A 144,179-nucleotide genomic window follows, 5' to 3' on the forward strand; every position below is an offset into this window, starting at 1 on the left:
GCTTTTGACGGTCGTCAGCCCCGTAAATGCCCAGACTTCCATATTCTTCTTCATCTCTGATGAAATGTCAAAAAATAACATGAAAAATAACTCATTTAATTGGAGATAATCCAGATTTGTGAACAAGTATTTGGACACACTCAAAATATTGTAAAGTTTTTTTGTTGTTTGTTTGTTTAATTTTTAGCTTATTGTTTTTTGACATCTCATCAAAGATGAAGAAGAATATGGAAGTCTGGGCATTTACGGGGCTGACGACCGTCATACGCTGGTTTAAGTGATCACTTTACACACGTCTAACATTCACCAATTCTACCCATTATTGACAACCACACTACTCAAATTCTTGGAAGTTCTATAAGATGATGTTCTATGAGATGTCAAAAAATAATATGAAAATAACTCCTGTAATTGGAGATAATCCAGATTTTGTGAACAAGTATTTGGACACACTCAAAATGTTGGTTATTAGCTTGTTATATAAGTTAACTTGTTTTTTGTTTTTGTTTTAAGATTGTTTTTCCAATGTATTTTTAAATCTTACGTGTCAATGATGCAGAGCACATGGTGGGCCAAATGATTGGAAGACCAGGCTCGCAAGTCTCCAGCTGGACCTCGTGACACTGGTCTCTCGAGTCGCCAAAGGAGAGCTTCTTCCATCATGTATCTGCTAACTGCTCGAAGGGGAGGCTGAAATGAAATAATAAAAACCCGATCATAAAAAAAAATCTCGACATACCTATACAAATTATGGATTGTAGGTAATAACATACATATTTATATAAAACTACAAGATGCACCTTAATTTTTAACCATTTTTATTCATTAAATAACATTTTTACCAGCGGTACGTTCATTTTGAAATTATCTTGTTTTAACACACCATAACACCTTTGACTTGAGCTTTGATCTTTCCTTTTTCCCCTTTTCTTCCCTCCCGTTCCTCTTCCAGGTATTTTCACAAATTAACAATTGTAAAATTATATAATGTACAAGTACTTTTTGTAACTCGTTTCTTCTTCTCCGTCTTATTCCTCATTACTGAGGGTTGTGACCCTTGGCAATGACTCTTCTCCAGTTATCACTTGACTGCGCTGCACGTAGCGCTCCAACCACCGAGGTGCCTGCTCAGCTGTCCAAACTCAAATCACAGTAAGGGATTTTTTTTGTAGTACGTTTTTATTTGCATTTTTGGACTAAGTATATTCTACTTAGTCTGAAAATGCAAAAAAAAAACGTACTACAAAAAATGTCCCTTACTGTGTTTTAAGTTAGGACAGCTGTGCTGCTGCCTTAACTTGATCGGTCCATCGTGTGGTGTGTGTTCTTACTCTCCCTCTCTTCCTCTCCAGGCTACCGATCAAAACCATTTATGTGAACGATTTGAACTTTGATTTGTGTAACTCATTTATTTGAACGATTTGATTAATGTGAGTAGTCTGAAAATTTCCCAAATAACATAAAATAAATTCCTTTGATTAACAACCGAATAAATTTTACTTATAGGCCATTATTTGATTCAACATCGGCTAAGCAAGATTCGTCAATATCCAATTCGAACCCCGCCCACTCCTTTCATCCTACGAGTATATAAGCTGGTTTATTAATATGTTCAATCCTAGTGCATGTTTAATCTCGGCTCGTAACGCATGTTTGAGCTGAAACATTTAGTGCATGTTGGTCTTCGGGTCGACCAAAAATTGCGTGTGTAGCATTTTGTGTAGTTTTAAGTGTATAAATGGTGCTATGGTGGTGAAGGGTGGTATTGTTTGCATGCTGTGGTAGTGATTCTCCTGACGAAGAGACGGGTACGTCTCGAAACCGGTAGACATAATAATCTCGGTGAGTGGTTAAATACTAATATTATTAAATTTTTGTAAAAAATAAATAAATAAATTAAACGTTCGTTTATTGACCTGGCCATGTTCTCTGAGATGTTTCAGTACAGCGCCTAATGTGTCTGCCACTCGGGCTGCGCCCTCTCCCCGCGCCCCCAACAGGGCGCGAGCCCCCTCAGCCCACAGCTGCCAGCCAGCGCAGCGCTCCGACCACTGCACGCCACTGGCGGGGGCTCCACCGACAATGTAAAAGCCCTAGGAATAAAATGAAATATTCATATCAGTTTGCGTCCAAGCAACATCACTATAAACTGATTTTTTACGCAGATCCAATCGAAAATCGAGTCCGTAATATCATGCACATAGCCATTTGAACTAACTCACGCTCTGAAGAATGTAAAATTCAGAAAACATGTGGTAAGTATATGGTTTTTTTTATGTTTAAAAATAGCAGTAAGAATCTAAGTTTTTGTTATTATAAACCATACAAATAATGGAAGAATATTTAAGGACTCTAAATTCTATCTTCATAATACTAGATTTCTTTTGATAATGTACTTTTAATGGACTATTATGAAATGCATGATTAATTTTATTTTTGCTTATTTTTTTATTTGTGGAATAAAGAAGTGATGTACCTACTTTAGTGGACTCCTACCTATAAAACGCTTGATTCCATTTTATTTTGCTTCATTTTTCGCTTGTGTTTATAAATTGGTCATGTACTATTACCGGATAGTGGTCCCGTGGATGGTATCAAAGAGTCTAGGACAGAGTTTCTAGGCTCGAGTCCACTCTACCACAACTTGAATTTCATTATTCGTTCCATCTTGTTCTCACATTCACATTTGTATAAATAAATAACGAATTATTTATAATAGATTGTCACCTGATTATTTTCTTTGTAAAACTTTCATACACAGTTTCTACTAATAATGGACTCCTCGAGCATTGTTTTAATAAAAGTCTCATCAAATGTTGTACTACCTACCGTCTGCGCTGCGCTGTAGAACATCAACGCATCTGATTTTTTCGTTGTAAAACTTTCAAACACTGGATTTTCTATTAATAATGGACTCCTCGAGCATTGAACTAATAAAAGACTCATCAAATAATACAATACCGTCTGTGCTGCGCTGTAGAACATCAATGCGTCCGGATGGCCGAGTGGGGCCCTGTTGGGGAAGTCGCTGCCGGCCGGCCAACCGCTGTAGGGCACGGCCAGGGCCAGCTTGGCCTCCACCCCTTGGGGGCCCAGCGCGCCCCCCGCCATGCGCACGCGCACCCAGGGCGTGCCCTCCACGATCGCTACACGGTACCCGCGCTGCTCGGGACCCGAGTCTTCGTGAACTGTTGGGCAACATACGGGATTATACATAACACTATTATATCAAGAGAATATGCTAGATCTAAGATTTCGTTAGGTGGGGAAGGTAACGAAGAAGACAATAGTATGCGCGTGTGAGGAAAATGGAACCATTCAGACTCCCCCGCATTATTTATTTATTGAACGGCTAATGCATTTAACAAAATACATAAGTATACACAGTATCCAATATTTAAAAAAAAACTAATGAATACACTAATAGAGAAACAAAATGTCTTAAACATAAAATAATAATAAAATAACAAATAGTAAGTACTGGTAAATACACGTCTCTTTCACACACTATCAGCGAGCAGCGAGTGAGAGTGAAACACAACGTTTAAATTTATCCATTATAACATGGAGAAGAAATGCTGAGAAAGTACGGGCTTAAAGGTGGATAACAATATATTAAATAAAACTTTACTTTCTAAATCATTGGCTAACATGTAAACCCGCGGAATCGGAGAGAACATGGCATAGTTTTCATTATGTACAAATACTGCGAATATAGATTTTTGCCTAGTACCTCTTCGACGCACGTTAAGCTTTATTTGATTTAGGAGATCAGGACTGTCCAAAAAATTGTTAAGAGTTTTATATAAAAGCACCAAATCAGTAATTTTCCTTCTAGCACTAAGATTTATTAATTTCAGCCGCTTCATTATGCAATTATAATCTAACTCAACAATTATATTGCATAACCAACCCCAAGGTAGACGACGTCCAGGCAGACCACCAAAGAGATGGCTCTTAAAAACAGGCACAACGCCTTACACAAGGAAAAAGTAAAAGAGAAAAATATATATCATCAGAAAATTAGTACAGGTACATTAATGTTATTTTCGGGAATCAAAAACTTAACTCAAACCAATTAGAATAGTACTTCTTTATAGGAAAGGAGATGAAGGAGATTAAGTAGAAATATCCCTCTCCCAGAACAGATCTCTTTTTTTAGTGCAGCGTAAAAAAAGTAAATGTACCTTAGTACTTTGTAAAGATACAACAAAAACATGTAGAGTGTAAGATTTTTTGAAAAATATAGATGTGATTGGAAAATGGGTGGAGCATTTAAGGTTGCATACCTACCCGTACTCGTAAAAGCTTGTGTACGAGTCTATTAGGGTAGAAGTACAAATTAGGTTAAAGTTTTATATATCCAAAATATCACTCCGAAAACGCGTGAACATCAAATGTGATTTTGATTTTTTTTTCATGATATTCTACATATCGCTCACTCCTTTCAACAACGTCATATATCAAAATACTTGATTTTTCAGGAAATCGTTTTTTAAGTTTAAAATTGAATGAAATGTAATAAAAATAAATATCAAGAAATTAATAATGTAATAAAAATAAATATCAAGAAATAAATTCATGAAATGTATTAAAAATAAATATCAAGCCACTTTTTGAACTTTTTACTGTGCAACAGATCTTTTTAGATAAAACCTGAATGTTTTTTCTCCATTTGAAAAATATTTAGTATAAAATATAAAATTAAAAAAAAAAATAACAATTCATTTTATTCAAAATGCAAAAACAACACTTTCTGCCCTGTAGCGGGTAAATATTAAGTTAAAAATATGTCGCTTTTGCTGGGATAAAGTACATTTTCTAGCCTTTCCGAAAACATGCACAACTGAAAATTGACGATTTTTGATATATGACGTTATTAAGAGGAGTGAGCGAAATATAAAAATATAATTTAAAAAACATGTTTGTTTTTATTTGCCTATTAAAGAAGAAATCGTGATACTAAGGAATAATTATTTGATATTGTGAAAATCTCCGTTTGACAACTTTGTTTGTTGACGTGTTGTTAGTTCAATAATCTTAATCTGTTCACACCTTACTTGGGTATAAACTAGAACAATTTAAGCCAAAGTCAACACAAGATAATATCTTCACTACAATGCGTTCTCAAATGAAAATTACATATTCGTAAAAGATTAACGATTTCCTCATCACAGTTATCATCACAAATGGATGACCGACCTCTGAGAACTATATTTTTATTTTCATAATAATATTACCCATGTTGTCGATGACGATGACATGTTGGTTTCAACCGTTACAATTTTTACTTCATTTCAAATAAGGGCTGAAATAGTATCAATAAATATTTATTTAAATTTACGTATTAAATGTTGAAATCAAACTCTGTTTTCTTTAGTATACAATTTTGTATTTTATTGTTAAAAAAACACATAAAAATAAATTTAGTGATATTTTTTTAGTTTAGTTATGGGTATTTTCTATCGAATGACATTCGGACTTAGTAGAATCAAAAATCTGTTTTTCATTTTTACAGTTATTATATAAATTAAAATGGAATTCTACAAATTAAACCCCAAATCTATAAATAACTTATTTTAAAAATTTTCTCTTTAAAATTTAACATATGGAAGTGAAGCATGAAGTTGGTAAAAGAACGATGAAGTCCTCATTCATATTAAAAAAATGAAGGATGTTTCATATCAAGTTAAGACACAATGTTGTGTTTCTTGCAGATAGTAGAAAAGACCTGCAGGAGCTGGTGTCAAAGGTATGTAATGTGTGCAAGAAAAGTGATTTGCTGATGAGTGTGCAGCAAATCCAAAACTGTGGTTTTTGAAAAAAAGTGAATGTAGATCAAAATGACTTTTTTTTAAAAAAACATTCAGTGTAAAACTGCAAAATTCGGTCAAAAAGATTATTGCAGTATATATATTACATGTATAAAATAATATTTAAAAACTGGTCAAATAAAATTCATGTGGAAAAATCAAATATTTGTTATTTTATTATATCAACTGCAGTTACCGAGAAATGTGAAATTAAAAAGTGCAAAACTTTGAAATATTACATACTTAGGAATATAATACAAAAATGACTTCAAACTCAGCTATGTTATGAGTTGGGATATTTTTGCGATAAGCAACTAATTTTTTCCGTGATTCATGTATATTTTCGTAATAATTTTATCTTTTTTACAAAAATATATCGACACCATTAATCGTGTTTACCATTTTAATCACTGCTTCTTTCTCAGAATTTAAACATAATAAAGAAAAAAAATTATCTATGGTATAAAAATATATCAAATATGTACCATTTGAATCACTGCTTTGTTCTCACTTCAAATTTAAACATAATATGGAGATAATTTTTCATATGACATAAAAATATTTGAAATGTCTACCAGTTTAATCACAGCTTAGTTCTCATTGTTCTCTCTTTGTTCTCAGTTAAAATTAAAACATAATTTTGAAATAGTTTTATCTACGGCATAAAAATAAATCTAATGAGTACCATTTTAACCATATTGAGAACTCTTTTAAAAAATTAATTATTAAAAATAGAATAAAAGAATGAAATGTAAATTACCATCTCCATAATAGCACTGCTCCTCGAAGGGTAGGTCCCTGAGATGGGGGTATGCGGTTGGAGGCACTAGAAGCCCTGGGGCTCCGCCACCCTTACCCCCTCCACCGCCGGCTGACCAGGCTAGTACTTCTACCCACCTCTCCACTACTTTGTCTCTAGAAAAGAAAAAAAGGCATTTGTTATAATCAGAGTTTTTAAACAAAAAAGGTCTTGGAACTCACTTTACTAAAAAAAATATTTTATATACATATATTTATATATATATATATATATATATATATATATATATATATATATATATATATATATATATATATATATATATATATATATATATATATATATATATATATATATATATATATATATATATATATATATATATGTATTTACATATTATGTGTGCATTTATATTTAAGAAATAAATTTGTAAAGCCAATACCTCCTTAAAAATCCGCTAGAAGTGAGGAAGTCCTCCCACAGGGCGCAGTCCGAGGGGCGCAGGCGCGCGCAGCCCGGCGGGCCCTCCGCCACGGCGCACTGCCCCCGGAGCGTCTCCAGCACCACCAGGTACTCCAGAGATCGAGACTTCAACTGCAAATGCCACATCGACAGTCCAAAACAAACTCCAACATGTATGATAAGTTTATATTATCCACTGACACTTCGTGATGGAATTGCATTTTTAATATATTATTAGATTAAAACCAATATTTTTAGCTTTTCCACTTTATTTTTATTTGACCAGCGACCGGGTTTCGTCGTTACCGACATCATCAGACTGGTGGGAGGCTATACAAATTGTTAAGTGATATATAAAACAAGGCAGGAGTTGATAACCATGATTTGATATAATTTTATTGAGAAATTAACTTAATGTGAGTGAATTTAAGTGTTGTATGACATTAAAAATATTTTTTATAAAGGTTTTTTTGTATTGAGAGCACGATTTTATATAAAGTTATAATAGATTTGCATTTTTTGTAAATGAATTCATTTACAAAAAATGCAAATCTATTATAACTTTTTATAAAATCGTGCTCTCAATACAAAAAATGAATTCATTTACAAAAAATGCAAATCTATTATAACTTTATATAAAATCGTGCTCTCAATATAAAAAAACCTTTATAAAAAATATTTTTAATATTATACAATACTTAAATTCACTCAAATTAAATTAATTTCTCAATAAAATTATATCAAATCATGGTTATCAACTCCTGCCTTGTTTTATATATAACATAACAATTTGTATAGCCTCCCACCAGTCTGATGATGTCAATAACGACGAAACCCGGTCGCTGGTCAAATAAAAATAAAGTGGAAAAGCTAAAAATATTGGTTTTAATCTAATAATATATTATAAATGTATGATAAATATGGTGTAATCCCGCTATTCGTTCGCTTCACACAACTCATTATTCGTCGATTTTCTCGTCAACTCAACTCTCAAAATCCACACCCAATGGTGCATAAGGCACTGCATCTTATTGATGCAGTGTTATCTTGATCGTTTCTTACATGAAGGCAAGGTGATCACTCATGTGCTTCAAGGGACCAACCCAGGGTCATATTAAATAAATATTTCATTTCGTCGTAAAGTAACGTCGTTCGCGGCGAGCATTCGACTTCGGATGGAGCACTCGTCTCGCTGTACTGACTGTACGAATGCTCGCATCGTAACGTGTTACGTTACGACGAATTGACTCCAGTCAGTCCCCACCTTAATATATATTTTTTATTTTAACCCTCTTGGGAATTGAACCATTCCATCAAGGAGGCGGACAAAATAACCAATATAAATTGATCTCAAAAGTATTCAGAGAAATGTGATAATACTCGAATGCGTGCAAGCATGAGTTCTTTTGTATAGGGCATAGATCGGCAAAGGGTAAGGAATTGTTTTGTAACATAACAAAAAGTTTGTTCACTCACCATTCTGTGTTTGTTCAGAAACACAACGTATTTCGATTTGAACCTAGAATCTTTCTCTGCCGCTCCAGCGACGATATTTTGCACCAATCTCTCGGCAATAATCTCCATTTCTTCGGAAATTGGTTCTTGAAATGTTAGAAAAAATATAAGTTAATGCAATAAGCAACAAGTTACTTCACTCTCAGACACAGCATGATTCTAGTATTTCAAGTATTTTCTACTTGACCTAACATTTTGTAATATTTTCAATTCCATTGTTTTTTCATAAACATTATGAAAGCAAACTATGTTTATTTATGTGTATCTATATGCACTCGTATGCATATGTGAGTGTACACACATATATTGGAATGCCCATTCAATCAAAACAGATCTTTCTCAACTTCAAAAACGTTCTTTGATTTATGACGTTCTTGAAAGGAGTGAGCGATATAATTTTTAAAAAATGTATCTTTGTAAAATAAATAATTAAAAATTAAAAGAATGCGTATACAGAAACGTGAATATATTCAGGTGATAATATTGTTCGTAGCTTATGTTATATCATCGAAATGTTGTTATCAATCTAGCCCTAGTTGTGAATCAACTATGAAGAGCGCAATACGTGACACTGCACGTTGCCGATAGTACGATGTTGAAATGATATATGGCTTTTGTTTATCCGTAACAATATTGACCATCTGAACCGGAAGTAATCACACGAGCGGACATAATAACGGAAGTGAAGCAACACTGCACGACAAGTAACATAAATGCCGTACATGCAATGTATATGCAATTACCATTATATCCAGAGATTGAATAATATTTTTTTATCTTAGTAATTTTACCATGCTACAAACTACAATTTCAATGCTACTGATGAAAAATAAAATTCTTTCTTATTTAAACATATTATTTATATATATATATATATATATATATATATATATATATATATATATATATATATATATATATATATATATATATATATATATATATATATATATATATATATATATATATATATATATATATATATATATATATATATATATATATATATATATATATATATATATATATATATATATATATATATATATATATATTTATATATATATATATATATATATATATATATATATATATATTTATAAATATATATATATATATATATATATATATATATATATATATATATATATATATATATATAGATCTCGCATGTGAAAGAATGTGTCAATAAATGGATATACACAACTTCCGAAAGATGAACGTTGTATAACAGATGTTCTAATGGTGATATAAAAGAAGAATGCAAGGCTGAGATAAGCTTTATCAATAAAATTAAGAACGGCGTGTTCAGAAGATGTGGGCATGGGAATCAAATGAGTGAAGAAAGAATAGCAAGGCAAATTTATTAGGCGAACATGGTTGTTAATAGAAGTAGAGGAAGAACGCAGAAAACCCGGTATTACCAAGTATTTCAAATACTTGAAAGTCATCATAAATAAATCTAAAGAATAGCAAAACAACTCTGTGATACGAATGTGGTTGATAATAAAAGCAGAGGAAGACCATGGAAAACTTGGCATGATCAAGTATTTCAAATACTTGAAAGTGTCAGAAGTTGAAATAATCGGAGGGTATTTGTGAGGATGCATGAATGTGGAAGAGGCGAAGATTGCTTGCAAAGGCAGATTAGTGTGGCAGATTATTCTCTCTGCCTAATGGCGTGATGTTTAGTCAAATTTTTTTTGTTTCTATTTTTAATATGATATTTGGTCACTCACCCTCTTTCTCATCCTCAGTTAGTTTAGTAAGCCGAGTGTTAAGTGCTCTCAGTTGTTTGAGAGAAAACTTAAGCCTGGAGTTGGGCAAGTGCAGCGTAGTACCCGCTACGTCCGGGGGCAGTGGTGCGCTCGTTGAACAACCCATTTCCGGTTCCGTCTAGAAGAAAACATACGTTTTGGAAGCTACTAGTTCATCTTGGTTTAATTTAGTCTTATAATTGAAAAGATTAAGCTTATTACTTGATTATAACTAAAAAATACGGGTTCCTTACGAAGCAGGTTCGTACGAATTTAAACATATCGCTCATTCCTTTCAAGAACGTCATAAATCAAAAAACTAGATTATTCAGGAGAACGTTTTAAAAGTTTAAAAATATAACACAATGTATTAAAAATAAATGTCAAGCCACTTATTGAACTTTTTACTGTTCAACAGATCTTTTTTGGTAACACCTGAAGGTTTTTTCTCTTTTTGAAAAAATATTTATTTTTTATAAAAAAAATAATTAAACAATACCTTTTCTTCGAAATGCAAAAACAACACTTTCTACCCTGTAGCGGGTAAATATTGAATTAAAAATATGCCGCTTTTGCTGGAATATAGTACATTTTCTGGGCATTCCGAAAACATGCAAAACTGAAAATTGACGATTTTTGATTTATGACGTTCTTGAAAGGAGTGAGCGATATGTATCTTCTTGTCTTTTTTAATTGCGTCCGTTGAATCAACCTTACGTTTGGAAGAAAAGAAATTTAAATTTTTTTCTTATGGAAATATCTTAAATGTGACATATTTCATTTAATAAGCAGGTTTAAACAAAAAGAGACTAAACAAAAGATAACTTCTCTTCTTTTTTGTGCTGTGTCGGTCCAATCAACCTTACTCTTGGTAGATAAGTATTTTTTTTAGTTTTTTTGTATAAAAATATCCTAAATTTCACATATTAAGTTTAAAAAGAAACTTTCAATATAAAGGGAATGAACAAAAGGTAACCTCTTTTTTCAGCTGTGTCGGTCAAATCAGCCTGTCATTGGTAAATAAGTTTTTTTTTCAAATAACCTATTGTCACATATCGCTCACTCCTTTCAAGAACGTCATAAATCAAAAAACTTGATTTTTTAGGAGAACGTTTTTAATGTTTAAAAATATAACACAATGTATTACAAAATAAATATCAAGCCACTTACTGAACTTTTAACTGTGCAACAGATCTTTTTAGGTAAAACCTGAAGGTTTTTTCTCCATTTGGAAAATATTTAGTATATTTAAAAAAATAATTAAACAATACCTTTTCTTTAAAATGCAAAAACAACACTTTCTGCCCTGTAACGGGTAAATATTAAGTTAAAAAATATGCCTCTTTTGCTGGGATATAGTACATTTTCTGGGCATTCCGAAAACATGCACAACTGAAAATTGACATTTTTTTATTTATGACGTTCTTGAAAGGAGTGAGCGATATTTCATAATAACTTCCAATGAAAAAGAAAATATAGACAAGTTAAATCTATATTGATTCACTGTATTATTTCTGAAAACTTTAAAAAAATAATAATGATAATAATAAAATATTTTTATCTCGAGAATTCATTGGTGTGCTTGAAGTGTAAGGTATAATAATTTGTCCACCAGTGTAAACAGATTGATGACTAACATTCATTTAAATTATTTTTTGACATCTCATCAAAGATGAAGAAGAATATGGAAGTCTGGGCATTTACGGGGCTGACGACCGTCATATGCTGGTTTTAGTAATCACTTTACACTAATTTAAATTGGCATATGAGATTTTATTTGCTACAGGTATTGGATTTCCTTAGAGTTTCTTCTTAAAAATAAAATAAAAATCTGTCACAAAATTGAGTTGGTTTGTGGTCCCTTGCTTAGTGTCGCGAACTCACATAAACCAATTTTCTAGGTTCGAACCCATTCTACCACAACTTGATTCCCATTTTCAAAAGGCCCACTGAAATAATATTAAATTGAAATATTTGTCACTTAATAACCACTGAAACATACACTATTGTTAGTTGTTTCTCATTGGAATAAAATGAGAGAAAAAACTAAATTTAAGCAGAATGGAGTCGAAACAAGAGCTTCTGACTCAAAGTCTGCGACACTTATCACGGGACCCAATTCATCTTACTTATTTTACAACATTTTGAGTGTGTCCAAATACTTGTTCACCAAATTTGGATTATCTCCAATTACAGGAGTTATTTTTATATTTTCTTTTCATCTCACCAATAGATGTCTCTAGTGAAGTTCTAATGATTCAAGAACAACGTTTCGAAATTGGTTCATATATATAGAACTTGCAAAAATTTGAATTGTGTGGTTGTCAATAATGGGTAGAATTGGTGAACGTCACACGTGTGTAAAGTTATCACTTAAAAAACCATTCTATAACGGTCGTCAGCCCCGTAAATGACCAGACTTCCATATTCTTCTTCATCTTTGATGAGATGTCAAAAAATAATATTACTTATTTTGTTTTTTGAGAGAAATACCACTTTTTTATGAAGGCTTTGACATCAATATAGTTACTTAAGTTGTTATTTAAAGTTAATATAACATTTTAAGTAACATTTTATCGTCAACAAAATTTACCTTATGCACTCAATGTTCTTTCACAAACACGCTCACAATATAAATATTAATTACTATTCCGACTTGGATCATAAAACTTCCCCTAATTTAGCTTGTATTAAACGTAACTCTCTATTATACACTAGCGCCAAATAGTGCGATATCCACACGATGTCAACACCACAAATGACATTATACTAAAAAAAGTTTTTAAAGTTCGCATTTCTGAAACGATAATGTAATCACCGCCGAAACTACATGTCAACTAAAGCTGTAAACCATGTTCTGCCTCTAAATGGGAGATAACATTTTTCATGGCGATTTACCTTTGTCTAATGACAGTGTGTAGGTAATAAACACATGCAATACACATACATAGAATATTGTTGACACGAATGTGAGCCTATAGAAATGGTCGCCCATACTGTGTGCACATTTAGAACAGGTATATATGTATGTACGAATTACTATTATAAATAACTTCATGTAGTTACATTTATTTAAAAATTATACCTGAGTGCACAATAAAAATCTATAATTTTATAAACGACGGAAACGTTTTCATATTACAAATGAGAGCCGGGTTTGAAATACATGTTTTAGTTTAATTAATTAATTATAAATAAAAACAATTTTTTATCATTTTTACCCTGATATTGTTACGACTAGTTTCGGAAGCTAGAGATGCTTCCATATACGAGTTTGAATATATACTCTATGAGTTTTTTTTTATTTATAAACTTCATTGAATATTATATTGTATATTTAAACCTGTATATGAAAGCATCTGTAGCTTCCGACTAGTCGTAACAATATAATACTCAAGTGGCAAAAAAAACATGTATTTCATTTGGATCATGTCTTACCACAAAGTGAATGCCGAAACAATTTTGTTTTAGTAAATATTGAAATTTAAAATTTAGCTCATGATTTTCTATAAATATAATACACTAATAATAAACATATAAACACTGCGTAAATTTGATGAAGTGCCCTATGCACCACTTAATGCGGATAAGGGTCAATTGTAAGGGTAAACATGCATTTTTGAATCTCATTATTGATAATGTAGGCAAATAATTTTTAAACTTTAACAAAGCCATAATATTTTAAACTTTAGTTTAGTACATTTTTATGTTTACATCTAATATTATTATGAAATGTTCCTAAGATTGCCTGAGAAAAGGCGTAGTATCCTCGGAAAACTTGCGTTTTCGAAAATTCCCTTTTATTTAATAACGTTTTTATAAATTCTTATATTATAATATTCATATTCAAACACTTTATAAATATTAACACATTCCTTAGTGAAGGACGGGAAAGGTATTTTTACCCGTTCGGTCGATTGATGTTTAAGGACGGGAAGGGTATTTTTATCTTCTGGGCCGCTCTCATTTCAAACACAGAAAAGAAGGAATAATTTAATGTTTTTATATTAATATTTTGAACCGATCTCTTTTCAAGGTCTTAACTATATGTAAACAATTATCGAATCCTTTTGCCAGCGTTCCTCAGGCGTAAAAAACACCGTTAAGTGATGTTTTTCAAAGTCTATGATATATTTTTTTCTTGAATGTTAGTACATGTTTAACCGTGATGATGATAGGATTCTTGTCAAAACCAGTTGGAGAAAAAATTTACCAGTAAAAAAGAAGTTAAAAACAAAGTTATTTTATTTTATACAATCCCACCTTCCCCCACCTGCGTGGACGTGCCCATGTGCGAGATGAAGGCTATCAGCTTGTATTCTAGAAACAAGAGATTGATTGTCGAAAAGTTCCTTAAAATAAAACACTTGATTTATTGACAAAGTAGATTTGTCCGCCTCCGTAGTGTAATGGTCAGCACGCTCGGCTACCGTTCTGGAGGTCCCGGGTTCGATTCCCAGGGGGGGTCAAATAAATATAAGTGATTTTTTCACTCTAATATTTATTTAATATTACCCTGGACTGGTACCTGAAGCGGAGGGCTGATCACCTTTCCTTCATATGTAAACGATCAAGATAACACTGCGTTTATATGAAGCAGTGCCCTATGCACCATTGGGGTGCGGATAAGGGTTTTATTATATATTATTATTATGCATGTATTTTTGCAGACGGTTCTAATAGCACCTTAATAAACCTTAATAAGTTTTAATAAAATTATGTAATAACAACATTTTGAGGGTATTGAAATCCTTGTTCACATTACGTTATATTAATATTAAATATAAAAGGTGAAATAAATTTGTAAATGAATATCCTGAATTATAATAAATATTTAATTATAATGAATCGGATATACCCAAAATGCAGTGAACAAAATAACTGGTACAGTTATAAGCTTCCTAAAAATTTAAAAACTAATTTTAGGGCGTCTATCAATATGTGCAAAAAATCTTAATAATAAGGATCTTGCGTATGTTTAAAATAAGGGTCTGAGCTTATTAAATAAAAATCACAAATGAACCAAAGATATTTCTGCAAACTCACACACGGAATGACGTGTGAATCATATGCATCTATTTATTCCTTACAATGCTCATCGTGTCCCACTTTATATATAGGAAAAACTTCTAGAAATTTTAACATCTGATGTAAAGAGCATACTAAAAGTCGTCTAAATAATAATAACTACGCTGAATTTGCTAATCACCTAATGTAGAAAATAATCACACATTTGATAAAAAAAATAAAGGTCTAAATATATTACACACATGCAACACAGGACTTAAATTGGATTACGTGGAATTATTATTAATTTACAACTAAAAAATACACAAGTAAACGATTTTTCTAAAATTCCGTTTTTAAATATATTTCCAATCACTCAACATCCCTGATCTCTTTTGACTATGACTGCTTATCAACACAAAAAATAAAGCTTGCTTGAACTCAAGCTCTTTTGCCTAGTGGCCCAAATATTTTGAATTTTGTTTAGTAGATAGTGTTTCAGTATTTATCAGATAAAGAAGGGGTTAGCTTCGAAACCTGTAGACACTAAAATTAAGTTATAATAAAATATTTTTAGTGATTTTAAAACAAAGTTACATATTAATTACATTTTTATCTAAGATATCAAAATATTATGTAACGAAGTTTAAAACACATGTTAAATCAACTGGTGATTTCGTTTGTTTGTATTAATGTTTTTTTTTTCTTGTAGGTATTCAAAATAATCTATTTCAGAAACGCATCACGCGATTTCTTTTTTCTTTGTTCCATAGTTCCTTTTATACAAGTTGAAATGTGCGCTGATGGAATATGGTCTTGCTCCCCGACTTTATAACTAATTCAATTTTCTTTACAAAACCTTCCAAAGTTCACACAACTTCACATGTTTCTATGCTTATTATGGGCTTTTTTCATCAAGGGGTATGTGTTCCATATAATAAATTAATCCATTTTTATTACCTCCCTTCATACAATTTATTGCATGCAGATGTTCCCAAAGAAAATTTATTTTTATCTTTAATTTTTCTAAACTTTGAGGTGAAGTGTGCTGGGTTCTAAGGTTCATATAGCATTTACATTAAAAAAAAAACAATGAAAAAAATAATTACACGAATTAAAATTATTTTAAAATCACAACCTACAAAAAATAAAATGGAGTGAAAATAATTATGTATATGCATAGAAATTTACATATAATAAACTAACTAACCATCACGCCGCTTCTCACAGGGGTAGGCAGAGAGAATAAATCGCCACACCAATCTATCTTTACAAACAATCTTTGCCACTTCCACATTCATGCATCCCCTCATACATGCTCGCCAGTTATTTCGACTTCTGACACTTTCAAGTATTTAAAATACTTGATCATGCCAAGTTTTAGTTGGTATTCCTCTGCTTTTATTATGAACCATATTCGTATCACATAGTTATTTTGCTGTTCTTTCTTCACTCATTCGATGCATATGCCCAAACCATCTCAACACACCTTTCTTAATTTTATCGATAATGCTTATCTCACCCTTGTATTCTTTCCTTATGTCACCATTCGAATATCTATCATACAACAACGTTTTGCCGAAGATTCGTCTGAGAGAACGCGTTTTGACTGCATTTAGTCTACTTTCATCCTTCTTTTGCAAATTTAATGCTTCACTTCCCCATACATTAGGATTGACACCAGGACTCCATTATGTATTGCCAGTGTAGCTTTCTCTGATAGGGGTTTATTTTGCTATAATTTAATTGAGTTCACCATTACTCTGATCCCAGCATTCACTCTCTTTTCTATATCATTATCAATCTTATCCCTAAAAACATACTTTCCAAATATACGAAATCATCTACCTGTTCCAAAATTTCGCCATTTACCATTATTTTACTTCCAGATCTACATTCATTTCTTTCGAAAACCATGGCTTGGATTTGTCAACATTCATCAGCAAATCACTTTCCTTGCACACATAATACACCTTTGACACCAGCTACTGCAGATCTTCTCTACTATCGGCAAGAAGCACAGCATCGTCAGCATACAAAAGGCAGCACACAGTCAAATCGATCATTTTAACTCCAATATTTAAACCTTTCATTTCCTTCATACAATTATCCTATATAGTATCACTATGATACTTTTATCTAGACACCTTATATTATTTACAAATTTTAAAAGATTTTATAGCAAACATTTTTACAATATTGGTATACTCATCACATTGATAATAAAAGAATACAAAATTTAAAACGGAATCGATTATTTTCTAGAACATTCGGATAAAATACCATAAATGAACATACTTTTTACATGTCACGCTGTTCGTAAACACGCGCATACTTGAACAAACACAATGTCCAAAATCGGACATTGTCCAGTGATTTTCACTGTCGCGATAGGTACTTCCTGTGCATTGAATCCTATTGGTATTGTCGTTTACTCTAAATTAGATGCATACACACATACGATTACGTAAACATATGTATAAGTATGTGAATTTAGCAGATGATATTGTCATTACCTAGGTGAGGTGTATGTGATACATTTATCTGTGCATGACATTTCTGAAACCGTGTATATGAAAAATATAATTAACATATATTATTTATTCATTCCTTCAGATACTGAATTTTTCATAATACGGATTATATATCAATATATATATATTTAAGCGTCTCAAGTTGAAACGAAGCATCTATCGCTTTTATACGAATGAAGATGGAATGCTCAGACTTCCATCTTCTTTCGCATAAAAACGATAGATACCTGGTCTCGAGGTGAGACACCTTTGATATATTTACATGCTATATGTATGGTTCTGACATTTTTAGTGGAACTGAGTTTGATATAATAAAACAACAATTATAAAGCTTTTTCAGCTTTTTATTTTACTTCACGAGTGACCGGGTTAACGATATTAGACCATTCTGTTGATTCTTGGGTAATATATCCAAAATTAAACACGGTTGATGGATTGAATTCTAATTTATTTACATATATGATTTGTGACGCGTTTCGTCTTATTAGGACATTAACAAACACGAGTGTTTGATAATGTCATAATAAGACGAAACGCGTCAGTTGCAGACCAGTTACAACTGCAGACCAGTTACAATAAATACATTCTGATGATGTCGATAACTGTAAAGTTCACTGGTCAAGCAAAATAAAGTAGAAAAGGCTACATAGTTGTCATTTAGTTTCAAAAGTCATGTTTTATAGTTAATTAAGCAAATATTACTTTTGTTGAATGTTTTTTGCACATACTTTGTGGCACATTTATAAAACATTGTTTGTTTTTAACCACTTTTATTTTTGGCACTTTTCAGGGATGGACATATTTTTTTAATTCGTAAATATCCATCTCTGAAGATAAGGTTTTTATCGAAAAAAGTTGGAGAATAAAAAGTACCAAAAACAAAAGTTGTAAAAAGCAAAGCTCTAGTTTTATTTTATAAAAAATGCTTTACAAATTAAAATTTTAATTTTAATGTTATTAACTATTTTCTCAATAATATTCAGTTATATTGAATTAAATTCAAATGTATCTGACTTACCATAATATGTATCCAAATTAATACAGTATCACCAAGTTCATTCAACCAAAATTTATAAAAATACGTTCAAATCAATTTTTTTGGATCTATTTTTTTTATTTTTACTCAAAATTGTTCTAGCAATAAAAAAATATATTTTCAACATTTAAATTGTTGTATGAATCAATTTATTATTTTTCTTGTATTTTGTAAATTAAAAATCAAAGTTTGAGTTGTTGTAACTAAATGTATTTCACACGACATGACATCCCCAGTCATGTTTTTTTACGACTGATTTCCTTTGGAAATGTATGTTCTCGCACCCTTTTATTGATATTTGGCTTTCTAAAGCTTCAAGGAAATTCAGGACTCACTTTAAAAGGGAGTTAAGCGTCATTACAAATATCGCGAAAATGCGTTGTTCTTGTGTTGCTTTTTACTAGCTAGCACAATCTGATACAGCGTTAAGGGTTGGGAAAATGTGAAACCGTTTTCATCCTAGCATAGTTTCAGAACTAACTTCAATGTAAATGATATTTTTACTAATTTATTCATGAAAAAACACTACAATTAAATAAAAAAATAATTATCAACCTCTTACAGCGAGATTTTAATATTTCTATTTATTACAACAATCTTTAAATAAATAAAAATTAAGCTTCATTAAAATTTTATATCACGTTTTCAGGCGTCTCCCAGTAATATACTAAATGTATTTATGATTCAAGAAATAGTTGTGTTTTTATTATAAACACAAATATTTCAATTTCATACTATTTCTGTGAGCCTACGCGGCTCATTATTAGAAATAGGTATCAAATTATGGTAGAGTGGGTTCGAACAGAGAAAATCTGACTCAAGAGTTCGCGACACTAACCACGGGACTACAACCCGACACAATTAAGGAAGGGTCTTGCATATTATATGTATTTAAACATAAAAATGGTCTCTGCTTTATAAAAAGCTTTCTGAAATCAACCATGGAAACTGCCGGGAGCTCGCACATGAAGCGCCGCGACGTGTGAATTATATCATATATATATATATATATATATATATATATATATATATATATATATATATATATATATATATATATATATGAGTCGAAAAAAAAGTTTTGTTGTCAATCACGGACAGCGTGCTTCATGATAGCCTCTAAAATATTGTATACCTTTGTAAAATTAATTACCCATAAGCTTTGTGAAATTAAACACATTTTAAATGCGTCTTTTCTATTTATTTTCTTTTCCATTTAAACAGACTAAGCCACAGCAACGCGTGGTTGGGTTGAGCTACTTAAAAACTATTTTTTGTATATAGTCAGTATCTCATACATAACAAGTCACTAAATATATTTTTTTAAAGTCCCTCTCCAAGCACAAGAGCTCAGTCTCTTTTTTGGAGAGGCTCAGTGCAAAGTGCAACTAATGTTAAAAGATTGTTTTAAGAATAAGTGTATGGAAATTGTATAAAAAAATAGAAATACTCGTTTGTATATTAAATAAATAAATAAAAAATTCCTGTAATATATTTTTAATGGCGAAAATAAAGAATATTTTTACAAACCATTTAATGTTATCAACCCTACATTAAAGTGAAATTCACGCTGTTCCTGGCTGTTCGAAGCAGTTATCGGGAATTCAGATCAAATTGAAAACAAACTTTGTAGACAGTTGGAAACCACGTCCCTCTTGATACGCAGGAAGTTGCCTCAACTATTCACATTTATCCGACTTGGAACGGTGGCTTAAACCTTCGTATCAATTCTAAATTACCAATTTGGTATATTTGATAACTATTTATAGAACAGAACATCCAGGAAAAAGTATTGTCCTTTAAAACGGTATCTAATTTTCCATATAAACATTAAGGGGATATTCGCAAACACAGAATTCATTCCACCAGAGACCACTGGAGAGGTCACATGTCTTGATTATTTTAATTAATGGATATTGGAGATTTATTTGTTTTTTTTTTTAGCTCCCAGCCTTCCAATAACTCTTTTCTACTTTTCGTTAAATATATTAGAAATATTAGTATAAAACAACTCACCGAGATTTTTATGTCTACCGATTTCAAACGGCAAAATAAGGATGAAAGTAGACGAAATGTATGATAGATGTTCTAATAGTGAAATAATAAGGAAAGAATGCATGGGTGAGATAAGCATTATTGATAAAATTAAGAAAGGTGTGTTGACATGGTTTGGGCATGTGAATAGAATGAGTGAAGAAAGGATAATAAAAGAAATCTACAAGGCAAATGTGATAGTAATAGAACCAGAGCAAAACCGAATATTTCAATCGGCGGTTATGTATGAGGAGATGCATTAATGTAGAACCAGAGCAAAACCGAATATTTCAATCGGCGGTTATGTATGAGGAGATGCATTAATGTAGAAGACGCGAAGATTGTTTGCAAAGACAGATTGGTGTGGGAATCGGCGTACTGGTAAGTTAGTTAATATATATATATATATATATATATTATATATATATATATATATATATATATATATATATATATATATATATATATATATATATATATATATATATATATATATATATATATATATATATATATATATATATATATATGTAATAAAATAACTAGGTACCTACCTATACATTTTATTAAGTACTTACAAAAAGTACCTACATAGAACAGTTCTACCACCAGATGCCGCATGCGTCGCTCAGAATAAAACAAAAGACTTCCGATAATATTATTAACTGTCAGAATAAGATAGATAGATAGATAGATAGATAGATATAAAAATTATTATTAAGATAAATTAAGAATAAACTTTAATTACAAAGCAACACATTGTTTATTTTATTATTATACACCCACTTTACATATTATTTACACGCAATTTACAAAAGAAAAATATTACCACGTTATAAAACGACAATTTTGTTAATTGGAAATGGATTGTGAAACATTAGATGTATTAAAACAATTACGGAGTGAGAGAGAAAAATTAGAAGATGATCAAAGAAAACAATTAGAAGATAATCAAAGAAGACGTGGAAATCTAAGAACTAGTGATAAAATTAAAGATAAAAGTCCATGTAAGATTTGTGAAAATTTGAATAAGGGAACTCGATATCACTCTGAAGCAACGTGCTGGTTTAAAACAAAGGAGGGTGATAAGATTAATAATAAAAATGAAGATTTACAAATTACACAGAAACAGTGCTTGAAGAATGAAAATAAAAATAACGTGGAAAAAAATTCTACAAAATATAAAATAAAATATACTCCAGAAAAGAAGAATTTTGAAGCAGATTGTATGAGCAGGAATCCAGTATTAGAATCGAAGGAAAATGCAAATGAACAATTAAAAGTTGTAAATTTGGTTAAATTAGAAGAAATTTTAAAAGATCAGAATAAAAATGAAGACATACAAATAACACAGAAACAGTGCTTGAAAAATGAAAATAAAAATAAAGTAGAAAAAACTTCTACGAAAGATAAAATAAAATATACTCCAGGAAAGAAAAATTTAGAAGTAGATTGTCTAAGCAGGAATCCAGTATTAAAATCGAATGAAAATGCAGATGAACAATTAAAAGTTGTAAATTTGGTTAAATTAGAAGATAATTTAAAAGATCAGAATAAAAATAAAGACATACAAATAACACAGAAACAGTGCTTGAAAAATGAAAATAAAAATAAAGTAGAAAAAACTTCTACGAAAGATAAAATAAAATATTCTCCAGGAAAGAAGAATTTAGAAGTAGATTGTCTAAGCAGGAATACCGTATTGATAACTATTTATAGAACAGAACATCCAGGAAAAAGTATTGTCCTTTAAAACGGTATCTAATTTTCCATATAAACATTAAGGGGATATTCGCAAACACAGAATTCATTCCACCAGAGACCACTGGAGAGGTCACATGTCTTGATTATTTTAATTAATGGATATTGGAGATTTATTTGTTTTTTTTTTTAGCTCCCAGCCTTCCAATAACTCTTTTCTACTTTTCGTTAAATATATTAGAAATATTAGTATAAAACAACTCACCGAGATTTTTATGTCTACCGATTTCAAACGGCAAAATAAGGATGAAAGTAGACGAAATGTATGATAGATGTTCTAATAGTGAAATAATAAGGAAAGAATGCATGGGTGAGATAAGCATTATTGATAAAATTAAGAAAGGTGTGTTGACATGGTTTGGGCATGTGAATAGAATGAGTGAAGAAAGGATAATAAAAGAAATCTACAAGGCAAATGTGATAGTAATAGAACCAGAGCAAAACCGAATATTTCAATCGGCGGTTATGTATGAGGAGATGCATTAATGTAGAACCAGAGCAAAACCGAATATTTCAATCGGCGGTTATGTATGAGGAGATGCATTAATGTAGAAGACGCGAAGATTGTTTGCAAAGACAGATTGGTGTGGGAATCGGCGTACTGGTAAGTTAGTTAATATATATATATATATATATGTATATATATATATATATATATATATATATATATATATATATATATATATATATATATATATATATATATATATATATATATATATATATAGCAATTACATAAAATCCCCTGGGAATCGAACATATGACACACCTAGAATCTACACTATGAGGATGGACTAAGTGATGACTAAAAATACGCTGGTAATTAATAAAACACGGGTGAAAACATTCAGCTAGTGGCGTTTCTCACCAAGTTTTACAAAGTTATTTCTCAACAACCAAGGATAATCTCCTGTAGTGTGCTATCAAGGAAACCACGGCGTACAAATAAAATAAACTTATTTCCCAAATGAACCGTCATTATCACGCAATTTCCCGCGCATTTATTACACCAATCAAGCGCTCAAACATGAAAATTGTCTATGGTAACTCGGCAAATAATTACGGCCTAATAGCATTTTCCCTCATACATCGTGATTGTGAAATTTATTTATAGACAATAATAATACACCTACCTGCGAAAAGCGACTTTATTTAGTGACGCGTGAATGGGTAAGGTGCCGTATCGTAGTGAGGTAGGCGCTCGACTGTGAAACTAGCGACGCGGGTCCAATTCCTTTAATTGCGAAATTAATTCGTGGTCGTGGTGTTTCTGATGTATTTTGCATATCCACCATCCTTATCCTTACTACTTTACTAGCAGACAAGCCTTTGAAATGGAAGATTTGTCGTTTATTCCACATATATTTAAGTATGGACTTATTAGTTTTTCATACACACAATTTAAAATGTTTAATAATGTGTCCTTTCTGGAGTTTCCCGTGTCGAGTGCACGTTTTATAATACTTGTATATATAATTTGTTACACATATAAATATGAGATTACAGAGAGATTAGTATTTATTATCATATTGTAAAGCCAGACGATCGTCATGGACCTTTCTCGAAAGACATCTAGAGGAAGACCGAAAAAAATCATGGATGCTACAGAAAGATAACATGATTTGAAGGCATGACCTAGGTGACGTTATATATGATAGAAGGACATACAACCTGGGGACGAGGAAAGCTGATCCTAACAGTCTACAATCCTAAAAGAAGATGAGTTGGGATGGAGCCAGGAGGAAGACAAAGTGATTTGCTTCCTCCTGACAAAGTGAGTGCTTATATTTTGTTAATGTTTTTTATTTTATTTCATCTTAGATGTTATAAACCTGTAATTCTGAAAAACAAACTAATAATAAAGTGATCATAATAACCGAATTCCTTCCTTCGGCCAGAGGTTTCATTAATTTATCGCCTCACTCCTTTCAACAACGTCGTAAATCATAAATAGATAATTTTCAGTTGTGCGTGTTTTCAGAATGCCCAGAAAATGTACTATATCCCAGAAAAGCGGCATATTTTTAACTTAATATTTACCCGCTATATGGCAAAAAGGGTTGTTTTTGCAATTCGAAGAAAAGGTATGGTTTAATTATTTTTTTAAATATACTAAATATTTTTTTAATGGAGAAAAAACATTCAAGTTTTACCTAAAAAGATCTGTTGCGCAGTAAAAAGTTTAATAAGTGGTTTGATATTTATTTTTAATACATTTCGTTGTAATTTTAAACTTTAAAAACGATGTCCTGAAAAATCAAGTTTTTTTGATATGTGACGTTGTTGAAAGGAGTGAGCGATATATGATATACATTTACATACATACTCATCTGCATACATAATATACATATACAAATGTATGTTAATGAATGCCTACAATTTTCGTGTTACAGCTTTGTAGAAGCGCATATTAATTAGGTCATATTGTTGTTAAAGGTCGTTGCGAATACCATACTAACTTTCACATTATTCGCCAAGCTTTATATGCTCAAAGGAAATTCCACAAATTCCGCTACTTCTTTGCTATGTAAGGGTGGCTACACCGTGTGCTTATCTGGTATTACACTCGCTACCTGGTTGATAGTTTTGCAAGGAGCTACCGAGTGTTGGACACAACTCAAAAGAGACGAGGATGTATAAGGTCTTATTAATCAGCCCCTTTAGAAACCCTTCCCTTATACTTATGTGCCACCTATGAAAATAGGACCCATATTTTGCTTAGTGCTTACTTAAAACGCTTACATTTATAACGGAACTTATCCAAGGGCTTGAATTATTGCTACAATTTTCCACTTAAAACAGGAAAAAATAGTTCACTTACTACTGCCATCACGCTGTGTCCCCGTAGGGGTAGGTAGGCAAAGAGGATAGGACGCCACACTCTTCTGTTCTGATATACACTCCTCGCTTCCTTCACATCCATACATCTAGTCATACATGCCCTCCGATTACGCAGATTTTTGACACCACCGGATTTAATGTTCTAATTAATCTGATCGTCCCATATTTTTTTGGTCATCCTCGTTCTATTCTTCCGCTCACATTCGCCAAATATATTTTTTTGGTAATTTTTGTTATCCATTCGGTCCATATGTCCATACCACCTTTAAGAACTCTTCTTTATCTTTTCAATTATTCCTAGTTATTCCCCATCTTACATCCTTTCTAATATATCCGTTTTTGATTCTGTCTTACAATGATTTTTTCCACACATTCGTCTGAGGGAGCACATTTCAACGGCGTTCACTCTGATTTCATCAAAAATTTACCGCACCAGTTATTAGGGAATAAAACCGGTTTTGTAAAAGTTACCCAGAAGTTTTTATACTTTATATGAAGGTTTTATACTTATCAATTTGAAGATATCTCTGCATAAATAAATAAGTTAACTGATATAGGTATATGGGAGTCTGAGTTTTTCAAAGGCTTACCACCTGTCATTGACTGAATTAAGTGATCACTTTATATTCTGTGTAACATTTACCATTTTACCCATGATTGTCGACAATTTCACTAAGTTCTATTTATTTTAATGGCAGCATTTTCAATATAAGCTACAAAGGCGTTATTTTTGTTTAAAAAAATATTCATTTTTGCACTTGAGATTTTATTTCAGAGCTATTGCACATATTTATAAAAGCTTGAAATATAAATTTCAACATTTTATCCTCATTTAACACCGGTTTTTTTTATTTAATATATGTTAAGTGCGTCTTAAATTTGTTCATATATCGTAGTTATTTAGTTTCGATTCACATATGGTATGATATTCAACGTTTATTAACAATGTCTCCCAAATTAATTATTATTAGACGGATTTGTGTATACTCTAGATAGAGTCCTTTTTTAATTATCGAAGTATAATAATAGAAAGTTACCAGGTTATAAAAAAAAATTCGAAAATTGAATTATTAGCGCGAAAAAAAAATAATAATAATATACCTGCAATATTATATTTTTCTATTGTGCCTTATATTTTCCATTCAAATATTATTATTGATGACGTAATTTCCGGTATTATGTTTCAAATTTAATATCGCGCTTAACAATTTAGTGGGTAGGTACTTTTTTATTCCAATATCCTTTTGTTCACAGATTTTTAAATAGAATAGGGTGGCGCGTACAAAAAAGGTTCATGTTCTAATGGCTGCAATAAAACTTAAAGGATACAATCACTTCGCGTGATAAGACACATTTAAACCGGTTCATTTCAACCAAGACGGTAGATTAATGATGGGATTTGTATAATGTTCTTGAGGTTTATCTGTGATATTTTATATTTACGTGTTAAACCAATACTCCCCAAAAATAATTTTATGACGTCGTATATTATGTTAAAAAAGAAAGGAGCGAGGTGCGCATCTCGCTGTGTATTTTTACAGAAAAAATGTGAATTCATCGTTGAAATTTACTGGTGAATTGAATCAAAGTTGTTTCACGTTAAAAATACAACGTTTTTCATGCGCCAAATTGCATTTGAATTCAGTCTTAAATTTAAAAAAAAAAAACAAAAAAAAAACTAAACAAAAACGCTTCATTCTTTGGACCAAAAAATCTCGACAAGTTTTTTTATAAATGCATAGAAAAATGTGATTAATTTTCCTGCAAAAAATATGTATATTTTATATTATAATTATACTTATAACCCTTATCCCCACCCAATGGTGCATAGGGCACTGCGTCGAATTGACACAGTGTTATCTTGATCATTACTTTCATGAAGGCGAGGTGTCACTCTTGCGCTTCAGGAACCAGTCCAGGGTAATATAAAATAAATATTATTTTTTGACATCCCATCAAAGATGAAGAAGAATATGGAAGTCTGGGCATTTACGGGGCTGACGTCCGTCATAGGCTGGTTTAAGTGATCACTTTACACACGTGTAACATTCACCAATTCTACCCATTATTGACAACCACACTACTCAAATTCTTGGAAGTTCTATATATATGAACCAATTTAGAAACCTTGTTCATGAATCACTTGAACTTCACCAGAGACATCTATTGGTGAGATGAAAATAAGCTTTTTACTGAGCAGAAACTCTTATATTAGTATGTGAGGTCCGAATCCTGGATTATAATCATACGTGAGAAACGCCAGAAAATATCATATAAATTTTTATTATGTTAGCTTATAATTTGACCAGTTAATTTATTTAAAATTAATTCATGCGCCAAATTGCATTTGAATTCAGTCTTAAATTTAAAAAAAAAAACAAAAAAAAAACTAAACAAAAACGCTTCATTCTTTGGACCAAAAAATCTCGACAAGTTTTTTTATAAATGCATAGAAAAATGTGATTAATTTTCCTGCAAAAAATATGTATATTTTATATTATAATTATACTTATAACCCTTATCCCCACCCAATGGTGCATAGGGCACTGCGTCGAATTGACACAGTGTTATCTTGATTATTACTTTCATGAAGGCGAGGTGTCACTCTTGCGCTTCAGGAACCAGTCCAGGGTAATATAAAATAAATATTATTTTTTGACATCCCATCAAAGATGAAGAAGAATATGGAAGTCTGGGCATTTACGGGGCTGACGTCCGTCATAGGCTGGTTTAAGTGATCACTTTACACACGTGTAACATTCACCAATTCTACCCATTATTGACAACCACACTACTCAAATTCTTGGAAGTTCTATATATATGAACCAATTTAGAAACCTTGTTCATGAATCACTTGAACTTCACCAGAGACATCTATTGGTGAGATGAAAATAAGCTTTTTACTGAGCAGAAACTCTTATATTAGTATGTGAGGTCCGAATCCTGGATTATAATCATACGTGAGAAACGCCAGAAAATATCATATAAATTTTTATTATGTTAGCTTATAATTTGACCAGTTAATTTATTTAAAACATTTTGAGTGTGTCCAAATAATTGTTCATAAATCTGGATTATCTCCAATTAACTTCCGTAATTGGAGATAATCCAGATTTGTGAACAAGTATTTGGACTATACTACAAGTATTTGGTATCCAGCACGGTAGCTAAACACGCTGACCATTACACCACGGAGGCGGACATATTTTATATACCAAAAGTAATTTGCAAAACCTACTCTAAAAAATACCAAACAATAAATTAAATAAAAAAAATCTTACTTATTTATATTACATAATATATTGTACACCTTTCCTTAAGTATTTTTGCAGTAAGTATGTTTTTTTTAAGACTGGTAATACGTTTTCTCGTGGTATTTGGGGATTGTGAAGAAGTCATTTAGGTACATCTACGATATAGTACATCTAGGATATAGTACATTTTCTGGGCATTCCGAAAACATGCACAACTGAGAATTTACGATTTTTGAAATATGACGTTGTTGAAAGGAGTGAGCGAAATGTACTCGTACATATTTCTTGACTATTAGAGCATAAATTAAAATTTGGCGCTTATAGGGTAGTGTTGTACTGTATCATAGCACCCTAGCGATAAAATATAGAACTACTTTTGACATTTCGACCCGCCATAATCCATGAACAATTTTTTTTACCGACCGAGCAATGGCGGCTGCTAGATAGAATTGCCTTTATTGTCGACTAGTTATTTCATCTTATCGTTGTACCCTATTACATAAATAATAGAAAAATATATTTTAAGTTCTATAAAGAACATTTGTTTGGGGTTGTGCCATGGTTTTTGTTCCGATCAGTGCAAACATGGACTTGATAATTAATTGAGGTTATGCGGTGTTGATTGTTATTTTTCGCAGTGATTTCATTCATATATCGTAAACATGAGTTATAATCGCGGGGGTGATGGAAACTCGGGGTACAAGAAGTTTATGGGGTTCCAACTGCCCAAGAGGCAGCCCAGCGCGCATTCCATGAACGCCGTTCCACCACCATCGACTGGACTCTCCAAGCAAGGATACTCCACAATGTCATCCATAACGCAAAATGCTATGAGTGCTAACTGGGGAGGAGTCAGCAGGAAAAGGACTAAGACCGAGGATGAGTATGTTACCTTTATTATTAATATTTTGTGCAAATTTTCATTTGATTTTTTTGCATGTATTTTATTCGTTTGTGTACAATGGCCTATTTTAGTCAAGTGTGGCAATATCTAATAAGATGTCCATCGCAGAGAAACTCATTAATTTATGAATACGGGTGTTTGTTTAATGAAATTCAACTCAATTTTAAAAAAAATCCATGTTACTCTGTTTTGGAGTCTACACCATATTACTGACATCCTGCATATCTAATTTTCTCTCAAAACACAATCATCCAGTGCAGTGAGAAAAAGTTGGATATTAATTGAAATATAATAGTATATTATTTTGAGAAATAATATACTTTTACTTCTCAAAATAATAAATCAATATGATCCACAAAGTTAATGCTTTCAATATTCAAAACAGAAAGATAGTAGTGTTTCAGACATTTTTTTCAACTGTATTTCTAGTTTTTTTTTTGCATATACCTGTTTTTTTTAAAGTGTTTTTGAACATGTGAAGTGTCAGACTAAAGAATACCGTATATTTTTCATTTTGTTTTTAAATGCATGATCAGGAAAACTTAGCATGATCAAGTATCTCAAATACTTGATAGTGGTCAGGTCAGGAGTCGGAATAATCGGCGTGTATGTACAAATGTGGAAGAGGCGAAGATTGTGTGCAGACAGATTAATTATTTTAAAAATTAAACACTTATTGTGTTTTACCACTATTGAGTTTTATTTCATTACACATGAATAGTTTCGAAAACTAGTGTTGTTTTCATGGATAGGTGATTACAAAAACTGTGAGTTTTTTTTTTTTAATTATCTGTCGATGAAAACAACTAGTCCTGTGCGATGAAATAAAACTCTATATCGCTCACTCCTTTCAAGAACGTCATAAATCAAAAAACTTTATTTTTCAGGAGATCGTTTTTAAAGTTTGAAAATATAATACAATGTATTAAAAATAAATATCAAGCCACTTACTGAACTATTTACTGTGCAACAGATCTTTTTAGGTAAAACCTGAAGGTTTTTTCTCCATTTGAAAAATATTAAGTATATTTAAAAAAATAATTAAACATTACCTTTTCTTCAAAATGAAAAAACAACACTTTCTGCCCTGTAGCGAGAAAATGTTAAGTTAAAAATATGCCTCTTTTGCTGGAATATAGTACATTTTTTGGGCATTCCGAAAACATGCACAATTGAAAATTGACGATTTTTGATTTATGACGTTCTTGAAAGGAGTGAGCGATATGTGGTATTATACAAGTGTCTAATTTTTAAAATGATCAACATGTTTCACAAAGTTAATGCCGAATCAATAAATAACACATCGACAGGTTAGAGTAGTATTCTATTATCTCTGCCTATCCCTGCTAAAGCGGTGCAATAATTGTTTTTTTTTAATGTTTTATTTTTTAATGAATAACAGAATTATAACTATTATAAATAATAATATATTTGGGTAGCATGTTTTCTAGGGATGGAAAGATTGATAAAGACATAGAAAGGAGAGTGAATGCTGGGAACAGAGTGAATGGTGCACTAAAATCAGTTTTAGCAAATAAAAATCTATCAGCGGAAGCTAAACTGGCAGTACATAATGGAGTTCTGGTTCCAACCCTTATGTATGGAAGCGAAGCATGGAGTTGGCAAAAGAAGGATGAAAGCAGACTGAATGCAGTCGAAATGCGATCCCTCAGACGAATGTGTGGCAAAACGATGTTTGATAGATGTTCAAATGATGAAATAAGGAAAGAATGTAAGGCTGAGATAAGCATTATCGATAAAATTAAGAAAGGTGTGTTGAGATGGTTTGGACACGTGGAGCGTATGAGTGAAGAAAGAACGGTTAAACAAATTTATGGAGCGAATGTAGTTGGAAAAAGAAGCAGAGGACGACCGAGGAAAACTTGGCACAATCAGGTATGTCAAATACTTGAAAGCGGCCGGGTCAGGAGTCGTAATAATCGTCGGATATGTATGAGGAGATGCATGAATGTAGAAGAGGCAAAGAATGTTTGCAAAGACAGAGTGGTGTGGCGCTCTATTCTCTCTGCCTACCCCTGCGGGGAAGCGGCGTGATGGTTAGTTAGTTAGTTAGTTAAATAATAATAGAACTAATAAGCATTAGCCATAACCCCATAACAATTACTACTATTACAAGTGCCCATAATTTTTATTTTTTTATTAAGAAAATATCCGCAAAGCCTCTACTTTTTAGAGGCATGTCTGCAGGTAGAATAGTAAGGATAGGGAAGGTGAATTAGAAAAATACTCCACAAACACCCAGACCAATTGAAAGTAAATCTTTCTTGGATTTATTTATTTATTGGTGCATACACCTGTAAGGCCTTTACATATAGAATATAACTAACTAACTAACTAACTAACCATCACGCCGCTTTCCGCAGGGGTAGGCAGAGAGAATAGAACGCCACACCACTCTGTCTTTGAAAACATTCTTCGCCTCTTCCACGTTCATGCATCTCCTCATAAATACCCGCCGATTGTTACGACTCCTAACCTGACCAATTTCAAGTATTTGGCATACCTGATCGTGCCATGCTTTTCTCGGTCTTCCTCTACTCCTTTTTTCACTTACATTCGCCTCATAAATTTGTTTTACCGTTATTTCCTCACTCATTCGTTCTACATGTCCAAACCATCTCAACACACTTTCTTAATTTTATCGATAATGCTTATCTCAGCTTTGCATTCCTTCCTTATTTCACTATTCGCACATTTATCATACATCGTTTTGACGCACGTTTTTCTGAGAGATCGCATTTCGACTGCATTCAGTCTACTTTCATCCTTCTTTTGCCAATTCCATGTTTCCATATAGAATATAAAGAGATAATTATGAATGTACAGCAATATAATGGAACGTAAGTTCATGACTTAATATAAAATATATAGACAGAAGGGCAAAAATAATAAACAAATCATAACAATATTAATACAAAGTGTAGGAAAAAAAAACACTCAAAGCCATCGCAAGAACATTACACTCCCATGTCGCTCAAATTTAGGGACATCAAACACTGTTGTTTGAAATGGGTGAAACTAGTGTTAAATACCTCTATGTGACCATAGTACCTTTTAATAAAAATAAAATTCTTTGCATGGGTAGATGCAAGGAGTAATTTGTTTTGGTTTTACAATAATGAAACAATGAGTTGTCGTGCGTATTTCTATTAGGTACCGTAGAACGGGGCTACTTGAACTTCGATGTGTTACTTGAGCCCAGTACAAAAAAATAAGTGTCACCTGTCAGGGAAACAATGAATCATGTCGATACGTTCATTATTGTATACCAAATACAGATCTAAATTTAAAAAAATTACTGTGCTCAAGTAACACATGAAAGTTCAAGTTTGAAGTTCTGAAGTTTTTTGATTTTCTATTATGATTGATTTCCATTTTGCAATGGGCACAAAAGATAATACAGATTTATTAATGGTAAAAGATTGAAATATGTAAAAAGAAAACAATAATATTACTCTAGAAACGTAGTCAAAGTTTAAGTAGCCTTGTTTTACGGTACTGTCACCTGTCAGGGAAACAATGAATCATGTCGATACGTTCATTATTGTAGACCAAATACAGATCTAAATAAAAAAAAATTACTGGGCTCAAGTAACACATGAAAGTTCAAGTTTGATGTTCTGAAGTTTTTTGATTTTCTATTTTGATTGATTTTCATTTTGCAATGGGCACAAAAGATAAATATTAAGATAATACTGATTTATTAATGGTCGAAGATTGAAATATGTAAAAAGGAAACAATAATATTACTCAAGAAACGTAATCAAAGTTTAAGAAGCCTTGTTTTACGGTACTCAAATTTTTATAAGTAGCATGGTATTTAGTTTGCAATTGGTGGGAATCGAACCCGCGAAACCAGTTTTGCAGTCAAGCATCTGCCCAACTATACCACGGCGCCTGTCACTATTTATTAAATACACTATTTATTAAGTAGAAACATTTTTCTTCAGTGATAATTTGATTGGATCGCTCCAGGTACTTTGAAGAAGAGGAGGAGCCGGCGCGGCCCGCCCTGGAGTACATCCCGGCTCCGGGCAGCCCCTCGTACGTGGCGCCTGCGCCCCAGCAGGAGAGCTCCGACGAGGAGGACCCCCTGGACGCCTTCATGGCGGGCCTCAAGGAGCACAGCGGGCGCGGGGACGCGCCGCCCCGGGGCAAGGGCAAGGCCCCCGGCGGCCGAGGCACCCGGGGGGACATAGACGAAGAGGATAACGAAGAGAGCTATTATAGGTAAACTTGATACACTTCTTCTTTTTTATCCATGTTGGAACATATGGCCAACACGAGACGTCTCCAAGTCACTCTGTCATGCGCCATCTCCTTGGCTTCCGGCAATTCTACAGCTTTATCAGAATACATAGTGACCTGAACAATTTAACACGTTGAATACCACAGCTATTTTCAGAATTTCAGTCAAAAAAGCCAATTTCACAAACAATAAAAATATTCTTTTACTTGTTGATTTTTAATATTTTCTTTATAACTATATTTTCTGTTCATTTATTAATCAATTTTCTATTTATGTAAGCCAGCAGTAAGCTAGATCATTATGGCTCATCCCCGGGTAGTTTTGGAAGAGTGTGTTCGGTTCAGAGTTGTGAAAGTTATTGTCATTAAATTTTAATGTAAAAAAAATCACTTTAAAGACAAACCGGTGAATCGCCGGCTTTGTGGGTCAGTGACAAATTGACCTTGGTCGGCGATTCCCGGCTTTGTGTTGCAATGGTTTAACCTGCGATAATCCAACGTTTTTCTAGGTGGTCGGATGATCAAATTTGTCAGGTTATATTATCACAATTGCCTTAGACTATTATATTAGTTTGCAAATTTTATTATCATTGATATTATTTTAGGTATATGGAAGAGAACCCCTTGTCTGCTAACGATGACGGATCAGACGCAGAAATAGAATACGATGAAGATGGAAACCCCATAGCTCCGGCCAAGAAGAAGTTTATCGATCCGCTCCCTCCTATTGACCATACTGAGATAAACTATGTGCCATTTGAAAGAAATTTCTACACTCCACATGCAGACATTCAAGCGCTCTCCAAACTGCAAGTCGAGGACTTAAAGAAAGCTTTAGGAATCAAGGTGTGACTTTACTATTTCATAAAACATTAAATAAAACTAAAAAAACTTAAACTTAAAATTAAGTTGATTTTAATTAATATTTCACTTAGTAAATACCACTATTTCTTAAAATCTACTGTGACATGTGTTTCGATGCATTCCGCATCATTTTCCGTATAGGTAATACCATATAGGTAAACTTGATACGCTTGATAACTTAAAGTAAACTTGATACGGTGTTTGAAAATGATGCGAAATGCATCGAAACACGTGTCACAGTAGATTTAAAGAAATAGTGGTATTTACTAAGTAATACATTAATTAAAAATGGTTAGATTTTTACCAAAAAGTGACTGCCGAATCAATTACTAAAATTAATTGAGTTGTGTTGAGATGGTTTAGACATGTGGAACGAATGAGTAAGGAAAGAACGGTAAACAAATTTACTAGGCAAATGTAGTTGGAAAAAGAAGTAGAGGAAGATCGAGGAAAATTTGCCACTGTAGTAAAAAAATAAGTTTATAAAAAAAATAGTTTTTTTTATTATTTGTCACTGGTAAATACATCTGTCTATAAAAAGACATGTTGTGTAAAATTTTCAAAGTAATCGGTGAATATCCTTAAGAGATTTACGATTTTGAATAAACAAATATTTAGTTTTGTTTATACAGACGACTGATTTTGATTTTTAGTTTAGATGAACTTTTTTATCTTATTTTCTAACTGGTACATTTTTTTCTTTAAATTACATATCCTTTCTTTTAAATATTCCATAGTTGAAATATACTTAATACATCTAGAAGAAGACCAAAAAATTCATGGATGCTACAGTAAGATAACACGATTTGAAGGCATGGCCTATGTGACGCTGTATATGATAGGACCTACAACCATAAGACGAGGAGAGCTGACCTCAACAGCCAACAAAGATGATAAGTTAGGATTGAGCCAGGAAGAAGATATTTGAAATTAAGTTAAAATATTCCATTGTTGGAAAAAAATTGTTTAAACTGGTTTTTTTGTTATAGTTAAGTGGCGCCCAACCCCCTCAGCCTGTGGCCAGTTTCATGCACTTTGGTTTCGACGAGGCATTGATGAAGAGCATCCGAAGAGCGGAATATTCCCAACCCACCCCCATCCAGTCTGCGGGGATCCCTGTAGCCCTTTCCGGAAGAGATTTAGTGGGTGAGTAATTATTTTGGAGTTTATTAATGCAAACACAAATAACTTCGAGAACTACAGATGTTCTTATCACCCGTGTTCAAACTTGGAACTACAAAGTTTTCAAAACTAGTTGTGTTTACATTAACACTTTGTTGTCAGTTTTTTCAACAACTCCGACCCGATTAGTTTACTAATTAAGGCTGTATACTTATCACAAGTAACCTAATCACAAATAATCGCAAATCCCATTCTGATCTGTACAGTGTTTTTTGATATCTCGCAATCTGCCAAAAGAAAGCAAATAGAACGCTTATAAGTGTCTCCCGCTCTCTAGCAGGAGACGCTTAGGTAGCTTTTAGGTAGAGACCTAAAAGACGCTTAAAGCGTTTCCCGCAAACAGTGTGTTAAAATTACTGTGAATTGTAAAGCGCCCTTGAGGTGATTTCTCACAAAAATAGTGCTTTGTAAATTGTCTGATAAACAATACTCTGTACATTATTTCCGCATTCGTATAGCCAAAAAATTAAATATCCAAATTAAAATTATTGACAGTGAATTCTGGTTGTTAAACATTGGCTAATATTGCCGTTGTGTTTACCCATATTGCAGGGATTGCCAGAACTGGTTCCGGTAAGACTGCGGCCTACCTTCTGCCTCTGCTGGTCCATATAATGGATCAAAAGGAGCTAGTTGAAGGAGATGGACCCATTGGACTTATTTTAGCCCCCACCAGGGAATTGGCTCAACAGGTATTTATTACTCCACCTCTTAGATTATCAAAGCGGATTTTATTCATAAATAATAAATTTAAAAAAACAATGAAAACAAAACTGAAAAAACATCATAAATTATCTTTGTATTTTAAGCAATTTAATGGTTTTTAAGTTTCACTCAATATATATTATCACATTGGGAATGGTAAACTTTATTACATACATAAATGTAATTTAAAGCAGGGAATATTAGATTGCATCAAAAGAATGATGACAGATAAGAATGGATATAATTTTTGTTTTGTATCTCTATAGTATAAAATTCAATGTAAAAAAGTGACAAAAAAACCATATTGAAAAAAAATTAACACTCATTTTAAAATAAAAATTTTGACTTATTTAGATGCTTTAGTTTATGCAGTGACTTTTCAACAGTGATTTTTCAACTGAAAATTACACTTGTCGTAACCATTCTCCGCATCCGATAATATTTGGGATTGATCCTCAATTAATAATTAATTATAAATATCTTATTATAGGTCTGGGTGATGAAAAATAAATATTCAAACATCATTTCAGCACTGCAAATGGAGGAGAAAATCACACTGCACATGATACATGGGAACTGCATAGAAAGAGTCAATGCGTTGATTTTTCCAGATCTACATGGAAGCAAAGAGATTCGGCAAGGTTTACAACATCCAAGTTGTGTGTTGCTACGGCGGAGGGTCCAAGTGGGAGCAGTCCAAGGCGCTGGAAGCCGGGGCGGAGATCGTGGTCGCCACTCCGGGAAGGATGATCGACATGATCAAGATCAAGGCCACCAACCTGCAGAGGGTCACCTACCTGGTCATCGACGAGGCTGACAGGATGTTCAACATGGGTTTTGGTTAGTGCTGACTAATACCAACCTGACAACTGCTGAAGAAAAAAAATTTTTTTTTTTTTCATTATTTATACAGATGTCGAGGTTGCGTACACTTTGATTTTTTTGGCACATGGGTGGACTGAGCGTCTGTAATTTACAAGACAATATGATAATTTCAGATTTTAGCAGGATTTTCATTTCAAATATTAAGATATGTTCGAAACATACAAAATAATACCGACATTGGGCAACAGAGTCCACTCAGCTTATAAAATAATACAGTAAAATCGAAACGAGATTGAGAAAATTTGGCATAATCAAGTATTTCAAACACTTGAAAGTAGTCAAGTCAGAAGTCGGAATAACCACGAGGAATAATATATGAGGAGATGCATGAATGTGGTAGAGGCGAAGATTGTTTGCAAAGACAGAGTGATGCGGCGTTCTATTATTTCTACCTACTTGCGAAAAAACGGAGCGATAGGTGTTAGTTGGCTAGTTAAAAACAAGTTTTTAAAAACAAACTTTTTTAAAATTAATTAGTATCCCTGCATTTTTCCAGAGAGCCAGGTGCGGTCGATATGCGGTCACGTGAGGCCCGACCGGCAGACGTTGCTGTTCTCGGCCACGTTCCCGCGCCGCGTGGAGCGCCTCACGCGAGACGCCCTGCGGGACCCCGTGCGGGTGCAGCAGGGAGACGTCGGAGAGGCCAGCGCAGACGTCACCCAATCTATCAGGTAACACTTTCTGTCCTCCATAAACCGTTATAGTGAAAGTTGAATTTTCGACTTGAAATCCAACTTCGAAATTGCGGAGTGTCGAATTTTTTACTCTGGCGTCAGTGTGTTTTTAGCAGTTGACCATAGAAGTTGTGTCACAGCGCACGCAATTTTTATTTTTCATTATTTCATATTGTTTCATATTGACAAATTGTCAATATCCAAATAAGTCAATTTGTCCAAATAATTAAAGACAGGACCCCACAAAATGGACCCTTAAAGTTTTAAGATGGAGATCTTGGGAAAATAAAAGAGGCATTGGAAGACCTCAAAACCGATGGTCTGACGACATAGCCGCTGTGGGGGGTAGAAACTGGCTGCAAACAGCAACAGACCGAAAAAATAGAAGGATACGATAGAGGCCTATATCCAACATAGAAGATTGTGGAGGTTGTCCTAGTGAAGAACAGATGGCTAACATAGAAGATTGACAAATAAACAACATTTTTATAAAGAAATATTTATTTTTATTTTTTCAATTGCAAAAATTTACCTTGCATCCCTTGCAATGTAAATTTTTTTGGCTTGAAAAAATTACCAGGGAGTAAGCCAATGCAGTGTGTTATGTGTTGTGGTGCCCGTACCAGGTACGGGAAAATATGCAAAGGCCATATTTTTTTGGCCTGCTTATACCTTCTCTATTCTATTGTAAAAAAAATACATTAGCAAGCCTGTTAATTTGTTTAAAACTCTTTCAGAATATTTAAAACGCAACCGCAGAAATGGAACTGGTTACTGAAAACATTAGTAGAGTATACGTCGGCTGGAAGTGTCTTGATATTCGTCACAAAAAAGGTATGATTAGTTTTTTTACAACATTTTGAGTGTGTCCAAATACTTGTTCACAAAATCTGGATTATCTCCAATTACAGGAGTTATTTTCATTTTATTTTTTGATATCTCATCAAATGCCCAGACTTCCATATTCTTCTTCATCTTTGATGAGATATCAAAAAATGGTATGATTAGTATTTACTCTCTTATTGTCATCTCTTATTGGAAAGCTTAATTCCACATTCCGAAGCCCCATTCCCAACTCACTCAAGACAAGAGTGTTCAATGCGTTCTACCCGTCCTAACCTATGGCGCGGAAACAATGACTCTGACCAAGCAATCCTCCCATAAGTTGCAAGTTGCACAGAGGAGTATGGAGCGAATTATGCTTGGAATAACATTAAGAGACAAAAAAAGGAACGATTGGATCCGACGCCAGACTTAGGATTTCATATTGATATATCTGAAATGAAATTTGTAAAAACAATTGTAGGCTATGTGGCCTGTTTTTAAGAGGGATCAGCCTCCTGCGATGTGGATTCCCAATTGTCGATCCATCTCTTTGGTGATCTTCACGGAGTCATCTACCTTAGGGTTGGCCGTACAGTGTAATGTGGGGAAGTCTGGATGGTTCCATTCTCCTCACATGCGCATACCATTATCTCCTTCGTTGCCTTCCCCACCTAGTGACATCTTTGATCTCGCATATTTCCCCTATCTTGTTGTTCCTTATTCTGTCTCGTAGACTCTTGCAAGATATGTTAAATATATTTTCTCAAAATATTGCTAATAAATAATAGCCTAAACACAATTGTATCATATATACCCAATAATGTAATAAAAAATGATTTTACAACTGACAGCTTAACACATTGTTGTCGGGTGGTTTTTTCATCAACCCGACCCTAATGATAATCAGTCTGCTGTTTGACCCTCAGTATACTAATCACAAGTAACCGCAAACCCAATTTCTATCTGTACAACGTTTTTTGGCGTCTCTCGCGCTCTACCACAAGAAAAGCCGTTCTCTACCAACAATATTTAAAAGACGCTTTTAACCGGTCCGGGAGTATGGACGTAAATGAATGACAGTGTGAATTTTCCTTAAAGGAGTATGGACGTAAATGAACGTCGAAGTCCGTCTGTCAGTTGTCTGTCTTTCATGATGTAACTTGTATAGCAATGACATCTGTGGATATTTGTGTGTAATTTTTTCATAATTGAAAAATATTTCGAATAGGTGTTTTTTTTTCAAAATTATTTGAACATAATTTCTATCTTCATAATACATCGATTTAATAAATAAAAAAAATTCATGTAAAAAGAACCCACTCCCCACAGAAAGTCGGACATCAAATTTGTACTCCCGGAAAGGTTAAGCGTTCCTGCTAACAATGTGTTAAAGCATGGGTCGGCAACCTGCGGCCCGTGGACCGCATGCCATCTTGGTGCGGCCCGCGAGATTCTCGCCGCAACGCACATGATGGACGATATTATACACAATCGAGTGAAAGGAAGCGAGAAAGGGAGCGAAGGGAATCTCATTGATTTTATTAAATACAATAAATGTCGTTAAAATATACACTTAGCGTTTTATTTTTAAAACTAAAATATTTGTACATAAATATTGTATGTATACCTACTGCAAGTGCGGCCCGCACTGATCCCCATGAAAAATATTTGGCCCTTTTACAACAAAAGGTTGTCGACCCATGTGTTAAAGCATGGTTTCCCAAACTATAGGTTGCGACACAACAGTGGGTCGCGGTGAATATTGAGTGAGCCCTCGCCACTGTATATATGAATTTAAAAAAATTCAAAATGATGAATTTCATGTTTCATTCAGCTATTTTCTCTAAAACAGCTAAGAGGTTAGTCCCATGATTGGAAATTTTTGTTAGATGGGTCGGAGCCCAACTTTGGGAAGGTATGTGTTAAACAATATATATATACAACTTCTGAAATTTGAGTATTGTAGTTTCAATCCTGTTATGTACACGTGTATAAAGTGATCACTGAAATAAAAATAACCAAACTTCCATATTCTCCTCCATCTACGTTGAGATATTGATTTTCTGGGTATATCGAATTTCTCCATGGCATTGGAGCATGACAATTTCGACCTGGCTACAGCCTAAATTTTTTTCTCAATTTACAAATTTGAATTTTTTTTCTTCCTACAGGTTGATGCGGAAGTAGTGGCTGGTAATCTGACAGTCCAGGAATATAATGCGCTCTTGCTTCACGGTGATATGGACCAATCGGAGAGAAACAAAGTCATCACGGCTTTCAAGAAGCAAGAATCTAACATTTTAGTAGCGACAGACGTAGCAGGTGAGACTTATTCAACCCGCAGAGTGATACTTTCCACCCAATTTTTTCCGGCATTCACTAGCGTCATTTTCTGGCGTCACACATATTGACGCACATTGTCTTCAACAGAAACTTCCAGTTGTGCATTTGGTAAACAAATAATTGTAGGCGTCTCGACTTTGAAGATGAAACATCCATCGTTTATATGAATGAAGATGGAAGTCTGAGCATCCCGGGGCTTACGACCTGACGTTTGGCTGACTTGAGTGAATGCTTTATACACTTACGTAACATTCACCATTCTGCCCATTATTGAACATCCATATTCAACCTGTACAATGTTTTTTGTACACCCAACTCCGATCTGTACAATGCTTTTTGTACACCCAACTCTGATCTGTACAATGTTTTTTCGTACACCCAACTCCGATCTGTACAGTGTTTTTGTACACCCAACTCCGATCTGTACAATGTTTTTGACGTCTCGCACTCTTCCCAAAGTAAGCAAATAGAACGCTTATAAGCGTCTCCCACTCCCTACTAACAGTAAGTTAAAGACAGTTTCAAGCTATTCCCACTAACAATGTATTAATGAATTAAATTGTAATATTTCTTTTATTCTAAATAAAAAATTTAAATGTCTCACAATTAAAATGGTCAACTTGTTGCTCAGCCCGAGGTTTGGACTTCCCGCACATACGCACGGTGATCAACTATGACGTGGCGCGCGACATTGACACGCACACGCATCGAGTGGGGCGCACGGGGCGCGCCGGCGTGCGGGGCGACGCCATCACGCTGCTGCTGGCCGACAAGGACAAGGACTTCGCGGGCCACCTCGTGCGCAATCTCGAGGGAGCTAGTCAGGTAATCCATGACATAACTCCGTCCCAAAATATTTCCAGACCTTAAATGATTCTAGACTCTCATATATTATTTAAATTTAAATACAAAAATCCATTTCTTTCTTCCTGCATAATCTTTATTTTTAGAGGCTTGTCTGCAGGTAGAATAGTAAGGATAGGGAAGGCAAATGTGAAATATACATTTCAAACACGCAGACCAATTGAATATAAATCTTTCTTGAATTTATTTTGCACTTGGTGGGAATTGAACCCGCGACGCCAGTTTCACAGTCGAGCATCTACCTAACTACGCCATAGCGTCTGTCTATATATTCTAAAGTAAAACTATATAAAATCACACTGTAAACCCTTGATACATATTAGTAACGTAACTTATATGTAATTATTTTTATAATTCTTCTTCTAACCCTTATCCGCACCTAGTGGTGCATAGGGCACTGCATCGTATAGACACACAGTTATTTTGATTGTTTATTGCATGAAGGCAAGGTGATCAGTCCTACGCTTCAAGTACCAGTTCAGGGTTATATCAAATAAATTTGAAAGTGAATATCACTTATATTTATTTTGACCACCCTGGGAATCGAACCCAGGACCTCCAGCACGGCAGCCAAATGCGCCAACCTCTACTCTATTACTTTAATACAAAAATAAATACATTTTGTCAGAAAAATTTATACAAAATCATGGTTTTGAGCCCTGTCTTGTTGTTTATTTAATATAGAATTTTGTCTAGCCTCAAACTAGTCTGATGATGTTGGTAATGACAAAACTCGTAGTGTAATCATGTGATTCCCAAGGGGGGTCAAATAAATATAAGATTTTTCACTCTTCATATTTATTCAACATAACCCTGGACTGGTGCCTGAAGTGGAGGGCTGATCATCTTTCCTTCACGTGTTAACGATCAAGATAACACTGTGTCTATATGATGCACTGTTCTATACACCATTGGGGTCCGAATAAAAGATAAAGAGGTTTCGGTTCAAAGGCCTTGTTGACAACATTACAAAGTATTATTTATTGATTCGGCATTAACTTTGTGGAATGACATGATTATTTTATTAAAATTAAACACTTTAATGAGTTTTATTTATATATACCACTAGTTTCGAAAACGACAGATGTTTTCATCTTCTGGTAAAGATTAAAACTGAAATTTAATTCTATGTATTTTCAATTTTTAATTCAATGTGTTTTAATTTGTACCAGAAGATGAAAACATCTGTTGTTTTCGAAACTAGTCAAATTAAAAATTGAATTAAATAGAACTAGAACACATTGAATTAAAAATTGAAAACACATAAAATTAAATTTCAGTTTTAATTTGTACCAGAAGATGAAAACATCAGTGATTTTCGAAACTAGTCATATATGTATTTTTAAATAAAACTCATGAAAGTGGTATAGTCAAGTGTTTAATTTTAATAAAATTACAAAGTGTATTTTTTTCTTTAGGAAGTGCCGCAGGGTCTGCTGGATATGGCGATGCAGAACGGGTGGTTCCGGAAGTCGAGGTTCAAGTCCGGGAAGGGGAAGAATCTCAACATCAGCGGCGCCGGCCTTGGGTTCAAGGAGAGGCCGGGGCTCAAGGCGCCCGCCCCGGAGGAAGACCTGGACATGGCCGTGCTGGCGCAAGCCGACGCCAAGAGGGGCGGACCGGCCACCGACAGGCTGGCCGCCATGAAGGCCGCCTTCAAGATGCAGTACGGTCAGGTAATTGAGAAATTTATGTATTAAATGTTAAATCAAACCAACTAACTAACTAGCCATTACGCCGCTTCTCCGCAGGGGTAGGCAGAGAGAATATAACGCCACACCACTCTGTCCTTGCAAACATTCTTCTTTCTTCCTAACCCTTATCCGCACCCAATGGTGCATAGGGCGCTGCATCATATTGACGCAGTGTTATCTTAATTGTTAACAATCTTATCTTAGCAAGGTGATCACTCCTGCGCTTCTGGGAAAAGTCTAGGGTAATATTAAATAAATATTAGAGTGTAAAATCACTGATATTTTTTTCACCCCCCTGGGAATTGAATCCGGGAACTCCGGTACGGTAGCTGAACACGCTTACCATTACACCACAGAGGCTGACAAGATAACAGTGTGTAGTACTAGTATTAGTATTATTTTTAGACATCTCATCAAAGATGAAGAAGAATATGGAAGTCTGGGCATTTACGAGGCTGTCCGTAAATGCCCAGACTGTCATAGGCTGGTTCAAGTGATCACTTTACACACATGTAACATTCGCCCGTCATAGACTGGTTTAAGTGATCACTTTACACACATGTTACATTCGCCAATTCTACCCATTATTGACAACCACTTTGAAACATTGTTCTTTAATCACCAGAACTTCACTAGAGACATCTATTGATGAGATGTAAAGAAGCTTTTTAATTAGCAGAAACTCTTTATTAGTATGTGAGGTCCGAATCCTGGATAATCACACACATGAGAAACGCCAAAAAATATCATTTTCATTTTTATTATTTAAGCTTATAATTTGACCAGATAATTTATTTACAACATTTTGAGTGTATGCAAATACTTGTTCACAACACATACTACAAAAAAATGTCCCTTACTGTATTTTAAGTTTGGACAGCCGAGCAGTAACTAAATGTTTTGACTCATTCGACCAGTTCACTATCATGCTTCATCGCGTGTTCTTTATTCTCAACAGTTCACGGCGGCGAGCGATCACTCGTGGGAGAAGACCCACATGGAGAGTCCAAACGAATCGGAGTCCGGCCCGTCCGGCGCGGGCGACGAGGCCTTCTTCGCGGTTCCGCTCCCCCCGCCGCCCCCCGAGAGGGTGCGGAAGAGCGGCAAGAAGAGCAGATGGGAGTAACCGACAACCAACTCGTCAACAGTTGACATTTCAGAGAACTACGGAAACAAAATGCACTGGACGCGGTATTCTTCTATCGACACATTTTGGACGGGTATTTTTTACGCCTGCAGACCCCTGGGCACGGGATTTAATAATTATGGATATAAAGTTAAGATAGTATTTGGATAAATAAAATAAATTTGTTTTTTGATTCACTCACTTTTATTATTATAGTTTTGGCAACAACCTTTTCCCCTCTGTATGTATGTATGTATGTAGGTTGTTGCCAAAACTTCGTACGAACCCTTATCCGCACCCCAATGGTGCACAGGGCACTGCATCATATAAACGCAGCGTTATCTTAATCGTTAACACACGAAGGAAAGGTGATCAGCCCTCCGCTTCAGGTACCAACCAGTCCAGGGTAATATTGAATAAATATTAGAGTAGAAAAATCACTTATATTTATTAGACCCCCCTCTGGGAATCGAACCCGGGACCTCCAGAACGGTAGACGAGCGCGCTGATCATTACTCTAAGGAGTTGCCAAAACTAGTTTTATAATAATAAAAGTGAGTGGATCAAAAAACAAAGTTATTTTATTTCTCTGAATAATATATTACAATGATCCACAAAATTAGTGCTTTAAATATCCAAAATCAACAAAGGGGTATGAAATATTTGTATAAAAACATTGGATAATTCCTTCTTTTCTGCCTTTGAAATGAGGCTGGTGCAGAAGGTAAAAATACCCTTCCCGTCCTCAAGCATCAATCGACCAAACAGCTAGAAATACCTTTCCTGTCCGAAGTGTGTTGAGACTAAAGTGAGTTATATTCTCAATATTATTAATATTTAAAGCATTTACTTTGTGGTTAGTCATTTTACTTATTTATTTCTGTAAAAAAATAAATAACTGAAGTGAGTTGTTTATTAGCAAACTCAACTTCTTCGCTGTCCCTTTCCCGCACCCAGTGGTGCATAAGGCACTAATACAGTATTATCCCGATTATAAATCACACGGAGGCTTATAAATCATCTTCACACTGAAGGCGAAATAATCAACAATAAGACAAAAATGAATGTTTGAAAGTTTTATTTAATGTTTATGTTAGAATTAAAATTAAATACATTTAACGCCTATTACTTCTTTATTAATTTGACCATAAATGTCCATAATATCGCGCTTTTGACGTAATAATTCCCAAATATGGCACTCAAGACATCATCCATTATTATTATCAATAACGGAGTTATAATTTTTCACAATTTGTTTGATTAATTAAAATTTTGAATTATTCTTCCAAAAAGTATGTTTTGCTCTTTTATATTAATATGAATATAAATGCATATTTTTTAATTACTTAAAATTTGTATATCATTGTCTTGGGTTGTGATTTAAAAATTATATTTGCGATTCACTTCAAATATCCAGAGCCCGCCTCCGCCCTGCCCCTAGGATGTCAGATTCACGCCAAAACGTTTTATCTGATCTCGTAATGAGAGCACCATGTAGCCATTGGAGTCGTATTTGCAAATAGACTTCTCAAATGTGTATGTACTTGAATCGTGTATTTCTGCAACAGATCTCTGCCAATTTTTATACATGAGTCACGTGTTAGTATTTTATTATATGTAAAACAATTTTCATCGTTGTGTAGATATCTGATATTATCAATTTTGTATTGTTTCGATATTTTTAAGCATCACACATTGCCTGCTGACTTTTCATTAGTCGATAAATAATTAAAAAACAAATGCTAGTAAGATTTGTACGGAGTTGATTACAAATTTGTTGATAAATTTCTTTTTTTACACTACAAATGTAGGACAAAGGATATACATACCTTTTTATCTTAAATATATATTGGTAGTTGGAATAATGATGTTTGTACTAAGCTAAGTCAAAAGGAGAATCTAAATTATGATACTATATTTTGTCAAACTCGGAGAAAACGCTTTATAAGATTTAAATTGTACTAGTGTCTGTGAAAATCAATAAAAACTATGTACGAAAAAGAATTGAAAAACCAACTTACAAACAGGTGTAACTCAAATTTACGGTTTCAATTTTTTTATTATTATTATTTATAAAAACTAGTATACCCGTTTAAGTGCTAAGGAACATTTGGGAATACTCGTTCCTCATTAAAAAATGTGAAGATTCCTTTTGGTTGTGTGTGTACATAAATGTAACATGTCAGATTTATATTTCATTAAGCAGATAATCAATCCATATAATTTTGACATAAACTCAAGCACATTTGTTTCTGAAATTCTATCATAATATTACTCAAAGATTTGAAACTTTTTTCCAAATTCAGGTATTGTATATGATTCAATATTAATAAATATAAGTATATTTAGTGTTACGTCTTGTCAGCTCATTAATTTATTTATTTTTGCTCAAAATATATATCGCTCACTCCTTTCAACAACGTCATATATCAAAAAATTTTAATTTATAGTTGTGCATGTTTTTGGAATGCCCAGAAAATGTACAATATCCCAGCAAAAGCGGCATATTTTTAACTCACTATTTACCCGCTACAGGGCAGAAAGTGTTGTTTTTGCATTTTGAAGAAAAGGTATTGTTTAATTTTTTTTTCAAACATAACTAAATATTTTTCAAATGGAGAAAAAACATTCATGTTTTACCTAAAAAGATCTGTTGCACTGTAAAAAGTTCAAAAAGTGGCTTGATATTTATTTTTTATACATTTCATTATATTTTCAAAAACAATCTCCTGAAAAATCAAGTTTTTTGATATATGAAGTTGTTGAAAGGAGTGAGGAATATGTGTATATGTTGTTTTATAGTACGAGAAAATAAATATGAAGAAAGTTCATAAAAATGTGTATTTTGTTTCTATAAAGTATAAAGATAAAGATGATATAAAGATATGTACTTTTTCATTTTACAGTAAACTCCCCTATAACATTGAGATATGTACCGCATTATTAGAGGGAACATTGTAAGGGGGCTAATGTTTTTAAATTGTATTGTAATTTTAAATGACTCATTTCAGTTATATCTGCTGTTTAAAATGTAAAAATACATTTTAAAACATTTACCTCTTATGATGTTTCCTGCGATAACGCGGTACCTATCTCAACGTTATAGGGAGGTTTACTGCATAAAGATTTCCTCGCTTGAAATAATACAAAAATTTGAGTACAAAAATTTAAAGAATTGTTCAATAATTTATGGGCTTTATTTATATAACTTGTGTCATAAAATTTCTTTAGCAATTTTAATTTTAATTTAGAAAAAGAGAAATATTTGTGGGTTTATTATTTACACGAATATTTCAATTTCATACTATTTCTGTGAGCCTAAGCGGCTCATTATTAGAAATAGGTATCAAATTGTGGTAGAGTGGGTTCTAACCCAGAAACTCTGATTTAAGAGTCCGCGACACTTACCACGGGACCACAACCCGACACGAAACAATTTAGAAGCCAACTCAAAAATTAAAATGGTTTATTATACATACTAAATAATAATAATAAAAATATACCAAATAAGGATATCCCAGGTTTTGGCATAACCTTTGATTGTATGGTGCAAAATAATTTAAAATCAAACTCACAATTTACTTACTTAGGTTACAAATTAATTTCATATTGTTAGCCAAAAAATGTTTTAAAAATCATGCTGCAAAGCGTAATACATTTTATGAAAATTTTGAGTTTCGTCTTTTTGTAAGATGGTTGATGATATTCTAGATGAAACCAGCACAAAAACTAGTTGACTTGAATCCTAATGATCTTTACCAAATCGTAAATTATTAATTGTATTTAAATAAATACATATTATTAATTGTATTTTTAGTATTAAGTTATTGTATGTAAAATAATTACAAATAAATTCTAATCATTAAAGACTTTTATTTTAATATATTTTATTACGAGGGCCATTCAAAAAATTAGGTACCCATATTTAAAAAAAAATATGCAGCTTTATTGTTTTCGGATTTTGAACAGTATATAAAACAAGTATATAAGGCTAATGTAGTTGGAAATGCAAGCAAAGGAATACTTAGCATAATCAAGTACTTCAAATACTCAGGTGCGAACAGGACAGAAGTCAGAATAATTCCATGAATGTGTAAGAGGGGAAAAATGTTTGCAAGACAGAATGGCGTGGCATTCTATCCTCTCTGCCTACCCTTGTATAAAGCAGTACTAAGCTTAATTCAAACCCTTATCTCACCCCAATGGTGCATAGGACACTGCATCATATAAACGCAGTGTTATCTTGTCGGGTTGTGGTCCCGTGGTTAGTGTCGCGGACTCTTAAGTCAGAGTTTCTCGGTTCGAACCCACTCTACCACAATTTGATACCTATTTCTAATAATGAGCCGCTTAGGCTCACAGAAATAGTAAGAAATTGAAATATTTGTGTAAATAATGAAAACACTAATATTTCTCTCTTTTTTTAAAAATCTTAATCGTAAACACAAGAAGGAAAGGTGATCAGCCCTCCGCTTCAAGTACCAGAACAGGGTAATATTGAATAAATATTAGAGTGAAAAAATCATTTTTATTTGTTTGACCCACCAGGGGGGGGGGTCAAATAATTGTAAATCAATCCCTGGGAATCCAACCCGGGACCTCCAGAACGGTAGCCGAGCGTGCTGACTATTACACTACGGAGGCAGACAATAATGAATTAGTTACTTATTTTGAAATTAGGATATGAAATATGAAATTAAGAAAACATATACCTCTTAAAAAGTTTATTTATATTCATTAAAATCATCATTCATCGGGTAAACAAATTTTAAAAATCAACAAAATCACAAACAGCATTTTAAAAAATGACAATAATAATTTGGTAAGTTAATATATTATAAAACAGACATTGAGTTATGGCTGTGTACACTTCTAAGCTTAACATTATTTCATCTTTGTTGCTAAGAGAAGAGGGTATAGTCTATTCTTGTCTTTACTGATAAATGGCATTAAATAATTATAATCTGCAAACGTTTACATACGCGGACAAGAAATATAATTATAAAAACAATGCATTCCGCACAGTGAAAGTGGAAAATAAAACATTTTGTACACAAATGGTTGCAAATTCACAAAAATATTAACATTTTTCCTATTATTTTTTTGACATCTCAGCAAAGATGAAGAAGAATATGGAAGTCTGAACATTTACGTTTATTCTTCATCTCACCAATAGATGTCACAAGTGAAAATTCTAGTGATTCTTGTACAATGTTTCAAAATTGGATCAATGTATCTAGAACTCCCAAGAATTTGAGTATGTAGTGTGGTTGTCAATCATGGGTAGAATTGGTGAATGTTACATGTGTGTAAAGAGACTAAACCACTAAACCAGCCTATGAGGGTCGTAAGCCCTGTAAATGCCCAGACTTCCATATTCTTCTTCATCTACGTTGAGATGTCAAAAAAATAATATGATAAATAACTCCTGTAATGGGAGATAATCCAGATTTGTGAGGACACACTCAAAATGTTGTTAACATTTTTCCTATCTTTACCATCAATATATCATGTTTTCATTTTGAGAATAAAACGATCAAACATGACACACATATTAACAATATTGCACAAAACTATGCACTTAACTCGATTTTGTACATTGTCCTGAGAAAATTTTTCATATACATTACACCGCACTGGCCACAAGAGTCAAATTATATGCAGAGCTTTCTGAAACCGGATGAACAACTGGACCGGGGCAGCCGAACGGATCCGTCGGTTATTGATTTTTCATAGATTCTTCCAACTTGGTCACTTCACTGACGACTTGATGCTTATTTTTAACTTTTTCCAATTGGTCTTTTTCTGGGTTCTCTATTTCTCCGTTGGCTAATTTAACCTCCAGGGCTTCTATTTCTCTGAGTTTCTTCTTGAGATTTTTTAATCTCTTGGCGGGATCGACGGGCGCGTTTGGCTGGAGAGATTTCTTAAGGCTAGTGGAAGAGTTTAACGAGGTCTTTGCAAAGGATTCCGACATCTGGTCTGCAACTGTAAATATACAATAATATGTAAAAGTCAATAGAATATATCTATAAGGTTAATCGCGGTCCTATCGCGGTAAAAGTCAATAGAATATATCTATAAGGTTAATCGCGGTCCTATCGCGGTAAAAGTCAATAGAATATATCTATAAGGTTAATCGCGGTCCTATCGCGGTAAAAGTCAATAGAATATATCTATAAGGTTAATCGAAACGAATCGAACATTAAAATACAATGAACATGCATAATTTTCAATCGAAAACGGAAAATTCATTTATTGATTTGGCAGACACTTTGTAGTAATATTTATATTTTTTTAAACAACTTTTTTTGGTAAATACCAGTGATATAATAAAACCTTGGTAAATATAATAAAAAATTAAAAACAGACCTTGTAGTATGATAGTAAAATATGGCTATATTTCATGTCAGGTTATAAAAGGAATACCATATATACATATGTAGATGAATCCTTTCAGGAGTATCATTGTATATGTGCGGCTAACCTAACCCAACCTTGTGCAGGTAAGTACTAGCGTATATGGCAGCAGTCGTGTAGAAGACTTTAACATTTTTTTAATGTGTTGTGTGGTTTGTAGGTTCACATTATTGGAAACAATTATTTCATCAGTACGTAATACATTTTGCCTTACAGATCAATGCTCTCCTGGTAATTTTAGTTCATGCTTGGTCAAACTTAATGGTTGGGACTGACCAGAGCATTTCGTCATGTAATGTCGTAACATCGCCCGCGGCGAGCATCCGAAACTATGAATCTCTTGCAAAGCACTCGGCTCGCTGTACTGACTATATGAATGCTCGCATTGTAACGTGTTACTTTATTGCTCCAGTCAGTCCCTACCATAAGGTGAGTTATTTATTTATTTTTATATTTTCTTCTTCTTCTAACCCTTATCTGCATCCAATGGTGCATAGGGTACTGCAGTTATCTTGATCGTTACTTACATGAAGGCAAGGTGATCACTCCCGCGCTTCAGGGACCAAACACTCCACGGTAATATTAAATAATAATATTATTGTGCAAATTCAACATTTTTTTTTTTTACCCCTTCCCCTGGGAATCGAACCCGGGACCTCTAGCACGGTAGCTAAACACGCTAACCATTACACTGTGGAGGCGGACAATTTATTTATTTTTATATAACATTATAAATGTTTTTTTTTTTGCTCTTTGTGCATTTTTTCCTATGAAAGAAACGTTAATGAAAAGTACAAAAAAATTATAAATTTTAAGTTGTATGTATGTAACAAGTGTCCGCCTCCGTAGTGTAACGGTCAGCACGCTCAACTGCCGTTCAGCAGGGGGGGGTTCCCAGGGGGGGGTTAAATAAATATAAGTGATTTTTTCACTGTAATATTTATTCAATATTACCCTGGACTGGTACCTGAAGCGGAGGGCTGATCACCTTTCCTTCATGTGTAAACGATCAAGATAACACTGCGTTTATATGAAGCAGTGCTCTATGCACCATTCGGGTGCGGATAAGGGTTTTATTATTATTATTATTATTAACAAGTGTACCAGATTTCTTCTTCTTCTTCTTGTCATCGTTTTTGAGAATCAAGCCGGGGATGGGGCACTTCATCTGGGCCTTCTCCTTGGCCTCCCTCTTGGCCCTGGCCTCCGCGACGATCTCGGGGGGCAGGCCGACCGGGCAGCTGTTGGACTGGCGCGCGGCGATCTGGCGCCCCTTGCTCTCGTACAGCGGCACCTCCTCCTGCGGCACATAGCCGTCCTTCACCCGCCGGGGCTTCCTCCACGTCCCGTCGGGGCGCTGCGACGCCGGGATGTACGACCCGCCTGCGAAATTTACCCATTGCAAAAAAATTCTAAACTCAGAGTTCGAAAATAGACTCTCCCATACTTATTAACCCTTAGAGTGCGAACTGTCGATAAATCGACTCTCTATTAATGCTTATAAAGTGCGGAGCGTCGGAATAACGACTTGCGCAATTTGATTTAGGTATCGACCTGTACGGACGTGTCTTAGCGCGCGCATGTATAACATTTTTAATAAGTTAATAACATTTATAAATAACTATTTAAAATTATTTTGCTGTGAATTAAACATTGATTTTTGTATTTCTTTTAATAAAAGTTTTTTATTTCTACCTATAAAACGTCAAATTCGTCAAGTAGTGATGGTGAAAAGCAATTAGCAATTTATGCAAACTATGTGAAAAAAAGCTCAGCACTATATAAGGTTAAATATATTTTGTTGACATCTCAACATAGATCAATAAGAAATAATATGGAAGTCTGTGCATTTACGACCGTCATAGGCTGGTTTAAGTGATCACTTTACAATGTGTAAAGGTGGAGACTGACCGGAGCATTTCGTCGTAACATTCGTAACATCGCTCGCGGCGAGCATCACCGAGCATCGGAAACTATGGATGGAGCGCTCGGCTCGCTGTACTGACTGCCTGAATGCTCGCATCGTAACGTGTTATGTTACGACGAAATGCTTCGGTCAGTCTCCACCTTAACATTCACCGATTCTACAAACACTACAGTACTCAAATTCTTGAAGCTTCTAGATATATTGATCAAAATCGTAACACAGTGTGCGCGAGTTCACTATAACCATCTATGGTGGGATGAGGAATGCTTTTTATTAAGCAGAGACTATTTGATTTGTTTGTGTGGTCCGAATCCCAGATTATATTCACATACTTGAGAAACGCTTGAAAAGCTTTGAATGTAAGCATATAATAAAATTTTTAAAAAACTTGGATAATCCAGATTTGTGAACAACTATTTGTACACACTCAAAATGTTGTAGATTAAATTTAATTCAAAATAAATAACTATGTTTTTATTTTTTCCTTTATTTCAGTAAAATAGTACTCATTTCATTAACACATCCAATAAGACAGTTTTTTTTAAAGATTTTAAACTAATATTGTTGAATTAAAAGCGTTTTGAAGTTATTTTGTTATCAATGCACATTACACAAGTTGGCTTTCAAATACAAAAGTTTAGTTTTAAAAGTGAATACTTAAAACATAACTTCATTGTAAAAATTATACATAAATTATTAAGCTATTAACGCTATAATCAAATACAGAAACATAAGTGACCGATAACGGTCATTAATTAAAAATAGCTTTTAGGCAAACAAATAAATTTATTCTAACAAAAATGGATTCAATACCTTCGCCAGATTTAGTAACAGTATAGCTATCGGAAGACATTTGAAAATAATTTATTTTTACATTTATAAGAATATCGTCTCCAGACTTCGTTTGTATAGACACGGACTACGTATAACTCGGTATAACTAATTAAAAGTAGATTATTGCTCAACAGTATCACCGATCACCGAATTATTCCACCCCTCCACCGACTCCGCTGGCTTTGCTCACAGACTAGCTTTGCTCCACTGATAATTTGACAACCGAGGTACCAACTGTGCGATATAAATAAATAAACTTTAGGCGCTAGCGCACGGGCGTATCCCCATTTTGGTATTCCGAATGCGCGAAAATAAAGTTTGAAAACCATACAAAAATTCGGAATTCTAAATATTTCCCGTTCGGAAAAAATACCGTGTGTGTGTGAGGTATGCAATTTTTGTTTGAGGTTCTTTTTTTTTTCAAATCGTTATTTTTATTTTTGAAATAAATAGATGAAGATAATATGTAAATAAATAATTTTAACAACCAAAAAGTTATTCATTCGCAAATATAAAAACCCATAAGTGTTCACCACATGTGATGGTTCGGTTGGTTATTTGTTATACCAGTAATTCCACGCAGGTGTTCCACAAGAGATAAACGTGGGCTGTCTGAAAAGTTACCGACCTAACAATGATCCAAGTGTTTTTTTCATCAATTTTATTTTTATTTTTCTACATAAACACCTTTTACATATATACATTTCTCCTAGCGATGCTCACATCTCTTCAACCCGTCCAAATAGTAGTTGGCGTCTTTCCCTGCAAAATAGTCATTTTCGAAGGTGATGGCCTCCTTATTCGATGAAAATCTTTGTCCTCCGAGCGTAATTTTTAGCTTAGAAAACAAAGAAAAGTCGCTCGGGGCTAGATCTGGTGAGTAAGGAGGGTGGTCAAGTAATTCAAACCGTAATTCGTGAATTTTTGCCATAGCAAGCAAGGTGTGAGAAGGCGCATTTTCTCGATGAAACATAATTTTTTTTCTGCAAATGTGGCCGTTTTTCCGTAACTTCTGTATTCAACTTATCGAGTAATGATGCGTAGTATGCTCCTGTAATAGTTTTTATCCTTTTTGTAGGTTATCTATGAAAATAACTCATTTACTATTCCAGAAAACAGTCGCCATCACTTTCCCAGCCGGAGGAACAGCTTTTGCCTTTTTGGGGCCGATTCCCCCTTCGCAGTCCACTGTTTGGACTGTTTTTTGTTTTTGGAGTAGCAAGGTGTATCCAATTTCATCTACAGTTATTATTTGGTGCCAAAAAGTCTGACCCGTTGCGCCTAAATTACGTCAACATTCATTCGAACGTGTTTTTGGTCCGGAGTGAGCAAACGTGGCAGCCACCGCGCGGACAGCATTCTCGTCCCTAAATCTTGATTAAGTATGCAACAAACACGTTTTTTCGACATCTCTATAGACTTTGCTATATTTTTAACTTTAATCTGACGGGTTTCCAACACCGTTTGATAAACTTGAGCGATTTATCGTCAGTGGTTGCAGTTTTTGGCTTTCCCAAACGTTCATCGTCATTTAGCTGGTACGTCCACGTTTAAATTCTGCTGCCCAAAATTTTACAGTGGTAAATGATGGAAAAGAGTCTCCGCATACAGCGTCTAACTCGCCTTTAATTTGCATGGACGTGTTGCCTTTCAAAAACCGATGGGCAATTTTTTTTTCCATTTTGGAAAAAACGCTCACGGCGACTCACTCAAACGACTGTCAAAAAATAACTGTGCGATCAAAGTGGTGGAAATTTTGATGAGTACCTTTTAAAACATGCCCAAACACATGCTCAAATTTTTATTGACAACGAGTGCCATCTTCATGTTGAGGTCGGAAACTTTTCAGACAGCCGTTGTATTTTCCGATCAGAAAAACAATCGTGTCGATAATTTTGTTTGGGATTTTTGCTTCGGAATTAGGAAAGTGGAAAACGCGTGTTTACTATCTTAGATTTTATTTGAAATATCTATGGTCATCAAACGTCATTTTATTATCAAAAATATAGTATCCTCCGAAATGGCTAGTTTATTTAGGTTAGGATTTCGGCATTTTACTAAAAATATACCATCAATTGTCGCTCAGCGAGGGATTTCAGTTACATCTGTTAATCTTTTGAAAGAGAGTAAGTATATATAATAATATTTTTTTAAGGAATGTTATGAATTTTTAAAAATAATATGCCCTAAAGCTGATCTATTTACCTACCGTGGTTATTTGTTTGTTTACTTATTTCTTCATAATATTTCAGTCCGAGTAACAAAGAATGAAAAGGAAATCATCGTGGAAGGGGTTTATATAGAATCTCCCCGCGAAAAGTTATTAGTCAAGCCAGATATACCGCCTCCAGAGGAAGGCCAGAAGTCCATGTGTTATATGTGCGCCCTAGGCTTGGATGTAAAGCACACAGACGTGTTGATACTCAGCCAGTTTCTTAGATCTGATGGGTGCTTCTTGCCTAGGCGAGTAACTAAGCTTTGCGGTATGCAGCAGAAGAGAATGAAGACTCTAGTTGCAATGGCACAAAAAGCTGGTAAGCATTTCAAATTGAGGTCCTGATAGTGGGTACATACGGGTTATCTCTAAGCACACAATTATAGCCCTTCATAAGTAAAGTGACCATAAGTCCCGTTTTGAACAGGACCGTCCCGTTTTTAGAAAGCCTGGCACAATATATAACAACATAATTATTTCTTATTATGGTCAGCACGCTCGGCTACCGTTCTGGAGGTCCCGGGTTCGATTCCCAAGGGGGGTAAAATAAATATAAGTGATTTTTTCACTGTAGTATTTATTCAATATTACCATGGACTGGTACCTGAAGCGGAGGGCTGATCACCTTTCCTTCATGTGTAAACGATCAAGATAACACTGCGTTAATATGACACAGTGCCCTATGCACCATTGGGGTGCGGATAAGGGTTTTATTTATTATTATTATTATTTTTGACAAAATTATAAAATTATTTTTGTCGCCAGCCCCGTAAATGCCCAGACTTCCATATTCTTCTTTATCTTTGATGAGATGTCAAAAAATAGATCTTCTATCTCGATGTAATGTCATTGGGGTGCGGATAAGGGTTTTTATAATAATAATATTACTTATTCCTCTTATTTTCTTTATCAACGTTCCTTTTCTTTTTATAAATACATAAAAACTATGAAAAAATACGTGTTTTCTTGAAAATACTTCCTATTACATCAAAATTGTTAGATGTCCCATTTTGAGGATAAAAATAAATGGTCAGATTATTCATAAGTCACCCTCTATTATTAATTCATGTAGAGTGAGTGTGGTCGAAACGCGATCTCTCTGAATGATATACACCAGAAAAATTGCATAATGTATAAAAGAGTATATCGAGAATGTATTTTTTAAATATAACCATTATCACTCTCCTTATCATTCATCGTTAAACAAAGTTAAAAATGCTTTAAATATACAAAATATATAATCATTATCGATAAAATTAAGAAAGGCGTTTATTAAAATTAAAATTAAGAAAGGCCAGGACTGGGATTACAATGAAAAGATAACACCATAACTCATAGTGTAGACAACTTTAACTTCTATTTGGGCAAAAAATAAAGACTTGTATTTTTTAGTGTAATTTCAGCCCTGGGAGATATTAATGATAATGAGATATTAAAAAAACAGATGTAAAATTTGTACAAATAAAATTTGATTTAGAAACGGGAAGTCAGCAAAGATGTGGCATTATCAAATAAGTTTAAATTTTTTAAGTGGATTTGTTAGGAATTCAATAATAATCGACATGTGTGAGAGTCTAAGTATGCATGAGTATAGAATAAATAAAATACTTATGATTAAAAAATTATTTCATATTTCTTAATAATTCAGACTAGCTTAAACTGCATATTTTTGACCATATCCAACATGGCTAAGTCGAGTTATCTTTTTTATATCTCGTACTTTAGACGTAGAAACAGATGATTTCGTCTAGCCTCCTACCGGTCTGATGTTGTTGGTAACAATGAAACCCGGTAAGTGGTTAAAAGAATAGTGGCAAAAACTATATTACAGTGATTAAAGAAAACACTTGTTTTATACCACTTGAGTTTTATTAAAGACTACATGTTTCAGAAGTTAAACTTCCATCATTCAGGTCTGTATAGTAACTAAAATATAAAATTGTTCTATAAATAAGCAGAGGGAATGTTGGAAGTTTAACTTCTGAAACATGTAGTCTTTAATAAAACTCAAGTGGTATAAAACAAGTGTTTTCTTTAATCATTGTAACATGTCTTACCACAAAGTTAATGCCGAAACAATGAATAAAAAGTATATTTATGTTGGGTATTCCTGACTATTGTAACGACTTAGACTGATTTTTTTTTTAATTTTAGGACTTATGATAAACATGACTCCAGAAGCTTGCAAGAAAGATCCACGAAAACGCAGAGATTACAAGAAATTCAACACATACTATGATGAAAAAACATTATTTGCACCAAAGGAACCAAAGCAGAAAGATCGCTTCAATAGAAAATAAAACTTCATGTTTTCCACTGTATACTTACTGCATTTACACTAAAGCCGATTGGGATGCCAGTACACTAAACCGAGAGTTGAAAAACTTTTTAAAAAATGGCATAGGGACATTTCACTGTCTCAGAATGTCTGTTAAGGTTGATATTGGCATGGCTTAGTGGATTATCTTGAAAATTGGCCTTGTGTAAATCCCATATGGAAGTAAAAACACCATTATATTGGAATGTTATTTTTAAAAACAATCGTGTAGGGTTTATTATTACGTAATTATAGTCAATAAAAAATATATGTAACAATACCTCTTTTTATTTATAAGATTTGCCTTATTTCTAATTTAAGCGTTGAGTGCTAAGCATTTATATACTGTTTTACTTTGCCGAAACCGCGGCCGTCTATATACTATTAATAACGCCAGTGTATTTTGGCAGTTGAGCTGGGAGGGAACGGCATGCACATTACTAAACTTCCCATTTGTCAATAATATTCACAAATAAACAAATTCAACTTTTTCAAATTTTTATAGAAAAAAAATAATAAATAAAATATATATATATTTTTTTTAAATATATGTAGATATATTTTTTTGTTGTTGTAAAAACCTAGTTTTAGCCCTAAATTTGAAATGGACCATTTTGGTAAGAGAGTCTTGCCCATCAGCAATTTTAGTATACATATATAAAAAAATCTCAGCACTCACAATGGTTAACTTAGCGGGATTTAACAAGCCAGCTTTTGTTTGATCCGATTTCCGGCCTTGCATTCAGTCGCTGAGTGACAGCGTGTCGTAGCGGACGTACCACCTATGACTCGGTTGGTAGCGAGTTGATACTTGCTGCGAATTGCGTACTACAATTTCCATACAAATATTGGGTCAGGTGTAATTTTTAGATGATCAGTTCGGGAGAGGTTAAAATTAAAATATCCACCATGAAATGTTCAAAATAAATTGGGTTAATCACTTTTTTTCACGAGGACATGTTAAGATTATAAAATAAAACAGGAAGAATCGCAGAGTTTATATTTCACGAGAACATTTTCATAAAAAAAAGCTTTACAAAATAAAAATGTAATCACATCTCAAAGTATGGAGAACGATTTGTAGCGAGTTGGTTAAAAGGCGGGTGATTGTTTTGGTTATCACAGTCTTTCGTATAGGTAAAGGTAGCCCAGGTCCTTGGGAGGGTTCTCTGAGAAGGCCACCTTATTGTCGTTGAAGATGACCCACCGGCCCTCGTGCAGGATGTGGCAGACGTAGTGGCCCACCTGCGTGGACGTACCCATGTGCGAGATGAAGGCTATCAGCTTGTATTCTGGAAACAAGAGATTTATTGTCAAAAAATTCCTTAAAATAAAACACTTAATTGATTGAAAAAGTAGATTTGTCCGCCTCCGTAGTGTAATGGTCAGCACGCTCGGCTACCGTACTGGAGGTTCCGGGTTCGATTCCCAGGGATGGGTCAAATAAATATAAGTAATTTTTTTCACTCTAATATTTACTCAATTTTACCCCGGACTGGTACCTGAAGCGGACGGCTGATCACCTTTCTTTCACGTGAAAATAACACTGTGTTTATATAATGCAGTGCCCTATGCACCACTAGGGTGCTGATAAGGGATTGAATGAATGAATATAATTTAAACATTGGGCGTAATTTATCAATGTAAAAAAAAAACTCTCATGTAATCAACAATTAATATAATATTATGAAGATATGACGCAGTGCCCTGTGCACAATAGGGTGCAGATAAAGATTCTAAGAAAATAAACATAATAATATCAGCATTTACTTGTGATGAGATTTTACGAAATCTGATTTGATTGAAGATCTTCCAATACACTTGTGAGAATTTGAGAAAATTTTCTGCCTCAGAGTGTACCAAGACATTCCATTCCTTTTTCCTTTCTTAATTAAATAGGTGGTTGAAAATATGACAAAAATTTGTGGGAACCCTACTTTCAATCTATGAAATCTTTCAATGTACTCACTGCCATGTCCGTCGGTGAAGTCAGGTTCCTTATCGGCGGTGCTGTTCCCCGCCACCTCCATCTCCTCCTGGAAGTTGACAGTGTTGCCGAACAGACAGTCGGCCGCCCGCTCCACATTATTCTGTGTCTGCTTGAGCGCCTGCTCCGACTGGTTCCGGGTGAAGCCCATGGCCATCAGCATCTCCACGTCGCATTCATTAGGTTTAGGGACGCTGCTTTCTGCAAACCAATGTGTTAGTTTTGTAAATCCATCTCGGCGACAAATAATTAGCATCACACAAAATTTTAGGTGTGTCCAAATTTGGTTTCTCCACTTTTTACGAGTTATTTTGTATATACTGCCGCAAATTCAAACATGAAACGACGTGAGAATAATATGATATTTGCATGAGTACCAAAAATTTGAGAGCTTTTCAAATCATGGGTAGAATGGTCAATGTTACGTGTGTATAGAGTGATGATATATAATTACATATTAACGATCTATATAACACTGCGTCAATGAGATGCAGTGCCCTAGGCACCAATGGGTGCGAATAAGCGTCAGAACAAGAAGAATTTTTAACAAAACATTTTTTCGTATTTCCGAGATAAACTCAAAAGGCAGAAGAATTAAGAAATAGAAATATAAAGGCAGCGTTACACTAAACAATTCACAATAGAAGCAGTTCATTCATGCTATACAATATTTTAATTCTTTCACTGCATTAACCCTTTCCGGTCCTCCAAAATTAAAAAAAAAAAACTAGGTAGACAGTTACATTCCAATTGGAAAAAAACTTTTGTCTTCTGCTCCACATACTGTTGTAATAGATATGAGTGACAAATCGCCCACTCCTTTCAAGAACGTCATAAATCAAAATACTTGATTTTTCAGGAGAATGATTTTAAAGTTTAAAAATATAACACAATGTATTAAAAATAAATATCAAGCCACTTATTGAAATTTTTACTGTGCAACAGATCTTTTTAGGTAAAACCTGAAGGTTTTTTCTACATTTGAAAAATATTTAATTTATTTATAAAAATAATTAAACAATACATTTTCTTCAAAATGCAAAAACAACATTTTCTGCCCTGTAGCAGGTAAATATTAACTTAAAAATATACCTCTTTTGCTGGGATATAGTACATTTTTTGGGCATTCCGAAAACATGCACAACTGAAAATTGACGAATTTTGATTTATGACGTTCTTGAAAGGAGTGAGCGAAATATGTAAGCTTAAAATTTAAATGATGAAAAAAATGTTGAATAACATCCGATATGGGACCTAAGAGGAAAAAATCGATGCCGAATGAGATTTGACATTGAACCAGTAAGAGTTAATTCTTTCTTTATTTTCTGTTTTGTTTCTTTCTTTCACTACTTCATTTATTTGGCTGTTTTCTGCCTCTCAGAACTGAAAATGTTGGCGGCATTCGATTAGATTGAGTGGATTATTAGAATTTCAACTCACGGGCTTTATTGGTTCCCGGCGGCACAAATGTGTCTGCGAAGTCGGAATCCGCAATGTGCTCCATGACCCAGTTGGTAGCGGGCTCCAAGCCGGCGTTCTTGGTGAAGAACAGGGCCTTCTTGCACGCTTCTGGAGGGAAGCCCATGTCCATCTGATCACAATAACAAAAAGCTCAATACATATACATAGGGTTTTTTTTTAAAGCAAAAATTAAAAGAAACTTTTCCTATCATTTTGACAAATTATATAAATGAAGATTGTAATTACGTTGTAATTGATTTTGAAAATATAAAAAATATATATCCGTTAAAAAAGGTGCCAGAACGCCGTTCCACTGCATTACATGAAAAAAAAAGCCCTGCATATACCTGCCTAAATGTTAGTTAGGTTAGGAATGGAAATTCAGAAATATTGGCAAATAAGAGTTTAAATAAAAAGACACAAAAAATAATTAGAAATTTCAATTGATATCTCAACATAGATGAATAATAATAAATACAGTGAAACCTCTATCTATCGTTCCTCGAATAGTCGTTTTCCCAGATGTGTCGTTTATTTCTTCTATCCCGACTTAATTTCATACTAAACTAAACCGCATTGATCGTTTCTCTATCACCATTTACCGCATTTATCGTTCGAATTAAGCTGCATATTTGATACATTTTGTCTGTTTTATTACATTATTTCCAATTTTCTTACATTCAATGGCAACGTATGGGATAGAAACTATCGAAAGCTTGTATAACCGATAGCACGAAAGGTCGATATTGATGAAAAGGAGCCGCTGCCTGTACCTGCATTTCCAGAAGCGTGCACACTCTTTGAAAGAAAACTTTCTACAACGCACATTCAATAACTGATGCTGAAAAAAATACTATTTGTAAAGCCGAAAATACACTATTGACTTACGAAAATAAACCAGTTAAAAAACAAAAGTATTTTTTAAAATTCTATTTAGGTTTGTATTTTTTTTAAATAAATACATTTGCATCTGAAACATGTATTCTTCTTAGAATTTACCCTACGAATAGTCATGCAGATTGGGAGGACGGTATCTTTACTCGGTCGTATCTATTTGGGTAATGACCTCTTAATTAAACGAACATTAAAATTAAATACAAAAAACGCACTAGAAATGATCTATTATGTCATGTTGTTGCTGAAACTAATCCAACTATTTGGAAAGATCTTGTACAGGCGGAAAAGGTAAACATAGGATTCCAAAGAATCACGGTACAAGACGAGACGCCACTGGTGCAATGTTTACAGTGCCTAATGTACGGACATACTAGACGATTTTGTGAGCGCAAACTGACATGCTCGTATTGTGCAGGGGAACATAAGGCGCAGGAATGCAAAAGCAAGCAAGATGCGGCGACATCGCCAAAATGTGTAAACTGTGCACAAGGTCTAAATGGACACACGGCTTTCAGTGCGGAATGCCCGTTGAGGAAAAGGATGGAACAAAGGGCGAGAGCAAAAATACAATATTGCTAATATTGACAATTGGTTATATGACTATATGGATGAGGCAGAAATAAGTAACCTGAAATACGAACGATCAACTTGTCTGAATAAATGGATTCAAAATACTCAGAGTAATAGTATCACGTGCATTCAATTAAACATAAGATCGCTTGCTAAATATTGGGATGAATTAAACGTTATTTTGAATAAATGTATAAATAATATTAATATTATTACTATATGCGAAACATCCATAAAAGAAACTGATATTAACTTATTTAATATTCAAGGATTCAATACTTTTTACTACTGCAGAAAAAAAAGAAAGGGTGGTGGAATTAATATTTATATAAAAAATAATATAATATTTACTCAAACAAAATATGATCTCGAAAGTGAGTATGAGTGCGTAGGGGGCACATTAACGTTAGAAAACAAAAAAACTTTTACTTTGTTGTCGATTTATAGGCCACCCAAAACGAATAAATTAATTTTCATCAACAAAATTGATAACCTGTTGAAAAATATTAAAGAAAAAGGAGATATAATATTTATTGGTGATATCAACATAAATTTGATGGACTCTAAGGATGCCGTTGTTATGACATATGAAAATATGATGGCATCACATGGCATGACAAGATGCATAAATGACACAACTAGGGAAGCTGTCATACAACAGATCACGACTAGCTCGTGTTTGGACCATATTTATGTGCGTGATAGGGAGTGCGTACTACTACAAGCTTGTGTTCTGGAGTGCGCTATTGCTGACCACTACATGACTGCCGTCTCCATCTCTACTTCCAGGAAAAAACAAGAAAGTAAACACGAACAGTATGTATACCTCGCGGAAAAAAATATCGATTTAAATATGAAGAAAATACAGTGGCATCTCTTATTAACGGAAACTGATCCAAGTATTCTTTATAATAAAATTAAAATATTCTTTAATGAAGTATACGAAAATAGCAAAATAACATTGAAGAGCAGAAAAGATAATAATACAGGAAGAAAAGCGTGGGTAAATCCTGATTTAATAGAAAAAATCAAAATAAGAGATATGTTATGGAGAAGATGGAAAAATTCACCAAAAAACACAAGGTTTCAAGAGCAATACAAACTGTATAGAAATAAAATTAATAAGATTATTTTGAAAACTGCGTATTACAATGAAAAATTTAAAAACTGCTATAGTAACATCAAAGCTACATGGAATGAAATAAACGTAGCGATGGGAAGAAAAAATAAAGCGGACTGTGACACTGTCTTAGAAAAATATTTTATGAAAACGAAGTCAGCTGTGGAAGTAGCCGAAGAGTTCGCAAATTTCTTCGAGGAGGGGGTTAATAGTCTAACTCATCAATGTGTAATTAAAACTAGCAAGATGGAACTCGATCATAGACCACACTCCATGTACTTGCCGAGAGCCAAGGTGCCCGAAATCGCAATTATTATAAAATCAATGAAAAACACAAAAACAACAGGTATAGATAACATTAGGATGTACGACATTAAAAAATATAATTTATTTCTAGCTCCTATTATAACTCACCTTATTAATTTAATAATGGACAGTGGTCAAATTCCAGACGAACTAAAATATAGTATAATAAGACCTATACATAAAGGAGGAGACCACTCATGCGTAAATAATTATAGACCAATTTCATTACTATCGTCAATTGAAAAAATTTTGGAGAAGTGTGTATCGATTCATCTAGACGTATATTTGGAAAAATTTGAAATAATAGACAAGTATCAATTTGGATTTCAGAAGAAAAACAGTTGTGATGACCTGCTGCAAAAATTCTCCGATAAAATTAATTGTAGTTTAAATAACTTAAAGCACATTATTGTTATTTTCATAGATTTTACTTTAGTAATGCTTTAGCATTCGACACTATATGTCACGCAAAACTGGTCAGTATATTAGAATCAATAGGCATAAGGGGAAAATTGCTAAACTTCTTTAAAAATTATCTTACGGGGAGAAAAATGAAAATCAGAATCAAAAATGTTCTCAGTAAAGACAAAAAATATTTATCTGGAGTTCCACAAGGTTCGATTTTAGGACCAAAACTGTACATAATATATGTCTCACTGATGAAAAAAATATTTAAATATGTAAATAGATTTGTGTTCGCCGATGACACAGCTTTAGTCATAGAAAGTGAAAATCCATTAGAAGCTAAAGAAAAATTACAATATGATTTTAATCAGCTTTTAAAATGGGCGCATGATTTTGGACTCTTAATCAATTCAAAGAAAACTAAATGTATGTTTATTAGTTCACCTCACTTTGCAAACAAATTTGCACAGATAGGTAATATTATTGCACACAATTTTGACTGTTTGCACAATAAAAAGCAACAAAATTGTAGTTGCGATAGGATTGAATTTGTGGGCGAATTTAAATATTTAGGTTTATGTATAGATAATAAGTTCAAATGGGATGCGCATATTATAAAACTCTGTGATCGTCTGCGGGCTCTAGGGAGTACTTTTTATAAGTTGTACTTTATCCTGCCTAAACCAACCTTAAAGATTATATACTGTTCTTTAGTAGAATCCTTAATAAGATATGGAATTAAGTCTTGGGGACATTCGACGAAAACAAATTTAAAAATGGTTCAAAATCTGCAATATTCCATAATCAAAAAAATTGTACCCAGTCCTATATACAATCAAAGGGACAATCCAATCTTGTTATATAAACATTTAAAATTACTGCCGGTACGTGGAATATTGTGGATGAGTATCATCGTTGAGCAACAAACTAGACAAAAATATCGAAATCTTCTAGTACACAACCATGATACACGATTTACACAAAACGAAGGTCTGATAGTCCCAAGAATCAACAATAAATATGGAAGTCGAACACTGCAATATATCGTTCCGAACATTTTTAATTTGTTGCCGACGGATGTTAGAGGTCAAAATAAAAGATGGAACAAAGGCAAAATAAAGGAATGGGTAAATGATCAAGAGTTAATTTTATGAACATTGTAAAAAAGATTATATTGTTAATTTTTCTCCTTTTTTGTGTGTATATATTAGGTTAAAATGGTTAAAAAACAATAAAAAAATGTATGCAAAAAGAACTCCACCGACAAGACACACAAGGTGGCTTGGTGGGTCTCTGCAAAATAACTTTTTATTTTTATTTTTAATATATGTTAAAAATTGTGATTTATAAAAATAAATAAATAAAAAAAAAAAAAAAAAAAAAAAAAAAATCTCGCATTCATTGTTTTCCCGCATTCATAGTTTATTTTAATAGGTCCCTTAAAAAACGATAGATAGAGGTTTCACTGCATATGTATTGGATAATTAAAATATCGCCATTTTCGTAGTCATATCCGCCTCTATAGTGTGGTGGTTACCACATTTATATGCACATAGTCTAATACACAAAGGAAGATTTACCAGCTGCGAGAGGATGTTTTCATCATACTTTGGGGCAGGAACGTCAACAGTGAGTTCCGGTAACAGAGTTTCCCCATCCTTCAGTCCTGTCCCTCTCAGCTCGCTAATATCCATCTCCCAAGGCATCTGCAACCAACCAAACATACTTGATAATAAATGTACCATATATCCTTAAGCAAAATACTATTAACCTTTCCATTACAGTGCTAAAAACTACCCCGTGCAACGGTGATATGTATTTTGTACACAATATGAAAATGTGATTTAAAAACTGGAAAAATGTGAATATTCCTCCAAATGTTGCTCTTTTTACCCTAGTTGATATTAAAATTGAACAATTTTATAATTTTAGCTCTGGTAAGTATCTGAAAATGAGAAAAAAATACATCGCAAGTAGCTGCAATAGCTAGCGTAGCAACAAGACGGCCTGTACGCTACTAAACACGCTACGATGTCCGCGTGTACGCAAAGCACAGCACGCACGCACACACTGTGAAACGTTTGTGTATTGGTGATTTTATCCCCGATATTTTTCATAAATTATTTATTTCCATTGCTGCAAATGAATAATTTTATATTATAATACTTTAGTGTGATATGTAATTACATAACGGAGGAACACAAAAATTCTGACCCCGTATCTATTATATTTTATAATGATATTCTTATTTTTAAAGTGGAGTTGTAGTAAATACACACCACCGGGATGGAAAGGTTGATCACATTACAACATTGGAAAAGTGAGCTATGAATCTGTACAGAAAATAGAAGGAACTTACATCTACTTCCACATCCAGTTTGATAGGGACCCAATCAGACCGGAGTGTGAATTTCTTCAACTGGATCATCAAGTAATCGGGAAATGTGGCGAGCCGTGTTGTTCTGTCATCGAAAGAATATCATTATTTTGCAAAATTTCATATTTAGATAATGGTTATAATTTTTCATTAATTGAACTTCACTTTGTGGTACAATCTATCAATTTTTATTTTAGTTTTACTTAGTAAATATTACTATTTCTTAAAATCTATTGGCACGTATTTAAATGCATTCCGCATCATTTTCAAACACCATATATGGTGCGGAATGCATCGACACGTGTCACAATGGATTATAAGAAATAGTGGTATTTACTTAAATTAGAAAAACTTAAATTAGAAAAGTAATAATTTTTCTTACAAAATTTAAAAAAGGATGATATGCAATTTAAAAATGCCAGTTAGATACAAATATGCAATGATTAAGATATAGAATGATATACAGTACTTACTTGATTCCTGTAACTTTTTTATTAACAGCCGCGCTGAAGAACTGTTCCACTTTCTCCTCCTGAGCGAACGCCTCTATACACGCCTTGAATGGTATATGGGGGCGAACCAAGAGAGAGGGATCCCTAAAAAAATTTGATTCCAATCGAAAAATAAAAAAATTAAAATCTTTTCTTTTTTCTTAAGGAATAACCCGCAAAGCCTGTATTTTAGAAGCTTGTCTGCAGGAAGGATAGTTAGGAAAGGGAAGGTATATGTGAAAAATACAGTAAAACACCCAGACCAATTGAAAATTAATATTTCTTGAATTCATTTTGCATTTGGCGGGAATCGAAACTGCAACCCCAGTTTCGCAGTCGAGCATCTACCTGACTATGCCACGGCGCCTGGCCATCCATATGGAAATGTATATATTTTAAACATTTCTTTATGGATGTATAGAATATTCCTTACTCCTTGTTCTGTCTGAATGATGTCTTGTCTGCAGGTAGGATAGTAAGGATAGGGAAAGTTAATGTGAAATTTCATAGTCATCACAAACACCCAGAGCAATTTAAAATAAATCTTTCTTAAATTTATTTTGCACTTGGCGGGAATCGAACCCGCGACGCCAGTTTTGCAGTAGAGTGCCTACCCAACGGCGCATACGACCCTAATTAATATACTAATTAGGGTCTAGGTTGATGAAAAAACCACCCACCGACAATGTGTTAAGTACAAATGTGGAGATCCTCACCAAAATGTTACATTTCAATTATAAATGATTTTAAGTAATCAGGAATATTAGCTTGTAAAATTGTTACATTTTGGTGTGATTTAATGATTTCATATTGGTTTAACACAGGATTGGTAACGTTTTGTTGCAACTTTAATTCAGATTTTGATACAATACAGTAAACAGAGCAGATTTGCATTTAAAAGCTTTTTGGTGCAATATTGGAAATGTAACTTTTTGGTGAGGACTTCCACATTTTATACAATCAAATAACAACCATATAGTTTTTTTCCACATCAATTTTATTTGACTAGCGACCGGGTTTCATTGTAATCATTCTGACCAATAAATAAACCGACACAGTTTGATGATGTCGGTTACGGTGAAACAAATAGCTTTCTCAAAGACAGTCTTAACGAGTTTAAAAAAATGGTCTTACAGTCTTTGTCCCATGTCCTCCACGCGCTTCCTCTCCGCCTCGTAGGCCTCCACGGCCGGGCGGTTGTCCGCGGCGGCCAGCGCCACCTGCAGCGCCAGGCAGCTCTCGGCGCGCGTGCAGTAGCGCACCTGCCCCGACTCCTCGCACTGCATGCGCTCCTCCACGCTCATGCTCAGGCAGGCCGCCGGGTTGGGCGCGGAGCCGCAGTGCCGCTGCCAGACAGACAACTTGCTTATAGACAACATACAACATTTTGATATGTCCAAATACTTGTTCACAAATCTGGATGCCAGACAGACAACTTGCTTATAGACAACATACAACATTTTGATATGTCCAAATACTTGTTCACAAATCTGGATTATCTCCAATCAGTTATTTTTTTACATTTATTTATTTTATTTTCTCATTTATTAATTAATTTATTATTTTATGTACATAACAATTTACATCATATATTACATAAAAAAATATATATTATTAGTTATTACATACACTGACACACACATACGTATACATACATATATATTTTTTCACTCTAATATTTATTCAATATTATCCTGGACTGGTACCTGTAGCGAAGGGCTGATCACCTTTCCTTCGTATGTTAACGATCAAGATAACACTGTGTTTGTATAATGCAGTGCCCTATGCACCATTGGGGTGCGGATAAGGGTTTGAATTGAAATTGAAAATAAAATAATAACATAATAATCAGATAGAATATGGCAACTGTGTTACGAGTTTGATCAATATATCAAAAAATTTCAAAAATTTGAGTAGTTTGGTTGTCAATCATGGGTAGAATAATTGATACTATGTACCAATATATGAATAGCTACGTATCTGTTGCGTATGTTTTCTGTTTTATATGTGTTTACTTTTTTTTTTTTTGCTGTTGCCTTATAGCACTAATTTCTACTTTATTGCTCTTCTCAACTTGTATATCTTTTAACTATTTAACTATTTATTATTTTTTTATTATTATTTTTACTTTAGCTCTAAATTAAGTCTACCTATTGCTCTTCTTAACTTTTGCTATATTTTATTCTTACTGTTTACTTTTAACTCATTTAACATTTGTGAAATTTTGTAATTGAAATATTACAATTACCTGTTTTATTTGTTACTCATTATTGAAAACGTATTTATGTTAATGTTCTGTAAAATTTCTAAATAAATAAAATAAAATAAGTTATTGCAGTCTGAAACTACTCTCAGGTAGAAAGTATCATCATCATATCGCAAATTGGTGTTTCAATAAAGTTGATACATCTCCTTCATATGTAATGACCTTGAATGAATTTTGATTACGTCTAGTGTAATTTGTAAACTCAAGTTGGCATACTTCTAGAATCTCCAGGAAATGCATGTAGAACTCTTGGGCATCCTGTTGGCGCTTGGTGCTGAATTCCGGATGCCCTTTACCGATGAGACTCTTGAACATTTGCGGGGAGATTCCCTTCTGGGAGCCATCGTCGGAAGGAAACGCGTACCGACCGGACATCAGCCCAACTCCCAGCTTGGATCTGTATCATATAATTATAAAACAATATGAAAATTAGAAATATTTTATTCCGAAATTTGTATTTGCTAGAATGTGAAATACCTAAAAAGTTAGGTAAAAATATTTATTTATTCTCAATATTATGAATATTTAAACTATGAATACGGTGTTTGAAAAAAATGCGGAATACATCGAAACACGTGTCACAGTGGATTTTAAGAAATACATAGTGGTATTTACTCAGTAAAACATAAATTTAAAAAATTAATAAAAAAACATTTATATTCTCAATATTATTAATGACTAACTAGTGCAAGTCAGACCTCAGCTTTTAATGCATGTTTGTTCTGCAACCCCTAGTGTCGACTAGGTCCTCGGGTCGACCAAAATCGCATGTGATAAACATTTTGTGTAGTTGTAAGTGTGTGAATAGTGCTATGGTGGTGACGGGTAGTATTGTTTGCATGCTGTTGTAGTGATTGTCCTGACGAAGAGACGGGTAAGTCTTGAAACCGGTATACATAAAAATCTCGGTGATTGGTTATTTACTAATATTACTAACATTTTGGTAAAAAAAATATGAAGGTAATTTATTTATGCTTTAATTTTATTAGTTTTTGAGATTTTTAAGAAATGTAGCAACAGCAAAAAAACAAATCACTTTCCCTGTAAATAATACGCAGTTATATATTAATTAGTTAGTTTGAAAGTGATCAAAAAAATAATTGCAACAACAACGAAAACTATGTCAAATTATTTTTATTTTGTTTTACTAAAGAATTAGTTGACAAATGAAATATGGCACAATTTACCATATACCATAAATATTTTAAAAAAATACTAGAACAAAGTTTTTTAATGACTTGACCCGATTTAGTGCATATGGGAAAAAGTAGATCAACTTACGTTTGGATATTAAAATCATTCACAGGATCCGACGGGAACTTGCTAAACACTTGCGGTGACTCATCCACAAATCGTTTAATGAAGCTGGGAATTCTGAACATAACCTGTAAAAAAATTCATTAATCAAAACATAAGTAGATTATGGTAAAATACTTATTCTGAATTTTAACAAGTCTGAAAATACAAAACATATAAGAAAATAATGAAAATGTAAATGATTTTTAGTCAAATATAAATTGTAATAATTAAAACAACAAGCAATCTCTAAATGTCATGTTTTTCGTGAATATGCTTAGAGATTCTTAATTATCTTAAACAATATTTAAAAAATTCCGTGATAAACTCCACAGTAATAATACTTACTTATTACTTACTTATAACCCTTACCCGCACCTAATGGTGCATAGGGCACTGCATCAAATTAACGCAGTGTTATCTTGATCATTACCAACATGAAGGCAAGGTGATCACTCTTGCGCTCCAGGAACCAGTCCAGGGTAATATTAAATAAATATTACAGTGTTAAATCGCTGATATTTATTTTCACCCCTCCTAGGAATCAAACCCGGGACCTCCAGCACGGTAGCTAAACACGCTGACCATTACACCATGGAGGCGGAGAAAAACAGTAATAATAGTAATAATAGTAGAAGAAAAAACACTCAATTTGAATTGTCTTCTATATTATGCTAACTTGTACGTAATATAGAACACAATTTAAATTCAATGGATCTAACCACGGACAATATATCATATTATTTGAAGTTCGGTATTTAATCACGAAACGCACCTCTAGTACACATGACGTGACATTGTCGCAAATCTCACATGGACACCTAGTGACGATTCCAGGTAACTCACGATGTGTAACTTGTAATAAAATGCAACGCCTCTACGGACAGGCATTGTGGCTGTAAACGCGCAACAGTCGCTCATCACGTATGTGGGATTTATGTCGCTAGAGAAGTGATTCAAAGTTTCCTTTGTAGGCAGTAATAAAAATAAGTAAATTTGGATAATTTATCTAGCGCCATTTTCATAAAATACTATCTCAAGGTGGTTTCACTGTGAATAAATTTAGGAAAAAAAGATAGTGGAAATGATTTAGCAAACAAATGTGTTTTTAGTTTTTTTTTTTTTTTAAGATCATCTAACTCTCACTATTTCTAACTACAGGTAGAAGAGCATTCCACGCCATCTGTCACAGCAAAGTCAGGCTTGCCAAATTTAGTGTGCTGGTTGTGGACCTAGTAAGATAACATTGCCCATAGCAGTTGTTGTAGCGGATCGAAGCGTGCAAACTGGTACCTGCATGACGCTGTTGAGGTAGCAGGAGTTGCCGAGGTTGAGGAGGCCCGTGAGGGATGCCCCGTGGGTGGGCTGCAGCGAGCTGGAGGACTCCTGCAGGGCACCCCATTCCCATGCACGCTGGTTTACTTCCAGCTCCAGTTCCACCATGGACTTCTCCGTCTGCAATGCAAAATGATTTACTATTTCCACATGATCATTTCTTTCGCTGTACCTGTGGTGCGTAGGGCAAAGCATCGGTCTTTATATGAAGGAAACGCAATCAAGCCTGTGGTTCAGATTCTTGGATATAGTAGAGTAATATATAGATACAAATGACATGATACATATTTGGGAATTTAAATAAAAAAATTAATCTCTTAAATCCTTAACCATACATTTTTTTAAACTTATTGTTTATGAGAAAGACATCTGAGCAACACTTCTATATACATTATCTACCTTTTGATTTAGTCAATCAATATCTAAAACATTGCAAAAAAGTTGAGAAAATTCATGTTATTTTACAATAAAAAGGCCAACGGCCCCTTTTTCATATTAACACATTGTTTGCGGGAAGCGCTTAAAAGCGTCTTTAATATATTGTTGGTAGAGAGCGGGAGGCACTTATAAGTGTTATATTTGCTTACTTTTGGTAGATAGCGAGAGACGCCAAAAAACATAGTACAGATCGGAATTGGGTTTGCGGTTACATGTGATAAGTATACTGAGGGTCGGGTGGCAGACTGTCCCGAGTATGATTATTGTTGGAGTTGATAAAAAAAACCGCCCAACAAGAATTTGTTAAAGTATCAGCGTCAAGTGACAACTGGCAAGCTCAGTTTGGTTGTTTATCTTACGCCAGGCAAACAAGTAGAAATCCGCTAATATCGCTCGTTCAAAAGCATCAAGTGGTTCATTTGTTTTACCTTCTGCATGTTCTGAGCGTTGATGCCAAAGTGCCTGAGGTGGTCCACGAGGAAAGGGTCCTCCACCATATCGTCCTCCTGGTAAGAAAACACGTCAGCCTTTCCGTCGGATGTGATAGTGCCCAGCTTGACGGCCAGCGGGTATGTCGTGTCTAAATAGTGCTGGACCTGAGATGACAGAGAAATGTACATTTATTTAATTTTATTATAAAAAGATAAATATTTGTGTTTTTACTATTTACAAAAATACTTCAATTTCATACTATTTCTGTTAGCCTAAACGTCTCATTATTAGAAATATGTATCAAATTGTGGTAGAGTGGGTTCGAACTGAGTAACTCTGACTCAAGAGTCCGCGACACTAACCACGGGACCACAACCCGACACGTTGTGGTCCCGTGGTTTACGCACCAATCAAGAGCACCGATCCGAAAAAATATGGACAAAAGCACAAGCCAATCCAAGCCAATCATCGTTTTAAAACGCTTACTAACGTGCCGGAGGGTAAAATAACACGGAATTCCGGGTAGTGGACAAGCGCCCTATGGGTACTTATTTACTTTTAGGTAAGTAAGCACTTAAGACTTTCGTTCCCAAAATAGAACTTTCAAAATCCAAATTCACTCATATTCTTCATTTTCTCAGTCTTGCATTTATTTTTGACAAACGCTGTCGCGCAACAGCCACTTGTCTCATGCCAACCCACTTTACCACAATTTGATGCCTATTTCTAATAATGAGCCGCTTAGGCTCACAGAAATAGTATGAAATTGAAATATTTGTGTAAATAATAAAAACACAAATGTTTCTCTTTTTAAAAAAAAAAAAAACACATTGCGCGTAAATTCGATCACGCTAAACTGTCGTAGTCATTTTCATTTTTCAAAGCCGGACGGTCAAATTCCGGGTAGTTGACAATCGCCCATATAGAGTATGGCAAATAATTTTATGTGAATATAGTTTGGAATGGGATAAAATAAAACACGGGATTTACAGCATGATCGTTCCCTCCAGAGCCATCGAAGAACTTCCTCCCGCAGAGGATGGCTCCATCGGTCAGGTTGAGCCACAGGTTCTGAGTCAGCTCACATTTGGAGCACTGCCAACCGGTTGGAGGTATCCTCACACCGTTGTCGAGCTGCAGCAGATTTGCAGCATGCCTGAAAAGAATCAGCAGAACATGCATTTTGAAATTTTCACAGCTAACTAAATGGCAATATTATTCTGTCTTCCTCAGGGTAATTTTATATGGAATCCTGTCTACCTGTGTTTGAAATACCAGTAAAAGGTGTGAATGATACAACATCATCAATTTATTTACTTATTTATTGTAACTGCAGACAGTTAGTAGAATTCCATATTGAATTGTTGGGTAATGTATCCAAAATAAAACAAGGTTTGTTGGATTGAATTCTACATTTATTTATGTATATGTTAATACGTGACGCGTTTTGTCTTCTTAGGACATTATCAAACACTCTGTGGAGTGTTTGATAATGTCCTAAGAAGACGAAACGCGTCACGTATTAACACAAACATAAATAAATGTAGAATTCAATCAAACAAACCTTGTTTTATTTTAAATATATTACCCAACAATTTATTGACTGATTCCATAATATCCAATTTACAATATGAACTTACTTCATAAAACCTGGTAGAGTAACACCCTGCTTAGCGCGGGTAATCTGTGCCACCAAAATAGCATGCTTAACGAATCAGCACTAAGGGAGGTATATTTTCCACATATCACTCATTTGGTGCAACAATGGCGTAATTACACTTTTAGAAATATTACAGGAGATGCCATTCAGACGCTGTAGCAACAGGAATGGCGCCATTTTACTCAATTTTACAATGACACTCGCACCATCTCGCAGCATCTCGCAGCACCACGAAATTCTGTCGATGTTTTTCATGATGTAAACAGTCTTTCCGCACATTTTGACATATTTAACTTGTTTTTAAAAAAGGTTTAATTATGTCGTTGTTCCACCAAATGAGCGATATACAAATGACAATGGTAAATTAAAATGACACACTTTTTTTGCACGTATGACTGCCATTTTTGCACGAAGTGCTAAATTATTGTGAATTTATTTACAAAAACGGATGCGTTTCAAACGACAAAACAGTATTGCAGTACATATATAAACTAATTATGAATGCACACACGACAGAAACGGTATAAACTGATTGGGAGTCGACACGCCGTACATGCGACTGAATATATATATCAATAATCCCCAATAAAAAAAATTGATTTTTCGGATCCTCGGTGTATCACTGAACTGCGCTATTAAAACAGTATTATAGCGAAACAGCATAAATAAGGCGTTAAGCGGGGTATTACTATTAAGTGTTTATTTTCCAATTTATAAAAAAATATATATATTAGGTACCTCAACAGGGACGGAGCATCATTTAATACAAATGAAATATGAAAGGATGGGTATGCAAAAAAAAATGCAATTGAAGTACTCACTTGGAAACTTTTCTTTCTTCACCATCCCATGTTCCGGCGAGTGCCTCCAGTTCGGCTAATCTCAGTGGAGACTCGGCTTCCAAGATGCCTCTCACCGAGCGCAGAACCTAAATATATCATTTTTAAATTATAATCATATTTGAAGGGAACTTTCAAAGAATGACAATATATAAAGTACAAACACAGAAAAAAGGAAACTATAAGTTTCAATATTCTATTGAGTGGGAATGAAGATGTGAGTAGGAAAATAGGTACTCAAGTTAAGATAAAAAGTGGCAACACCGAACAGCATATTGTTGATAAATCTAAACCAATTTTAAATAATTTATCGATCCCATGATAATATTTTGACAAAATTTAGATATTTTTAAATGAATGCATAATGATATCACATTTTTCAATACTAATCTACTTCGCCTTCATGTAACGAACATAAATAAATGGAATATACCCTTTTATCAGGAAGTGAGGGACTCAAATTATATTCATCAATAAATTGAATAAAAAAAATACATTTAATTTTAGCTTTTGAATATTGAAAGCATTAACTTTGTGGCTCATAGTGATATATTATTTTGAGAAATAAAAAGACTTTGTTTTTTGATCCACTCACATTTTTACTAACAACCAACTAGTTTCGGCAACAACCTGTTGCCCGCTTCAGGGTTTATTTTGCCTAAACTAGTTGGTTGTTAGTAAAAATGTGAGTGGATCAAAAAACAAAGGCTTTTTACTTCTCAAAATAATATATTTAATTTTAGCATTTAAATTATATTCCGTCACCTTAGTGTAATGGTCAGCACACTTATCTACAATACTGGAGGTCCTGGGTTTGATTCCCGCGGGGGGGTTAAATAAATAAAAGTGATTTTTTTCACTGTAATATTTATTCAATATTACACTGGAATGGTACCTGAAGCGGAGGGGTGAGCCTTTCCTTCATGTATTAACAATCGAAATAACACAGGGTTTATATGATACCTAGTGCCCTATCACCATCAGGTGCGGATGAGGGTTTAATTTATTTTAATAAAATTTAACAAAAATTAAACTGCACTCACAATTTCTGGAAGGCTTTCATTGGGCCACGTAATGATAGTGAACTCTGGCAGAACAACTACAGAGAGGTGATCCGTAATCTCGTATTTGGTTTTAGCCGACTCCGGATCAAAGCCGCCTTCAACTCCTATAGCAAGACGAGTAATTTTCTTCTCGGGACCGTCCCCTTTTTGTTCCGGAGCGATCTAAACACAAATCATAAAGTAGATAAAACATTGCTTCGAATAAATTGATATTACTAAAGAATACTTGTAGTACTAACAACAACAAATTGAATAATATAAACACTTACAGCTTTCTTCTCCCTCTTGATGTGTAAAAAGACAGGGTTGCCAGAATGCTGAAAATACTGTTCAACATATTGCCGACCAAAGCTGAGAAAACTTGTTAAAGAGATATAGAGGCCAGTTTCATACTCCTAAAACAAAAGAAAAATAGTTACTTAAAGATAGGAAACATCTACAATAAATTGTAGACATTATGTAAAAAAAAAATCTGTAGAATGGACAAAAATTAAACTAATGGCGCCATACTATATTTCATTCCACTGTTATCTATGAGTGATTTTCTTTGTTTTAAAGAGTGAGCAAATTCTTACATAAATAGTAATCAGTGGTGCTGAACTGAAGTCCTTCTCCTTCCTGCTAAATCTATTATTTTATATAAAACCCTTTTTTTGTTTAATCTCTGAATGTTTTTTAATAGTTTTATAACATAAATGTGGAATTGTTTAATTGGCTTTTTTTTAAACGTAACTAATTTTTGTTAATGTAATGTAATGTTTATTATTGTTAATGTAACTATTGTTTATTATATCATTTTTTATATGTAAGCCGCACAATTCCCGAATAAATAAAATAAATAAATAAATAAAATATATAAACCTACATATTTAAAGCAATTTTCTGACATTGTGTCGTATTACATGTATTGCTTAATTTCACTTGCTTATACAAATCTATATCCAAAAAATCAATTCAATCAAATAGCTATACAAATCTATCATAATCTGATACCTATTTCTAATAATGAGCCGCTTAGGCTCACAGAAATAGTATAAAATTGAAGTATTTTTGTAAATAAGGAGAACACGAATTATTCTCTTTATTAAAAAAATAAATAAAAAATTATGTTTGTTCATATTAAATCTGTTGCCATACCGTTCGTCCGATTGCGATCAAACTTTGTCAAATCATTGCTTGCATTTGCACGAATGTGATAGATATACTACAATTAATTTACGGTAGATCTTATACTGTAAGCCTCCCTATAGCATTGAGATGGGTTCGGCATTTTCGGGGGGAATGTTATAGAGGGTCAACGATTTTTAATTGTATAGTTACACTTTAACCAGTAGAAATTATTCTAATCGCGTGACGATTTTGGATGACGTAATCTTCCTACTGCGTTTTACGGGGACCACTGTTATAGTAAAAAAACTGCCGCAAACATTATAGGGAGGTTTACTGTATATATAAAAAACTAATGTTTGTATGTTTGTTCATATTTTATGTATTGTCCTACTTTTCATATTGCAACATGCGAATGTTACAGGCATAGTACAATTAAATTACAGTAGGTGGGGCATTTTTCGTACCATGGACAATTGGAAAAAGACAAACACTTGTTATTTGCATTTGCAGTTTATCGTTCATTATTTATTATCATTTATTTATTATTATTATTTATTTTATACATTTATTTATTATTTATTATCAATGCCGATCAATGTGAGTGAAATCAAATCGAAATTATGTATCACAAGCGCTTATTTCTTTCCTGAAGCACTAAATATGAACAAACGAACATAGATTTTTACATATAAGAATACCTGAAGCGCAGTACTGATCACCTTGCCTTTATGTAATGCGGAAAGCGTGCTTCTTGACAGCTGCTGACACTTTTAATATTTTCGATTGCATTGTTGTTTCATAGATTTTCGATAAATCCATTGTTTAACAAGCATTGTGAAATTAAACAGATTAGAAATGCTCGATTTGTATTTTGTATTTTTTCTTTACCATTTAACCAGACTGAGCCACGGCATCGCGGGGCCGGGTACAGCTAGTTTAAAATAAAAATGTGTATAAATTATGTATAACTCTAATAATATTAACGATGATAATAACAAAATTGTAATGTAGAAAGTGATAAAAGAAGTTATCATATTGAGTGAACCCACATTGTTAAGTTGATTTAAAATGTTTTCATTATTAAGTACCTAGCAACGTTATCATTAAAAATTTAACTGTAGTCAACTGTAGCCCTCATTGCTCACAGCATAATATTACGTTAATAGGGGAGCATCAAAAAATGAAAGTAAATTATATTTAGTTTCGCATTGTTCTTCAATACAAATTTATTTACACGCCGCTTTGCCCACTGCTCCGCGCAGGTAAAAAATAGACTGTATCAAGTGTTGTGTACGCAGCAGTACTGTAGCGAGCTTTGGTGTAAGGTTACACAACAGTTACAGAGCTTTAATGAAGTTACCACGACACTGCAGCGCGAGTGGTATGTTTGCCACAGCACGCCTACCACATCGGGATGGCCTGTTAAGGTACCGAGTGGCAGGCTTCCGGGAGAGGCTGATGAAGAGCTCCAACCTCATCATAAAGCGGCTTTTGGAGCACAGATGGGGGCTGGACATGTGGCGGCACTGGAGCACAGTGCTGCGTTTGCCAGGGAGCTAATTTTCATCTACATTTCTCCAAATTTATTATTATTATTATTTTTTTATTTTTTTTTGTTTTTCTTTTTTTTCTTTCCTTTTCTTATTTGTTTATTATTTTTAATATCATTGTATAAAAAAAATGTTGTAAAACATATATGGCTGACTAAGTATTGCACCCACCACTTAGTCAAGCTGGAATAAAGAGTTGTTTTTATTATTATTATTATTATTATTATAGACAAAATGTACTTTTTTCCAAATTAATTTTTGGGGACATTATTGAGTGAGGGGTTTGTCATCTTAATAGCCATTAATACAAGTTTGTTCTTTAAATTAAAAGAACGCGATAATTTAAAATGGTTGTATCTATCGGAAAATATATTTATTACGGTTGCTGGCATTCTTTTCTTGGTAAAATTTTTCAACCACGCAAACAATGTAAATTTAAATTATTTTACCGTCAAAATGCAGACTGTAGCTTCTATCAGTGATCATGAGGGTTCTTTTCAAGATTTTTTTATTGAATATTCACCGATAGTGTTGCCATTTGTCAACAGTATCGTGAATTACTTAGGCATAAGTAGAGTTTGTATTAAAGAAGTTTGTGAAGAAAAGATAAAGAGTATTGGTAGAACACCAGAAACAAAGGAAGAAAGTGATGATGTTAATTATACTGGAGAAAAAATGGAATTTTTTTTTATGGTTTTTGAAAGAGAAGAATGCAGGTCTGAATGTAAAATATTGGTAAACGGAGAGATTTTGGAACAGGTAGATGATTTTGTGTATTTGGGTAGTATGTTTTCTAGGGATGGAAAGATATTGATAAAGACATGGAAAGGAGAGTGAATGCTGGGAACAAAGTGAATGGTGCACTGAAATCAGTTATAGCAAATAAAAACCTATCAGCGGAAGCTAAACTGGCAGTGCACAATGGAGTCCTGGTTCCAACTCTATAATGTATGGAAGTGAAACATGGAGTTGGCAAAAGAAGGATGAAAGTAGACTGAATGCAGTCGAAATGCGATCTCTCAGAAGAATGTGCGGCAAAATGATGTATGATAGATGCGCGAATAGTGAAATAAGGAAGGAATGCAAAGCTGAGATAAGCATTATCGATAAAATTAAGAAAGGTGTGTTGAGATGGTTTGGACATGTAGAACGAATGAGTGAGGAAAGAACGGTAAAACAAATTTATGAGGCGAATGTTAGTGGAAAAAGAAGCAGAGGAAGACCGAGAAAAACATGGCACGATCAGGTATGCCAAATACTTGAAAGTGGTCAGGTTAGGAGTCGTAACAATCGGCGGGTATGTATGAGGAGATGCATGAACGTGAAAGAGGCGAAGAATGTTTGCAAGGACAGAGTGGTGTGGCGCTCTATTCTCTCTACCTACCCCTGCAGGGAAGCGGCGTGATGGTTAGTTAGTTAGTTAGTTAGTTAAAAATGGAAAGAGGAGATGAAATAGATTTGAATACGATAGAAAGTCTGAATAACAAAAACCATAGAAAAATCACTAATAGAAAGATGGTGATTATAAGTATCATTACCCAATGGATTATACCAATACTGGCAACTATTCCCATGTATCCCATAAACATAAAAAATTTCGATCAAAATTATGTCAATTTTACATTGAACCAGTTGTGTACGGATAAAAATGTGATTTTCTTTAAAAGATGTTGGGCTGACTTTAATGAAACTCATAAAATCCCGAAACTAACAAATATGCAGGACATTTTGGATGGCGATTCTGACATTTTAAATAATAATGAAATAATAAGAATTATTAAAAACCCTCTAAATATAACAAATGTGAAAACTTCCGTGGCGGCAGAAAGCATTTTAGAAAAAATGTATGGAATTGTAAACAATTTTAAACATTTCGATCTGAACAATATTAGCATTCATGATGAAAGAGACTTGTATTACATAAAATCTGAATTATTCAAACACAGTTTGAATATTTCATATTTGTCTGAGAACGAAGAGAAATTCATTATAAAAAATGACATAGAAAATAGTTGCATTAAGATGTGTTCCGCCGATTCAAATGAATTGAAAATTTACGCGTTTTTCATATTAATTTTTGCGTACATATTTCATATTGTAATTTGTATTGTTCTTTTGAAAAAAACAAATGAAAAGGTGGGTCTCATAATAATGGAGAAGAAATTAGCAATCACCCAAACTAGGAATTCAATTGTTTGTAATGTAGTCATGTGGTCTCCGATGTTTTTCGATTTCATATTTTCTATATTTTTATGTAACTATGCTAAGAATTCGTCTATATCAATGATTTTACTGATAGTTGGGAATTTCTTTCAACGTGTAAAAAATGCTTGGAATATTAATTGCATGAAGAAACAGCATTTGAAAAATACTATTAACCCTATCGTAGTATGAGAAATTCTGACATAAACTGATTATTTTACATTTACTACCTGGATCTGTACTACATATTTTCTAAATGTATTTTATTATAGTTACTGAAGGCGCTTATGAATGTGCAAATATTTAAATTACGGAAAATAAAATAAAACGTGCTATTTTAGTGTGAAATGGACAGCAATTAGTTTATTCTTTTAAATTGCCGACCAAAAGAAAGGTTATTTTTTTGTGCAACTCACCGGGTCATCGAAAGAATAAACACACTCATCCTTGTAAATTCTTTGATCCTGAGTTGGAACTTTTATTTTAGAAAGATGGGGTATAAGCGCATCGATATTAGACATAATCGTAACTGAGATATGTGTGGCTTGTATAAATAAAGCGTCACAATTTACAATTTTTACACAAATGTCAGTATTTTGGCGTTTGTGATTTATATTTTTTTCATAGATATTTTTGGTCAAAATATTGTTTATGGTGCATGTTGAATAAAGAATGGGTACCTACCTAAATACCAAAATCACACAAAGCAATATACATAGTGTACCCCTTAGAGAAGTATGAATTTTTACCATAAAATTGTCACTTGGGTACCCATTTAATAAAATAAAGTTTCCTAGGCACAACTTGTAGTGAATATAGCACTTCAAGTTATGCCTAGCCAACTTTATACGGAAATTTGCGGGTCCATATTTATACTTGAGTGATAAAGCTTTCTGCATAATCGCAACCACAAATTGTACAATGACTAAATGACTACAATTTCTCCAATGAAATATTTTGTTAGCGCGTATCATGTACATCTTTACCTAACATATATAAATTAGTTAGTCTGTGCCTAACATATCCTTTACAATTCGGCTTGACACTGCTGATTTTTTTTAAAGGTTGCTACGGTTTAATAAACCTCGAAAATTCCTGGGAGACACCACCAAGAATCATGATCACATTTTTTTTGCACGATTTAATGCTTACATTCGAAAATCGTTCTACAGATAAGTTTGTAGAAGCGTAAACATGTTTACATTGACAAAACTTTGTGTGTGACATTTCTTTAGTTCCATTTTCCGTTCTTTTACAGATTGTATAACATAAATTATAAATCGTTCAACAAAAATATTGCGCTACCTACCAAACCTTTACCAAATACCAAACTATTCTACTATATACCTAATCATGTACCGAACCAAAGATTTTCAATACCAATCAATACTTGTATTTAATCTTTGATTAAAAACGTCAAAACGCCAAATGACATTAGTCTTGTCTTCAATTTTTATTTATTTTTTTAGGTTAGTCTCAAAAACCTGTGTCAAACACTATATAAAATAGTTAGTCTGTGTCAAACACTGAGTATCGTTATAAAACTTCTTATAAATAAATAATATGAACTTTGACCGGTTGTATGAGAATTGATAAGGAAACGCCCGATACACAGTTATTACAGAATTAAGAATTGATATTGTCTTTCTTTCACTTGTTAGCTAAAGTTAGTTCAAAATAAAAATGTCTTTAAAATTGTATTACGATTTTATGTCTCAGCCCTCTAGAGCTTTATATATACTTTTTAAAGCTGCTAAAATTCCATTTGAGCCGGTTTCTATCGCTTTACGTGCTGGTAAGTTGTTGAAATATTTTTGTGTTCTCGAAATGTTTTTTTTTTTTACGATAAAGGTTTTAATATCTTCCATTCTCATTACAGGAGAACAATTTTCTCCCGAGTTTACGAAAATTAATCCATTCAACAAAGTTCCCGCTATTGATCACAATGGGTTTGCTCTTACAGAAAGGTGAGAAAATAAGTATTTTAAACACGAATTTTGTTCCCTATCCGCCCCAATTGTGCATAGGGTACCGCATCCGATCCATTCAGTGTTGACTTGATTGTTAATTATATGAAGCTGTGGTGATCAGTCCTATACTCCAGATTGAATACATTTGATGGGATACGGATGATGCATGTGAGGGAGCTCAGGTAAATAGACATTGCTGCTATATTGGAAATAGTATGGAAGTAGGGAAAGGGAAATGGCTTCTAAAATATGGTTTGAACTGATGAAAAAACTCGAGCAATTATACAGTGCAAAATTATAAAAATATTGTTTTTTTCTTGACGCGCATTTGATTTGCATTGTACATTTTGAGTTATTATTTTTGTTTTATTCAGTTTTTATATTTTTTTAATTGTTATTTTGTATTTAAACGATAAAAACAATTAAATATTAGTATTAAATATTGAGACAGTATCATTACACAAAAAAAACTTATACAAACTACTAAGAAGGTTAGCTGGTGGGTGGAAAAAATTTGGTTTGCAACTTTGACAATATATTAATCTTGCCTTCCGGACAGCTCTGATGTGTAGATATTCTTTGTATGTTTTGTAAATTAGGGTTAATATTGATTTCTTTCATAATAAATTCATTCAATACATAAAACTGCAAATAATTATTTATACCTGTATTAAACTTGTATTGTTATGAATTAAATGCCTTTAACAAATATATAAACAAGAAAATAGTGCCAATCATGCAGTTCGACAGTCATTACATTGAATGTAGATTCCTGTTTCATATTAACAGGCCCTTGTAAAGGGTCTACCATAGAATATCAATATTTAGTTTCACAAAAGTGCACAAAGTGCATATTGTAAGTTATTTGTAAATTATTTTTAGATACGGCTTTACTCCCATTGAGAAATAGATAAATGGAACCAATTTCTCAGTTTTATAAAGATTAAGTAGAAATATTCACTAATTATTGGTAGCTCTATATAATTGAGCTATCAGTGTGTCCATACCAGTGACTAATATATGAAAAAGTGACTGCAAACATGTTAACCCCTACTGGTCCAATGGCGAATCTCATTCGACATTGATTTTTTGCTCTTAGATCCCATGTCGGATGTTATTTGACATTTTTTTCGTCATTAGTATTATTTATTTAAATTCCAAGCTTACATTTTTGTCACTCGTATCTATTACAACAGTATGTGGAGCAGAGGACAATTTTTTTCCAATTGGAAAGTAACTGTCCACCTAATTTTTTTATTTTTTTATTTTGGGGGACCGGAAAGGGTTAAATCCAGATTTTCTATATTTTGTTTCCTCATTTCCTTTTAACTGTCGAAAATTTGGTATTTTGGAGTTAACCTTTAATCAAAACTATCCAATAACTCTAGCTTGCCTAATGAATTGTTACATACTAAATTAATGCCAAATAAATGTGTATAATAATATATTTTTAACCTTTGCGTTACAGTGTTGTCATCGCCCAGTATTTAAAACGTGAGAAAATTATCCCTGAAAAGTTTTATCCTTCAGACAGTAAACTTCATTCCCGAGTTGATGAGTTCTTGTTGTGGCATCAGTTTAACTTGCGAGCACCATGTGCTCTCTACTTTCTTCTGTTGGTAAGATCGTTGTTTGCCTATTGGGTGATGGTATAAAGTCAGTTGCCCATAGCTGTACACCGCAGTGCTACCAACATACTGTGCCGCCTTAGGGCATGGCCACACTGGGCAGTTGCTTAAGGCTACATGCTGCATACATATTGAAAACTCTGTTGGCAATTTAATTTGCTTTTGGGAATAAAAATGGAGAAAATAAAACACGTATGGTACTGCAGTAGAACAAATACATGTAATTATTTTGATGCATATAAAAAGGATAGTTCTAAATACAATGTAAAAACATTCCTCCCCATTGTAGGCTCTTTTTTAATAAAGAAATGAATAAAAGTGATTACAGTGTCATTAACAATATTTAAAAAAAAAAAACAAAGTCTCCCTTCTATTGTCCATGTTTCCAATGAAAAAAAAATACAAAAACAACACTCATTACCTTCCTTCAACATCAGTAGGATGCAGCTAAATTTAGGCTTACTTTTGCTTTACAATACGTTTCAATATAGAGTTTGATGTAGTAGAATAATTAGAATATATTACAATAATAGGTGATATTTATCATATAAACTTTAAAATGAATGGAAATTACCACTAAGTGAATATTAATATCAGTTTTATTTTTAATTTTAATTTTATTTTACTTTTGTTTAAAAAAAAATTGTAAAACGAACTCCCTCTCTAAACACAAATGTCTACTTTATTAGAGAGGTAGAAACGTTATATATTGAAATGTATTGTTTATTTACCAACTATTATATTTTATTTAAATATGTTTTTGTAAAAAAATAATTATTCAATAAAAAAAAAATAAAAAATAGTGATAATTAAATTAAATTATTATTAATCTTTTGAACATTTAAATACCTGACTTTTTCTTCCGTTTTAATTATTTAAACAACTTTATTTGCCATATTGCTGCACCTCTAAGGTTTTTGGCTTGCTAAATAATCATTTATAGCAACCCAATTCACTTTGATCTTGACATAAATGACGAATATGGAAATTTGATAATATGTGATTTGCTTTTGAATTCTAAAATGTTTTTAACAGGCTATTGAGCCGATGCTGACCGGTAAGCAACCCAGTGAGAAGAGAGTAGAAAATCAGACCAAGAAAATGTTAGAAGCTTTGGATGTATTTGAAGAAAAAGTTCTGGGAAAAGGAACCAAGTTTATTGTCGGTGACACTCTGACTGTTGCCGACATATTTGGAGCTTGTGAAGTCGAGCAACCGAGTAAGTATTAGTTTTACTCTCTATTTTTTTACCCAATAATACCCTCGTAATGATCCGTTAGGCACATCTATATACAGTCGTATGACAAAGCAAAAACTTCCATTGTTGGATGACCGGAAACTTTTTCGACCTTTATCCAATAGAAAATGTTTGGCAGTTGCTAAAAAAAATAATGTAGCAAAAGAAATCATTACAAAAAATGACTTTAAGATTGAAGAATTATTTTTCAATCATAACAGTAGATTTAATAAAATGGAAAAAAATTCTATTAAAAGCACGCCAAAAAGAGGAAGTATGGAATATCTCATCTCATTTCGAATTTTTAAAATCTATAATTTATTATTTTAAAAGTAAAATCAGTTTTATTTGATGACAGAAACACAAATTTTAAATTATGATAACTTTTAAGCAGAAAAAATGTAATTTAGTCTTGGTTTTATTCAGTTTTACAACACCAAAAAACTTAGAGTGGCCATCAAAAATTAATATGTACCTGCAAAACAAATAAATAAACTCCGTGTGTATTAAAGTCATGATTAAGCTATTTGAATTGGTTATTATGAAAATCTTATCAGTCTTCATGTATGCAAAAAAGAGTTGACAAGTAGATTAGATTACGAATGAAAGAACTTTGATTTTAAAAATCAATAATCTCACTCAAATAGCTTTATGATTTGTGAAGAAACTTCTTATTTAATCCAAAACTTGTTCCTACTTTTCTTCTTCCGCTTGGTGTAGGCCTTGTGGCCTGTTTTTAAGAGAGATTGGCCTCCTGCAATGTCGATCCATCTCTTTGTTGGTCTGCCCTGGAGTTGTCGGTAGACTTGGGGTTGGCCGTACAGTGCAATGTGGGTGAGTCTGGATGGTTCCATTCTCCTCACATGCGCATACCATTGTCTCCTTCGATGCCTTCCCCACCTAAAGACATCTTCGATCTCGCATATTTCCCTTATCCTGGCATTCCTTATTCTGTCTCGTAGACTCTTGCCAGATATTACCCTATTTATCGTTACAGATTATCTTGTTTATTTTAAGAAATTTAAAATAAATATTATCCTTCCCATTTATAACAAGCTTATAAAATATATTATTACAGGAATGGCGGGGTATGATCCTAAAGTGGGGCGACCAAATCTTGCAGCTTGGATGGAACGCGTCAGGTCAGAACTAAATCCATACTACGATGAGGCTCACACAGTACTCAACAAGATTGCTGCCAAGGCCACTTCGAAAGCATCATCTAAACTTTAATTTTTTACGATAATTGTACCGTAAAGTGGGTATACTTTGCACCATGGGTGATACTTTGCACCACCTTCTGTAAAGAAATTGTAGAGCTGGTCATCTCTGATACATGTAATTTTTCATTCTACTTTCTATTGTTTCTGATAGATGGCACTTCAATCTACTTTTTAGTTTATAGAAGTAACAGTCGGTCGCTATTGCTTCAATGCGTTTTTCCTGTCCGAACGTAAAGAAAGTTTTCTGTCTGAAAATTGTGTCCGAAAAAATCCAGTGGAATCAGTATACTAAAACTAGTTACAACAAGTGAGTGGTCTCTAAATCGTAGGTAGATAGGCCCTGCTTTTCTCAAATGCTGTATTTATTAGTTACGTTGTCAAGTTTATGTAAAAATAATATTTTTTTAAGAACTGACTTGTATTGACCACATTTGGGGTAACATTGCACCAAGTGCAAAGTATCCACAAAAGGCCATAGTTAATTAATTTGATGAAAAGTCTTAAAACGGCTAATACAACTTGACATGTTTGCTAAATATCTACTGGTTTTGTGTACTTACTTAATTCCTGATGGTATATTTTTTTCAAAAATGTCAAGAACACACAAACAGCGGCCTTATGCCAGACGATACTGCGATTTTACACCGAAGAGAGTGGAGCAGTGTTTGGAGGCCATTCGAAATGGTACAATCAGTCAAAGAAAGGCTGAAGAAAATCCCCAGAAGGACGATTAACTATAAGCTTAAAGGTCAGCACACAAAACCTGTGGGAAAACCTCCGATATGTGACAAGGGCGAAGAGCAATCCTTCGTAAACTGCATAGTAGACATGAGTGAGTACGGTTTCCCATGAGTGTTTTTAACATTCGCTACATTCTAATAGCCTATTTGGATAGATTTGGCAGAAGCGTACGAATATTAAAGAACAACGTACCAGGCTCTGAATGGATAAGATCATTTTTGCAAAGACATAAAACCTTGACTGTTGCTAAAACTAGTCAGTTGCTTAATCGGTTGCCATTAAAAGCGTATGACGATGACGTGCGCCAGAGTTTTCAACAGTTTTTGGAAGAAAACAGATTCAACCCAAAGAATTCAGTCTTAAAACGCAGGAAAACGATACCGACAAACCAAGAGCATTGCTCACGATCCAAATGTCGGAATGAACGTTGACGAGACACAAATGCTACCTGAACCAACTACATCAATGATCCCACCTTCCGCATCGAAACTTCCAGCATATCTAGCATTAACTGATTATAGTTCACACGGAAGCTTTGAGGAAGAGGGAAAATAACAAAAACGATGACTGAAACCAGCTATCGTATTTGTTCTTCCGTTTCATTAGGACCAGTAAAAAAGAAGGTGGGAAAATATGTCGTATTTCATTATGAAGGAGAAAAATTTCCGGGACAGATTTTGGAAATAAAGAAAGACAGAGCTGTTAAATCCATGCAGGAGAGTATCAAAACGTGGAAGTGGCCGATGAAGGATGACTTTCTTCAATATTCTTGGAAGGATGTAGCGGGTTCCATAAAAGAACCGAAAATGCAATCCAAAAGAGGTTTCTTTACCGTCCCGGAACTTGACCATATTTAGACCTAATTTAATTTTAATTCCTATTATCTATGTAGTACGATATGTTTTAATATCCACCTTTTATTTTATATAATTTTAAACCTTCAGTATTGAAAAAAAAACATTTTTGTTAGATTTTTCAATATATTTTTAAAAAAATTTCTATCAAGTGTCTTATTTTTCCATAATTATACAATATTATAATCTGCATTTAGTGAACTGTGAGCCAAAACCCTTCATAAGGTGCAACAAAACTTGTAGAATAGCCTTTACTTTGCATAAATTTGGATTCTAGTACGAAAAGTGTAGAGAAAATATCATGGTGCAAAGTTGTACTTTACCCCGGGATACTTTGCACCAAAATATAAATATAAAAAAAAATACAGGCAAAATAGATAAAAATTTAAAAACGTATCAGACATGTTACAGGTATATGTGTTATTACATTGCAATAGTTGAAACCTCAGAAAAAGTAAAAAACCTGATCTGAATAAACAATTTTTTGAAAAAATGCAGTATTTTGGTGCAATGTATACCCACTTTACGGTACAAAAACTTCAAGAAACTATGCGAAAAAGTCCCATTATTTTTTAAGTGTAAATATAACACCTTGTTCATACCAAATTTTTTTTAGACTGCAACATTTATTCATACTTTCTGGAATGTTAACAGCCAAAACAAACTGTTTTAAACGATAGCAACATTGAACCTGTTACTCATTGTAATATGACTATGTATAATCTAATTTTTCAAATAAAAATCAATTTCTTTTATTTTTACAATGTTCTTCCTTTTTTGTAGATAGTCTTTTTTTACTTATGTAATTTATTTTTAATTTAAGTTTTACTTACCACTGTTTCTTAAAATCTATTGTGACACGTGTTTCTATGTATTTCACATCATTTTCTAACACCGAAACACGTGTCACAATGGATTTTAAGAAAAAGTGGTATTTATTAGATACAACTTAAATTTAAAATGAATAGAAAAAAAAGCTTCTTTACATCTCACCAATAGATGTCTCTAATGAAGTTCTAGTGATTCAAGAACAAGGTTTCTAAATTGGTTCATGTAAAAAGAACTTCCAAGAATTTGAGTAGTGTGGTTGTCAATAATGGGTAGAATTGGTGAATGTTACACGTGTGTAAAGTGATCACTTAAACCAGCCGATGACGGTCGTCAGCCCCGTAAACGCCCAGACTTCCATATTCTTCTTCATCTTTGATGAGATGTCAAAAAATAATATAAAATGAGTAGATTTTACCACAAAGTGACTGCCGAATCAATGAATGAAATTATGTAACCTAACTGATATTTTCAATCAAATTATCTTTGGTAGACATTATGTATGCATATAATTAAATTATCTTCACATGTATAATTGTATTTTGATATATTGATTAAAGGAGATGGGTAGATTTAGCATTTTTTCGTTATAATATTAGTTTTTTTAATGCCTTTGTTTTATGGTAAATTTGTTATTTTTACATGAGACCAATCCTTTCAAAGTGAACTTATTCTAGATAAGCTTATTAGATAGATAACTTTTTTTATATAGAGATACCAAATTGTAAATATTAAAATTATATGATTTTCTAATATTTTTTTTATCAAAGATATCTGAAAATTAGAAAAATATTTTTTCAGACGCACAAATAATATCCTTGAGCAATAAATTTATTATTTATGTATTTTGCCTTCTATTTTTTTTGTTTTTTAAAGATTTTTTTTCCCTACACTGATTTAAAATTTGAAAGGAATATACAGTAAAAAAATTACACTAAAACTTTATATTTGCAAGCAGCTGTGGATTATTATTTGAGAAATTCCTGATTTTTTTATGTGCAATGGTTTACCAGTTACACATGTTTTGATTACCAGTTCAGTTCAGTTTCGAGATATAAAAATTTTAAAGAATTTTCACAAAACTCATTAAATTTTGTCTGTGGTTTAGCAAAAAATCTTAGAATGTTTTCCTTAAATTATATTATTCATGCTTGTCCGCCTCCGTAGTGCAATGGTAAGCACGCTCAGCTACCGTTCTGGAAGTCCCAGGTTCGATTCCCAGGGGGGATTCAAATAAATATGAGTGATTTTGTCACTCTAATATTTATTTAATATTACCCTGGACTGGTACCTGAAATGGAGGGCTGATCACCTTTTCTTCATGTGTTAATGATCAAGATAACACTGCGTTTATAAAAAACATTGCCCTATGCACCATTGGGATGCAGATAAGGGTTCGAATGAATGATATGAATATTATTCATGTAATATTCATTTGTATAATCCATTTAATAATTCAATTGCATAGATTGCTTTTTTACTGTGATTTACTGACTTCTTTTATTTTTTTATTAATTTTATCATAAGTTCTGTTTGGGATATATATCGCTCACTCCTTTCAACAACGTCATATATCAAAAATTGTCAATTTTCAGTTGTGCATGTTTTCGGAATTTCCAGAAAATGTACTATACCCCAGTAAAAGCGGCATATTTTTAACTTAATATTTACCCGCTACAGGGCAGAAAGTGTTGTTTCTGCGTTTTGAAGAAGAGGTATTGTTTAATTATTTTTTTAAAATATACTAAATATTTTTCAAATGGAGAAAAAACCTTCAGGTTATACCTAAAAAGATTTGTTGCACAGTAAAAAGTTCAAGAAGTGACTTGGTATTTATTTTTAACAAGTTTTATTATATCTTCAAACTTTAAAAACGATCTCCTGAAAAATCAAGTTTTTTGATATATGACGTTGTTGAAAGGAGTGAGCAATATGTTAACTTTGAAAGTGATGGCCTCATATTTTGTTTGTATACTTACCTACAAATACCTTTTTAATGATTGTAATATTATATTAAAATTTGTGTACATGAATTATTTTTTAAGTTTAATAAATGGTTATATCTCTTTACCAAGATATTATCATTCCATATTTAACCTACCTTTATTACTTACCTAACCTAAACTGACCTTAGCTTGGACTGGACCAGAAGTAGAAGATTGATTTTTTTTTTAATCTTAATTTATGCACCTCTTGAGAAACTTCTTAAATTGCAGTTTATTGGGACTTTATAATTTGTGTTTGTTATTTTTATTATGTACTTTAATAGCTATGCTTTTTTTTAATTAATCAAAATCAGAAATATTTACATAGAGCCCGAATTGAACCCGGGACATCCAGTTACTAATAATTACAAAGGTGGACTTCTTCACCTCCTTCAAAACTGTCAAAAAATTGAAACCCTTCATTTTTTATTAGCACAGATGAATCTAGAAGTGCTTACTGCAGGGTTTGTTTATCTGTATGTTTAATGAAATTTAAGGAAATAAAACAATTTTATACATCAAATACATTTATTGTAACATTTGTTTTTTAATGTGCACACTTATGTCAATTATGTTGTATGTAATTATTTTTTATGGGGAGGCATAAAAATAAAATTACAAAAAAATACTTTTATGTTTTTCTAAGTACTTCCTTACAATCTATGTACTTCTTGAATCTAACAACAATAAAAGCTTAGGTACTCACAAAAACTTGTGTTGAATGACTGATTTCCCACACTTACATCAAGGGAATGGATTATCTTTGAATCCCTGCATGTCTAGTGTATTTATTTACATTCGTTGTAACAAGAAAACGCCAGATTTTTTAGTATCATTTTATGGAGGTATCATGCAAGATTTTTGTACAAAAATGTGTACACACTACATTGTCAGCAAATAAGCCTAAACCTATAAACATTGACTCCGTTTGGATAACCACAGTGCCACAATCAGTATAAATTAATAATATTTCTTAGATATGTTTGTACCTATTTCGATATAATTGACATTGAAGGAGAATATACATTTTACATTTAATTGACGAGTAATCATTAAATATGTCAATACGTGAAGCTTATTCCCTTTTGCATGGCAGTATGTACAATACCAGTAGGCAATAGGGCTTTTTCTTCTTCTTTTTAATGGCTTTTCACCCATCTTTTGGGCATTTTCTGATCAAAAGTCAACTAATATGTATGTTTTTGAAAAATTTGAAATTTGATGCAGTTTTTTTGCTTTGTTTCGAATTAAAATAAATTATTGTGTGATTAAGTGGTTAATGGTATTTTGTTTTTTTTACAAAGACAATGCACGTTGGTATTCCTGATGTGTTTAAACTATCAGCAGTTGGTTTCTGCTGATATTGTGTACACATAAAAAAAATGGCTGCCATCAGCAGTTGATTTTTAATCCAGACATGTAAAAGTATAGTGTATATTATTGCAGAATGTAGCGTATTGAAATATTTAAGTATTTGATTATACACGCTAACATACACATTAACTAACATATAATGACACAAAGAAGCATTCTTACAATCACATGAATGACATTTTTGAATTAATTATTCTTTTGTGGGATAGGTTTACTAAATACATTTAAATTTCTTGTGAAACTACATTTTTCACAATGGTAATTTCTTAAAACCATTTTTGTTCGTCTATGAATGATATTTGCTATCAATTTTTAATGATAAGGTAACTTATGAAATGTAACTTACGTAAAATGTATCCTTAAAAAGAGTTTATAATTAGATCTTAAGCTAAATATCACAACACTCATAAGGGATCACAATTGCCAACCTAACATTACAAATTGTTGAATTTTTAAATTCAGAAAATCACAATTATGTAACTTTAATTGATGGCAACATCGATATTGAATGAAAACATCAATTTATTAATTAGGTACTTACGTTTAATTTAAAGGAAAAGCATTGAAGCTTTTTTGTTATTAATTTAACAACCTTTTTTACACATTTATAAATATTTAGCAGTACAGTAATACATATGTAATTGACAATACATGGATTTCGACTATCATTAATAATATGTTTAATAATTACATCAAGATATAATATGAGTTATTTTATCGTTTTTCAAATTAACTCATGTATTTATTTTTAATTTTTCAATTAATCGAGTTATGAAAATTAATTGAAAATATCAAAAATAAATTAATACAGAAGAAAATCATTCAAATCATGATATTTTTCACGTTTTTTTATTAATATACATTTTTAAATTTAACATTTAATTTAACTGTAGTTTATTTTACACTATTTAAATGTAGTTCTTATAATGTACGTTATTAATTTTCACATGTATGTTTTATCCTGTTGGTGGATAATGAATGGAAATAGTTTATTTAAAATGCATACATTACTGACGGATACTGAAAAGGGTTGAAAATTTATTTATATATAAATATGTATTAAATATAATTTTATTTGATTATATCCTATCAATTAAATTCGATGACGGTGAATTTTTTTTCCCTTTTTGTCATTTTATTTCTAAAAAGAGGTGTCTATAATACCAAATTAAAAGCACCTTTTTTCATTTCTTTAATTTTTTCCATTTCCGAATCTCTATTCTTATATTTTTTCATGTAAACACATTATCATCTGAATATCATTTGAAAGCTGTATACCAAGCATTATTATTTTATATTACAAATTCCATTTACATATGTACAATTCACACTATATACATTTACATATTTAGGTAGGTACATACATTAAACTAAAAACATGGAGGGTAGATTATGGAATGAAAATGCGAGTTTAACAATATAATGTGAATCTTAGTAATTTTTATATTATACATTCATTAAAAGTACAAAATACTAATTTAAAAATACTCACAGCTTAAATAAGTGTGCTTGAAAATTTTATTTATCAAATTGTCGGTACATAATACAAAATACGTTGTTTCCTAATTATTTTTAACCGATGACTTTAAAGGTTAAATGAATCGAATTTACATATGTGTTAGAATATAGGACTAGAAACGCATGTGTCTAAAACCAAATATAAAATTTTGAATAAAAACAAACAATTGCCAGGGTATAGCATTAGAAAAAGTACATTAATATGTTATAAATATCTAGGCTGTTGCGAGACATCAAAGTTAGGTTGGAAAGGGCGAGAAACTGGTTCTTCAAAATGCTTAACCTCCGTAGTAATATTTAAAAACATCAAACTCAACCCGCGCACGAGGATTGTCAATTTTTATTTGAATATGATCCATTAGAATTATACTGTTCTGCATCTAAATGTCTTTTGGCTGCTTTATACTTTTTTGGTAACTTTTGCGTATTCTTGGATCTTTTGGATTAGCATGTCTCGGGTTTGCAAAATTTTGCATCATAGGATTTGGAGGTGGGGGGAGTTGAAGACTCGTAGGCATGACATGCGGAGAATTCTGCTGCATGAACATAGCGTTTTCTATTGGGTAGCTCATTGGTCCCAGAGGATAATTGAACTGTGGTGGTCTTTGGTTTTCTGCATATTTTGGAATATTTGGTGGCAAATGAGAAAAAGGATTGGCAGCTGTTGGTGGATACGAAGTTTCTTTTTTATTCATTTGACAGTATTTACGAATAAACTGCGTTTGGGAAAGATGTTCAGGGGTCTTCTGTTTGCCGGGTGATTCAATTTGAGGAGTTTGATCGGGGTGCGTCGGTTGGTTGGTCACGGGTTGCTGGTCGTACACATTTTGACGCCTTTGTTCAACAGAAGATGGCAAATCATTAATTCTCGGGTCTTTACTTGCTCTCTTCGTAGGAAGCTGTGGTTGTGAATAATCTTTTGGCAAGTAATAAATACTCTGATTTAGTATGCTGTACGGAGATTGTCCTAGTACGCCGTATGGGACTTGATTATGTGCAGGGTACGAGTTGTGACTTGGTGCGGGAAGCGGGGTTTGATTCTGCGCAGGGTATGGGATTTCAAGTTGTACAGGAAGCGGGATTTGACTTTGTGTAAGATTTTGATTTTGTGAAGTGCATGGGATTTGACTTGATTTTACTATATTTTGTGTATTGTCAGGAGTTCTATTTGGCAAAGGTGGCGGGGGGCGAATATAAGCAGGGTGAGGGGACTGGTTTTGGCCGGGAGTAGGAGTATGGCCTGGCGCAGGCCTTGGGTTTTGGCAATACAGATGGTGTGAAATGTGACTTTCAGGGTATGGGGTTAGACTTTTTGCAGGACTTGGAGTCTTGCTAGGTGCGGGTCGTGGGTTTTGACTATGCGCTGGGTATAAGACTGAATCCTGTACAGGATTAGGAGTAATATTTTGTTCTGGATACGGGATTTGACTGACTAAAGGATTTGGGGTTTTAGTTTGTCTGGGGTTAAGGTTTTGAATTTGCATAGGATATGGGTTTTGATATGGAGCAACTCCTAAGATTTGACTTTGTGAAAGGTTTGGAAGATGACTTTCAGCAATTTTAGGAATTTGTGCAGGTCGTGGGTTTGGACAACGTCCAGGGTGTGGAATTTGACTTTCAGGGTATGGGGTATGAATTCTAATAGGATTTGGAATGTGACTGGGTGTAGGTCGTGGGTTTTGACTGTACGCTGGGTATGGGATTGGTGTATGTGTGGGTATAGGGGTTTTACTTTGTGCTGGATACGGAATTTGACTAAGCGTAGTATGTGAGTTTTGACTTTGTGCGAAATGTTGGTTTTTAGTTTGGGCAGGGTATGAGGTTTGATTTTGTGCAGGGTAGGGTATTTGAGTTTGTGTAAGATGTGCGTTTTGCGCTGGTTGTGAGTTTTGACTTTGTGCGAAATGTTGGTTTTGAGTTTGGGCAGGGTATGAGGTTTTATTTTGTGCGGGGTATGGTATATGGCTTGGTACAGGATGCGGGTTTTGTTTGGACAGTATAAGTGCGTTGAAATCACTTTGCAAAAGTGAAGATATGTGATGACTTCCTGTTTGGATATTCCCATCACTTGGTATTTTCTTTACTTCGGGACGGAAACTATTTGAGATCTTAGAAAGATCATTATTTCTAATCGCCATTGTTCCTGATGGCTGAATTTCATCTCCATCACTTTCTACCCTGGTTTTTTGTTGTGGTAAATTTTTTCGCAATATTGTTTTTCCTTGTAATTTATGAGTCAACCAAGAATCAACTAAATTGTCTATTTTATCTATTTTTTCCAAACTATTTTTCCTGGCACTGTTTCCAGGAGATCCATTTGATACACTATTTGTCCTGATTGAAATTGATTTTGGAAATTCAACTTCCATACCAGCTAGAATAACTTTTTTGTTGGCATCGGAAATTTTCAAGATCTCTTCATCAATATCTTCGTCAAAACTTTTGTTAGTTTTTTGGTTCTTGTCGATCTTATTTATTTCATTATCTGATAGTTTTTTAGAATAATCTTCAAACATTGTGTTTGACTTACCAATATTTGGCAAAGGTTTTTTCATGTTTTTTTCCAGTTCAGTCTGAAGGGCTGATAACTGTGTTCTATATTCTTTTTCTAACGGCTCAATAGATTTATCGTTTGCTTTATCTGTTGGTGTTTCCATCATTATATCATCATTACTAGATTTGTTTGTAATCATTTCTGAATTAATGGAAATATTTGATGGAATATTAGCGTCTACAGAAGATTTCATATTCTTAGGATATTCATTAGGTACTATAGGTAATTCAATTTGGTTATGTGAAATATCTATTTGTATATCTCGGTTCGTTGAAATTAAATCTTCATCTTCATATTCATTGCGTTTTTCCGCAGGGTCATTATTTTGAGATTGTAGTGAGTTTGAAGCCAGATCATGACAATTATCATTTATTTCTGTAGATTCATTAAAGTCGAGTGTTTTTGTTTTATTATTTTGTTGATTCTCATCAATATTTTTTGTTAGTGAACTATTGTTTATTGATGTGTCTATGTGCGTTTTTTGTATGATTGAATCCTTTTTCAATGGCTGAGCGATCCTAGCAATAATGGGTTTAAGATTTGGAGCTGGTGTTATTGGTAAATAGCTAAAATTATGTTTTGTAGATTCCTGACTCCCAAGATTCACACCTTCCCCCCCATTTTTGTTCAATTGAATAATTGTTTTACTTGGCATTATTTCTTCTTGAACAATTTGTAAAGAAGTATCATTGCTAAGAGGTATTGTTGCAGACGCAGTTTCTACTAAATTATCGGTTTCACCATTCTCACACAATCCTTCATGCATAAAGGTCATTTGATCTACACTTTTAGAAACAGGCCTTTCTACAGACAGACCATTATTTATTTCCCGTATTGGAATTTCACTTGCAGAGAGGTTTTCAGATTCACTTATTGTTATATCTGGCGCTTTCAAAGTTTCTAGATTTTTGGAGAATATTAGCATTGGATCTTGGTTATCTGTAACTATTTTATCTATTAATTCAAGAAGTTTTTTTTTTGGATTGTTCATCACTTCATCGACGTTGTTTATATTATTTAGGGTAGTAGTTTGTACATTTTTTTCTTGTTTTTTAGTTGTTTGCGGTTGGGGGGATTCGTTCTTTAATAAATTTGGTGATTTTTTTCTCCCCTTTTTATCAATTGGCTCCAACGATTTTGATTTTGGTTTTTTATTTGTGTTTGTTTTTATTATTTTACTTTGGGTATTAATTTCCTGTGAATCTTCTGATTTATTTTTAATAGCATATTTTCGAATTTTATCAAATTTGCTTCTTACTGTTTCTGAATGGTTTTTAAGAATCTTTCCAGAACGCTTCTCCTTAATTTTAAGCATCTCGTCGCATTTGTCCGTAGTAATATCATTAAGTTTATTTTTTACTTTTCTATTTTTAATAGGAGGACTACTTTTTTCATTTGTTTTTAATGTGGATATTACAGGATCTACAGGGGGTTTTACATAATTTTTAGCATTAGCTGATGATTCAGTATTTATAATATCATCAGGTGAGTCTTTGTTATTTACGTCTTTTTCATGTACTATCTCATTGATTATGGAATCTTTCTGTACGCCTATAGAGAAAAAGGTCTTAGCAAGTGATGTAGGCGATTGACAACAATTATCACTGTTTTCCGGCACGGTTTTGTTTTCTGTATTTTTACTTCTTGAATCGCCTGCATTTTTTGCTTCATTTTCTTGTTCTGCAGGTGCGTCATCAATAGAGATCTCCACGTTATTATTTTTATCTCTTATCTCAAAATAGTGCCGAATAATTTTATATATTAAATCAATCGTACTTTCTGGGTTTAAGTTCTTATTATATAGAGACACGATGATTTTGACTACTTCGTGGAATTCATGGTTACGGCAGTTATTAGTGGTTGCAGAGCACCGTTCAGATTGATTATCTTGTTTATCCTCATTTGTATTCTGAATATTTTCTATAGTCTCACATACTTGGGTCGAATTGTTATCATTTATCGCGAGTGTTTTGTGGCTTTTTAATGAACGGATTGAATCGACATGCGTTGCATTTGGTGAAAGGGATTGACTTTTATGCCCCTTATTTCGTTCACTTATCCTTCTTTTAGTATTTTTCACGGACGTTTTATTAGTGTTTTCAGTTTTTTTTCTACCTTTTGAAGATTTTTTGTCAAAAACCTCATTTTTATCTCGGTTCATGAATTTTTCTATGTCGATTCTCGGTAATGATATAATACATCTTTTTTCAATTATTTCTTTCCTCATAGCGGCTTCTAAGAATATGTCCGGCAAGTACCGAGATAGACAAATATTATTGTCACTAATTATCTGCTCGTTATTTATATTAACCATATTATCGTCTTTATTTACTTGATTCGATGAAGTACTTATTGTTTGCGTATCCTCAAGTTGTGGAGATACGTCCGTTTCGACTATATTCATTTCCTTCGATGACGGGGTTTTTGTTTGATTTTCAAATTGTCGCGATAATTCCATTTCTACGGTATTTATTTGATCCAACGAAGGGGTTCTTGTTTGTGTATCTTCAAGTAATGAAGGTAATTCCAATTCGACTATATTTTGATCAAATGAGGGGGTTGCTATGTGTGTATCTTCGAGTTGCGGAGATAATTCTTTATCTCCTGTATTTATTTGATCTATTGAAGCAGTTCTAGTTTGCGTATCTTCGTGTTGTGGCGATAATGCTGTTTCAACTAAATTAATTTGATGTGATGAAAGAGTTCTCGTTTGTGTATCTTCGTGTTGTGTAGATAATGTATTCATTTGATGCAATGAAAGGGTTTTCGTTTCTGTATCTTCAAGCTGCGGAGATAATTCCATTTTAGTTGTTTTTATTTGATCCAATGGACTAATTTTCGTTTGATTATCTTCGGGTTGCGGAGATAATTCTATTTCATTTATTTGTTCCGATGAAGGAGTTTTCGTTTGTGTATCTTTGACTTGCGGAGAAAACTCTATTTCATCAAATTTTCTCTTAAAAATTTCTTGTTTTGCAACCATATTAAGGTCTTCGACATAATTTTCGTGCGACATCGCTTCATCAGGAAGCAATTTAATATTTGAAACACCAATGTCCATTTTATTTCGTTCTGGCGGTTGGGCAGTGTCTGTATTATTAAAAAATCGGAATGACACCTTGTTGGGGTTTAAATCACCCGTCGAAGTTATTTTACCGGAAAACTTAGGCTCTAAATTATTCGTGAATTTAGAATCGTTGGATTCATCCGACACTATTATAAAGTCCTCTGTATGTTTTAATTTTAAAGATTTAATATTAACTTCCTTTGAATCTTCATAAAGGTTGAAATTACTAATATTACGACTATCCGAATTTTTAATCATACCTTCCCTTAAAATATCTGCAGAGTTAACGGAAATTATCGACAGTTTGTTATCTTGAATTTCGGCCGAATTGTCATCTGAATTGGATCCGGTTTGTGTACTTTTCGTCCCCTGCATTAGAGATCTTTTATTGTCGACGCATTTTGGTAACTCGCCCCTCGAATAATCAACGCAGAGTGAGTTATCGAAACTGCGAAAGTTCCTATGAGCCAAAAGCTTGATGGCTTTCGGCATCGGTACTTCGATTTCCTTAACTGAAAGCCAAACAACAAATAAAGAATAAAAATTTTAAATAAAAAATCTACGTGATACATACATAATATTGCAATGATTTTTTATTCATTCTTCTCATTATTAATAGAAATACGCAAATGCAGCTAAATCAACAAAACAGCAAAAAACAAGTTTTGATGAATTCAAATGTGTTGATGTTCATAAATTCTTCGCCACAAAAATGAATCAATGTAAGGGTCAAAATTAAAAAAAATAGCTTAGATAATTTCAAAATCCACCAGATCCAAGTAAGTCGATTTTACAAAAAAATGTAAAATTCTCCGGGTAACATTGACGTTTAAAAGATTTGTCTATATTTAGACAAAATAGTATGAAATAGAGAATTTTCCCATTTTTTAAGAAAATTATTCAGTATTAAAAAAAAAACAAAAGACATAAACCGATAATGACGTCATCTCATTTTTTACTTATCCCCGCTCTCTGATTGGCCGATATGGGTCAGAATGCAAGTTCCATGAATATAGCAGAATTTGAAATATAACGCTGTTTTTAAGTATTTTTTAGCAGGATTTTCAAGTATAAAATTATTTTAAAATATAAACCTCACAATTGGCATCCCGATAGAGTAAATATTTTAAAATATTATATAATTGGATCTGGCGGATTTTAAAAATAGGCGACACATATGTATTATCATCCAAGAGAATATTTTCAGCTCTATCAATTAGTGTAATAAAAACTACGTATCTTAAACAAGTCATTTCGTTTACATCAACAAAATTTACACGTATGTTCTCTAAAATAAAATATAATGTGTGTCCAATAACTATCGGTTATGTTATTGTACCTCCTGAGTTTCTATTTATTCTTACATTGCACATTTCCGGTGGTGATTAGTTAGTCACTATGAATGGTAGTCACAGATAAAAAAATAAATAAAACAACACAATAATATAAATAATTTAACATCAATATTTTTTCGATCGTTGTTAAATAATAATAATTTTTTTAAAAGTTGTAATATGGCATTAATTGATTTGAGATACCATTTTCAATTTATTGAAAGTTTGGTCCAAATTTCACTAATGGCAATGTGAGCAATATATTTCATTAAATTTTTTTATTCACAAATGAAGAAAATTAAACAGCAACAAATCATTTGAAAATACGACATAATCGTTGACATTCGGTTATTAGTCCATGTGAATAAGACATCAACCATTTTTTTTTAGTTTTGATATTTGGCCTTAAGTATACCTTAAGACCCTAGAAGTGTCTCCTTAAATATCCTCCACCTCTAGGATGTTCGTTCCCCCATTACCCTCTATCACCTACTATCACCCCCATCACCACCCATCATTCCCTATCACTCTCCACCATCCCCCATCACCACCCATCAGTCCCAATCACCACCCATTACCCTTTTTCACCCCCCATCACCGCTATCACCTTTCTCACCCCCATCACCACTCATCATCCCCTATCACTCTCTATCATCTCCCATCACCACCCATCACTCCCCATCTGTTAACTATTTTTTTTATTTTATTTATTTTATGTATTAGTTTTTTAATCAAACACAGATGTTTTGTTTTTTTTTATATTTGAAATTCAGAAAAAAATTAAATGCTTCAAATAAACAAAATGTCATTTTAGTTATTTGCTATTGACCTCCTGGAACCAACCAAGTAAACCCGGGAAAACTCGGGTTTTAAATAAATAAAATAATCGAAAACGCTTATTCCACGCTTCATATTAACCAACGCACTAATGTCAATTCACGTATATTCTACACTAAATGTCAACTAATATATATAGCATCCCACCCAGGTCGGCTTCTTCAATTTCTTTCAAAAGTCTCTCTCATCGCTGAAAGTTCCGGACACCCTGACGTAGATTAAATACATACTCTAATACGCAATGCCGGTGATATTATCGCTCATCGTATTGTATCATTAAAACTGGAAGACTGAAAATTGAAAACTGAACTAAAGACTGAAAAACAGAAAACTGAAATCTGAACAAACGACTGAAAAGCAGAAAACTAAAAACTGAATAATGGACTGTAAAAAAGAAAACTGAAAGCTGAAAAACAGAAAATTGAATGCAGAAAAAAGGACTGAAAAACAGTCAACTGAAAGAAGAAAAAAATACTGAAAAGCTGAAAACTGAAACTTAAAAAAGAACTAAAAAACTAAAAGCTGAGCAAATTAATGAAAAACAGTAAAACTGTAAAACTAAACATTGTAAATACGTAAAAAGCAAACAATCTAACTTACGTGTTTTTGGGAGTGCTTTTCTTTTCCTGGATGTGTGATTTTCTTGCCTAGATGAGCTTCCAATCGTGTTTCGCTTCACGCAATTCCGATTTTCAGTACGCTGCGAAGCAGACATGTTAATTTTCTTATACCTCACATTCGATTTGTCATCTTCCATCGATTGGATATCTTCATTATCGACTTTGAAGTTCTCATATTTAAAAGTTGAATGACCCTCTTCGCTCGTCACTTTGTTATAACCGGAGGTTTCTTCCAATTCTTTGTTGGAACTCTTTTTCTCAGGAGGTATAACCGGAACACGATGTGTTAAAAAAAATATATCGTCCACATGTGCCATTACTTTTTCTAGTTCCTCGTCATAGCCAAACAGATTGAGGTAAGTTCTTACTTTAATTGATGGACAGCGCTTTGTTTTCGATCGCTTAGCCTTCATTGTTACCCTTTTTGGTGGCATTGTCAATTTTTTCCTGTCAATTTCTCGATGATTACACTGAAAAATGAAGATTTCTTCACCCTACTGTGGTTGATAAGTATTTTTCGTATATACCTTATAAAAATTGGAGATCTTGCGCACTAATTTACTGTAAGAATTAGTTTAAACACATTAAATATTATCGGTATTCCTTTGCATTTAATGTGAAGTTTTTCGTTATGTCTACCATTTATTGGTGACATACATTTTTAGCGATAACTTATACACTTTGATATAAACAGTGAACCATGTTTGTTTCGAGTTACCTGTAACAAAAATAAATAAAGTTGGACAATGATGTTTAAAAAAATATCAACGATCACACAATAATTTTTAAAAAAACTGCATTCTTTAAGACTGTATTTTTATTTACATATCACACACTCCTTTCAAGAACGTCATAAATCGAAAATCGTCAAATTTCAGTTGCACATGTTTTCGGAATGCCCATAAAATGTTCTATATCCCAGCAAAAGAGGCATATTTTAAACTTAATATTTACCCGCTACAGGGCAGAAAATGTAGTTAGTGCATTTTTAATAAAATGTATTGTTTAATTTTTTTTTTTAAATATACTAATTATTTTTCAAATGGAGAAAAAAAATTCAGTTTTCACCTAAAAAGATCCGTTGCACAGTAAAAAGTTCAATAAGTGGCTTGATATTTATTTTTTAATACATTGTATAATATTTTTAAACATTAAAAACGTTCTCCTGAAAAATCAAGTTTTTTTATTGACGTTCTTGAAAGGAGTGAGCGATATATCAAGTAATATAAAACAATATTTTTATGTTTTGTGTTATTTAATTTATTATTAGATTAAAACCAATATTTTTAGCTTTTCCACTTTATTTTTATTTGACCAGCGACCGGGTTTCGTCGTTATCGACATCATCAGACTGGGTCTCATCAGACATCACCAGTCTGATGATGTCGGTAACGACGAAACCCGGTCGCTGGTCAAATAAAAATAAAGTGGAAAAGCTAAAAATATTGGTTTTAATCTAATAATATATTAAAAATGCAATTCCACCACGAAGTGTCTGGATAATATAAATCTATTTGTGTTATTTATTACATGAAAACAATACATGTAAGTTCACAATAAATAAAAAGAGTCTCTGGTTAGTAAAAGTTTTCCCGATTCCAATAAAGATGGCTGTTATTAACTCGCGTGTACTGTGTCAGGAGTTTGATAAATATATTTAGGAGTTTCGAAGCTAACCGCTTCTTTATTAAGACTGATTAATACCATAATATTGATAAAGAAGCGGTTAGCTTCGAAATTGGTAGACATTATAATTAAGTTCAAATAAAATATTTATAGTGATTTTAAAACAAAGTTAGTGCTTCAAATATAAATTAGATCTACTAAGTTTTAGTAGTGTGGTTGTCAATCATACTTAGAATTTTTGAATTTTGCGTGGAAAGTGACACTTAACCAGTCTATGATAGGTCGTAAGCCCTGAAAATGCCTAGACTTTCATATTCTTCTTCATCTATGTTGAGATGTCAAAAAATATATAAAAATTGACCCACTTGCGAAAAAGGTTCGTAATAAAGGCAATCGTTAGAGCATTAGATAGGTATAGGTATAACATTTTGAGTATGTCCAAATACTTGTTCACAAATTTGGATTATCTAGAATTAGGAGTTATTTTTTGACATCTCAATATAGATGAAGAAGAAAGAATATAAAAGTCTGGGCATTAACAAGCCTAACGACCGTCACCGCTAGTTTAAGTGATCACTTTGCACACGTGTAACATTCACCAATTCTACCCATGATTGACAACCATGCCCCTCAAATTCTTGAAACTTCTAGGTAAATTGATCAAACTAGTATCACAGTATGCTCTAGTTCACTATAACCATCAATGGTGAGATGAAGAAAGCTTTTATTAAGCAGAGACTCTTTCATTTGTATGTGAAGTCAGAATCCTGGATTATATCCGCATACTTACCATAAGAAACGCTTAAAAACATCATTATAAATTTTATTTTGGCTTATAATTTGACCAGTTAATTTATTTGCAACATTTTGAGGGTGTTCAATTAGTAGGTCTTTTCAAGAAATGTACATAGTTTATAGGTCAATAAAGTAGAGTAAGAAATGTACGTAGTTTGTAGGTCAATAAAGTAGAGTAAGAAATGTACGTAGTTTGTAGGTCAATAAAGTAGAGTAAACATTTGCAGCGCTTCCTTCTTCCTCTTCAACGTTGACACCACTTTTCTTTGGAGGAAAATTGACCCATAATTTAATGCATTTTCTTTTGGTGAACTTTTGTTTCAACTTCGGATCCTTGAATTCATACTCGCAATGGATATAAAAGAGGTTCTCTCTCTCTCTCTCTCTCTCTCTCTGTGCGTGTGTGCGTGTGTGTGTGTACCTAATGGCGCATAGAGCACATTAAAAAAATATAGTGACAAGAGTTTTTTTTAATATATCAAACCCTTATCCGCACCCTATGGCGCATGGGGCACTGCATCATATAAACGCAGTGTTATCTTGATCATATTAACACACGAAGGAAAGGTAATCAGCCCTTCGCTTCAGATACCAGTCCACTTAGGTTGAATAAATATTAGAGTGAAAAATCATAAATATTTATTTGATCTCCCTGGGAATCGAACCCGGGACCTCCAGTACGGTAGCCGAGCGTGCTAACCATAACACTACGGAGGTGGAAGATTTTTTAATGTAATTTAAATAATTTTCTTGACATTTTTACTTTACAATCTTAAAGCTTATAACGCCATTTTCTCCAATAAAGAAACTGAGCTCTTGTACTTGGAGAGGGACTTTTTATATATAGTTTATGTTTGTAGGTGAAATAATTAATTTTTATTTTTCTTATTTTTTTATTGTGTTTTTTAAAATACAGTTTTTCTTGGAATAACATGTTGGTATCTATTTTTCATATAAACGCAAGCAAGAAAGGTGATCAGCCAAGCACTTCAGGTACCAGTCCGGGGTAATATTGAATAAATGTATGTGTATAAAAGTAACATTGAATAGTTGTATGTGTAAAATCGCTCATGTTTATTTGACCCTCCCCCGGGAATCGAACCCGGGACCTCCACAGTACAATAGACGAGCGTGCTGACTATTACACTACGGAGGTGGACAGGACGTTTATGTGTGTGTGTGTACAAATTACAATTTATAATAATGTGCCTTCACTGGGGTTTTTAATTATATTCAACCTTCATTGTTTGTGACTTTTAATCAAATATGTTATGGCCGAATAATGCGATCTATTAATTCAGATCCATTCACCACCGTTACCCATTTATGAATAGCTCTTTCATACTTTGTTTCGTTATTTAATGACTTTATGGATAGTGGAAGCATTTAAAACTTTATTACATAATAAAACTTTGCATCAAACTCTGGCGTTTTCGAAAATCCCTTTGTTCTTCACCGACTTTAATAACATGTCGCTCACTCCTTTCAACTACGTCATACATAAAAAAAACTTGATATTTCAGGAGATCGTTTAAAAATATAATAAAGTATTTTAAAACTAAATATCAAGCCACTTATTCTCTTTTCACTATGCAAAAATCTTTTTAAGTAAAACCGGAAGGTTATTTCTCCATTTGAAAAATATTTAGTATATTTAAAAAAATAATTAAACAGTAGCTTTTCTTCAAAATGCAAAAACAACACTTTCTGTCCTGTAGCGGGTAAATATTATATTGAAAATATGCCGATTTTGCTGGGATATAGAACATTTTCTGGGCATTTCGAAAACATGCACAACTGAAGATTGACGATTTTTGAAATATGACGTTGTTAAAAGGAGTGAGCGATGTGGGCATCGTGAAATAAAAACCACGACTGATGAGTACGTGTCATAGTGTAAGTCAGTTCTCGGCGCCAGTTTTGACGTCAGTAACTGAATCAATGTAAGCTTTTGCCTTAACTTTATACAGTTGTGTATAATCACAAAAATGGAACTTAAAAGTTTTTACAAATCTATCAATATAAATATCATAAATGGATTATGCAGTCACACTGTGGTATAATATTTGTCCATTATAAATCAAAGTTTTACTTGATAAACACCATTTTCCAAACACCATCTTAAAATCTATTGTGACGCGCATTTCGATGCATTCAAATTTAATGAAATACGGATCATTTTCAAACATCGTTGTTTAGAGTGTTTGAAGATGATGTGGAGTACATCGAAATAGTGTCACAATAGATTTTAAGAAATAGTGGTATTTTCCAAGTAAAACTTTAATTTATAATGGACAAATATTATACCACAGAGTGACTGCATAATCCATTTAAGAAATTTAAAAATATGTCTTAAGTTTTATATAAAAAAACTAAAATTAGTCATCATATTTTAACAAAAACTTATATATTTTTTCACTGATATAATTATACTGGTCTTACGTTATTTTTTTCTCCTTTTCTTTTTGGTCAAAATATAAAAATTAATATTCTCCAAAAGTATTGCGTCACTGAATCAAATGACGCACGTTTTCCAATTTGGTATACGTATTTCTTTTAAGAAAATTCAATGTGTTGAAACTCATTTAAAAGACAATTAAAAGGTTAAAACTCCTTACGGACATCGTAACAAACTCTTTAAAATAACAAAAAAAGGTCAATCATTTCCCGAAATATAATAAAAAGTATTGCATTATAAAAATAAATGAGTATGATCAGATGAATTGACGTCACTCGAAGTCAATGTGTTATAGGTGAGTGAAACGATTAATTAGAAGATGGATGTAGATGTAAAACAGTAGTAAATAGGGAAATTATGGAACAGATAGATGGTTTCGTAAATATATATATATATATATATATATATATATATATATATATATATATATATATATATATATATATATATACATATATATATATATATATATATATATACATATATATATATATATATATATATATATATATATATATATATATATATATATATATATATATATATATATATATATATATTTATTTATAAATATATATATAGATATACATGTATTTATACGTAATAGTTGGCATTTAAAAAAAACGAGAGAAATCCGTCAAATTGACTTAGCAACTTTTCCGCCAAATGAAGTCAAAGTGTTAAAGGGGTGTAAAATGATTAATTTCCTGTCCAATTCACTTCACAATAGCCAGTAGCCAGACGCGATGCCCGACCTATCTCACGAAATCCCAAATAACCCCTTGATTCTGTTGCCATGGAGCCTTGCTTGCCCTGGCAGCGCTATTTTAGGACCTAGCCTCCTCCCTTTCACCCTCGCCCGGGAGACGTTGCTGAAAAGGGATGGCAGCGCATGCTATACGTACATCGATGCAACGCACTGCGGTGCGTGTAAGTACCTATTTGGGAACCCTCTACCAAAGGGGTGAAACGATCCCCATCGTGTTGCTGCTCTCCCGGTGTAAAGCTCACACCCTTTCTGCGACAGAACCCGTCCCCTTTCGATGTAATGTAATATAGCTGGATGCATCCGGGATACGTTTGATTTGAGAAGGGACAAAGGGATGTTGACGCGCATGCTCTAGCAAAAAATCCCGTTTTCGTGGAAATCGGATTTCAGTAGGTCAATTATTGATACAAGCCCAACAATTGATTTGTAGAATACCGAAAAACCTAAACTTAAACTTAAACAGAAAACTGTTACGTTTAAGAAAACGTAACAGTTTTCTGTCATTTTGAGTATTTTTTGTATTTGAGATAAGCTTTTAAACCTAACCTAACCCAACCATCAAACTGCTTCTGCAGGGGTAGGCAGAGATAATAGAATGCCATACCACTCTGTCTTTGCAAAAAATATTTGCTTCTTCCATATTCATCCATCTCCTCATACATTCCCCCCATTTTATTTACGCATGATAATGGTATGGTACAATTCTATTAACGCATGATAATTTCAATAATGATAAGTAGAAATAAATTTTGTAAAATATCTTTTATAAATTCAAACATTTCATTTATTCACAATTCAAATTCTTGGATGCTCTATATATATATGAACCAATTTTGAAACATTGTTCTTGAATCACTAGAAAGTCACTGTTCTCGATAGACGTCTGTTTCTAGTGATTCATTGTTCTTGAATCACTAGAAAGTCACTGTTCTTGATAGATGTCTCTTTCTAGTGATTCATTGTTCTTGAATCACTAGAAAGAGACATATTTTGGTGAGTGAAAAGAAGCTTTTTACTGAGCAGAAATTCTTTTATTAGTATGTAAGGTCCGAATCCTGGATTATAATCACACACATGAAAAATGCCAGAAAATGTCATTTTCATTTTTATTATTTAAGCTTTTTGACCAGATAATTTATTCACAAATATTACATGTGTGAATGTTACACGTGTGTAAAGTGATCAATTAAAGCAGTCTATGACGGTCGTCAGCCCCGTAAATGCCCAGAATTCCATATTCTTCTTCATCTTTAATGAGATGTCAAAAAAAATATCAAACATTTAAATTTAAAAAAGGAAATTTGCGCAAATAACTTTTTGCGAAATAAATCTGGTTGAAAATGTTATCCTTAAGGTTGAAAAAATGTTTTCAAAAAACGGATTCAGCGGCGTGGAAATTGTATTTTTTAGGGTAGGTAGTGTGATATCGGCCAGCAACCTTTTTTATCATCAAGAAATCACTCTCGCATGGATCCCCGAGCATACGAGAATACAAGGCAATGAGAGAGCGGATGGTTTAGTAAAGGAAACGCGTCAAAGCGGTTCGACTAAACATACCCGCTCTACGATGGCCGACTTATCTCCTCATTAAAATGTTTACATGGATCAATCTGGGACAAACATTGGGAAGAGTCCAAACAGCATCGAGGAGCATATTACGCCAACATTCAAGCTGAAATTCCATTCAAACCATGGTACAGGAACTTTTTTTTTGTCTAGATCTTCCATTTACAACATTGTGAGTGTTTCCTAATACTTGTTCACAAAATCTGGATTATCTCCAATTACAGGAGTTATTTTCATATTATTTTTGATAATTGTCAATTTTTGACAATTGACAATTTTTGACAATTTGACATTGTCCGCCTCCGTAGTGTAATGGTCAGCACGCTCGGCTACCGTTCTGGAGGTCCCGGGTTCGATTCCCAAGGGGGGTAAAATAAATATAAGTGATTTTTTCACTGTAATATTTACTCAATATTACCCTGGACTGGTACCTGAAGCGGAGGGCTGATCACCTTTTCTTCATGTGTAAACGATCAAGATAACACTGCGTTTATATGACGCAGTACCCTATGCACCATTGGGGTGCGGATAAGGGTTTTATTTATTATTATCATTATTTTTGACAAAATTATAAAATTATTTTTGCACCAGCCCCGTAAATGCCCAGACTTCCAAATTCTTCTTTATCTTTGATGAGATGTCAAAAAATTGATCTTCCATCTCGATGTAATGTCGCCAAAGGTCTGGGCACTGCTCACTGCCTGTGCATCTCTATAAGATAAAGTCCGTAAAGTCAGCATATTGCGAATGTGGACTAGATAAAGGGCTTTATCATTGTCAATCTAACAATTTTTTATTTTATTTTATGTACAAGCTGTAGAATTCCCAATCAAATCAAATAATAATAATAACATATACGCAGGATTTATTTATCTCAGAAATATTTTTCATAATTGTCTCATTTAAAAATTATGCTTTAGGCCCTAAGTATTATTTATCATATCTTATCGCTCCCTTGCAAAGAATTTCCATAAAATTAATTTCCTTAACAAAATAATTATATTCGATTGAGCCAATTATTAGAATCTGTTTATTAAATATTCATCAAATACGCCTTCGGCACAAGGGATATCGACGACAATTTCCCATATAAGACAAACGATATTTAATAAATCACATTGAATTCATTATTGGGGTAGATTCCCGTTCCGAATTCCATAGATAAAAAAGAACAAAAAAATAAACAAAAACAAAAATTAACGATACGTATTTGAAATAATTGAAAGGCAAACGTTGGGGTGAATAGAATCAAATTTAGCGTTAGCTATTAGTTTGTATTTTTACTTGTTGATGAAAACTTCTGTAGTTCTAGAAACTAATAGAGTTTACATTAATTAACTTAAGAAGGTGGTCTTAAAGTGTTTTATATTTTCAATTCAATTATCGTGCTAATCCACAAAGTTAATGAATGCCTCATTTAACCAAAACTAAAAACAAAGATAAATCGGTATTAAATATATCTGCAGAAAACTAAAGTTTTTTATTTAAGGTGTCTCAACACGATGTGAAATATGTATCGTTTTTCCCTGTCTATGAAAGAAGATAGAAGTATGAGACTTTTAGATTTTTATAGATTTTAAGGAAAAGTGGTAAAATTTTAATAAATAAAAAAAAAAAAAAAAATAATATATATATATATATATATATATATATATATATATAATATGTGTTTAGTGCTAGTAAAAATATTTTTTTATGATTTTGACTCTACAGTTGACACATGCAAAAAAATTGGCTCCGAAAAAAGTATTATACCGACATAAAAATATTATAAGGAGATAAATTTCGACAGGCTGAGATGGGTAGACATTTTAAAGGGAAAATCAAATTCTTTGTATTCCCATTTTCTTTATTCTTCATTGCGTTGATTCCAAATGTAGATAAACCAAGTAAAGTAGATAAAATTGACTTAGATTCGACATTATATGGCCAATTTTTCTGTTAGTGCGAATCGAGAGATTTGTGATTTGTCGACATCGCCTGTCGAAGTGCCTGTCATCGAAAGAGAAGTTAAGACGCAAGGAAAATTTAATGTTTAATTATTGATATCGATAAAGCATTTTTAATTTTAATCCAAAACTGAAAATAAATTAACCGTGATTTGGTTCAACGCTTCTTTCGCCTTCTGAATAAATTTTCAGATATATTGAAAAATAAATTATTTAAATTAGAAAGGAATATAAGGCTGGAATATGGATCATTGAAAACTTATAGTTGTCTCAATTTAATATGAAACATCTGTCGTTCCTTTTTATGTGAAAGAAGATGGAAGTTTGAGCATCCCAGAGCTATGATATTTAAAAAAACAAATATATTATTTGGTTTGTAAATGAAAGCAAAGAAAAAATATATAAGACATGAGTAAGACCGATTGCCACTTATGGGATAGAGACCAGAGCAGACACAGCGAGAACCAAATATCTTCTAAGAAATTCAGAAATTAGGACATTGAGGTACATACACACAGGTATACCTATATAGTTAGATGAGGAAGACAGCGAAGACGATTCTGGAATGCCCATATCAATAGAATACAATAAATAGACTGGCCTTAATTGCTCGTCTAGAGAACCCAGACAGAAGAAGAACATCTGGAAGACATCCAAAGCGATGGCATAACTGCTGACAGTCTGTCTGACGGATCTAACAGACAGATCCGAGGATCAATACGAAGGAAGAAGAAGAGGTTTGTAAATATTGTAAAAATAATATACTGGTAGAAACATCCTTTCCTTGTGAATGCCAAATAAATAAACTATAATGCAGGGGTTCCCAATCTTTTTCAGCCCGCGGCGCACTTACAAGTTTAGTATTTTGTCACGGCGCCCTACTTTAGTAAGCTATAGTAAGAATAGATAATGTGACTTTATATACATTTATATTATAGTCGAAAGAAATAAGTACCTACAATAATACGGCTGTCCAAATTTAAAACACAGTAAGGGACATTTTTTTTGTAGTACGTTTTTTTTGCATTTATGGACTAAGTAGAGTCTACTTAGTCCAAAAATGCAAAAAAAACGTACTACAAAAAAAATGTCCCTTACTGTGTTTTAAATTTGGACAGCCGAATAGTAGTGGTATATGGGTAGAAAGATGCTAGCTCTCAAAATTGAAATATTGTTGCTTTATAGGTACCCGAGGATATTTGTGGTTTCAGATAATGATAGAGGATCGACCCACGGGCCCCTCTTTACTTTCTACGGTGCACCAGGGCGCCGCGGCGCACACTTTGGGAATTCCTGCTACAATGAATGCAAAATAACTTGCGTTATTATTACAAAAAAATATTGTTGATGTTTTGGTAACAAAACAAATCTTTTTCATGGATGAATAGATATCAAATGAGCACTTTTTCATACGGATATACTGACGAGGTCAATTCGTTTGTCTGTTAATGAACCAGTTAAGCAATTATTATGATTTGTTTCTCATTCTTAGGGCCAGACAAGAGATGAAAATTGGTAAGAATACTTTTTACAAGATTAAGGGTATCCAAAACATCATTAAATTCATATCACGCGGTGCTAATCACAGTGGGGGGGATGTAAACATATTTATCTAGGGCAGTGGTTCCCAAGTTCTTTTGTCCCATGGACCCCTTTTCATAGGCAAAACATGCCTACGGGCCTTCATAAATTCATAATAGAAATATTACAAATGTAACTTTGATGTTTTGAATGATAGGTGACGTTAAAATGAAATATAAATAAAATATTTTGTTCTACCCGTTCGGTGTCTTACTCCAGATTAAAAATAATACGAAGAGTGAGGAATATGTCATTTTTAATTCGTTCTTAATTTTATAGATTATGCTTACCTCAGCTTTCCATTTTTTCCTTAGTTTTCCATTCGAATAAACATAATTTTCGTGTTTTGACTCCATTTAGTCTACCTTCATTCATCCTTTTTCATCTCCATGCTTCACTTCAAAATGAATTTGAAGATTAAACGAATCACTTAAATATGAATGCCTACGAGCTGTTTTTGATATTAATTTTCATATTTTGCAGAGTATAATTTTCATATTTTACATTATATGAAAACTCCACTTGTCGAAACTGGTTGGAAAAAAACCCCATAATAAATTGTTAAAAAACGGAATTGGACGTTCATTTTATAAACCTTCAAGAAAAAAATAAAATAAAAAGATTCTTTCATCTCACAATAGATGTCTCTAGTGAAGTTCTAGTGATTCTTAAACGATGTTTCGAAATAAACAGAACTTCCAAGAATCTGAGTAGTGTGGTTGGAATCATGGGCAGAATCGGTGAATGGTACACGTGTGTAAAGTGATCACTTAAACCAGCCTATGAAGGTCGTAAGCCCCGTAAACGCCCAGACTTCGATATTCTTCATCATCTATGTTGAGACGTCAAAAAATAATTTGATCAAGATAATACTGCGTTTATATGATGCAGTGCCCTATGCACCATAGGAGTGCGGATAAGGGTTTGAAGCAAAAACACATTTCATTTACCCATACAAAACGTACTTACGAGTATGTATGAACTTTTTGAATCAATTTTGTAAATCAATTAAGGATTTCACGCAACGTAGAAAACAATTAATTAATAAAGGGTTTAAAACGAAGGTGGAAATTTATTTTATAAAAAAAAACACTTTTTCATCGAGTTTGTGAGGGGGTGGGTGTGCAACCGTCAGTGTGTAAACTAAACAGGGGATGAACTAAACTCGCTAACCGCTACAGCATGGAGACGGACAAACATACACACAAACGCATTCAACCCTACTCATTCATCTAGATTAGACTTCCCTTTCACCCCGATACTCCGAAACATGTCATCGTTATTGACAGCAGTACCCGGACGTCCGACTATCCGGAAAGTATTCCGATGTTCCGCTGAAATGGGCAACACGGGTAAATATTTAATTCTCATATCTTGCGACGTCCAAAATTCTAACATTTCCGAGTTCTCAAGGTCCTGAAATATTGTGAAAACCGAAAATAATTTTCAGAAAAACCCTCGACATCTTGATAAACACGAAAAAATGGAAGTCTGGTCATTTACGATTTGGCTTACGATCAAAGGAAAGACAAGAAAGTCATGAAAATCTATCACTAACCGTTCGATTCCCATTTTTTTTTTAAATACAAACACATATGTTTATTCGAACCCTTATCCGCACCCAATGGTGCATAGAGCACTGCATCACTGCATCATATAAACGCATTGTTATTTTGATCGTAAACACACGAAGGAAAGGTGTTCAGCCCTCCACTTCAGGTATCAATCTGGGATAACATTGAATAAATATTAAAGTGAAAAAATCACTTATATTTATTACACCCCCCCTCTGCGAATCGAACCCGGGACCAACAGAACGGTAACCGAGCGTGCCGACCATTATACAGAGGCGGCATATATATATATTATATATATAATATATATATGTGTGTGTATATATATATATATATATATATATATATATATATATATATATATATATATATATTTATATATATATTTATATATATATATATATATATATATATATATATATATATATATATATATATATATATATATATATATATATATATATATATATATATATATATATATATATATATATATATATATATATATATATATATATATATATATATATATATATATATATATATATATATATATGTATATTTATATTTATATATGCATATATATTGAATTTTTTATAAAGATGATGTCTTGGAATTTACAAGACTTAAGAAATGGCATTAGATGGTTTAAGTGATCACTGTTTACACTGACCAACTTTGATTAATGTACTACCTACGATTAAGTAGTACTTCAAACGAATTTGTATTTATGTTTCAACTAAAAAGACACTTTCCTGTTGGCGACATCCATGGTTGTAATTGAAAAGTCCGATTTTACTGTGAATTAACATCTAAAAACTTTTAATGTCCCTGTCACTGGCAGTCTAAATAAATACAAGTTTGTAAAACCACCACCAAATTTTCTAGAAGTGGCAGTAAAACGAATTAGTGGTTAGTCAGCTAGATTACATTCTAGCCCGACGTTGGCCGGTACAAAGACATCTCCATTATAATACTTTTTTCTAAAAAGATACTGTTGCAAATGTACGATAAATTGCACTTTTATTATTTTTACATTAAGTACATTGCTATTCTAGTGCACAATTTACCCACATACACGATTTACCCACAACGAAGGTTTGATAGCCTCAAGAATTAACAATAAATATGGGAGAAGGACACTTCAATTATCGTTACAAACATTTTTAATTTTTTGCCGACGGAGGTAAGAGGTCAAAATAAAATATGAAACAATGGCAAAATAAAGGAATGGGTTGATCAAGAGTTGATTCTATGAAAATTGTAAAATAGTTTTTATTTTTTTCTTTGTATTTTTTGTGTGTATTTTTAGGTAAAAATAAATAAAAACAATAAAAAATGCATTTAAAAAGAACTTCACCTACAAGACACAAGGTGGCTTGGTGGGCCTCTGCATTTTTTTTTTTAAATTGTGTTTACTATTTTTCAAATGAATGTACACAGTATATGTATACGTATGTATATACTTAACAACTAAATTTTTGTATTATTTGTTAAATCAAATACAATTTTTTGATTCTACTATGTTGCATTTAATTGTAAAAAACACATAAAAACGAAAAAATTGTCACAATATTAATTTTTATGTGTTTTTTCAAAACAATAAAATACAACTTAGTACAAAGACTTACATAAACTGTGTTTGATTCAACAATTAATTCGTAAATTAAAACGGAGTTCTACAAATTAAACGCCAAATCAATAAATAGCAACTAAATATTTTTTTTTTAAATACACATGTATGGTACCTACTAATGATTATTATACGAGCGCATTGTTGAGTTATTAATTCCTGGAATTATCGAACAGATAGGTACCTACTCGAATTGTTTTGGATGTTTCAACAGGACTCTAAGCGGCTTATTCCGCATAGTAAAGGGTTAACTGTAAACCTCTGTACATATTTGAAAACGTTTTAATAAACTCCATTTTAGTAAAATACCCCACTGTCTATTGTTTACAAATGGATGAAATACTGTATATGAGCTTTATAAACGAACTTTTGTGCCAAATCAAATAACTTTTCCGTATTTAATATATCCCTTCTGGTCTATTCCTCAAAGGAGTTTAATGATTAATTTTTCATTTAAAGCGGGAAAATCGATAGCCCGCATCTTTTTATTTAAACCCAGGTTGCATTTAACGTAGTTTAATTTTAGTTTAAAACACCGATTTTGTATTAAAAACATTTTTAAAAAAAAAGTTTTTCGTTGAAATAAATATATGGTTCTTAAAAGAAGAGTTATCGAAATGCAAGGAGATAAAAAAATTATAAAAATATTTTGTCAGAAAAATTATTTAAAAAAAAATCAAATTTCATATGAAAAAAAATATGCGCGAACAACGTGTGTGGCTTCACGCGTAGCCGGTCGCGTACTAAATTGTATATTTGCTAGTAAATCCTTTTAGAAAAATAACATCAAACGTTTCTTATAATGTCATATGTCATGAAGTTGTCATTTTTGTGAACTGGAATAGATTTGCATGTGTAAAAAATAAAATCATACTTTTCATCAAATATCGGCTAAAAATCGGAAAGCAAGTATTAGCATCCAAAAGCTTAAAATAAATATATAAATAAGTTTAAAAAATATATTTTTAGGTGTTTGATTTATCAATTCTCAACTTAAGTCTAAGTCTAGTCTCGAGTGGTAATAAAACGAGTGATTTCATTTACACTGTCTATTTATTTTACCACTGTATTTTAGCTTTTGGTGTGCCGCGGAATTTTAACATGAATCTTTGTTTGTCGTACGTGAAAAAAGGTTGCGGAGCACTGGTTTCAATGAATGTTACAAATAAATTATTAGTAGTTTTAGACTATAAGCAGCTTTAAAAAAACATTTTAAGATGAACACATTTACAAAAAAAAATGAAAATAACTTCTGTAATTGGAGATAATCCAGATTTTGTGAACAAGTATTTGGACAGACTAAAAATGTTGTAAATAAATTATCTGGTCAAATTGTAAGCTTAAATAATAAAAATGAAAATGGTATTTTCTGGCGTTTCTCATGTGTGATTATGATCCAGGATTCGGACCTCACATACTAATATAAGAGTTTCTACTTAGTAAAAAGCTTCTTTACATCTCACCAATATATGTCTCTAGTGAAGTTCTAGTTATTCAAGAACAAGGTTTCTAAATTGGTTCATATACATAGAACTTCCAAAAAAAGTAACTAACTAACCATCACGCCGCTTCCCCACAGGGCTAGGCAGAGAGAATAGAGCGCCACACCACTCTGTCCTTGCAAACATTCATCGCCTCTTCCACGTTCATGCATCTCCTCATACATACCCGCCGATTGTTACGACTCCTAACCTGACCACTTTCAAGTATTTGGCATACCTGATCGTGCCATGTTTTTCTCGGTCTTCCTCTGCTTCTTTTCCCACTAACATTCTCCTCATAAATTTGTTTTACCGTTCTTTCCTCACTCATTCGTTCTACATGTCCAAACGATCTCAGCACACCTTTCTTAATTTTATTGATAATGATAACGTTTTATCCAGATAAATAAATTATAAACAGTACTTTAATGGAAGAAAGGTGTACTTGTAAGCAATGTCAACGACCGATGGATACACAATGCCACAGAACTTCCAAGAATTTGAGTAATGTGTTTGTCAATAATGGGTAGAATTGGTGAATATTACACGTGTGTAAAGTGATCGCTTAAACCAGCCTATGACGGTCGTCAGCCCCGTAAATGCCAAGACTTCTTTATTCTTCTTCATCTTTGATGAGATGTCAAAAAATAATATGACATTTACTACTATGTCACTAGACTTGGAAATCTGTACGTATACTTTTTTTTTTCTTCATCAATTTTTGAAGATATGTTTTCGATTCGCCTTACTTAGTAATTGGGGTAAACATGTGTAGTACAAGATTCAGGAAAAAAGATTTTCTTATAATGATACCGGTAGAACGTTAAGGGAACCCACCTCCACCCGCGGCTTGTGTATTGGGACTCTGAGCCACGCATTTTTTATTATTTCGTAAATATTTTTTTTATGATTATTACTCCCTTAATGTCCCTTTTCGGATCTCTTGAATTGAAAAGAATTTGATATCAAATAAATGGAGAAAAAAAAACACGTTTCGTAATTGGAGACTGCATTTTCATCTGACAAGTTTTTATTTAATTTATTTAATATAATGAACAAAATAGACCATTAGCCATTAACATAATACATTGAGGGAGTAAACCCACCTCCACCCGCAGCTTATTTAGAGTCCATTGGGACTCTCAGCCACGCATTTTTTTTAGAAAATAGAAATAAATAAAAAGTTTATTCAAGAAAATTACTCCCTTAATGTATTTGTTCGAACATTATAAATTAAAAAGAAAATTCATATCACACAATAAGTAATCAAATGAAATAACAATGTATCTAAACCTGCGATCATTATTTGTTGAAAACCGTCTTGTTACAAAAATCAATTAAGATTATTTTGTATTTTAAAAGCATTATTCACTTTGTGGTATGATAATATAACACTCTTCTTGTAATTCATCGTTCAATTTGTACAATACTACTTAAAATACCAAATAAAAAACTTCTATCGAAATTAATGGAGGAACAAATTGATAATACTAATTAATTTTAAATGGTATCACCCCAATTTTTGTCACCATGCTTAATATCCCTGTTTCGATTACCAGGGAGGTTAATTAAGGTAAGTAAGTAAGGTAGTAATTATTTATTGATTTGGCGTTTAATTTGTAGAACTCCATTTTATTTATGTATTAATTTTGAATCAAACACAGATTTTTTGAGTCTAAGTTGTATTTTATTAACAAAAACACATAAAAAATTATACTGTGACAATTGTTTCGCCTTGTTAGGGCATTATCAAACGAATGTCAAAAATATCAAAGAATTGTCACAATATAATTTTTAATGTGTTTTTGTTAATAAAATACAACTTAGTAGACTAAAAAATCTGTGTTTGATTAAAAATTAATACATAAAGTAGTAATTTTTAAAGACCTTCAAGAAATGTTCTTCCAGGCATATTCTTCGGCATGAAGTTGAGATTTCAATATAAATAACTGCTCAGCGGACAATTTTTGAAAAAAGATTTGGACACACTCAAAATATTTTGTATAGCCCCTGTAACCACTCAGACTTCTATATTCCCTTTATGTTTAAAAAGATGCTTTGTCTCTATAGAAAAACATAGGTATTTCTAGAGTGTGGATTTATAAAAGATAAATCCTCAAGAAATTAAGAAAAACGTAAACAAAGCCTAGATTGTAAGATTACGGTTGAAAGTTAGGATTATAAGCTTTATAATCGCTCATGTGGAAAATTTATTTACCTTAAAAGCCTGAATGGCGTCATCACACGAGAAGGCAGGGGCGTGCACTTCATATAGGCAGAAAAGCAGTGCCTATCCTAACTTATCCGCGTGACATAAAAACGCAACCAGTACCTACCCTACCTTACTAAGTACTACCAGCTTACCTTACTACCTACCTCTACTGCCTACCCTAGTACGTAGTATCAAGCTTATCTTACTACCTACCTTTAATTAATTTTCTGTGCACGCCCCTGCGAGTAGGTACGTACCTTCCATTTTGTAAGATCTTAAGTGCTGGATGTCTTACAATTTATTTCTACCTTATTTCTTGACAGATTTAAATAAAAAAACGTTAGATCGTGTTGTGGTTTATTTTTTTATGTATTTAGAGAAGAAAACATAATACTTGATACGGCGTTCTGCGACAAAAGGCACGAGTTTCACAACCTTCTTACGAAGTCTTACGAATCGACAACTTCGCACAAAGGATACAATACAAGGAGTTCAGTTCAATAAGCTTACGATGTTTACAAAGTATTTCATGTTTCAAGTATATTCAAATAAAATATTTATTTCGAAAAAGCGCCTACTTATACGAATACAAAGGAAAGTGAAAAACGTATACTTTTCACAAAATTTAATTCTACAAACCCGCAACCGCACATACGATGCATAGGACACTGCATCATATGAACGCAGCGTTATCTTGATCGTTAACACATAAAGGAAAGGTGATCAGCCCTCCGCTCCAAGTACCAGTCCAGGGTACTATTGAATAAATATTAGAGTGGCAAAATCACTTATATTTATTTGACCCCCCCCTGGGAATCGAACCCGGGACCCCTAGAACGGTAACCGAGCGTGCTGACCATTACAATACGGAGGCGGACGAAGCATAACATTTTTATGTGTCCAAATCCTTGTTCACAAATCTGGGTTTCTTCACTTCTGAGTTATTTTTAAACTTTGACATCTCAATATATCACTCACTCCTTTCAAGAACGTCATAAATAAAAAATCGACAATTTTCAGTTGTGAATTTTTTCGGAATGCCCAGAATCTAAGCAAAAGAGGCATATTTTAAAGTTAATATTTACCTGCTACAGGGCAGAAAATGTTGTTTTTGCATTTTGAAGAAAAGGTATTGTTTTATTATTTTTTTAAATAAACTAAATATTTTTCAAATGGAGAAAAAACCTTCAGGTTTTACCTAAAAAGATCTGTGGCATAGTAAAAAGTTCAATAAGTGGCTTGATATTTATTTTTAATACATTGTGTTATATTTTTAAACATTAAAAACGTTCTCCTGAAAAATCAAGTTTTTTCATTTATGACGTACTTGAAAGAAGTGAGCGATATAGTGTATGAAGTGGAATATGGAAGTCTGCGTTTACAACTGTAAAATTACAACTAAAATGACAAAAGCTGTCTTTATCTTTTCAAAATATATTGTATGTCAAAAATTAAACTTTTTCTCCTAATAATAAATTAATATTTTATTGTTTATCATTGAAATGTTTTATTTTTCATTTTATTTATTTTGGATCTCTGACTGGGTTCTAATTTAACCAGATGTCAGACATCTGGTTAATTTGCGTATAAGCAATATATTGTAACCTTACTCCAAAGTTAGTTGTGTTTATCGGCTCCACGTGTATTTTGTTATGTTCGTGAATTATAATGATGAATTCATCCGTTTAAAATCGGTTTGGTGTTGTTGTGAGTCGTTTTAAACATTATTTGTTATTTGAGTTCTAGTTCCAACCCTTATGTATGGAAGCGAAGGATGAATGAGCAGACAGAATGCAGTCAAAATGCGATCCCTCAGACGAATGTGTGGCAAAACATTGCTTGATAGATGTTTGAATGATGAAATAAGGAAAGAATGCAGGGCTGAGATAAGTTTTATCGGTAAAATTAAGAAAGGTGTGTTGAGATGGTTTGGACATGTGGAACGTATGAGTGAGGAAAAATCGGTTTAACAAATTTTTGAGGCGAATGTAGTTCGAAAAAGAAGCAAAGGAAGACCGAGGAAAACCTGGCACAATCAGGTTTGTCAAATACTTGAAAGCGGCCGGGAGTCGTAATAATCGTCGGGTATGTATGAGGAGATGCATGAATGTAGAAGAGGCGAAGAATGTTTGCAAAGACAGAGTGATGTGGCATTCGATTCTCTCTGCCTACCCCTGCGGGGAAGCTGCGTGATGGTTAGTTAGTTTTTTTGTATTTGTAATGTCTTATATTGGTAGTATGTTAGTGCTTGAATCTATTTTGATCTTGGATGTATTTTGACGCAATGTATTCAATTTGTGGATATACTAGTATCTGTAACATGGTATTTTCCCCTGTTGTACGTGATATGTTGGCTGTGTGGGGCAAATCTGAATGCATTTCGCCTGACACTAGAGTAATTTGCTTAATTAGTAGGATTCGGCCTATCGCTAGCCACTCTCTGACGTGAAGTCTCTATTGCTATTCACAAAGAGATCACACAAATACTTGTGTGCTCTCCCGGCTCCTTTGAATACTAAATCCAAAATGAATGTGGACACATATCTCGATTTTCTCAACTATATTCCCTAAAACTCCTTTGATAAATGATTTCTTCCCGATTATATTTTGCAAAGACTCGAGAGTTGTTGATTTCAGGCAAAATATTCGATAGTCCGTAATTCAATTTTCCTTAAACCCAGATAGCATTCAACGTGAAATTAAATTTTTAATTTGAAAATGTACAAATTTTCAAAACGCTGTCCCTCAAACGAATGTACGGCTAACCCATGTATGATATATATAAGAATGGTGAATTAAGGAAAAAACGCAAGGTTGTGATAAGCATTATTGATCAAAGTTGTGAAAGCTGTTTCGAACAACAACAAAAATAAAATAAAAAAATAGGCGAATATATTTGGAAATAGGAGCAAAGGAAGACCAATAAAAACTTGGCATAATCAAGTATTTCAAATACTTGATCATGTCAAGTGAAAAGTCGAAATAATCGGCGGGTATATTTATGGAGATGTTTGAATGCGAAGGAGGGGAAGAATGTTTGTAATGACAAATCGGTATTGTGTTCTATTCTCTCTGCCTACCCCTGCAGGTACGCGGCGTGATGGTTAGTAAGTTTTACTTTTAAAAAAAGGTTATGGGTTTGTTCCCTCCTCCGACGTTGATGTTTTGAATAACCAGAGTGGGATTGAAAAGGGGAAATGAAAAACAACAGTTTTTATTTAAAAAAGATCAAGAATATCTAGTTCAGAACTACGTGTATACAAATTTATGTGAAAACGAGATTCAGTATGGTTGAATTAAGAAAAGGACATTATCGATATTAAGGGAAGGAAATATAACAGTAACAGCAGGTACTAGAAATAATAAAATACGATCACAATAACACCGCTTCGTCACGATGCAGTGTTCTATGCACCATTGGGTACAAATAAAAAGAAGAATATTAAAATATAACAAGTAGTCAAATGTGTCGCCTACTTTCGAAATCCGCCAGATCCAATTTTATAAGCTTTAAAAATAAATACTCTATCGGAATGTCAATTGTGGGTTTTATTGTTTAAAATATGTATTTATATACTTGAAAACCCTGCTAAAAATACTTAAAGACAGTGTTGTATTTCAAATTCCGCTATATTCATGGAACTTGCCTTCTGACCCATATCGGCCAATCAGAGAGCGGGGATAGGTCAAAAATTAAGACGAAGTTTTTATCAGTTTGTGTCTCGTGTTTTTTTTTTAATACTGAAAAAAATTCGAAAAAAATGGGAAAATTCTGCATTTCATAAAATTTTATCTGAAAATAGACAAATCTTTGAAACATAAATGTTACCCGAAGAATTTCGCATTTTCTGTAAAATCGACTTACATGGATTTGGCGGATTTTGAAAGTAGGTGACACATATGAAATATTCAAATTACAAAGTAATAACTTAGAAGCAAAAGCGTAAGCGTATGTGCGATTGTGACATGCCTGGGGGGTAATGCTGACCCTTATCAGACCCTTATAAACTGAATGACTATTTTTTCTAATAATGGATGAATTACGTAAGCAAATTTTCTCTTAAGGGTATACCGTAATGCAGCGAAAATAGCTTTCCAGCTCACTCAGGTATAAGACAGGTAGATAGGCTCGACGAATAATATCTGATTTTTGTGATAACGGTGTTGCCTTCTTAGGCGCTTTCGTTTATTAAAGTCATGACTAATCAAGTAAAAAAAATGAACAGAAATACGTAAATCCTATCAGTATTTAATTTTTTTTCTCGTTACTTAATATGAACGCAATAATCGGGTCCATTATAAGATAATTTTTGTTATTTTGTTAATCTATTGTTTGCTTTAAAGAAGAGCCTTTTTAAAAATGGTCCTAAAAAAAGAAAAAGTAAGTCCCTGGTTTTAAAAAAGCATCTAGTCAACCAATTGTTTGACTGAAAGAGACTATTTTTTAACTTCTTCTTCGTCATCTTGTTGTAGGCCTTGTGGCCTGTTTTTTAAGAGGGATTAGCCTCCTGCGATGTCGATTCCCAGCTATCGACCCATCGCATTAGTGGTCTTCCTGGGAGTCATCTACCATGGGGTTAGCCGTACATTGCGATGTGGGGGAGTCTGGATGGTTCCATTCTTCTCACATACGCATACCATTGTCTCCTTTGTTGCCTTCCCTGATCCTGGAGTTTCTTATTCTATCTCGAAGACTCTTGCCTGATATGCTTCTTAGAGCCCGCATTTCTGACACTCTAAGCGCGTTTTTTTGTGGCAACGGTGTCCGTTCTACTTTCGATTCTATACGTCATGATGATTTAAGTTATTAAAGCCTATATACACATACATGAATGTTGTAATATTCTTCTTATTGATGATAACGGATGCATAACTTTAGCATACAATTTCTATAAATGTTTAACAAATAATTAATAGTCAAAGTTTGCCAAAGCTAAAACGAAGAACACGGTTTTTCCATACCTTCAAATTCCTGGTATTGTACACTGAATTCCCTCTTTACACGATTTCCTTTTTTTTTTTTTGCAAAAAATTGTACATCCATTTCACAATGCGAAAGAGTAATCTGGAATATATATATATATATCTTTTGCGTGTATTTACTACATAGTACTAAACACAGAGAGATAATAAAGGGGCTAGGTGTGTGGTGTAATATTCATTACCTTTGATCTTTCAAAAGTATTAATAAATATAATTAAGATAAAATTAACAAAAGTTAATATGGTTTTTTACGATCTACGAACCATAGTAAGGTAAAGAAATCATATCGTATATATATATATTATATATATATATATATATATATATATATATATATATATATATATATATATATATATATATATATATATATATATGTATATATATATATATATATATATATATATATATATATATATATATATATATATATATATTTCAATCTTTTGAATGATGAATTTTCATCTAAATAAATTTATGTAATTTTTAAAAGTACATATCATTGGTTTAAGGTTAGCACTCATTATGTTTAAAATGGTGACCTAGATCTAGCTTGCCATCAAACGATTAAAAGATTTATAATTTACAGCATTGCCTTAGCTTTTAGAAGTACAATCCATGTAGCTTATTTACAGGGGAGAATACTAAATTTGGACTATCTAAAACCCTAGTCGAACATTTACATGAAATTTTACCTTTTCAGGGCAAAGTGTGACGCAAACGTTCTCTTAGAATTAGAATTATTAATGTCCTAATTAAAATTATTTGATTTATTTGCCGTTTATATCGTAGATTTCCATTATTTCCCTTTAAATATTTAAATCAATCAATGGTTTGATGGAGTCTACTAAATGTAAATTCTATTTAGAAAAACATAAGAACTAAAACTCGGTGGCTTATTTTGACTACACTACTAGTAAACTAAAGACTATACTAGGTTTAAAATGCCCTAACAACGCAAAACAATTGTCATGGATTTTTTTCTTTGCATGTTTTAAAAATAAATTAAACATTTTAGTAGACTCAAATTAGTGTTTCATTAAAATTTTTAAAAATAAAGCAGGTATGTTTTAATCACTAAAACCTATTTTTTGTCGATGGAGTAAGATATTTGCTCCGTCTGTGTAGTGTTATAATTAGCGCGTTTTTCTACCATTCTGGAGGTCCCGGGTTCGATTCCCAAGTGGAGTCCAATAAATACAGGGAAATTTAACTCTTGTATTGATTTAATGCGTTCTGGAGTCAATACCCTATTACCATATGTTGCAAATAAGAGTTGAGAAGAGAGATGTATTACATATAATATTTGGTGATATCACTCGCTCCTTTCAAGAACGTCATAAATCAAAAAACTTGATTTTTCAAGAGAACGTTTTTAAAGTTTAAAAATATAACTCAACGTGCTAAAAATAAATATCAAGCCACTTATTGAACTTTTTACTGTACAACAGATCTTTTTATATAAAACCTGAAGGTTTTTTCTACATTTGAAAAATATTTATTTTATTTTAAAAAAATAATTAAACAATACCTTTTCTTCAAAATGCAAAAATAACACTTTCTGTCCTGTAGCGGGTAAATCTTTTTTGAAAATATGCCTCTTTTGATGGGATATAGTACATTTTCTGGGTATTTTGAAAACATGCACAACTGAAAATTGACGATTTTTGATTTATGACGTTCTTGAAAGGAGTGAGCGATATATCACCTTTCTGTGCAAGATAATATTTTTAAGATTTAAACAATTTAAATTTTGGATTTACGTTATTACCAATACCATACCAATATTATCATCGATATTAACAAAGATGAAGAAGTCTTTCGAGGTGGAAATATAAAATTCTGGGTAATCACTGAACTAATGACCTATCATCGAATGGTTTAAGCAAACACAATGCATTATGTTATATTTACCAAAGTGTAGATTGATCACTTAAACCAACCAATAACAGGTCGGAAACGCTGAAAATGTCCATACTTCCATGCTCTTCATTTTTGTTGAGGTATCAATAAATAAATCTTTATATAAATAACTCCTTAGGGGATAACTAAATACCAACCCTTAAATAAAATAAGATATTTTTAAACAGAAAATAAGTTAATCAAAACAGCTATTTATATGAAAATATAAAGCATATCTTCAAACGAAAAAGGACCCGGAACTCACTTAATGTCAAGCTTTTTACAAAAAAAATATTATTAGATTGAAACCAATATTTTTAGCTTCTCCACTTTATTTTTATTTAACCAGCGACCGGGTTTCGTCGTTACCGACATCATCAGACTGGTCAGCTGGTCAAATAAAAATAATCAAATAAAAATAAATAAAAATATAATATAAATATAAAGTGGTCAAATAAAAATAAAGTGGAAAAGCTAAAAATATTGGTTTTAATCTAATAATATATTAAAATGCAATTCCATCACGAAGTGTCAGTGGATAATATAAATCTATTAAAAAAATATATCTTCAAATATCATTCAAATACTCATTAAAATACCATATTTTATAATTTTAACGAATTATATAAATAAAGATTGTAATTGCGTAAGCGTAAACATTGTTTAGTCGAATGGATTTTGAAAATTAAAAAAAATATATATCGGAAAAAAGAACGCCGTTACATAATGAAAAAAAGCCTTCAGTAAATATGTGTGTGTGGGTGTGTGTGTATTTATCTGTATGTATATTCTTCTTCTAACCCTTATCCGCACCCAATGGTGCATAGGGCACTGCATCGTATAGAAGTAGTGTTATCTGGATCATTAAATACACGAAGGAAAGGTGATCAGCCTTCCGCTTCAGGTATCAGTTCAGGGTCACATTAAATAAATATTAGACTGAAAATCAGTAATATTTATTTTGACCCTCTTGGGAATCAAACCCGGGACCTCCCGCATGATAGCCTAGCGCACTAACCACTACACTATGGAGGTGAATATCTATATTCACACTATCTGTATGTATAGTTGTGGAAAATTGACGAAAAAATCATTGTGTTGTTATCGAGGCAATTTCAGCTGTCCACGTAAAGAAATTTAGAGTAAAAAACATTTACCTTCGAGTATTCCTTTTCGCTGACTGGTCGAGAGAGCAATATATCCTCTTGTTGCTAAAAAAGATACTGGCAATTAAAATAACGGCAGTATCTAAATGAGCAATAAAAGGCTACATTTACGTTTTCCGAATGGACATCGGTGAACTGTTTTGTAAATATGATTATCTTAAGTCTATATAATTAGGTAATTTTACCCTTTAGCTAAAAATATTATTGAATACAAAAATTAAATTCTAATGTGTCTAAATGTACAGATGAATTCTTCACAGCCATTGAATATAATATCTCTACTAACCTTGTAAACAAAAACTCACTTAAAAAAACACATTTTTTTTTTAGTAAGATACCAAAAGTGAATATTCAATACTTTGTACTTGTCAAAATTACGTTATGTTAAACATATTTACTATGTTTCGCTTTATTTTCTATAAATGATACCTAACGCAGTAAGTTGAATGATACCTAATGCAGTAAGTTGATATCGCTCCCTCCTTTCAAGAACGTCATAAATCAAAAATCGTCAATTTTCAGTTGTGCATGTTTTCGAAATGCCAAGAAAATTTACTATATCCCAGCAAAAGCGGCATATTTTTAACTTAATATTTACTCGCTACAAGGCAGAAAATCTTGTTTTTGCATTTTGAAGAAAAGGTATTGTTTGATTATTTTTTTAAATATACTTAATATTTTTCAAATGTAGAAAAAACCTTCAAGTTTTACATAAAAAGATCTGTTGCACAATAAAAAGTTCGATAAGTGGCTTGATATTTATTTTTAATAAATTGTGTTATATTTTTAAACTTTAAAAACGTTCTCCTGAAAAATCAAGTTTTTTGATTTATGACGTTCTTGAAAGGAGTGGGCGATATCAACTTACTGCATTATATAATTATCCAACGAAGACCCAAAGAAGGCGAAAAAAAATTCACGAAAATAAGTAATTATTAGTAAAACCTATCTAACTTTTATGAGAGCATCTGTCAAGAAGCACGCTATTTATCCTGAGTAATTTTGAGCGTTGCGTATGTTTCGTATGTTTATTACATTAAACAGATGGCGCATTCATTGCGGTAGACATTAAAATAAACACATTTTGTCTGTCCCAGGTAAAACAAACCTAGCACAAATCGCTCACTCCTTTCAACAATGCCCAGAAAATGTACTTTATCCCAGCAAAAGCGGCATATTTTAAAATTAATATTTACCCGCTACAGGGCAGAAAGTGTTATTTTTGCATATCGAAGAAAAGGTATTGTTTAATTATTTTCATAAATATACTAAATATTATACAAATGGAGAAAAAACATTCAGGTTTTACCTCAATAGATCTGTTGCATAGTAAAAAGTTTAATAAGTGGATGATATTTATTTTTAATACATTCAAATTTTTAAACATTAAAAACGATCTCCTGAAAAATCAAGTTTTTTGATATATGACGTTGTTCAAAGTGTATAAAATATGTGGGTAAATAAAAAAAACGCGGGTATTCAAATGCAACGTTTTGTCAACGGTTCAAAGCAATCGGTGAACAACTTATAGAGATTTAAGATTTTTAACGAGAGATCATGAACATTTTTGTCACTCAAATCAGCTATGACGGTCGTAAGCCCTGTCTTCCATATTCTTCTTCATCTGTGTTGAGATGCTTTTATTTTACGTTAACTGTATACATTTATTTAACAAAAATTAAACACGTATTTAAAATTAAAATAATGCAGTGATTCACCAAGCCACCTTGTGTGTCTCTGAGTTCTTTTTTACATACGTTTCGGGGTATTCATGGGGCTGACGACCGTCATAGGCTGGTTTTTAGTGATCACTTTACACACGTGTAACATTCACCAATTCTACCCATTATTGACAACCACACTAGACTAAAATACCACCATTCGTTTTTTTATTGTTTTTATCTATTTTAACCTAATATACACAAAAAAATAAAAATAAAAATAAAAACTATTTTACAGTATTCATGGCATTAACTCTTGATCATTTACCCAATCCCTCATTTTGCCTTTGTTAATAAAACAATATTTTTATAATTTATTTAGAAGGAATAATATTAGGGAAACAGTTCATTAAATATACGTGTACAATATTGTGATGTGTGCGAACTGTTTCCCTCGCTTGGAAGGGAGGTTAGCTAGGGGGGTGATAAGGGGCTGATTGGGGACAGTTCACGAAGGCTCGGGGTTACGTGGCGCTCACCATGGTAACTGAAATGACGAGATACGCGGGATTTTATTGGAGATTCCAAAATGATACATTGATCTCTTAATTCGGGTGAACGCTTCAATATTTGATATATCTACAAACCCGATCAAACAAGCGGAATAAAATGAACGCGGCACGTGATGTTTCGCTGTAACAATTAGTAATAACCTTCGAAATGTTCGGTGTGTCGACATCGATTGTAATACACCTCGTAGCAAAATACAGGGTTGTCAAATACGTAGAAAGAGCTTTTTCGCCTAAATGCGGTGTAAATAATTCGTACCTAGAAATTTAAGTCACTCGAACGTTAGATAATAATAAAATGGCAATCTTGTCAAATTTAAAGAAATTTTTTGGCAGTGGGCAGGCAACTGCCGAAAAATACTAGTAATAAAAAAAATGCTACTCGAATATATTTTTTTAAATTGTGTGCTTATGATTTATTATTTACATTCTTATATTATTCATAGATATCAACTTTATACTATTTTTGTGGGTAAAGGGGTCCGATTTAAAAAATAGGCATCAATTCGTGGTAGAATGGGTCTACAAGCCGATATTTTATTATCACTGACATCTATCTGCACCCTATGGTGCATAGGAAACTGCGTTGGATTGACGCGATGTTAACATGATCGTCAATTATATGAAGGCAACCGGTGATCGTTATCAGTTCCAAATTCTTGGATTTAGAAATGAATTGTACTTGGCGATATAAATAATGTCTGTGTATAACTTATTCAATATTTATTTTTTTATTTTGTTTATGACTTGTTTTGTAAAAAAGTACCAAACGTAATATTTAGCAATAAAATATTTTTGGATAATGTAAATGTCACTCCAACGCGCTTTAAGGTTTCGTTAAAAATTGTTATTTAAAAAAAGATACGGTATATTGTGATATATTTTATCATTGAGACAAAAAAAAATATCTTGTCTGTCTTTTTCGCTGTCTTTTTCGTCAACCCTGAATAGGGAGACCTTTAAACGAATGGAAATAGAGCCTTGTGGGAGTATTTATCTGCTTTACATAATACCATAATATTTCAGGGTAAAAAAGGACGTGTTTGATCTTTTGAAGCAGTGAAAAAACATCCTGCCAGACAATGCCATGCAAAATATCAAAATATCGCTGGTAAACAAGTGGTATGCTTGTTAGTCGGAGAAAAACATCCCTAAATAATGCTGGGAATGTAACAGGTGGGAATATTAGACGATACTTATTATTGGGGACACAACACCCCACAAGTAGCCCTCCCATAAACCTCCCCAATAAGTTGGTGAAGAAGTTTGGGGTGGAGGACATTACCGCTACATAGAAAAAATATTAAGAAGAAAAAGTTGTATTGATTTGGCATTACCTTTGTGGAAAAACATGAAATAGAAATGGAAATATAATACGCGCGTAAGATCTGTTTTGAGTGGTATTGGTTTCTTTAAGAGTTACCATGGAGTTACAATGAACAAAACTAGTCGAAATGCGATCTCTTAGACGAATGCGCGACAAAACGATGTGTGATAGATGTACGAATGGTGTTATAAGGAAAAAATGCCAGGCTGAGATAAGCATTATCGATAAAATTAAGAAAGCTGTATTGAGATGATTTATGTGATATGAATGAGTGAAGAAAGAGTAGGAGGAGCAGAGGAAGACTGAAAAATTTTGGTATGATTAAGTATTTAAAATACTTGGGCGTGGTCAAGTCAAAAATCGGAATAATCGGCCGTATATATCTATCATGAATGTAGAAGAAGCGAGATGGTTTGCAAATACACTAGGGGACGTTCTATAATCTCTTCCTACCCCTGCGGAGAAACGTCGTGATGATTAGTGAGTAGTTTGTTAGTTTTGAAAACTACAGATGTATACATCAAGAGTAAATGTAAATACTAACAAGTAATACATAATTTAGGTACTAAGAGAAGTACATATTTTTTCTTGAATAATGTTTAATAACATTTATTTTGACATCTCATCAAAGATGAAGAAGAATATGTAAGTTGTAAGTCTGGGCATTTACGGGGCTGACGACCGTCATAGGCTGGTTTAAGTGATCACTTTACACACGTGTAACATTCACCAATTCTACCCATTATTGACAACCACACTACTCAAATTCTTGGAAGTTCTATAAATATGAACCAACTTTAAAACATTGTTCTTGAATCACTAGAACTTCACGAGAGACATCTATTGGTGAGATGAAAATAAGCTTTTTATTGAGCAGAAACTCTTTCCTTAGTATGTGAGGTCCGAATCCTGGATTATAATCACACACATGAGAAACGCCAGAAAATATCATTTTAATTTTTATTATTTAAGCTTATAATTTGACCAGATAATTCATTTACAACATTTTTAATGTGTCCAAGTACTTGTTCACAAAATCTGGATTATCTCCAATTACAGAAGTTATTTTCATATTATATTTTGACAAAATATAACATAATATGAAAATCACTCCTGTAATGTTTTATTGGCATTAATTAACAATATATTACACTTTTCCAAGATTTCACGCCCTTGTTTTCTATGCTCCCGTCAAACCAAACTCCACCCCTTCTAGTTATCACTCAACCCACCCTAATCAGTATCTCAATTATTTATTGCTTGTTAGTTTGTTAATATAAACACGATTAGCGTCGAGAATTACAGACGCTCTCATCAACAGGTGAAAATACAAACGTCTGTAAATGTATCCGCCCCTCACCGATGAACGACATATGAATTCCAAATTTAAAGTATATGGTTAATTGTGTGATTTGTGATCAATATTGGTAAAAACATTTTACATGTCAATATATAAAATTCGACATATGATAAGAATAAAAATAACTTTTTTTCTCTTCATTCGCGTGCTATACTTGGGGGCCACACGAGCTTAAGTACTCTCTTAAGGTAAAGAAAGTCCAAAAGAAGTTTCTGAGGTATCTCTACATAAGAGAGTATGGCTATTATCTTTGGCTCTACCCAACCGATATGCCATTTCTCCAGGGTATGCTTGGCTACAATAGTTTAGAGACTAAAAAGAAAGTGTATTTGATTACGCATTTTTATCGATTGTTGCGCGGAATGATCGATAATCCAGAAATTATCTGGAACGTTGGTCTGTATGTTCCCGATAGTTACCTAAGACAGCGTCAGCATAGATTGTTTCACATTCCTATACACAGGACCAACCTGCCGATGGTTATGCCTGTAGGAAGAGCTACCGCTATGTTGAACAATATCTCATTGAATATTGATCTGTTCCATGTGTCTGAAGGAGTTTTCCGAAGCGGGATTCTTCTACACCTTTAGCAATAGTTCTTGCATATATTTTATTTTAATGTATTTTAATGTATATGATTCAATTTTTTTAAAGTTTGTAATGTATATATTAATTGAAATAAATAAATTTAATTGAATTGAATTGCGTGAAAAATCATCTCGCGCGCCAAAGGTTCGCCATCCCTGCTATAGTAGATAGATATTATTATTTTCTAATGACGATGAACATAGAGAGAGATTGATTCTGCACCCAAATAAAGAGGGGTCGTATTACCAAATAATTTTGTTTACATGAACCGGCTGTTTGTAAACAAACTGTGGTGATGCCATTTTGAATTCGATATTATATTATATTTTGCATCCATATCGACTGAAATGTGTCTTTACCCTTATCTACCGAATCTACTAAAGGCCCAAAAACCAAATATCCAATGGCCAATATAATACAAAGCGCAAATGACAAAATTAATTTGAGACCTTGCATCAAAGGGAACCGCTTTGAGCGGTATTCTGGAAGCAATTATTTATTTTTAATTAAAGTTTTACTGGGTAAATATCAATATCTAACTAGAAACAGTGGTATTTATCAAGTAAAACTTGGATATTACCACAAAGCTACTGCCGAAACAATTCATGATAAGCAATTATTTACCCTTTTTATGTGTTTAACAGCCTTGATATATTTTTTATGTAAGTTAAAAATGCTGAAGACTTTTTTTGCAGTAATGTTCCTTTTTATTAGTTGTGTACAAAATCAAATATTTTTCTCAAATATTGACCGATCATAGCATTTTGTAAGAAAAATTGCTTATGGTAAAAAACAGAAATTTTAAATTCACAATAATGTGTTGAGATCGAGTGAATTTGGCTCATCCTTGGATTTTCTATGATCAATGCGCATTCTCCGACTTTCGTACGCTTTTAACCCTCCCTTCCCGGTGTTGTGTACCTTGAAACTAAAATATATCTATACATACAATTAATACACGGCTAAGATTTTAGGTATTCCTCCATGACATATTTACGAATTGATTTAAAAAATAATACAAGCAATAATCAGAATTTATCGGGTAAAATTGAGGTATTTTGTGAATATCGGAAACATATTCGCGTGTGTGTACGGGAAAAAGTGTACGGGTAAAAGAGTGTACGGGAACCGCGACACTATATTAGCATCTCACTCTTGCATGCTTGCACTGTGCAAGCGTGAGGAGCTCAAAACTCAATGTTCTCTGGCTAGCGGCTAGCGGGGTAGAGGCAGTAGCTTTTGGGCTTCCAACAAGAGTAGACCTATGCTTGTTCAGATGGTTTTTTAATATTTTCAGCAAATAAATCCAAATTATTATATTTTTTTACTTCATTTATAATTAATTAAGGGGATTAGCCACAAATGTCTGTATTTTTAATCGATTTATTTTAACCGATTTAAAATCGCTAATTTTTAAATGTGTAGTGACTACCCAACACTGAAAGGTCAATATTACTTTTGGATGAATCCAACATTACAAGGGTGGAAGCGATAAGTTTATATAATATATAGTAATAATTTTGCATAATGTATTATATATATACCGTAACAATATACTTCTACATGCGAGTTTCATTAAAAATTGTGTTATATTAAAAAAAAAAACGATACGGTATATTACGACGTGCCCTACGTAAAGTGCTCTAACTACATTTTTGTCAATTTTGAGATATTTGGTGTACGTTATCAACAGACCGTTATCTACAAATATAAAAAAAAATACGCCTTGTTTTCATGCGTATAAGACGTCTACATTCCATATCTATTTCGAATTTTTGAAAAGAACTGAACTCCTAAAACGCTAACTACTTAATTTTGACAAAGCATTAAGTTTTTAAACGATTTAATACATTGTTTTATCGTATTTTTTAATGTATAATACTAGTTTGGAATTTGACCGTTGATTAATAAAAAAAATACCTTGATCTATGCTCTCTTCTGTAATGTAACAGATTTGCAGATAGAGTTCTTTACGTAGGGGCCGTTGATTTTATCTTTGAAAAAAAATGGACAAAGGAAATGTCCCTCCACTTTCCCGAAACTGATATAGAAGCTGAAGGCTCTCTGGTCAGCTTCTCACATGCAAGATAAAACTTATGGTTTTAATTTGACTATATAAAAAATATTCCCTTTTTCCATTTTTTTTCCAAAACAAATAAAAACACTAAAAAAATAAAGCCACTAAAATTACTAACACACAACAAAAAAAGACAAATGAAAGTTCAAAGGAAGTCAGAATAAAAAGTTTCAAACATATATCGGTCACTCCTTTCAAGAACGTCATAAATAAAAAAAAACTTGATTTTTCAGGAGAACGTTTTTGAAGTTTAAAAATATAATACAATGTATTAAAAATAAATATCAAGCTACTTTATTGAACTTTTTACTGTGCAACAGATCTTTTGAGTTAAATCTGAAAGTTTTTTCTCCATTTGAAAAATATTTTGGATATAAAAAAAAATAAACAATACCTTTTTTTCAAAATGCAAAAACAACACTTTCTGCCCTGTAGCGGGTAAATATTATGTTTAAAATATGCCGCTTTTGCTGCGATATAGTATATTTTCTGGGCGTTCCGAAAACATGCACAACTGAAAATTGTCAATTTTTGATACATGACGTTGTTGAAAGGAGTGAGCGATATAAGGTGAGCAAAAAGCTCACCCTTTTTGTGTTTTATTGTACTGGGAACTGATTAGTTATCGTTCAAACTTAGTGAGAGATTTGTGTGTATATGTGTGTATATATATATATATATATATATATATATATATATATATATATATATATATATATATATATATATATATATATATATATATATATATATATACATTAGGATAGGGTGTGTGCGTACGTTTGTGTGAGTTTCAGAATATTGATATGAGTATTTATAATAATGCTATAGATCTTAGAAAGATGAATAATTTATTAAATTTAATGAAAATAATTAAAATTTCGTTTTGAAATTTAAACTTTATTTCTTTCGACTGTGTGCTAAAATTTCTCGGAGAAAATGTATTTATGCAATAAAACAATTAACTTTATGGCTTTGTCCACTTTAAATAAAAGTACTTGTAATGTAACAAAAATGAGCGCGGAGACACTTTTGACTCCTTCCGCAGCTGAATTGTATATTTGCGAGTACCCCCTTAAGAAGTAACTTTTCAGGTACGCCAGATTTTAATGATAAATTTACAATTTTAATTCTAACAAAGTATTCATAACCGATTCCCGGAAATTTGGTCAAAGGACGTACGTGGTACATTTACAGTATCGAACAGATTAATTGAAACAAAACTTTTTTTCGTATTTTCAACACCCTCTAAAAAATTTTTTTGGGGGTGTTCCTCGTATTTTGGACCAGGGCTGCTTCTTTCGGTGACTGATATGATAAATAGCGAGAAGTACACCCAATTCTACTGGAAAAGATACTCCCAGAGATACAAAAACGAAGGTCAAAAAGTAATGGAATATTTCAGCAGGAATTAACCCCCAAAATTTAATGCCGCAAATCCAAAAAATGGATGAAATTTTTCACACAAAAACAATGAACGGTGTTGGTCAAGAATTTTGCCAGACATAAACCTTTTTAAAAATCTATCGGTAATCTGTAAGAATCGGCTCTCCAAAATTGATTGCACTACGGTGGAAAAACTCATTTTGTCCATAATCAGGTATGGTTTCGAGACGAAAAAATGGCATCCACGTGCCAAAACCTTATTTAATACTCGTAGATGCCAAGAAGAGTAAAATCTTTGATTGAACCCAAATGAGATCATATTAAATATTAATTTGTGATATAATTAATAAACACAAGATTTTACAAAACTTTTTACGAAAATACAACAAAAAACTTTTGTTTCAATTAATCTGTGCTATACTGTATCTATGTTTTATTCAATTTAATAATGACGGTCATTAATGAAATATCATAATTTTTTTTTTAAATATGCTACGGGTTATTTTAGTGTTCATTTATGTGATGCAAAAAGCGCTATTAACGGGAAATTTGTATCTAAATATATTCGTATTCGAATACATTTTTAACTTGAAATAATTGATTTCTATTTTTGGGTTATTTGCGTTGACAAAAAAATTACAATACTGTACTGACAATGCCAAGATTTGAAAGCAAGTAAAAATGTAGATTTCTGAAGTTATATAAACAAGTTCTATAAAGATGCTTTATTGGGAGTTTTATTCATATTGTGTTTGCGTTGATAGAATATGACAGGTAGGTTTATAAAGATAAAAATATATTTTAAAAGAAGTCTTAAATTCACTCTTAAAATAACAACAATAGAAAATCACTCCTACATATAATTTTGTTCACAAATATTTGATGTTATATTGGTGGAGGAAGAGAGTATATTTTTAAACGAGTATTGATATTTTATATAAAATTATTTTTATTTCTCATCTTTCTCGTATACTTTTACATGGAATATGAATGTAGGTATGTATATCATAGTCATACAGGAGAAAGTGACCAAGCGATTTTTTTTTTACAAAAACGTGATTATTGACTATTTGATATCTCACTAGCTTAATATTGCTCTAAAAAAATCCCAGAGCAATATCAAACTTGGAAGTATAATATATTGACTTGTTAAAAATAACTGCTTTTATGTTTATTTTCTTGCCAAGAAAAAGTGATTTAAATGGCCGTCCTGAAAATTTTACGTTTTGTTAGTTGGTCACTTTCTCCTGTACAACTGCGATATGTTTATGTGTTAATATATTTAGACCTTAAAAGTCTAAATATATTGCACACATGCAACAGGGGACTTAAATTAGACTACTTAAAAATATTAGAAATTACAAGGCAATTAAAAATAATTTTTAACTAACAAATACGCCTGTAAACGATTTTTCTAAACGTCCGTTATCAAATATGTTTCCAATCACTCAACATCCCTGATCCCTTTTGACTAAGCTCCTTTGCCTAACCGTCAAAATATTTTGAATTTTATTAAGTAGATAGTGTTTTAGTATTAATCAGTCTTGATAAAGAAGCGGTTAGCTTCGAAACCGGTAGACATTACAATTTAGTTACAATAAAATATTTATAGTTATTTTAAAACAAAGTTACATTTTAATTACAAAACAGAAAATCATAAAGTTAGTGCTTCAAATATAAATTATTAAAAATAGGGGTTTGAAAATTATGCGGTATGCATCGAAAGAGGTGCCGTGAAGAAATGCAAAGTGGTATTTACCAAGTAAAACTTAAATAAAAAATTGATACATATTACCACAAAGTGACTGCCTAATAAATTGATAATAATAAAAAATAGCACGTAGAATTCGGAATGATTCGAAAGACGCATCACTATGGATTTTAAGAAACCGTGGTAATTACCAATTAAAACTTTAATTAAGAATTTCAAATATAAAAAATATTACAACAAAGTGACAGCCGAATCAATTAATGAAAAAAAGTAGCAGGTAGAATGTATAATATTTACATTCGAGTAAGTGTAATACGTAATTTATATTTGACTTTGTGATTTCCCATTTTAAAATTAAAATGTAACCTTGTTTTAAAATCACTATAAATTTACAGAGATTTAAAACAAATTTAAAATTTAATTTCAAAGTGAAGTATGCACTTTAGACTAATATAACCAAGTCGACATTGTAGTATCGGGAATAATTGACCAGTAATCACGTTAGTGGCACTTTATATTTAGCAGGATGCAGTTTTTTACCTCCCTTTGCAATTGAAGCCTTCAGGTGCACTGACAGTGCCACCCGGGCTGCAGAAAGGCTGAGCGGGTATTACACAAACTGTGGTAAAAGGGTTTCTACGATAAATCCACTTCAATTTACTAATGTCATTATCATTAGGGGCGAAGTGCAGCCGGGCGCGGCGGGGCGGAGAACAGTTTTTTGTTAAAAGTTTTTTTTTTCTACTCTGATTCAAGTTTGAACAATAACTAGTTCAAGTTAGATCAGTTCCCAGTACAATAAAATACACATTAGGTGAGCTTTTTGCTCACTTTATATCGCTCACTCCTTTCAACAAAGTCATATAAAAAATCGTCAATTTTCAGTTGTGCATGTTTTTGGAATTCCCAGAAACTGTACTATATCCCAGCAAAAAGTGGCATATTTTTAACTTAATATTTACCCGCTACATGGCAGAAAGTGTTGTTTTTGCATTTTGGAGAAAAAGTATTGTTTAATTATTTTTTAAATATACTAAATATTTTTCAAATGAAAAAAAAACCAGTCCAAGGTAATATTGAATAACTATTAGGGTGAAAAATTCCCTTTGATTTATTTAACCCCCCCCCCCCCCAGGGAATCGAACCCGGGACCTCCAGTACGGTAGCCCAGCCTGCTGACCATTACACTACGGAGGCGGACTGGAAAACTACTACTTCATGATAACTGGTTTTGGAATAACCATTTCTTCCATAGATCGATTTCCCGATTACTTTGACAAATCTCATTAGAATGACATTTTGCATAGATGCAAATATGTATTTTAAAATATGTAGTTAATAAAAATCCAAATTGCTTTGGTTTTTTATCTAATTATGTGTGTAAATGGTTTCAGCGTTAATAAAAATTCTACTTTTAAACAATTTTGTTTTCAAATCGATCATTCTATTTTGCATTATTCTAGCTACAATGGTTCCATCGTTCAAATTTCTCCAAATTACGTCGATAAACCTAATTCTATGTAAATAATTTTAAACATTCAATAAAAAATGCAAATTACTAAGGTTTAACCTAATTCTATATTTTAGGTTTTAATAGTTTTAAACAAAGGTAATAAAAATCCTAATTACTTCGGTAAAACCGAATTTTGTGTAAATAGTTTTAAACGGAGTAATTTGTTCAATCATTATGTTTTCCATAAAAATGCAAATATCTTCTGTTAAACCTAATTCTTACTTAAAACCCTTATTCATACCCAATGGTGCATAGGACACTGCATCGAATTAACGCAGTGTTATCTTGATCATTACTTACATGAAGGCAAGGTTATCACTCTTGCGCATCAGGCACCAGTCCAGGGTAATATTAAATAAATATTGCAATGTAAAATCACTAATATTTATTTTCACCCCCCTGGGAATCGAACCCGGGACCTCCAGTACGGTAGCTAAACACGCTGACCATTGCACCACGGAGGCGGACCTAATTCTATAGCTGTAAATAATTTTTAAGTAGAGTAATTTGCTCAATCAATTGTGTTTTCCGTTATTCCAGTTTCCAGAGTCCATGGTTCAACTTTCTCTAAATTTCTTCGATAAACCCAATTCTATCTAAATAGTTTAAAACAGAGTTACAAATACCAATTACTTCGATTAAATCTTATTATATCCAAACAGTTTTAAGCAAAGTTGTTCAATTTTATTTGCCCTAACTCCAGTTATTTTCGTTAGGTTTATTCAATTAGGTTTCATCGTTCAAATTTCTCTCAATCACTTCGATAAACCCGCTTGTATCTAAATAGTTTTAAAAAGAGTCAATTAAAACCCAAATTACTTCGTTTAAACCTAATTCCAATGATTAAAGAAAACACTTCGTTTTTTACCACTTGAGTTTTATTATAGACTACATGTTTCAGAAGTTAAACTTCCATCATTCAGGTCTGTATAATAACTAAAATATAAAATATAAAATTGTTATATAAATAAGGAGAGGGGAAAGTAAGGGGAAGGGGTTAGTCAAGGGACGGAGTTTGAAAACAAAGGAAAAATGGAAAGCAATGGTGAAGAATTTTGAAACAATATATTATTTGACTAACCCCTTCCCCTTACTTTCCCCTCTCCTTATTTATAGAACAATTTTATATTTTATATTTTAGTTATTATACAGACCTGAATGATGGAAGTTTAACTTCTGAAACATGTAGTCTATAATAAAACTCATGTGGTAAAAAACGAAGTGTTTTCTTTAATCATTGTAACATGTCTTACCACAAAGTTAATGCCGAAACAATAAATAAAACCTAATTCTATGTAAAAAGATTCAAGCAAAATTGTTAAATTTTATTTTCCCTTACTCGTCACAAGGTTCCATCGCTCAAATTTCTTCATTAGGGTGGTGCTTCTTAGTTCTTGTCGTAGAAATGGTATAAACCATATCCTCGAGACAGATCGAGATGTTTCAAATGAAAAATCAGAATACTTTGTTTAAACCCACAAGTTTACTTTATGATGTGGTTTTAAACAAAATAATTGGATTATGCATTTTTCATTCCTTGGTCAGACGTGCGCTGGTGAGCCGTTGCGTTTCTTCCGTCACCATCTTTTGGAGATTTTGGCACAAAACTTTGTAATTGACTGGCTTGAATTGTGACGTGGTGTTTGTAATTATACCTCGGAAAACTTTGTTAAAATCTACTTGAATGTTACTTTCAAAGTGGGTTTAAACAAAGTATCCCGCGCAATAATTTTATCCATGGCGAGATTCACTATAATAACACACTTTTCACAAACTATAGTCCACAGTATTTATTTATATTATAAAGTACTTCAGTGGTGCTTAGAGCACCGATCGAAATGACACGGTAGTTAACTCGATTGTTGATTATAGGAAGGTAATAAGGTCAGTCCTG

General features: G+C 32.8%; 6 protein-coding genes across 7 annotated transcripts in view; 3 read left to right on the plus strand and 3 right to left on the minus strand.

Annotated features, from left to right (window-relative positions):
- The window catches only part of LOC148308001 (uncharacterized), a 12,660-nt gene extending 9,007 nt beyond the window's left edge, over positions 1 to 3,653 (minus strand). Inside the window, exons 1-4 of the mRNA XM_088262448.1 lie at positions 3,632 to 3,653; positions 2,962 to 3,188; positions 1,917 to 2,093; positions 545 to 690 (exon numbers count right to left, since the gene is read on the minus strand). Coding sequence (XP_088118574.1) covers positions 545 to 690; positions 1,917 to 2,093; positions 2,962 to 3,188; positions 3,632 to 3,653 — 572 coding nt within the window. The remainder of the gene's footprint in view (positions 1 to 544; positions 691 to 1,916; positions 2,094 to 2,961; positions 3,189 to 3,631) is intronic.
- A 25,528-nt stretch (positions 3,654 to 29,181) lies between these two features.
- On the plus strand, positions 29,182 to 46,235 carry LOC148308002 (ATP-dependent RNA helicase DDX42). Its single transcript, XM_088262436.1, has 12 exons — positions 29,182 to 29,657; positions 33,675 to 33,929; positions 34,553 to 34,793; positions 35,801 to 35,957; positions 36,546 to 36,685; positions 37,310 to 37,538; positions 38,080 to 38,254; positions 38,995 to 39,091; positions 41,254 to 41,404; positions 42,057 to 42,250; positions 43,708 to 43,965; positions 44,942 to 46,235. Exons 1-12 carry the CDS (start codon positions 29,437 to 29,439, stop codon positions 45,107 to 45,109), a joined length of 2,286 nt encoding a protein of 761 aa, XP_088118562.1. The 5' UTR covers positions 29,182 to 29,436; the 3' UTR covers positions 45,110 to 46,235.
- Positions 46,236 to 49,818: 3,583 nt separating this feature from the next.
- Pym (partner of Y14 and mago) lies at positions 49,819 to 54,499 on the minus strand. Its single transcript, XM_088262437.1, has 3 exons — positions 54,270 to 54,499; positions 52,634 to 52,912; positions 49,819 to 51,097 (listed from the first exon to the last, which is right to left on the minus strand). Exons 1-3 carry the CDS (start codon positions 54,307 to 54,309, stop codon positions 50,829 to 50,831), a joined length of 588 nt encoding a protein of 195 aa, XP_088118563.1. The 5' UTR covers positions 54,310 to 54,499; the 3' UTR covers positions 49,819 to 50,828.
- Positions 54,500 to 55,611: 1,112 nt separating this feature from the next.
- mRpS18A (mitochondrial ribosomal protein S18A) lies at positions 55,612 to 59,100 on the plus strand. The gene is made up of 3 exons (XM_088262514.1): positions 55,612 to 56,416; positions 56,543 to 56,824; positions 58,660 to 59,100. The coding sequence occupies exons 1-3, from the start codon at positions 56,263 to 56,265 to the stop codon at positions 58,803 to 58,805; spliced, it is 582 nt and encodes a 193-aa protein (XP_088118640.1). The 5' UTR covers positions 55,612 to 56,262; the 3' UTR covers positions 58,806 to 59,100.
- Positions 59,101 to 59,805: 705 nt separating this feature from the next.
- Usp5 (ubiquitin specific protease 5) lies at positions 59,806 to 83,235 on the minus strand. Its single transcript, XM_088262515.1, has 16 exons — positions 83,045 to 83,235; positions 78,036 to 78,161; positions 77,746 to 77,928; positions 76,685 to 76,791; positions 75,194 to 75,359; positions 74,200 to 74,367; positions 73,292 to 73,453; positions 71,984 to 72,087; positions 70,919 to 71,099; positions 69,571 to 69,782; positions 68,419 to 68,541; positions 67,928 to 68,030; positions 67,149 to 67,274; positions 62,250 to 62,400; positions 60,792 to 61,010; positions 59,806 to 60,114 (listed from the first exon to the last, which is right to left on the minus strand). The coding sequence occupies exons 1-16, from the start codon at positions 83,147 to 83,149 to the stop codon at positions 59,942 to 59,944; spliced, it is 2,409 nt and encodes an 802-aa protein (XP_088118641.1). The 5' UTR covers positions 83,150 to 83,235; the 3' UTR covers positions 59,806 to 59,941.
- Positions 83,236 to 84,026: 791 nt separating this feature from the next.
- LOC148308006 (glutathione S-transferase theta-2-like) lies at positions 84,027 to 91,036 on the plus strand. Of its 2 annotated transcripts, XM_088262456.1 has the most exons (6): positions 84,171 to 84,423; positions 84,508 to 84,595; positions 86,067 to 86,217; positions 87,262 to 87,445; positions 88,542 to 88,711; positions 90,810 to 91,036. In XM_088262456.1, exons 1-5 carry the CDS (start codon positions 84,312 to 84,314, stop codon positions 88,694 to 88,696), a joined length of 690 nt encoding a protein of 229 aa, XP_088118582.1. In that variant the 5' UTR covers positions 84,171 to 84,311; the 3' UTR covers positions 88,697 to 88,711; positions 90,810 to 91,036. The 2 variants fall into 2 exon arrangements, with proteins under 2 accessions (XP_088118581.1, XP_088118582.1); XM_088262455.1 differs by lacking the exon at positions 90,810 to 91,036 and having other exon boundaries at positions 84,027 to 84,423; positions 88,542 to 88,715.
- The last annotated feature ends 53,143 nt before the right edge of the window (positions 91,037 to 144,179 follow it).

This window comes from Brachycentrus maculatus, unplaced genomic scaffold (genome assembly GCF_059751285.1).
Source record: "Brachycentrus maculatus isolate JH-2025_06_01 unplaced genomic scaffold, ASM5975128v1 h1tg000180l, whole genome shotgun sequence".
Lineage (NCBI taxonomy): Eukaryota > Metazoa > Arthropoda > Insecta > Trichoptera > Brachycentridae > Brachycentrus > Brachycentrus maculatus.

Bases quoted from the DNA above. Each gene is read 5' to 3' on its own strand.
- Pym (XM_088262437.1), bottom strand. From the start codon at position 54,309: ATGTCTTCCGATAGCTATACTGTTACTAAATCTGGCGAAG. The intron at 52,913-54,269 runs GTATTGAATCCA...TAAATTTCGCAG, and splicing joins TGTTACTAAATCTGGCGAAG to GCGGGTCGTACATCCCGGCG. The intron at 51,098-52,633 runs GTACACTTGTTA...GTATATTTACAG, and splicing joins GAAGAAGAAGAAGAAATCTG to TTGCAGACCAGATGTCGGAA.
- LOC148308006 (XM_088262455.1), top strand. From the start codon at position 84,312: ATGTCTTTAAAATTGTATTACGATTTTATGTCTCAGCCCTCTAGAGCT. The intron at 86,218-87,261 runs GTAAGATCGTTG...TGTTTTTAACAG, and splicing joins CTCTCTACTTTCTTCTGTTG to GCTATTGAGCCGATGCTGAC. The intron at 87,446-88,541 runs GTAAGTATTAGT...ATATTATTACAG, and splicing joins TTGTGAAGTCGAGCAACCGA to GAATGGCGGGGTATGATCCT.
- Usp5 (XM_088262515.1), bottom strand. From the start codon at position 83,149: ATGTCTAATATCGATGCGCTTATACCCCATCTTTCTAAAATAAAAGTT. The intron at 77,929-78,035 runs GTAAGTGTTTAT...ATTTGTGTTTAG, and splicing joins TCAAGAGGGAGAAGAAAGCT to ATCGCTCCGGAACAAAAAGG. The intron at 62,401-67,148 runs GTAAATCTTCCT...TATTGTGATCAG, and splicing joins AAAACATCCTCTCGCAGCTG to ATGGACATGGGCTTCCCTCC.
- LOC148308002 (XM_088262436.1), top strand. From the start codon at position 29,437: ATGAGTTATAATCGCGGGGGTGATGGAAACTCGGGGTACAAGAAGTTT. The intron at 33,930-34,552 runs GTAAACTTGATA...ATATTATTTTAG, and splicing joins AACGAAGAGAGCTATTATAG to GTATATGGAAGAGAACCCCT. The intron at 35,958-36,545 runs GTGAGTAATTAT...CCCATATTGCAG, and splicing joins TTCCGGAAGAGATTTAGTGG to GGATTGCCAGAACTGGTTCC.
- mRpS18A (XM_088262514.1), top strand. From the start codon at position 56,263: ATGGTCATCAAACGTCATTTTATTATCAAAAATATAGTATCCTCCGAA. The intron at 56,417-56,542 runs GTAAGTATATAT...ATAATATTTCAG, and splicing joins TGTTAATCTTTTGAAAGAGA to TCCGAGTAACAAAGAATGAA. The intron at 56,825-58,659 runs GTAAGCATTTCA...TTTTAATTTTAG, and splicing joins TGCAATGGCACAAAAAGCTG to GACTTATGATAAACATGACT.